This window comes from Photinus pyralis, unplaced genomic scaffold (genome assembly GCF_008802855.1).
Source record: "Photinus pyralis isolate 1611_PpyrPB1 unplaced genomic scaffold, Ppyr1.3 Ppyr1.4_LG2, whole genome shotgun sequence".
NCBI classification, from domain to species: Eukaryota; Metazoa; Arthropoda; class Insecta; order Coleoptera; family Lampyridae; genus Photinus; species Photinus pyralis.
The window spans coordinates 15,061,249-15,193,688 of NW_022170403.1; the positions used below are offsets into that span (position 1 = coordinate 15,061,249).

At 36.0% G+C, this 132,440-nt stretch overlaps 11 protein-coding genes and 1 non-coding gene across 23 annotated transcripts; 4 read left to right on the forward strand and 8 right to left on the reverse strand.

Moving 5' to 3' along the window:
- Nucleotides 1–3,775: 3,775 nt before the first annotated feature.
- LOC116163845 (protein Wnt-8a-like) lies at nt 3,776–5,299 on the forward strand. Its single transcript, XM_031477975.1, has 4 exons — nt 3,776–3,783; nt 4,334–4,682; nt 4,734–5,004; nt 5,062–5,299. The coding sequence occupies exons 1-4, from the start codon at nt 3,776–3,778 to the stop codon at nt 5,280–5,282; spliced, it is 849 nt and encodes a 282-aa protein (XP_031333835.1). The 3' UTR covers nt 5,283–5,299.
- Nucleotides 5,300–16,320: 11,021 nt separating this feature from the next.
- Nucleotides 16,321–17,047, reverse strand: LOC116163846. The gene is made up of 2 exons (XM_031477976.1): nt 16,935–17,047; nt 16,321–16,874 (listed from the first exon to the last, which is right to left on the reverse strand). The coding sequence occupies exons 1-2, from the start codon at nt 17,045–17,047 to the stop codon at nt 16,451–16,453; spliced, it is 537 nt and encodes a 178-aa protein (XP_031333836.1). The 3' UTR covers nt 16,321–16,450.
- A 133-nt stretch (nt 17,048–17,180) lies between these two features.
- On the reverse strand, nt 17,181–18,912 carry LOC116164498 (putative gustatory receptor 28a). 5 transcript variants are annotated; one of them, XM_031478686.1, is made up of 7 exons: nt 18,718–18,910; nt 18,267–18,661; nt 17,919–18,216; nt 17,732–17,753; nt 17,505–17,677; nt 17,318–17,453; nt 17,181–17,250 (listed from the first exon to the last, which is right to left on the reverse strand). In XM_031478686.1, exons 1-6 carry the CDS (start codon nt 18,865–18,867, stop codon nt 17,367–17,369), a joined length of 1,125 nt encoding a protein of 374 aa, XP_031334546.1. In that variant the 5' UTR covers nt 18,868–18,910; the 3' UTR covers nt 17,181–17,250; nt 17,318–17,366. The 5 variants fall into 5 exon arrangements, 4 of the variants coding, with proteins under 4 accessions (XP_031334546.1, XP_031334548.1, XP_031334545.1 ...); XM_031478688.1 differs by lacking the exon at nt 17,181–17,250 and having other exon boundaries at nt 17,277–17,453; nt 17,919–18,138; nt 18,718–18,912; XM_031478685.1 differs by lacking the exon at nt 17,181–17,250 and having other exon boundaries at nt 17,277–17,453.
- A 4,563-nt stretch (nt 18,913–23,475) lies between these two features.
- LOC116165051 (tyrosine-protein phosphatase Lar-like) lies at nt 23,476–25,407 on the reverse strand. 3 transcript variants are annotated; one of them, XM_031479324.1, is made up of 5 exons: nt 25,325–25,407; nt 25,050–25,228; nt 24,904–25,001; nt 24,662–24,860; nt 23,476–24,613 (listed from the first exon to the last, which is right to left on the reverse strand). In XM_031479324.1, the coding sequence occupies exons 2-5, from the start codon at nt 25,117–25,119 to the stop codon at nt 23,520–23,522; spliced, it is 1,461 nt and encodes a 486-aa protein (XP_031335184.1). In that variant the 5' UTR covers nt 25,120–25,228; nt 25,325–25,407; the 3' UTR covers nt 23,476–23,519. The 3 variants fall into 3 exon arrangements, with proteins under 3 accessions (XP_031335184.1, XP_031335183.1, XP_031335185.1); XM_031479323.1 differs by having other exon boundaries at nt 25,050–25,375; XM_031479325.1 differs by having other exon boundaries at nt 24,662–24,865; nt 25,050–25,375.
- A 3,899-nt stretch (nt 25,408–29,306) lies between these two features.
- Nucleotides 29,307–34,370, forward strand: LOC116163045 (dnaJ homolog subfamily C member 10-like). Its single transcript, XM_031476880.1, has 12 exons — nt 29,307–29,592; nt 29,690–30,075; nt 30,125–30,339; nt 30,390–30,608; nt 32,303–32,539; nt 32,589–32,715; nt 32,764–32,976; nt 33,027–33,299; nt 33,352–33,488; nt 33,538–33,674; nt 33,726–33,936; nt 33,989–34,370. Coding segments are annotated over exons 1-12 (2,361 nt in total). The 5' UTR covers nt 29,307–29,590; the 3' UTR covers nt 34,193–34,370.
- On the reverse strand, nt 34,342–45,797 carry LOC116163046. 5 transcript variants are annotated; one of them, XM_031476881.1, is made up of 8 exons: nt 40,225–40,318; nt 39,876–40,172; nt 38,983–39,157; nt 38,703–38,931; nt 38,467–38,655; nt 38,297–38,414; nt 38,108–38,242; nt 34,342–34,489 (listed from the first exon to the last, which is right to left on the reverse strand). In XM_031476881.1, the coding sequence occupies exons 3-8, from the start codon at nt 39,122–39,124 to the stop codon at nt 34,388–34,390; spliced, it is 915 nt and encodes a 304-aa protein (XP_031332741.1). In that variant the 5' UTR covers nt 39,125–39,157; nt 39,876–40,172; nt 40,225–40,318; the 3' UTR covers nt 34,342–34,387. The 5 variants fall into 5 exon arrangements, with proteins under 5 accessions (XP_031332741.1, XP_031332743.1, XP_031332742.1 ...); XM_031476883.1 differs by lacking the exons at nt 39,876–40,172; nt 40,225–40,318 and adding an exon at nt 45,777–45,797; XM_031476882.1 differs by lacking the exons at nt 39,876–40,172; nt 40,225–40,318 and adding an exon at nt 39,550–39,650.
- A 2,316-nt stretch (nt 45,798–48,113) lies between these two features.
- LOC116164546 (probable cytochrome P450 6a13) lies at nt 48,114–51,519 on the reverse strand. The gene is made up of 7 exons (XM_031478742.1): nt 51,183–51,519; nt 50,058–50,286; nt 49,731–50,014; nt 49,551–49,675; nt 48,831–49,043; nt 48,507–48,773; nt 48,114–48,464 (listed from the first exon to the last, which is right to left on the reverse strand). Exons 1-7 carry the CDS (start codon nt 51,365–51,367, stop codon nt 48,298–48,300), a joined length of 1,470 nt encoding a protein of 489 aa, XP_031334602.1. The 5' UTR covers nt 51,368–51,519; the 3' UTR covers nt 48,114–48,297.
- A 9,499-nt stretch (nt 51,520–61,018) lies between these two features.
- On the reverse strand, nt 61,019–65,114 carry LOC116165166 (cytochrome P450 6j1-like). The gene is made up of 7 exons (XM_031479473.1): nt 64,852–65,114; nt 64,101–64,329; nt 63,770–64,053; nt 63,588–63,712; nt 61,719–61,931; nt 61,395–61,661; nt 61,019–61,350 (listed from the first exon to the last, which is right to left on the reverse strand). The coding sequence occupies exons 1-7, from the start codon at nt 65,040–65,042 to the stop codon at nt 61,184–61,186; spliced, it is 1,476 nt and encodes a 491-aa protein (XP_031335333.1). The 5' UTR covers nt 65,043–65,114; the 3' UTR covers nt 61,019–61,183.
- Nucleotides 65,115–73,672: 8,558 nt separating this feature from the next.
- Nucleotides 73,673–83,033, reverse strand: LOC116163380 (insulin-degrading enzyme). Of its 2 annotated transcripts, none has more exons than XM_031477278.1 (18): nt 82,850–83,033; nt 82,362–82,558; nt 81,935–82,312; nt 81,761–81,883; nt 81,508–81,710; nt 77,312–77,512; nt 77,124–77,261; nt 76,974–77,077; nt 76,818–76,920; nt 76,612–76,707; nt 76,455–76,564; nt 75,300–75,444; nt 75,141–75,251; nt 74,976–75,096; nt 74,567–74,928; nt 74,383–74,517; nt 74,119–74,328; nt 73,673–74,073 (listed from the first exon to the last, which is right to left on the reverse strand). In XM_031477278.1, the coding sequence occupies exons 1-18, from the start codon at nt 82,930–82,932 to the stop codon at nt 73,855–73,857; spliced, it is 3,039 nt and encodes a 1,012-aa protein (XP_031333138.1). In that variant the 5' UTR covers nt 82,933–83,033; the 3' UTR covers nt 73,673–73,854. The 2 variants fall into 2 exon arrangements, with proteins under 2 accessions (XP_031333138.1, XP_031333137.1); XM_031477277.1 differs by lacking the exon at nt 82,850–83,033 and adding an exon at nt 82,612–82,817.
- LOC116163381 (probable histone-lysine N-methyltransferase set-23) lies at nt 80,058–81,302 on the forward strand. The gene has a single exon (XM_031477279.1). It carries the CDS (start codon nt 80,120–80,122, stop codon nt 80,918–80,920), a length of 801 nt encoding a protein of 266 aa, XP_031333139.1. The 5' UTR covers nt 80,058–80,119; the 3' UTR covers nt 80,921–81,302.
- Nucleotides 83,034–83,139: 106 nt separating the features above from the next.
- Nucleotides 83,140–83,212, reverse strand: Trnak-uuu. The gene has a single exon. It is a non-coding gene; the product is annotated as a tRNA-Lys (tRNA).
- A 19,901-nt stretch (nt 83,213–103,113) lies between these two features.
- LOC116164800 lies at nt 103,114–104,875 on the forward strand. The gene is made up of 3 exons (XM_031479020.1): nt 103,114–103,248; nt 103,572–104,466; nt 104,521–104,875. Exons 1-3 carry the CDS (start codon nt 103,231–103,233, stop codon nt 104,784–104,786), a joined length of 1,179 nt encoding a protein of 392 aa, XP_031334880.1. The 5' UTR covers nt 103,114–103,230; the 3' UTR covers nt 104,787–104,875.
- The last annotated feature ends 27,565 nt before the right edge of the window (nt 104,876–132,440 follow it).

The following is a 132,440-nucleotide window of genomic DNA, read 5'->3' on the forward strand; positions in this document are numbered from 1 at the left end:
CTCGACAGCAACTCATTTTTGATCGCCCAAAACTCAAAAATGAGTTGCTGTCGAGTCACCTTTGGAATGTTGGTTTACATGGAACTTCCAAAGGCGACTCGACAGCAACTCATTTATCGCCCGTTATGTGCCGTCCTGTAGATTCATTTTGTCTTTGAGAGTACTTTCCTCCGAAAAACTGTTTTCGAGATATTCACTTGACAGTCGCCTTTGGAAGTTTCATGTAAACCAACATTCCAAAGGTGACCAGACAGCAACTCATTTTTGATCGCATTGTATCTATTGGTGAATTCGAAGCAAATATACCTTCACAACGAAGTGTCGGAAAAGGGTACTCATAAAAGACTAGTGGATCCTGGAACGTCAACATGCGGTAATTTCAGTCGAAGGAAATACGCCCTTAACAGCTTCTTGATCTCTTAGCGTTGTAACTGCAAGCTTTAAAATTGGAAAGATAATTGCTTTTTATTTGGTTTCCAAAATATGTGCAAAAATAACTCGTTGCTAAAATTCAGTTACATCTAAGTAGGTATATTTTTGTAAAAATGTGACGTTTTCATGACGGATGGATAAAGAATTGTTTATAATACTTTTGGTTTGTGTCCATATCGCAAACAAATTTGTTTTTATTAAGGTGCATCCTGCCTTTTGTTTAAATTTAATTATGGTCCTGATGAAATTGCCGAAATAAATAGGGTAATTAAAGATGAATTAAGGTTTTGTCCTTAATCATTTAGATAACTTTTAATACAAAATTAAGCAGACATTCCGAAAGCAGGAAATGATCTAATTACCTACGTCCCATACAATAATATCGATTAGTTAATAATCTATAATGTATAATTTCATTGCCATTAAAAGAGTTAATTCATTCTAATCTTCAAATAAATTCACTGCGGTACATTTGTTTCTTTGTTTTACTATTTATTTGATAAATGCAACATTTGAAAAAATCAACTTAGTGGCTCGATTGGTTTCGATAATGCCGATGAAAGGTAGAAATACAATATGTAGGTGTTCACCAGATTTAAAGACGCTTAATTAAAAAATGCACGTTTACAACTAATAGATTGGGAATATTTTAATAACGCGAAGTTCAAGAGCACAGTGGCATTGATTAGAAGTCATTCGATTGAAACATTCAATTAAAGGTTTCATTTCAAGTACAATTATTCCATTAAACTTAATTTAGCAAGATAGCCCACAATTTGTAAATTTAGCAGTGTCTAATACATTTTTTCTCGTTTTAATTATAATGTCTTTTAAATTAAGACGTGACAGAAAATAATGAAACGGCAAATCCGAGAAAGAGATGTTTCCACAGGTAAGTAAACCCCCACTTACGGTAGTCATGCAAATCCCGATTATCCCGAAAGGTGAGAAACCCTGTTTGCACGGGGGGTTGTAATTGCAGTTATAAAGCCACTCTACCATTCATAAAGTGTTCACTAAAGAAAAGTACCTCAAGATTGTAATAAGACTTCAGTTTGGATTATGAAAATGAATAGTGCACACCTTTTGTTTATAACTCTTTTATTGTTAATATGCTGTAGTGTTTCTTTCACGTGGTCGTCAAGTATTAGTAGTATCATCTCAATTAGAGGATTTATGTCGCAACCAGTAAGTACTGCAATTTGAATTTTCAAATATTTTGCTTTAGGCCTGTTATGATTAAAATTAGTAGTAATGCATCAGAGGTGCTGTAATAATTATTATATGAGAGTAGTGTTATATGTTGATGTTAATCCTTTTATTTATTTAAGGAACTAATCGAAAGCCTTGCAAATGGTGCTCAAATGGCAATGCACGCATGCCAAACCACATTTAAATGGGACAAATGGAACTGCCCGGAATCTTCATTTTCTCGGTAAGTCTTTGATCTTATATTATAACCACAACTACCATTTGCAATCTTTGACTAGTTTTTACACACTTACATAACACTGCTTTTCATTCTAACATTTGGGGAAAAACGAGAGTAACGTTTTCAAAAGAGTGATGACGCAGAGTTAAGTACTTGTCAAGAAACCCTGCAAGAAACCAATTATCTGTTTGCATTATTGCTGTCATTCTGTCTTTTCTCGCATTAATTGAGTTCTAACGTCAATGGTGACACTTTACAATAATTGGTCACGGTACCAGTTATGTTCAAATATTTCTTCGTCTCTAAAAATGGTGAGGAAAATGTGATTTTCCTCTCTAGTGAGGAAAGTAAACAATTGCTGAGTAAATCTTATAATGACATTTAAAAATAAACATACCCGTATCTAGATTGCTCATTATTGCATATGATGATTTTTCAATTATGATTGTAGTTTCAGAAAAAATTATGTGTAAAACTTGACAAGAAAGTGTTTTTCAACTCTCGTTCAATTGACACACTCGCTACCCTCATGTATCAACTTTGAACTCGAGTTGAAAAATTTCACTTTCTTCTCTAATTGTACAAATAACTATTTTTGCATATAGTGATCAAATTACCGGACTTTTTTGTCAAAAAAGCATATGGAAAGTGTTACTTTTTTTCACGATTTTCCTCTGCGTTTCCATGGCGTTTAGTCCTATCTATGAACAATAGCGTCAATTTTTGAATGACAGGACTCGCAAATGTCAATAGTATTATTCAATTATGGGCAAGATTATGAGTTATTAAGTATCACTATGCAAAAAATGTGTACAACACGTGTTGAAAGTATCTCTTTTTCAGGAATTTACTTGTTTAACTCTGCAGATCCATGAAAAAAAGTATCACTTTCAAAACTAGTTTTACAAATAAGTGTTTTCATATTAGGTATACAATGTCATTTTTGAAAGATGTGAAAATAATTGGAAAACAGCCCCTACAAAAGTTTAATTACACATTAACTCTAAAATATTTAGTGTATTTAGAAGGATACGTTATCCATTGGAAAACATTGAGCTCTGCGGGTCTTTTTTCGCAAAGTTTCATCACAGAAAGTAAGCAGTGATGGATAATAGCTTGAACATTCCATAATCTTCAACTTATCTTTGTCCTAAAGAAGCTGTGAAGCGAAAAAATTTGTTTGGATCAATGTTGTGTGTTTTTCTATCAAATGTCATTCACTAGCAAAGGGAGACTATACCGATATTTTGCTGTTATCCGGATCTCCAAGATGTTAATTTGATGTCAATTACGACAATAACATCTCTTATATCAATCACATAAAAATTGTTATGCATACATATAAACATTTTTAAATAGGGAGCCATTCCTACCCCTCTGGTAAAGGAGAGTGAGTCGCCCGTAAAAGTACATTTTTTTAGTATCCGGCAATTTATACAGGTAAACTACACCCTTTATCAAAAAAGGCGTGGTTACCTTTTTTGTAGAGCATAATTCTTTATCGATTAGGTGTATTAACTTTTGTTTTATAGCCATTATAACCGCTAAAACAACCTCAAAGTTGATTAACATTTTACATTTGACAAAAAATGCAAGCTTTTTGCTTTTTGTTAATGGTTAAACGTGAAATTAATTTGTGTCTTATTTTATGATCTCTTGATGTTAAATCAAACCATGGCTGTCTTAGGGCATTAAAAGTTTTGTAGTTTGCTGCACAAATCTTCGTTTCGCTCCTCTTTCCAAAAAACTGTTCATTTTAAATAGTCATTTATTACAAACTTATTATAATCACTTGGGAAACATAATAAAGAATCTGATACACTGTTTGCGTAACTCAAGATCTATCAGAACGGTCGAATGGTGTAACAAACAAATATAAATTGTACAAAGCTTTTGCGCAGATATAGCCAAATGGCTTTGTAAATTACTGGGTTCCGGTAAGAGCATGCTTATATCTACAGGGTCGGTATTTTCTATAGCTCACACCTAGTAAAAAATATAAGTGCAAATGTCAGCAATAGATGGTTGCGCATTTACAGAAATTATTTTTGAATGTACAGAGTATCCCATTTTTATGGTGTAAATAAATAACTGATTCCTTTAAATAGAACACCGTGTATATTTTTAGTTGTTTCGATGTAATTTGTTACCATCTAGATTGAAACCTATTCACTCTTTGATTTTTTGTCAATCTTATTAATTTTTTACCAAATGATTACTTTTTGGCAACCTTGTCAAGGAACCTTGGCGCAGTTTTTCGTATCATGAGAATACTTGGTCCTTTTAAGCAATTCTGTATGGTTTGAATTGTACCAGTAAACTTGTTATAAGATTAAAGCCCCCCTTACCCACCCACAATACCACTACTACAACTATCTTTTGGAATAATTTTGTTAGGCTAATGTCTTTTTACTACGTGGTAATAGTTCAGGCGCACTCCACTATAAAGTTATAATGTTTATTTTTCAGGCGTATCAAAGAAAAAGCAACTAAAGAACAAGCAGTTGTCCACGCAATTCTATCAGCCGGTTTGGTGCATGCAGTTACAAGAAACTGTTCGAAGGGGGTACTACAATCGTGCGGTTGCAATCCCAAGTTGAGATCTTCGATTCCTGCTAATCCAAGGTACATAACATCAAGCGGGTTGGTACGATCGAAAAATAATTTGAAACAATCAAAGATCCAATGGTCATGGGGAGGTTGCTCTGATGACGTTGAGTATGGTCAGTCCCTGGCGAAAAAGGTGCTTGACGATTTAGAAGTAGGATTTGACTCCCAAACGTACGCGAATTTACATAACAACCTGGTGGGGCGAATGGTAAGTGAAAGTCTTATTTCGTATCTTAGTGGTAATTTGGATAATGTTTAGATAATTCGTAACACGATGATCAAGAAATGTCGATGTCACGGGGTCTCCGGCAGCTGCTCACTTCAAACGTGTTGGTTGCAAGTCGCTCCATTCCAGAAAGTCGCCGAGGTTATTAGGCAACGTTACAAAAAAGCGGTAAAAATAATGGTTGAAAACAGAGCAACTTTCGAGCCCAGCCCAACGGCACCACCAAGAGTACACGACCTCAGCAACCATCAACTTGCGTTTATTGAAAGATCTCCCGATTATTGCATACCGGATAGCACGATAGGTACGCGTTCATGATGTTCCATTTAAATATACCTAAACATGTGTGTTTTAATTTCAGGATGGCCAGGAACCAAAGGAAGGCCCTGTCTGCGGGGACGTTCCAAAGGAAACACGTTGCTAGAAAGACGAAGTTGCAAAAATCTATGCAGGCATTGCGGACACAGGGTTCGAAAGTACAAGAGACAAGTGAAGAAAAATTGCAACTGCAGTTTTATATGGTGCTGTGAAGTTAAATGTGACAATTGTACAGAAGTTGTTGAAGAATTCTTTTGTGATTGACGATTAGCTAAGTTTATTGTTTTTTATTTATGGGTTCCTATGTTTTTGTGATTTTATTATTATATTAGTTCCTAGTGCAATATTGTTTCATAGTTCATTAGTTAGAATTAAAACTTAAAAAAAGTTACATCTTTCTTCATTACAAAATACAAACACCGTTCAATGCCTACAGGTATGGATATAATGTACTAACTATCTGCTTCTGAAATCACTTTTGCTGAAAATTGCTATCGACCGAAATTTTGAGAGTAGTAGTTCATCCTGTTCCACAAAGTATGTAACAAGTACTTACCAGTAAATAACGGGCGATCAAAAATGAGTGGCGGTCGTGTCGCCTTTGGAAGTTCAAGTTTCAAGATTGAAAATTAAAAATGTTTTAATAGCTGCAAAGATTTTTGCTTTGTTCCACTTTCAACAAAACTACTCAACTTTAGATGCAACGATGTAATTAGGAACAAAACATTGGTAGAGACAAAAAGAGAGATATTCCAGGACTATATGACCATTCCCCTAAAAATAGTGTCTATGGTGACAAATAACGAATGAATTTGGTTTCAATCATAATCAGCCTTGGAATAAACTTCGAGGCAAAAATGCAAGGTTGATTCCCAAATGAAATTCTAAAGTGTTTAGCATGGCTGATTTTGTAATTTTTGTCTCGAATACTTATATGGCAAACGCCCCCTCCATGATCTGGACCCCTTCCGAAAGTAACAGACTATTCTAGAACGTTCTCGAACAAACACGTCATACTTCTCGGAATGGTTACGTCGCATCCGCATTTGTTCTATATCGCCCATGGCTAATCTTTCATGGCGCCTCGATGTCTATCGATATTTCTGGAATGTTCGCTACAATGAAACTATACAATATTGTCCTGGAGACTGTATTTTAATACCCGCTTTAGGAATTAATTTATGTTGTGCCAGTAAATTTAGAAAATTCCTTATGTGCACAAAAAGGTCGATATTAATTGCTTGTAACAACTCAGCGTGATTCGTATGGAAAATGCTGGGGAATGTTTCGGTTTTTTTTATTTGACCACATCGCCATGTATTTTTCTAAGCTCCAAGGAATGTTCCTGAGAAGGGGTAGCTTCACATATGTGAAAGACTATGAGAGGTTAACCATTTACGTTAGAAACAATTCAAAACTGCTTATACCAGTAGGGAAAACATGCGAGAAGATCTGGAAAGTAGCAAACACGATCATAGATCAGACAAACAATTTCACCCACTTAAATCTCTGGCATTAGACAGAATTTTGCCAATCTTGACCTTTTTTCATCATTGCAAGGTACAGACTACTCATTAAATGTGCATGTTGACCCCAGTTTACAAAATTTTGCAATTCTAATTGTCGAGTTCTTGAAAAATATTAGAAATGATTGTGACAATTAAAATAGCCTTATTATATTCCTTCTTCCCAAAAGCAGTGCGTCATATTTAATGCCTTCTTTTTAAGAAAAATTAATCATTTAATGAATAAAATATGATGTTTATTATAGATACAAATAGTTCATGATACTTTGTTGGTATATTTTCCGACACTATCAAGAAATAGTGTCGATGACATTGTAGCAAATTGTAATACGATTATTAAATGAGACGATAATGCACCAATAACCTGTAACAGTAAACGCAATGAACAGACACTACGTCGACAGAGCTTAACACATTTACATCAAATAAAAATCTCTCGTCAATCTGGAACAGTTGACACGCTGTAAATTTTACATTTTGATGATGGAGTTGCAATGAAAAGAAGAGAACCTAAAAAGAAATAATTCTGTGAACCATAATTTTGATTCGACGGTCACCTCGAGCACAAAATCTTGTCCTAAACCTTCCTCCAGGGATTCTTTTAAACTGCTAACCGCTTTCGTATGTATTAGCAAGGTTTTGTGAATCAGAGCTGCTATATTTGAACTCTGAAATGTCGAAATAATTACAAGTATTCGAACTGTCACCAAGACCCACTTCATTTACTACAATAGAACAAGATATTACTAATGACAGCATCTGAACAGCTCCTAAAATTGCACAGGAAGACAAGTATATTATGTAGCTCGTTTGTGGAAATTTAAACATAACTAGGTGTCGAATGATATATACAATAGCCACCGTCAATGTAATGAAATTTTGTAAAAGTACCACTACAATTGGTATATGAAATATTTTATTAACTCTCTGACAAATCTTGCATAATTCACTGTGTTGGACGCGAATTTGTTCCATTTTTTGAACATTTCCCAGATATTTAATTGTATACCTATAAATCCGTGTTAGTGTAAACTTCCCTTAAGTAATTTCATACTTTTTATTGATCGCCCTCACTTCTCTATTTAACCAGTTGAATCGTCGCCTTAAACAGAGTAGTAAAACCGAAAATTGCAAAACAACGCACATATTAACCATTAAAGGGATCACCAATTGGATTAGAGCCTCCACGACATCGTCATCCTCTTCAGAGCTCATAATTTCGGTCACAATAATTATAAATACCGTAAGAGTGGTAGCGCACATGATAACTACAATTATGTGAACCTTTTCACTTTTGTATTCTTTTCTTCGATCAATGTCTAAACATTTTTCAGCAAACAAGTCGAAGGAATTCACGGTTTCAATTACGTCCAGCAACTGTAAATCAATTATGATTATAAAAACTAATCTGCTTAATTGCAATATGGACTTACTTCCTTAACGTAAATGCACTGAAAAAACATTCCAGAGAATACTCCCAGTAAAATGGAATAGCTGTCAAATATTGCAATTACATTTTCAATAAATACATCAGAATAAGTTTGATCAACTATATATTTAGCAGAGTACGAGAACAAGATTAATAGAGTTGCTATACTGACAAGCATCCAAAATTTTGAACGTTTAAAATGATTGGTTTTTATGCTAAATGGAGTTAAACCAAAAACCCGCATGAAATAATATAAAGGTTTAATCACTGATTGAAAGTTATCAGACATTTCTCCAACTTACTGAACTGAAACGTACCTACAAATTTGTGAATAATATTGTATGTCATGTTAAAGGCCGTCTTCGTGAATAAGACAGTATTTACCAATTCCAATGCGTGATATTGATTGTTAATGTGTTTGGTTTGATATATTAGTTATGTATTAACATGCCCAAGATCTATATATAGAAAAATATGATCGAAACCTTTTTTTAGAAACATTTTTCCAAATATTCATTTGCCAAACCGGAGCAGTTATTCTTATTCGGAAAAGAGATATGAGCATTACTAGTTCTTTGATTGTTGTTCTGTGTTTTTCTATGCCGTTTAGAAACTGTTACAGAGTTGTGAGCATACCAGTATAATAGCATTTGGATTCGGCAAATGCCCTGAGATGACATTAAGATTTTATAGGTCCCAAACATGTCATTAATATTTGCAAACTTTTCAGGTACAAGACAAATACAAAGAAAGCGTAAGTTAGTATACTATCTCGGCCCACAAAAATTAGTGGCAATGCATATTTATGTAATCTGGATTCCATGGCAACTCCAGCTTTCTTTCTATTTTTTGTTATTAAAACTATTGATGTATTTGATGTAACTAATACAAAATTTAGTTTAAATTGCTATATCGTGATTACGTTTCCAATCTAATTGATTACTTAGATTTTTTACTATTTGTAATTAATCAAACACCTGGTATATAATTCTATTCAAAATAAATGTCCACGCCTCTGGAATCTCTGGATGCTAAATAAAATTTAACCCACACAAAAGAATGGTATCACTTGAACTGAAAGTTGAACTACATAATTAATTAGAAAAAATTCGCCTATCATTCCTAAAAATACACAAATTTGTTCACGGGATACAGGTTTCTTTTGCACGTTAATAGTTGGAATTTGGTTTATTTACTGGAATAATTTACCGCGTTTAAAAGACCACAAATATCGCTGACCGCTGACCGCAGACCTGTAGTTTAAATCACCTATATCAATTTCAAAATCAATAATCATGATGCCGTGGCAGATCGTGGAGTAGGCCTACCGGAGAAACCACGTTAGAAACGCGCCAAGTATACTACTTCACCGGTGGTATGGTTGTGTGGAAATATGTAATCGTTTAGAATGCAACTACCTCAACTTTTAGAAGGGCGATATCTTAGGAATGGTGATACTTGGAGAAACAAGTTGTAAATCAGCATATGCAATGATGAAAGCGCATTTTTGGTAATGCAGATCAGTATTTTATTAACAAAGTTTAAAATTATCGATCTCACGAGTAATCTAACTCAAAATAAACTAGAGCCTTCACATCTACACTATAACAGAAAGCTTTTAGTGAAAATTTGAAGTCTCTAGCTATTGCTCAGATCTCAGCCGGACAGCCAGCCAGCCAGCCATAACAAATATAATAGCGTATTTTTTATCCGAACAATGGTTTTCGAAATTGTTGATAGCAAGACCAAATTTCAAGTATAGGTATAGTTTAAACCCAAACGACATCTTACGATAATAATTAGGGTTTCTAATTGCATTTCAGTGTACTTTAATAATACCGAAGTGGGAAGGTTAATTTGAAATTTGAATTAGTCAGATGGTTTATTGAATATTATTTTACAGTTTTTACGAGATACGTCCTATTTAAGTGTACAAATGTGTACCTACGTACAATAATTGTTTAAAATTTTGTAACTACGCCTTGCAATAGTCGCTCAACCGTGTGATTTAAAAAAGGGTTGAGTACACACTGTCGCTCTCTCTGCTGGTTTCCAGTTTCCAGTTTCTTCATATCAATTTTGTTAGTGTAAATTAGGCTGCTAGTTTTGAACTAAACAGAAGAAGCTCGTTTTTTTATTTAAATTTTAACATTGTTTTATATAAGAATAGTTTTAAGAATGTTTAAGTTTTGTTTAATTTGATCGCCTCGATATTTTTTAGTGTGATTTGTCTATTTAGTTGTATAAGTGAAAAAGGTAGTGTTTGCACGTTGTATTAAAATGTTTATCTGGCCATTGCGATAAAAACGTTTGTTATCCCGTTGCGTAAGGTTTTTTTATTCAATGGTAAGGTGAAATTTACAGATAATCGTAAAGAATTAAAGAGATTTTTAAGGTGGAATAGAGAAGATCGTTTAAAGACGAAAGCATAACAACAAACGAGGCTTCTTTAGTGGTGGACGTTTAAAATGTAATTTTTTGCCGTTTCGTTTTGCCATATACGAGTATCGGAGGAACTTTTTCGATAGTGGCCCAAGAGTGTTAGTCACGTTTTAAACACTGTTTTGGGCAGTCAGCCTGTTGGATACGTCATTTTTTTCGACCAAGCAGTTTATTGCCCAGAAAGGCTTTTCTATAAAATTCTTCAAGTATTTGATAAAATAAGATTTTGTTTTTTGAAGCTGTCAGCGAGTGTCTGTTTCGTAGTCCAGTCAAATTAGCTCCAAAAGTAGTCTAAACTGGATCCTGTCACTTTACGTAACAATTGTAGTCTCCCGGGCTAAAAACCTCCGGAACATATAACCAAAAAACGAATAAAAAACGGGAAAATGTCGTTTGATCTATAAAAGAACTCCTATTTGTATTTTTATAAGCCATCGGCACATTTTCACGAGAAACTAAAAAAGCTTTGAGAATGAATGTCGGTATATGTTACTACTGAAGTCTTCATCTGGATATTTGCGCATTGGGGGAAGATTATCTCTATTCTCTGAAACGTTTAGTAGAATCTACGAATCCTTGTATCGCTACACAAACTATTTTATTTATTTGGACTATTCAGAAGGTAATGTTACGTTCCTCTTCGAAATCCGCATAAAGTTTTCTTTTGTTTTTTCTTTAGGTTAGGTTTTTTACCTTCTCTCTACTTCTTTTGCTCATTTAATCCTTTACTCTTCCTTATAATTTTGTGCTCGTTTGCTTTCTACGTTCTGTGTCGCATCGCTGGTTTTCTTTGTAGCGTCCTCTATGTCTCGTTTGTTGTATTGATTTTCCCGCCTGTTCTAACTTCCCCCTAGTTTCCGTTACTTTTTGATTCATTCCGAAATTTTGTCCTTGATTGCGCGTTCGTCTTCTTTTTATTTTCCGGGAGCCATTCCAATCAGGTAAACTCCTGACTTGACTTTCCGACTACTTTACTACTTTTAATACAGCCATTGCAATAATTATCTTTGATTTTTTAGCATGGCTTCCTAAACAGGCAAACAAAAGTTAGTGGCGCCGAATGTTACCACGTCTTACCATAGTCTCTCCGTGAGCAGCCGCAGCCGTATGGTTAGGGCTGTTAGTTTTTTTTTATTTTGGTTTATTTTTCCCCATTTTTTGGGCCCTTGACCACGTTACAGTAAGCTTGTGAGGCCAGTTGGTCTCGTCCTACATATATGGCAAAGACTATCCTCTAGTCTTCGATCATGGTCATTGTATTAGTATGATCTGAAAACACGAACAATATTTCCTTTTTGCCTCGCTAGGGACACATGCAGATGCAAGTACCAGGACTCGCCGTATTTGATCGTTCCTTTGATAAACAGTAGAACACCAATCCTTTATGGAAAAATAAAACTATGACTATGGAATAATTCATCAAACAATATCCTTTACTTCTATAATACACAATGGTCCTGAATTAAAATGTTATCTTTGCATTCATTATTATTCGAATGTATTTGGATGGAATAATCGAAGGTGTCACTTCAGACGTACACACATAGGTATATCAGAAAAAGGTAAAATTGCCATGTCACCTCTCCTTCGTAGTAAATACCAGTAGAAATAACACTAGTTTACTTATATCATTTACATTACACACATTATTCAAAAGACGCGCACGATAAAAGCATGAAACTACGAATCCAAATTAAATTAAGTACAACGGAAAGCAAACATGAAAGAACTCACTAATTTCCATTCTGTTATTAAACCTATGTTTTATATATTAAAATTTTTGGGACTAAGTCCATACCGTTTCATAAGCGATACGTATGAGAAATCTTTCGTATGGATGACATACAGTTTTTGCATCCTAATATTTTACGTTGTTTACGGAATTATAGACGGTCCAGAGAGGAATGGAACGGAAGTATTTACGGATGCTGTGATAACTTATTCAGACTTATACTCAAGTCACTTGGGAGTTATTTGTGGAATATTGCTTCAACTCATCTTTATACACTCTGTAAGTGCCGAAACCCAAGTCACCCATTTGACCATCTAGAATTTCAGCTAATTGAAGTGATTGACAGTATAAACATATTTGATATGTACGCAGAAAGTATACTTGGAATTAACTTGAAAGAAAAGTACAAGCAAGAGCGGTGTAACATTATTTGCGCGTTGATGATTGTAATGAGCTTTATTATTTTTTCATTTTGCACCACGCTTGTATTCATAAATTCCGAGATAGGTTCTTATACAGGTGATGTAATTCGTGAGCTTTCAAGCTTGGTGGTGCCCACAATGATAAACGTTGGAGTCATATTTCAATTTTGTGCGCTTGCTTCTGCCTTAAGGCATAGATTTGGTTGGATAAATGACTATTTGGTTTCTTATCCGGAGCATTTGGCACATTCAACTCGCGATAAGTACGCGAAACGGTAAGATTATGAGATATTGTGTTTTATATTACAGTAACGTACAAGAAGACCCCAGTAAGCTGTTTGAGCGAATACGGATAAAACATTTCGAACTGTGTGGTATTTGTAAAAAACTTAATGGGATATTTACCACTCAAATTCTGTTGATAATTATTCAAAATTTCGTAACAATAATGGCGAGTTTTATCTACGCGGGAAGACATTTACTTAAACAGACAAAGTTTAAAGTGCCCTATTTTTTATATTTAACTCTTCAATTTTTATTGTCGTTTGCACAGATAATGACTTTGGTAGTTACTTGTTCATTAACAGTTCAGCAGGTAGGTCTTTGTCGTGTAATATTAAAACACTCTTAATTTTCCTGGTAACCCATCAGGCGTCACAAACAAGTATTTATATCCACCGAAACACATCAAGGATTAGAAACGTCCTGCCTATACAGCTGCAAAAGGATTTCATCTGGGAGGTGGGTCCAGATTTATTTAGAGGTGTCACTCATCGTATACTTGTCTTATTTTAGGTATTTTTCTGTTCTCTACAGTTTTTCCACCAACGGATCGAATTTACCGCATGTCGATGTTTCCTAATTGACGAAACTCTGATATTTTCGGTAAGTATAACTAATATTTTTCAAGAAAATAGGTTATGCTGTGTTATTATGCTTATATACCTAGAAAGTGTATTTTCGATTCTATAATAATACCATTCTTAAACAGAAATACCGAACATCGGTCTCAGTAGTTAATCTGGGACTATCCAAAAACGAAAACATGGTTTCCTTTTAGAAAACCTTTAGTTTGATTCGAAAATTTTAGGTGTACGTTTAGTTTGAGATTCTCTTCCACTTATGGCTCATTTCACTCAAGTGAATATAAGAAAGTTTTTTTATGTGTAAAACCAACGGAACGGGAAACTCGGAAACCATACCAAACTCTCGACCGTTCCTAGTGTAGATGTTTAGAAAACCGTTTTGAGTGAAATAGCGAACAACTTTTACTAATAACTATCAAATCGTTACAGGTAGCAGGAGCAGTCACCATGTACATGGTTATAGTATTGCAATTTCAGCTGATAGATCAATGAACGCTTACAGAGCTGCAAACGTAAGAGTTGAATATCCTTAGGATGAACCATCATATTGTATAGTTAAGATAATAAATATGGTGTTAAGCTGTTGCCACTTATTACTACCCTACCAAGAGCTTTAACCATATAAAGGTAAGTGAAGTGTTCTGCTGTGACGCATCTTCATACAGTTTTCGAAAACCCTCTCTATAATCAATTTTCATTCCAACCCTTACTGCTGGTATTTGGCCATCATCAATACATACGTACTGCTTTCCCCGCCAGGTTTTGGGTTTTACTAACCTCTAAGTGTAAAGTACAAAACAAATTGACAGGCGCATCCATTACGTTCCCTATAAAATTGGATGCGTTTGTGTTCCAGTCGTCTATTATCACTTATCGGACGTACTATGTGCAAGGGCGCCCATACTCGGGGGCAGGGGGGGGCCACGGCCCCCCCCCCTGGCTTCCAGAATAAAAATTATGCTGCTTCTCAATAAAGAAAAAATGTTGTTATACAGTTAGTATACTCCATCTGGAATGCGAGGCGGCAGGCGGGTGAGTGTGCGTGTGTCTCTGTCCTGTGTCATGTGTCTCCTCAGGGTGCACAGACTTCGATCCAAGTCGCCTGGATTTGAGGAAAAGGTCATGGATAGATTTGGTCAAAAAAAAAGAAATTTACAATTTGTTTTTTCAACAAACTATTAGTTTTATGTGAATTGATCAATATTGATTGTTGAATTACATGTTTGGTCTAAAGAAAATAAAAGTATGGGCAGTTTGTGTTTTAGAAAAAAATGTTATTTTTCTCTTTTTAGTCATGTATAATGTTGAATTGTAAGTTTTTTGCCTAAATACAGGTTACCTGTTACCAGGTAGCGTTTATTTAATGCGTGTTTAATTACTGTTGCTAACCCAATTTGAAATTTAAAAATGAAAATCTACTCTAAATTGTAATCTCCTTTTCAACATGTATTAAAGAAACTAACTTTTATCTTTGCGCTAATTTCACAATATTATTGTAAATGTATGAATAAATTTTAGTCAACAAAATATGGTAAACCATAATTCCAGAACGCTTAAAGACGCTTTTTAGGGGTGAACTTTTCAAAAATTTTTTACCGAAATTTTTCTATTGAAATAATATGTTTTATTTTTCATTTGCCTATTATATGTCAATTATATCTGTCATATGTGATATATGAAGCAGTCTATTACGACCAAGGGCATAATGAGAGGGCATAATGGATTGTCATCTCATTATGCCCTCAAACGGCCTGTCAAATTGATTCATGGAGTTATATTATGTAATAAAAAAGATGCAACTTGATTCGTATGAAGCACTTTAATGTTGGGCAAACAATAATCATTACATTTGTATATTGGAAATGCATTCTTTGGAACGATGAAAAATAAAATGTTGTATGCACCTCAGGCATTACTCAATATTTAACCCTCGGGCGACTTACAATCCCTCGGGCCAGAGGCCCTCGGGCTCTGTCGCCCTCGGCAAAAATACAGCTAACCCGCGCAGCTCTGTACGATGAAAAAAAAATAGATTTTTCCTCCCCTTGAAGAAGAGGTGTTTTTTATCGAAAATGAAGAACATCCCGGAAACAGCTCAACTTTACAGGACTAAATAATTGTCTCCTTTTTTATCAGAAAACAAGCTATGTTTCTTAAAATTTCAAACCTCTACCTCTCATAAAATGAATAGTTTTGCCACAAATTGCAAAATCCCACTTTCCATCCCTTTCAACCGCTGGGATTTCGCCCGCGGAAAATTTCAACTGTTTTGATTATTTTTCCTCAATTTGCAATCATTTCACCTGCATAAAAAACCCAGTTTGAACCGGTAACTAATTTTTGTGTCAAAAAATATTATATAGTCTGGACTAATTTCCTTTCTAGAAAATGCAGAATCACATTTCTTCGACCACACTGCTTCAAATACTGTTTAAGTAATTTGCGTAAAAGTGCTGTTAATAGTTGATAAATCTGAAAGATAATATGTTATCATTCCAAGGAATCAACGTAATTCAGCAACATCTCTTGGTTGGGGCATCTGAATTATCGCTTTAATCTTAGAGGGCGATTTTGCAATCGTATTTTGTTTGACCACATATCCTAAATACTCGATGTCTTGTTCTTTGTTATCGATTTCAGTCAGCTCAACTCCTAGGTGTCGAATCCATGTTGTATACCAAGAAGAGCATCGAAACTCGATGGTGCAATGAATGCCGTTTCAAATGTTGGATTATGATTGCGCCTGTACTGGACACAAACTTGGACTTTTCAATACGGTTGGAAAATCTGTTTTGCGTATGTACGAAACACTAAATTTGAGGGTTCTATTTGATTTTTGTACTTTTTTGTCGAAAACTTCTTTTGGTATGAGTAAAATCTGCGCCTGAATCAACCTCAAACTGAATTTGTTTATCTTCTACTAATACATACGTATAATACTTCCGCGCGTCATCTGCATTGGATTGTGTATAAACGTCCTGGATTTCAAGTTGATTAAATTGTTCGTATTCAAGATTATACATTTCTTGGAGACGATCTTGCACTCCCGATTTTGCCCTCATTCGAGACCAAGGTCTTTGTAGTCAACTCTTCCATATGGCTTGTGCTTCGTGTTATATGTCTTCGGTTCCTATTTTGGTCCCCATTGTAATCTTTTGAATTATTCCTTGGTACGTCATTACAATTTGACACCGATTTCCCTTTATTCCTATTGCGTATGTTCTTCTGGCCGTGTTGTACCTGGTTGGTTTCATATGACGTCTCATGCTGCGTAGGTATAAAGTTATGGTTTGTTGTGGTTTTCAAGAGGTTTCGCCTATCTGATCTAGCAACTTCTAGAGCAATTGCCTTCGTAACGACACCTTCAAATCCTGTAAATTCAGACTGTAAGATTTGTTGGGTAATCCACTGATCCCGAAGTCCACGAATAAATTGCGCTCTAAGAACAGTAAAAAACAGACAACAAATTTGAATAATAGACCAAGCATCTAGCACTCACACTGATAGATCTACGAGTAAATTTTGGATCGCTTTCTGGCTGTTTATGTAGCCCGGAATGCGTTCTTCTAGATGCTTTGCAATGCCAGAATCCGCGGTGGCATTTATTGTCATATTTTCAGAATACGTAGAACAAGCAGCGAATTCGTCATATTGTTCTTTGATACATAATATGTTAGTTTACGTTAATTATTGGTTATATTATAACCAATAATTAACATAAACTAACCGTACAGGAAAAATTTTTGCCAGGATTTTTGCAATAGAACCCCCTAACTAAACTCAACTTTTCTAGACCAAACTTCGTTTTATAATTTCTGATGTGGGGGAGTTTAAAAAGGAATTAGTTTTTTTTTATTTTATTAACTACGTCTAAAGTCATACCGTATTATCATATATTTTGAAAGCGAATTACATATACCGCTTCCCTATTTTATGTTAAGCTGTTGCTGTCGGTGCGAGGGTAAGATATTTCAAACTGCACGACGATTACTAAGTATGTAGTTATCGCCCCAAGAATCTACAACAAATTGCTTAATTTCTTAAAGAAAATCATGCATCAACGACCTACCGATAACAATAGACTCGCATCGATAGGGAACACCCCACATGCAGTAAATTGAACACTACTGTGCATCAGTTGTAATGAGAAAAGTGATGCCTGTAGATACATAGATTCGTTACAAGGTTCCTGCATTGTAACTGCGTTGTGTATGAGATCTCCAGTTTTGCGTGCCTGCAAAGCTATATACCAATTCACAGTAGTAGGTTAAAAATTATAGTGTACTGTTAATTTACTTATAGGTAGTGACACGACCATCTGAAATTATTTGGACTGATATAAAAGTTAACTATTATACTCTGAGCAACGGTCAAATTAAAAATGAAAAGAAAATATGGATAGATATGGACAAATTCAAAACCACTATCATTCCAATATCACAATATTGATAGTGCAAATTCGTGCCGTACCTATATTGCTTACCTCGGCTACCGTGCTCGTGCAAATCAACACTAGTACCATTGTTTGAACTGTTGCCAAAAATAGTTGATTACAGTAATTGTAAATTATGAAAGCAGAACTCTCTCTTTTGTGAAATATACTTTTGCCTCCAAAATATAGTGACAGAATTAAACTAATGAAATTTTGAAGCACTATCATCAAAATTTCAAGTGAATAGCACGTATTCACATCCCGACAAATCCTGCAAAGGTCATTATGTTTATTTCTCAAATCTTCAAATATGTTAAATATTTTATGGTCGGCAAGCCTTAAAGGTATCCTACAAATACTTACTTATTTACGTTCGCTTAACAAACATTGTGTACCTACATATTTGTAGCAGCCTTAGAAGTACCTCTTGAGTAAATGGTAAATAAAGGGGCATTTCGGAAGAAAAGCTTTGTAGAAATGGAGTTTATACGAGCGTTGAGTAACCTAAATCTGCTCCTCAAAGACATAACTACCGCTGAAAACTGAAATACGGTAATAGTACTGGTTAATGGTGCACCAATATTGACAAAAAGTGCTCCAAAGGAGAGTAGTAAAGTTTTATATCGCTTTAAAAACGATATACACACGATGTAATTAGCCATGAAGACAACCACAAGCGCAATTGTTCCATATATAAGAATGACAGTTTTTCTATATATTTTTACAATATCATTTTTGAATCTCCAGTGTAACTGCTTATCAAAGTTGTCAATATCTCTCACAATATTTGCAACCTAAAAATTGTAGGTAGATATGTACACGATTAGGTATGTTTAACTTTGTTACTCACCCCTCCAGCAAAGATGCATTTTATACAGATCCCAATCCAAACTCCAATATTAGCGCAATAGAAATACAATTCAGCTGTAAGTTTCGTTATGTACCCTGTTTCTGTATCTCGCTCTTTATTTATGTAGACAAATCCAACAATGTAGGTCATTAACCACACTGCACTCCATAATGTGTTTACTAATGATCGTTTATAATATGTTGGCTTTAAACAAATGGGCGCCAGTCCAAAGATTTTACTAAAATAGTACATAGGATTTAAGACGACGAAAAACGTTTGAGGGTGAAAAAGGTCAACCATTTTTATCAACTTAGCATTGCCTACTAAAGGGTGGTGATTTAGTAAAGTATATTAACAATTCATAGCCCGTTGGACGTGTTGTACGTACACATACCAAGTAATGAATTATTAAACGTATTCCGTTGTCTATTCTTTTTTATAAACCTGAAAATTTCTTCTGAAATAAATAATGGAATGCCTCTAAAAGTGTCCATAGTATGTTTTTCCATTATATCAGTTGTTCAATTATGTGTTTAATGTTTCTCGCAAATGTAGGCTAAGGGCATACAAACAAATTGTCAAAAAAGGCACCACAACGTTTATTCAAAGGAGGAAAATTTTTCTAATTTTTTTTGCAACCTCGCTGATCCGGCCACTAAAACAAGCAAACAAAGGGCGGAAAAACCGCTCGTCGAATATGAATGACATTATTAACGAGCTGCTAGCGAGTTTATAATTTTACGGTGTCTGTCCGTCCGTTAGCACGATATCTCAAAAACGAATGGACCGATTACGATGAAATTTTGCAGATGGATTCTTTACCAAATTTGTAGATCGGAGTTCGAGAATTGGCAATGGACGCCCAAAAATTAAGGAAGGACTTTTTGACATATCCGTTAGTTCTTATTTATTTATTTTATATTATTATTTATTATTAGTTATGAACCGAATTGCATGAAATTCAAAATGAGCATAGCTTTAGCCATATAATACGCAATGCCAAGCCAAACCATACCCAGGTGGGCTCGTTTGCTATATTTGTTTAATTTATTATATTCAACAGTTCTAAAATGAAATCTTTTCACAATTCCATTACCTATATATTTAGTAGTTATGATTATTCCGATTTCCGGAACGCAGCGTTGGGTTAATAATGGTGTCAGTAAAGTGGAATGTTCGAATATCAGCTTCCCAAAATGTTTTCATAAAAAGCATATACCTACAGGCTGTTTCACGCAAACCTTTACCTCAAAGTATCTCAGACTTCCATTAATAATTTAAAACTAAAAATTTGCATACCAACAGAGTTTTTCCTGATCTATCGAAAGAAAATATTATCAAGATCGTTTCACTTCCGGATGTGAATAGCAAATTTCTTATTTTAAATAGAACACCCTATATTTTATTGCATTTTCAAAATTAAATGTACATGGAAATCTTCGTCGTTGGATACCACTTTGTCCTATTTATTTATTTATTGTTCCTCTCTTGTTATGGGCCCTCAACAGGCTTTGGCCCAATTACAGAGTGACCCGCATAATGCTTTTTAAATGTGCCCCTGCAAAAAGTATTAAGTTGTTCTATACTACTCCGGTATTTACCTTACGAATTAGGAAAACTGCAGGGAAACCTAATTGGGAATAGCCGGCAGAATGCTCGAAACTTACTAAGGAAATTCCAATCTATGCCACAGATGGAAAATTCACCTCAGGTTCGAACACTCGACCTCTCCGGCTGTGTAGACCAACTTTCTACCACTGAGCCACACAGACGGTGTATACCTAGCATCAAAGGTTTTCAAGTTATCCAAGATTTTTCAACATTTTTTACGTTTGGCTGCTTTTCTTCAGGGCCTTCGTTGACTTGAATTTCAAAAAGTAAATCAACAATACTGACTTGACGCTATACGATAATGAATTCAAATTTGATCGCCCTCGATCGGGTGTTTTCAAACTATTAATCAATTTTAATAACTCCAAATCTTAAGAAGTAGATTTTTTCAAATGAAACTTGCTTTATTTTTTGTTTTGATTTTTTGTTATGATGTTCGTTTTATTTAAGATTTTCTAAAATTGTGATAGTGACATTCAAAAATGGTAGGTAAGTATTAAAGGCGGTTGCCGTTAGTGCCCATTGATCGCCTTTTACGATCTCCAGGACGGGAGTGGGCCAATTCTGTCCCCGAACCCACAGCGGGTTATTATTTGTTTTTGTGGTTACGTGTTTTTAATAAAGTATTTAGTATTTACTTTATATTGTATACCCTGACAATATAAATAAATTTTGTATTTGTCAAAAAGATCAGTTTTTTTAGTGTAGAAGCTCAAAAACATTACCTACTCCACTCATCAAATTTTGCCCATAACAGATTTTTTTTCTTGGATGTTGGTAACGTTTTTACAAAATCAAAAACCTAACCATATGCGTTTGCTTTCCTCGAGCGAGAAAAGGAAGTTGGTAAAGTTTTTAGCTGAGGCGGCAGAATGTAGATATAGCTTTTGGTATGTGTTTGATTCCTAAATATAGGTAAATGTATCCTTGTTGTGTTGTTCTATGTGGGGGCGTAAAATATTTATTGAATTTGTTTACAATGGTATTTTGCTACTATCTCAATTTGCATAAATGCCAAATGTGATACATTTTCATGACTGGAATACTGTTGTGTTGGATCTCGAAATCCTACTTTGTATGCAAATATAATACCCCTGTATTATTGTAATGAGGCAGGTCAAAAGCGGGCGCCTATAAACTCAAACCACGAACACAAACGTTATGATATACCTACCGGGTACTGACTGCAGACAGTTTGAATTTAGCGCTTAAAAAGTTAAATTTTTTTTAACTTAAGGCGTTGGCGGTCATGGTTTTCCTCAAATAGGCTTTGAGCCAAAGGGCATGTGCGATTTCCTTTCTAGGGAGTAAGTGTAACCTACAAATTTAAATTTGTCATGAAGGTAGGAGAAATGTTTGCTCTGATACCTACTTTGTAAAATTCGGTAGCTTATTGACGTTATAACGTCACAAAGATGGCCGCCTGGCTAAAATCTTTAGAATGCTTGACGAAGATTTTCACCCGGCGGCCATCTTTGTGACGTTATAACGTCACTAAGCTACCGAATTTTACGAAGTATCATACCAAACATTTATCCCTGCATTTATCCTACCTTTATGACGAATCTCAATTTGTAGGTTAGGTTACACTTACTCCCCAGAAAGGAAACCAAATCGTCCATTTTTGACCACCTGGCTCAACGCCTTAAGTACACAAATCACAGTAACAACAATACATTGACGTCGGTTTCTTTTCGTGTCTCTATACCACCATAGAGTAAATACTCTATGATACCACGAACCTTGCATTTTAAAACAAAGTTCTTTTCAGAGCTCTTTCAAGTGCGACATTTTGCAAAGGTACGTAGTAACAGAAAACACTTTATAAGGATTACATAACCCCCAGTTTTTAGTTAAAATCGAGAATGGCTGTTACTTGTGATCATGGTGCGCTTATATTAATGGCGCACTATCGTAGCGCAACGCGTTTAGAACATGGTAGATTATCATATTCCCCTAGGTCCTGCTTTCACGAAGAATATACTGACCACCACTTCAGTTAGTCATAAATACCGAATTATCGTAAGTTTGGGAATAAGAAATGTTGCCAAACCAACAAGTCGTCCGTCTGTCCGAAAATTATGAAATGCAATTTGGAAAAGAAGTAAGAAAGTAAAGGTATTCAATAGGTCTTTTTTTCATTTTTATTTTATTTATGTTCGCCGATCTTTAGAATGGCCCACATTCTCAAGCAGCTCGTTTCAACAACACAACGTAGGTCCTGTGACTAGACAGGTTTGTTATTTGAGTACGAGTGTACGAGTTTTTGGTAGATTTCATCAAGACAAATATTTTGTGCATTTAACATTATGATGCTTACTTTTCAACAAAAATGCAGATTTAGAAAAATAAAATAATAAATAGTTACACTTTTCAATTCAAAAACAAAGAAACCCACAAAAAAACTGAACTTTTTTGTAGAGTTTTTTTCAGCCACTTTGGTCAGTGTAGGTATGCAAAAAAAATGAAAAAAAAATTTTAAGCCGTCAGGGCTTTTTTAAACTTTTGACGCCCTCAACACCCATTAACATGATGCGGAACAAAACCAAAATAGGACGTTTTTGATTCCCCATACCAGCCTGTATGCACCCCAGATTTCCTCGGTTCCTCGTATTCACAAAAATCGAACCACACACGCGCGCGCACGCGTGGAAAAATATGAATCTAGGCTTCGTATCAGATGAGAGCTTCAAAAGCGGAAACAAAAACATAAAAAAAAAGTACAATAACTCTTGTTTTTTTGTCTTTTTTTCGTATTTATGTTTCATTTTTGTTACTTCAACAGCTTCGGTGTTTCCCAGCTCACCTCCGTTTTGTTGTGATCTTTTAGTGTTATTAAGTGTTTTTGTTCCTGTGCTTCACATAGGTATGAAGATCTTTTATTTTTACGATAATTATATAAAAAAAATTGATTGAATACCTTTATATCAATTTCTGTTGAGACTGTTCGTTATAATGCTACACGGCGATAGGTCGATGGGTCTGCAAGTGCTTTGGTCATGGGACCACTATTTATTACCTTTTGCTTTTGCATCTCTATATTTATAATACAACCCTAGTGAGTGGAACTTTACAAGAATCTCCATTTTTGTTATTATCTAGGGGACAATTGCTTTAGTTTACCAACAAAAAGAGGAATGAGAAGAATATCTATAAAAGTATTTATTTGTATCTTGTACTTTGCCAATAAACTAAAATGTACTAGGTATACCGGTTACGAGGTGCGTGTTGTGAGACAAATAGTTTCTTTTCTCTTCAACAGAAAAATAATCCGAATATGGGCTATCTCTAACCAACATTCCTTGTGACGATACAACTACGGCTCTCACAAAAAGCCTGTACCTTTTATGCATGTCTAATTTGTGGTTTTTAAATCCACCATGAACTCCCACTCCCAATATAAAAGCATAAGGGATCTTAAACGAAAACTTTGCTGCTATATACGGTGCGTCTATATCTTCATCATCAAACCACTGATTATCTAATAGGTCTTCTGTTTTATACATAGACGATGGTACGTCGCTTTCTGCATCATCTGAGACGGGAATAACAACTAAATAGTAATAGTTTATGGGACCGTTCTCTTCTGAAGCTTTCGGAAGCAAGACTTGGATATTGTCTCCATGTATAATGCCGTATATGGTCGGTTTCTGCATTGATCCAGGTGCACCAATTTCCGTTCTTGCATTTACTCGAACAGCAGGGCGATAAGATAAATCTACCGGCACCGCGCTGATATTTACAAAGTAGTTCGTGTAAGGCATCAAATCCACTAATTCGTATGACGTCAAGTGGTGATCAATTACTATCTCAGTTTTATCTAAGGCGTAATGCTGTCTAATTCCGTCAGAATCGATATAATCCTTGAGTGCGTCGTACGATATTTTGTAATATTTCGGGAATAAGCGTAGTGGCGGAGACCATTCCAGAACCATAGAATCTGCGGTTATGTCCGTTACTTTTGGATCCATTGGAACTTCTTCCAAAACGACTGTTACTGAACATTCTTGAACAAAATAACGTATTCCGGAGTCACTCTTGGCTGCAACAGCTATGAAATACGTTGTATTTTCAGCTAAATCAATAAGTTCAACCGAGTTCTGCAAACCCGCAGATTTGTTATACCATGGTCCCAAATCACTGGTTCCATAAAAAATTATAATGCTGTTAACCTTGTATGGATCGTATTGTAACTTCCACCACACTTCTACTGATGACTTTGAAGTGGCAACAGCTCGTAGTACATTTAACGCGCGCTCTGCATCTCCATAACAAGGTTTTGTTCCTGCAAGTGAACATTGACACAATTCAATCGTAACAAGTATATGCTTACTATTTAACATTTTAAAATGATGAACGTCACTTAAGAGTCCGGGGGCGTCCGATTGCCAAAAGTTAACACGAACTTTAAAGAAGTAAACCTCGCCAAGGGAGATGTCACGAATGGTAGTCATTGGATACACACCTAAAGATACTGTCGTCCAAATCCCCAAAGGATCATCCAGATTTTTTGAATAATATAAGGTATAACCCTAGACTAAAGTCATTATTAAATATATCAGCAAATTTTGCTACCTGCTTTTCCTTTCGCAAAGGCATTGGATCAAACCATCTTATCAAAGCTGTATTGTTTTTAGTTAATCTTACGCAAAAATCTCTTAATTCATATGTATCTAGAAAAAACACGTTAAATTTACTGGAAACCACAACTAAGACCTTACCATGGCCTGCTGCATTCGTACAATACAGTGCTAGTAGTGTACAGAAACCAAAAATTGCTGCCTTCCCCATTAGCGTCACAATATAGCATCGCACACAAAGTTTTAAGGAACCACAAACTGTTGTCAGAATTATGTTTACCAGTTGCTTTAGATTTTGCTTTATAGGTCAGTGATAACCACTGAAAAAGACGAAAAACTATTATCACTAGAGCCAAGGTTAAAAGGGTAACTTTTTAAATATTCATTACTACAAACAATAAAAACATATTAGCAACCATGTGTGAATCCAACACCGACTTCGCGCGTCTTTTACTGTGATTTAAAACACTTCAGACTACATACGTCTCGCAAATATAACTTAAGTGGCGATGATTCAATCTTAATTAACCCACTAATGTATATAATTATAACTTCTGCATAAAAAAGGAAGTCAAAGTCATAGACCCATACGTTAGTATTTTGTAACAATGGTAAATCAGTATGCATATAAAATTCCTTCGTTACTAACAAACAACGTAGAGCCGAAACTATACTGAGTGTAGAAAGCTAAAATTTTGCATTATAATTGAAGGAGCATTTAATTCGAAGATAGGGCTCTTAATTAGCACCTAGTTATAGTTACTTCACTTTTCATTTTCTTGGTTTTTTGGGGTAGTGCTCTGATGAGTTCATATGCACCTGGCAGAACATGTAATACTTAATTTTAAAAAAAGGAGCATTTAATTCGGGAATAGGGCACTTAATTAGCACCTAATTATAGTTAGTTCACTCTTCATTTTCTTGGCTTTTTTGAGGTAGTGTTCTGCTGAGTTCATATGAACCTGGCAAAACATGTAATAATGTTTAAAAAAAAGGAGCATTTAATTCAGGAATAAGGGCACTTAATTAGCACCTAATTATGCAACATGTTTGATAGTGTTCTGCTGACCTTACTCTGCTAGGTTCATGGACATGGCACTCAAGGTGCCTACACATGATATTTCGTTTAACTGCTTTCATAAATAAAAAAGTTGGCATTGCGCATGCGCAAATCAACATTTTGAACACGTCGTTAATTTTACTTACATTCGTAGTGTTTACATATAAAGTTTCATTTATATCTTCATAAATAAAAAATGTAGTATTTATTGCACAGGCGTTAATCCAAATTTTTGACACTCCGCATGCCCAAAACAAAAAAATCTCGGTCGGTATGCACGGAATCTTTGGCCCAAGCCCTATATCACCCAAATCGGTTCAGTGGTGTAGGAGTACGTGTGACGGATCACGGACGGACGGACGGAAGGACGGACGGACGACAAAGTGCAGTCAATAGCGCTTTTTCACTTTGAGGAAAAGGACTGTAACTGGTCACAAAACTTACGTTATCCTTCTTCCTATATTTTTTATTCAAAGATGATACCATTGAATTTATTGCGCTATCATCGTCAGCAACTGTACGTACTTTTTATGTACGTTGTTGGTCAATATTTATTCCTAGTGTTCAACATTATACTTTACTTAATTACTCTTGTCTTTATCTTAATAAGCAAAGCAACAAAAATATTGAGGTATCATTTTTCAAACGCAACATTACAAACCCGATTTAATTCCGTAATGGTATGACCGTACCTGCCCGGTAGGCAACTCACATTACACAGTACGAAACATGAAGGACTTTTTGGATTTTTGTGCTTTTATTAAACAATGACATTTAATTTCGTTAAGACAAAGTTAATTCATGGCGCTTTTGCCACCAACTTTGCATGATGAATTTGTATTTAAAATAATTTAAAGCCCTTTTTGGCCAAAACATGCTCTACTACCGCTGACATGCGGTGTTATTAGAATGTCAAGTATATATACAACGCGTTAACGGTGATTTTTCGGAGGTGTGTGCTTGTGATGGCACAACTGAACATTGATCGCTAAGTTTGCATCTAGGCAGATCTGCTCAGTAAGTGGCGTCACGTGGTCGATCCTGTAGCCAGGAATGTGTTAGCGATGCCGCAAAGCAATTTGTAGACGCACGTTATACATCCAGGCTCCTCGAACGTCCGCCATTTCCAAAATTTGGGGGGTTATGGATAGGTAAATTTAGAACACCTCCATATATCGGCACTGTGATCGTCTGACAGTTTGCCATTTTTTAATTTTTGCATTTAATCACATTCATCTTCTCTCTATTACTTTCCGGATTGCAGCCAACTACAAGCTGTTTACCAACGAATTCGAGTTGATTCATCCAGCAACAGTATTACCCGCGGGATTACGATTACCTAATGGCTCCAATACAAATTTGGTTTTAAACTTTTACTCAAAATTAGCGAGTACAGAAAGAGAAAAACAAAGGCCCATATGAATAAAAGGGAGCATATGCTTATACTTGCAAAATTCAAAGTAAATACTCGTAAGTGCCCCTTCAGTATGAACCAGTATGGTCTGTCTGCTAAGTGAAAGTGGTAAGTCGCACAGTGTGAAGAAGCACTTCTGGGTATTTACTTTGAATTTTGCAAGTATAAGCTAAGCGTAGCTCCCTTTTATTCATATGGGCCAAGGTGTCTTCATTGTGTGCTGCAGGGAAGAAGACCTGACCGGGTTTAATAATGACACCAATCGAAAGAAGGTTTTTTCTCATCTAATGAAATTAGTTCTTTTCATCAGGTGTATTTCTCATTATTAACGAGCTCCTAGTGAGTTTATAATTTTGCGGTGTCTGTCCGTCCGTCTGTCGGTCCGTCAGATTTGGTCAGTAGGTATTGTTTCGTGCTTCGACCATAATCGTATTCAAGGGTTCTAAGCGTTGTGACGTGCACCTGTTTATTGGATTAATTCGAATTACCAAAGTGAGTGAGTGCCTCTGCTTGTATAATTATTGTATGAATGTAAATCGGCTTTTGTTCATAAAAGGGTAAAGGTGTACCCTTTCCTCAGAAACGTTGCGCATATGATTTACGTATGAGTTACGAGTTATTAGTGGATAATTAATTACCGAAGGTACCTTCTTGATTAGGAGTTAGAGTATGTTGATAATTAGTAAATTAGACTTGTGGGTGTCGAATGCAATGCCCGCAGAATGTGCATCTGTGCGTGCAGTTAATTACTGCTTGTCCAGGTCCACGTGCCTGTATCAAGTTGGCCCGGCGTTGAGTTAAGCCTTCCCTCACTCATCGGGAGCTACGTCCGGCTCGACCAGCGTTGGAAAGGCTCCTTAGCGCATGGAGGATACGTGGTAGCGCCAGGTTGCTAGTCTTTGTTTGTTGTGCCTGAGATGGCGTCTGGACACGTGTAAAAGGCCAACCCTATTTATCTCACTTGGAATTACGTTACGGTCGTAAGAGCTCTGGGCCAATTTAAGGGCGCGTAGGGCCGTCTGGTCGGTGGCTGTGCTCGGCACCTCAGGAATGGTTCGGCCCAGCACATCGGGGGAAACGCTCACCATCTGGATCCGTCCTGCCCACCGCGCTGGATGCTCCGTCCATCAGGATTCATCGTGCCGATCAGTGTAAGGACCCTGCCCACCGCGTTGAAAGACTCCTGTTACCCTCGTTCATTGTGAGGGCGGGGCGTTCCAGGGGAAGGCTATACGTGTCTGCACCTAGATATATAATGTGAGGAGGAGAGCCATGGCACTTTATTGCGCATGAGGGTTACGTATTACAGGCCTCGGTGGGCCCGGGCGTCACAAGGCCCCCTTTATGTGAGTTACGGACAGCGTAGGGCTTCTGGGGCATGTGGGCCCGGCTGTAGCCAACTGACGTGTAACAGACTCTTTTATACCCTCGTTATTTCCACGCAGGAGGGTAGGGATTGCACAGGGGGATACGTTTCCGGGTGGCATATGGGGTCCTGCCTGGACGTAAAGATCCTCTGTTCTCGTAACCCCGCTACTATGTAGCTTGTTGAGAGTTATTGAGTAACATGATTAGAGTAGTTAGGCTGAATACAAGACAGAGGTGCTACTTGTGTTTCTTGTAATTACAGTGGTCCAGGCCGAGAGCAGCCATGGAGACCAGGTACCGGTTAGAGACCTAGATGATCCTATGGTTACGATTGACTGATTTATTGATTATATCGTCATGCCCCTCACATGTGAAAGAATTGATTGATGTTAGTAAATTATGACATCGATGCATATAAAAAGATGTCACCTTTCTGTAAGCATCATCTCTGCCTGCGAAAATATAGACTTTGGCAGTTTAATTTGTCACGTTGATTAATTTTGTCCGTGATGGAATTTTCAACTTTGTGTCATTCAATATACAAATAAATAAATGACCCAAATAAACGCATTACGTCATAGTAAATAATAATCTTAACACATGGGTTTAAGATTTGCGATACAAAATGAAACATTGCGCTACACAACAGTCAACATATCCTGTAGATAATAAGAATGAAGTAAGGAAACTCTATGCGTGTGGGTGCGATAGCCGACTGGGAACGATGGAGCTGCAGAATTGACTAAAAACCAGAAGATTCCTTGGAAACAAACGTTGGCTTCATAGTGTAATCATTAAATTTAAGTCTGTGATAAAATAGAATCCTAAAGTAATTAGAAAATGTAAGTAACGATCATAACCTAATCTCTTTTTAATAGACACCTCATGTCTTAAAAAAGTGTAGGTTTTTTCAATGAAAATGTAATTATTTACTTTCAGGAAGTACCAAATTTTAGTTGCATTTATCTTAACATGTACCTGTATCGTTAGTTTCGCCGAAGAAAGTTCGGAAGATTTGTATAAATTGCTGGAAATACCTAGAGATGCAAACGCTAAGGATATACGAAAAGCGTTTAAAAAGCTTGCCGTAAAATTACATCCCGATAAAAATCAAGATGATCCCGATGCGGATGCTAAATTTGCCAAATTCGCACGCGCCTACGAGATTTTGAAAGACCCGGAATCACGAAAGCAATACGATTTATTTGGTGATGTTGGTGATAAGTCGCATAAACAGAAGTATCAAAGCTACACGTATTATCGTGATCAATTTGGTATTTACGACGATGATCCTCTTATAATCACACTGACACGTAGTGATTATGGTAATTGTTACTTTTAGAATAGTACATTGCTCTAATTGTCCAATTTCAGAGTTGAATGTATTGGATACAAGTCAGAATTGGTTTGTAAACTTTTATTCTGCTCAGTGCCATCACTGCCACGAATTGGCTCCAATTTGGAGGAAATTGTCCATTGAGCTTGAAGGGGTTTTACGTATTGCGGCTGTGAATTGTGAAGAAGATTGGGCATTATGTAGACAGCTTGGTATCATGTCCTATCCAACCTTGTTATACTATGAGAAAGATGTATTTGTTACATCCTTATAAACCAATCAATTATCATAATTATTTTGTAGGCTACTTTATATCAAGGTGAAAAATACCAAGGTGAAAGAACTGTAGAAGACCTACAAAACTATGTACTCGGTCGGCTAAATATGGATGCTCAAACTATTTCACCAAGCGATTGGGATCACGAAGGTTTTCGTAAAAAATCATGGTTGTTACTTTTATGTCCAGAAGACTGCAGTTCGTGTCCAGAACCGGAGACGATTCAGAAATTGGCTGCCATTTTTGTACGTCAATATTTCTTTTTTGTAGGCTTGATCTAACGGAGTAATGCTTAACTTTCACTATGAGCCTTGTTTGGGTATGAAAGAGAATAACTAGCAGATTAGGTGGTAGAGTCCTTGAAAATATTTTAAAAACCAAAAAATTGTTTAGGGATTTCTAAACACTCTTATATTGATTTTGCAACTTTTCTTCCATTTAACAAAATTTGTATCTTATCCCATAGTGACCCTTCTTATCTGGGACACAGTGTATATAGGTCTAAAGTTATAAGATTTCACGTCCGGTGTATGTACCTATCTGAATTTTTTTTAATGTAACACCATATATATTTTTGTGTTATCCTATGTTTCTCTCCTTAATAATGTCCTGTATCTATTTCCATCAGTTTTCGATATACATATATCATAACTATAAATAATAGTAACAATACAAAATTAAATAATTATTTATGCAGTCAAATTTTTGCAATCAGAAAAAAATGCTCTTTCGAATGACACAAAAAGTAAAAATGACTTCCATAGAAAAAACGCAGTTGATGATGGTTAATTGGAGATGAAACGTCAGACTTAAAATTTAAAACTAGCATCTTGTAGAGGGAAAAAAGTGATCATAATAATGTGTCATTTATTTTGACATCTTTGAATAAGTTCAGTATCGAGCCAGTTTAGAAAACATTTTTTACTTTTTGTAAAATTGGCTGTTTCTCACACGCACATAGACAGACCGAGAAAATACAAAACTATGAACGATCTGGAGGTCCTTAATAAATATAGGTTTGACAATACAAGCTGATTGATGCTACGAAAATTCTAGTCAGTGCAGCATTGTAACGCGCATTCCCCCGTAAGCTTAGTATTGTGTATAATTCAATTTAGTTATGTTCAGTGGCGGTCCCAGGGGGGGCCCGTGGCCCCCCCCCCCCGGCCTATTGTTCATTTTTTTCATCAGATTTCTTTTATTTTTTTCCGTGTTGGGACAAAGTTCGGGTTTGGGCCCCTCCCTTTACCAAATCCTGGGACCGCTACTGTCAGTGGCGGTCCCGGGGGTGGGGGGCACGCCATTGTTCATTTTTTTCATTAGATTTCTTTTATTTTTTCCGTGTTGGGACAAAGTTCGGGTTTGGGCCCCTCCCTTTACCAAATCCTGGGACCGCTACTGGTTATGTTACAAGAATAAACAAAATATAAAATTTATTTATATGCCTTTGTTTATTTATTGACTGAACTTTTTCCTTTATTTTAAGCCAAGTTACATGCGTAGTAACTATGAAATCAAGCCAAAATCAAATTCGGTCTCTCAGACCGAGGTCACCACTGGTGTTCCAAAATTTCACGTCACCACTGCAGGGTTAATAAACAACAAAACTAGGGAGTTACATCTTATCCACCCAGTAGATATCTGACTACAACCAGATGGTCACTAGTGTATGTAAATTCCAACTGTATGGTGGGTTGGTAGAGTAACATTGGATAACCCTGTCTATATAAAAATAAAGTGTGATATTACACAAAAAATTACAATATACAGTTGATTTTATTTAAAAATCTGCATACAGGTACAATATTCTATACTTTTGACACACTGTATTATTGTCCGTAGGTGTAGCAGATAAATCAATTTGTAATTTGGTCAGTCATTATTACTCCAATGAACATAGAATATACACAGTACTACAATCGTTATAATAATGTTTTAGGAAGGATTGATATCTGTTGGTATCATCCGCGATACCAAATTAGCAAACAATATACACAAAAATTATAAAGCACAACCGATAGTATTTTGGGAAGTCAAAGAAGACGAAGGTAGTTTAGACAAATCGACTAGCAGTGCCGAGATTCACAGTATTGAAGCGTCGGATACAAAAGAGATTGTCACAAAAGTACTGGGTCTACTTCCTGAACCTCAATTTCTGAATGAAGAATCATTTAAAGTAATTAACTCAATTTACGTTTCTCGTCATGAACTAAACAAAATTTTAGGATATTCGTACACAATTACGTTTAGGATCTGAAGACTCGTGGCTTATCTGTTTTCATTTGGGCGCCGCGACTGATCTCAATTTACAATGGAAACGAATTCCAACTTGGCTGCCCAATATGAAGCTAGGTAAGATGTCTAGGTCTGTTTGGTACTGACTGCAATTGTTGTTTGAAGGTTTAATACATTGTGGACGAAGTGCTGCCCTTTGTGCGAGTCTTCACGTATCACATTATCCCGCCTGGGGGGTTCTCAAGCAAATGGGCGCCTTTGAGCTCTATACCGGGCGTGACATATTACATGAAATTGTAGCTTTTGCTCGAGAAAGTAGTCGATCCACAAATTTACATGCGCTGTCTCCAGCCGAATTTTATAGTATAATAAAGGAAGGTAAGAATTAATACCGGCTCTGGCAAGAGTAAAATATATATTGTTAACAGGAGGAGCTTGGTTTATCGATTGGTATGCACCATGGTGCCCGCCGTGTAAAAAGTTGTTACCAGAAATGAGGAAGGCTAGTCAACATTTCCAACCAGAAAGTGTTCAGTTTGGAACAATCGACTGCACTCTACATTCAAGTTTATGTTCCTATGAGGGTATAAGAGCGTACCCCACCACTAGGTTTTACAATCGCAGCAAAATACATCACTTTCACGGGGTTCCTAATGAACAGGGTATTGTCGAGTTTGTCGAAAACATGTTACATCCCAGTGGTATGTATTAGCTCTGAGTCATTTATTCGCATTTTTCATAATATTATTTTAGTCACAACTTTAGATGAAGATTCTTTTATACAAGTACAGAGAAAATCTGAAGACGAACTGTGGATTGTCGATTTTTACGCACCCTGGTGTGCTCCTTGCCAGAGGCTAATGCCACAGATGCACGCTTTGGCAAAACAGGTACCTAACTTACAATTTTTCGCCAGTATAGTTAACTAACCGTTTGCAGCTATCTAATTTTGAATTTGTGAGAATTGGGCAGGTAGATTGTACCACAGAGTTCAACATTTGCAATGCTCAAAATATAAAAAGTTATCCTACCATCCGTTTGTATCCTCTAGGAAGCAAAGGTTTAAACACTGTGGCGTAAGTGTAACAGTTTCTTAAATTTTCAGTTTACATTTGTACGTATTGCAGGATGTACAATGGGCATTTCGATGTCATGTCTTTAAAGAAGTGGGTACTCAGTTTCATGCCTGGGACTGTAGTAAAACCGTTGGGTGAACATAAATTTCACAAAGCTGTTTTATCTAATCATGATCATTACAAACCCTGGCTGGTTGATTTCTATGCGCCTTGGTGTGGGCACTGTGTGCATTTCGAGCCTGAATTTCTCTTAATTGCCAAGGTATTTAGTATCTATAGATTTTCAGGCACCAAATTAAACAAGCATGTTGCAGACATTAGATGGAAGAGTTAAGTGTGGCAAGGTAAACTGTCAAGACGAACACAAGTTGTGCCAAGAAGTACATGTCCATCAGTATCCAACTGTTTACCTATATTTATCTCCAAATGAAAGACACGAAATAACGTCACAAGTTGCTGCAGATGTTGTACGGGAAGTAAATTCAATACTTACCCGCAAATTTAGGGATGAATTATAAGTGAAATAATTTAATTTTTATTTATTTCTGTTCTTAACTGTAATAAAACCAAAAACTACTTTTAATATACTTACCTATTTTACAGTACCTACTCACTGAATGCTTTTAAACCTAAGAAGAAAATTTGTATGATGTTACTGAAACAAATACTAATTTAATACATTTATATTTCTACATACCTTACAGTTGTATTATTTATAATTTAATATTAATTACATCTTGATTTAAGTTGAAGATATTTAGAACCCTTCCAATTAAGTTACTTAGAGGAAATATTTTTAACTTTTTGTTAATGATCTGGAAAATAAAGCATAATTAGTGTTGAAGCATTAAAAGAAAAACACAATTATTCTGAGTAAGTACCCCAAAAGTAGACAAACTTGCTTGTTGCTTAGATATACAGGGAATTTTTCTTAAATTTGTACATATGATCTATGTATACTTTCAAAACGCATTTTTGGTAATACAGATTTTTTTATTAGCAAAGTTTAAAATTATCGATCTCACGAGTAATCTACCTCAAAATAGACTAGAGCATGCACATCTACAATTGGTGCCGCCCGGCACTGTTTTCACCTAAATGAGTGCTTAGTATAGTCATGGACTAATTAGTCTATGGTCATTGATAAATTCAATGCTATGGTATAGTGAACTGTGTGGGAGCTTGACGAACTAAGTTTAACACCTCTTTGATTCGTACACTTTTACCGACAATCTGCGGAAAGCTTTGGCGAATGACAACCGTTCGCCGTAGGCCCGTAGCAAGACGAACTGGTCTCCCACACGTTACGCGAACTACCCCATGGCCGTATGACGAACTTTCGCCGTGTGCACGAATCGTCTGGGATCAGTTTTAGACATAACAGGAAGAGGTAAAAAATTTTTAGGGAGAATCGCTCATCCGCAAGTGTGCCAAACTCATTTCCTACTACAGGGTACCAAATTTAGTAGGTACACATCTTCTTAAACATAAAAAGGCAGAATCTCGCAGGTGTGTGAGTGGTATCTCTGCTAGCTACAGCATTTTTTTTATGAGTCGTGTAACAAAATTATCCAGACAAATAAATTTTAATAAAGGCGGGTGTAGTACTTTTTAGCGCATTTCCACAAAAATTTAAAAAAAGCGCGCTATTGTTGCCACTTTGTCCGTCCGTCCGTCTGGAGGCTATACTAGTTCTTTATCTTAAGAGCTATTGTTCTACTTTTTTTGCTATTTGGTTCGTTATGGTGTCGAGGCTTGCACATCTTTGCTTGCACCAAGAGAGAAATTTTTTCTGCACCGCATAATATTTTACACTTGCCGTTTATTGACGATCCTCGAGATCGTTTATTATGTTGTATCGCCGTCTGTCTGTCTATCTGTCCGGGTGCAGTTGTACATGATAACTGTGTTAAGATATTTAAATGAAATTTTGTATGTAGCAGAGCTGGGCAGAGCTTGAGGGCTTTGTGCTTGTAAAAGGGCTTCAAGTCCTTTCAGGACTTTCAAGCCCTGAAATTTTTTGTGTTTTTAATTAGAACTTGGTAATTGAATTACTTTTCCAAAGCGCTTGGGGCTTTGAACTTCAAGGAAAAGTGCTTCAAGCCCTTTTTCCTCTACAAGCCCTTTTCAAAAGTGCTTTGTGCTTGTAAAAGTACTTTCAAGCTCTTTCAGCCAGGGCTTCCAAGCACTGTGCTTGTCTAAATTACAATTTTATTCAAGCACTTTTAATCACACATGAACATTGTGTGGTACGAAACATTACCTGTCAGCATTTCTGCGTTAATGAGAGTTATTTAATCTAAAGTTTTGCGTGATGTGTTTGTGTTTTAGTTTTACAATTTCATTAAAATTTTTTTTTTAGTTTTTGAGCAGTCTACGTAGCTGAAAAACTATATAGTGACTTTTCATATATCCTTAGGAACATGTGTAGGTAATACCAATTTTCAAAGCGATCGGATGTTTCTAAACAAAGTTATCGTGCACACGAACAAACCGCAATGGCAAAATTATAAATGATCTCAAGGATCGTTATAAAGGACTCAGAACTTCGAGCAAAAGTGCTTCAAGCCCTTTTCCTAAAAGTGCTTTGTGCTTGGAAAAGTGTTCAAGTCCTTTCAGGACTTCAAGTCCTTTCAAATTGTGTACAAGCCTTGTCCTAAAGTGCTTTGTGCTTGAAGTTCAAAGCCCTTTTAGAAGTAATTTGTAATTTCAAGTCTTTCTGATGACCGGTAGTAATTTGAGTATCGAAGTACATACATTGACTAAGGTCTTTGTGCTTAGAGCTTCAAGCCCTTTCAGTAAGGGCTTTGCCCAGCTCTGGATGTAGGCACCTCGAATAAAGGTAATAAAACCAATGTCGAATAAAAAATTTGTTTTGCGCAATCCGATTTTTAGCGTATTTGATTGATTATAGAAAAATATTATTTGACTGTCAGGTTGTTTTTATTTAAATAATAATATTCACCATATCCACATATTCAAGACCGGCATAATGCGGACTACTTAACTTTTATATTTTATACACACGGTCCATGCGGATAATTTTGTGATCCAAGCCCGTAAAAATGTAAACATGATTAAATCGGGGATTAAATGTGATAAAATGGGAAAGATAATGATTTTGAGGCGGATCCTTTGGGAATTAAATTTTCTTTACTTCGGCCCTACAACAGTACCTACCTATTTATGGATAGAAGATTTGATGATTTAGTAATTACTCCAATTTCTGCTTTTAATAATTGTGCAGAATTTGAGTTTCAAAATAAAAAGAAAACTCATTTCTATAAATCAGCATGCACAATCCGTAGACGAACTACGATTCACGTGTACGTGACGTGTGTTTACTGTTTAGAGGAAAACAATTCACTCTGACTTTCCAATTCTTCCTTGAAATAACCTAATAAAATTAACAAGTTAAAAAGTAATCGTAAACGATTTACAAAAAGCGCATTTCCATTTGCATTCATTTCCCATTTGTAAGATGCAACTTCTGTTAAAATCGTAAAAATCCGGTCACAAATATGAAAGATAGCCGTTGCACATGTGCAATCCATTTTTTACGTGCTACTTCAATTTCAGTTTATAAGTAGAATTACATTTCAATGGTTTCATAAATAAGAAAGTTTGCAATTCGGTTTATAAATGGTCGAGATCCGAAAAGGCTACCTGTGAATTTTGAATCCATTCGTCTCAACTTTTGGCATTGCGTATTACATGGCTAAAGCTATGCCCATATTGAATTTCATGCAATTCAGTTCATAACTAACGGAGATGTCAAAGCGATCGGACATTTCCAAACAAAGTTAACGTTCACACGGAGAGGTAGAGGGACAGACAGACAAAGGAACAGACGGACAGACCAACAGACAGCAATACAAAATTATAAACGATCTCTAGGATCGTTAATATACGGCAAAAGTGTAAAATTATGGAACATGTAAAAAACGGGTTCAACAATAGCGCATTTTTTTTATTTTTGTGGAAATGCGCTAAAAATATGCACCTCATACAATAAATGGGGCTGTTATGATCGTGGTGATCATGTCTTGTTTTGTCTTGATGCAGAGTCAATAAATGCCGACACGTCTCGCGCATTTACCAACGATCATAGTGTAAAATGATGTGTTAAAATGGAATGTTTCAGTCACTCTTTTTTAACAATTTACACTATTATGCGTATGTGTGATAATGAATATTGTGAAAATCTGTTACCCCGTACGATCGCAGGCCCCATCTCTCTCCCCTCCGTTTCATAGTACCTAGATAGATCATGAATAGATGCCTATTTCATAAATGACTCATTTCATGACTGGCAGTTAAGTGTAGAAAGACAATAATTAAAGTGTGCTGATAATATTCATATATACCTGCGTAAATATCTTATTATAGTAATGATAAGAAAAAGAATACACGAAATGTACGTTTGAACTTACATGTACAACCTGTTTTGAAACTCCAGGTTCTAAATCTGGCCAAAGAACGTCAAGTGCATTAGGTGTGACATTAGAAATGACTTCGTTAAATAAACGACCCAATTTTTCATCATCCATTAAATTGGTAAAATTGTTCTGAAATATTTCGTAAAGATTATATTCATTGTATGCTCGGTTGATGCTACACACATTTAGTTTTTTTAGTTTGACACCAAGCCTCATTGAGTCTACGTAAAATGGCGGGTCATGTATATAGTCGTACTTCATCTTCATTATCATACCAAGAGAAAGTCCTTGCAGTTTTAACCTAAACTGATGGTTTAAACCTTTGAAATGCAGCTCAAAATGTGTTTGTTTACCAAAATGGACCCTTTCCATATACTCTCACCAGTTTTGAAATGCGAGCATTTATAGCGTATTGTCCTTCAACATCAATTTGAGGAAAAGAAAGGTTGAGTGTTAGATGGTGTTTGAAATCCCAGTTGACGTAGTCTACATTAAACTCAGATAGTCTACGAATTTCAACATTCTTCATCTGGCCAGTGACCCTAAACATTCATTTCAAGCTAAAGATACAAGAGATCAACGTGCTCACACTCCCACGTTCTTTGAAGTAATGTTAATCTCAATCCTTTCAATAGTTAATGGTTCTAGGATGGGTATTCCGAATTCTGGAATACCAGCTTGCATGTATTTCCTAAACTCATTTAAAAGGCGTATAATCTTCTCTCCTGTGGTTCCGTTGTCCCCAACAATTTTATTTAAAATCGAATGCCCCATGTTGAGGCCTCCTTGTACCACTCCAGTTACACCGTGTAAGACATCTACGGACAATATCATATTGTGCTTGAAGAAAGAGAAAAAATGGCTCTTACCGATCGTGTTGTTTGCAAATTTTGATAAAGCTACGCCGACCGATGGAAATAAACGAAATCGTGGTGGTGCAGGGGAGATGCCCGAGAGACATCCAAACGAGAACACCACGATTGATATTAAACATTTCTTCTTCATGATCATCTAATCACCAACCCATGGTTTCCTCGATGAGTTCTGTCGAACAAATTTTTATTGTAGAAAAAAACAATGTTTTGGTTATGCTATACAAGCAGGTAAGAATGCAATTAACGCTTTAAGTATCAACCTACACCATAATAGCATCAACGATAATGGGAATGCGAACGTTACGCAAACATTACGTAGGTACTTACTTTAATTATGCCTTGGATAATAAACTATGGTAAGGTAGGTATATAAATAACCTGCTATTATATTTCGTTTTCATTTTGTATGTCATTCCAAGAAACACAGACTAATTTGTGTGCCAAAATGCTGATGATATTGATTGGTAATTAAAATGAAATTTTGCTTCTAGTGCAGTACCTACCTGAAGGTATATAAAACGTATAGTTAACAATCACGGATGAATTAAAAAAAATGTATACCTCTAGCTTCTTGCACATTGGAAGTCAATTCGAGAGAAAAGACTTGAAAATTGTTGTAAATAACTCTGGGCGCTTAGCTACCTTCTATACCATTGAATAAGTAATAATTACTTATTCAATGCTACTACACACTTCAACAAATAGTCATCGGTGCCGTACCATTATTCAGAGTAGGTAGTAGGTACTACTCTAATAATATTACATAAACGTACAGGATTTTTAATATAACATGGCGAATATGACGGGAACATGATTTATGTAATTACTTACCAACTTGAGTTACTATATATCAGTGTAATCATTATATTTTAATTGATTTAACTTACTTGTATCATTCAAGGTAAAATGTTATGTTTTTACCCTTTACGTCCCTTGCCAAGATCATTTCATGAGGTAATGTGATGTAGTTTGTACGTATGCCTTCAGTACACATAATATTTATTTTATTACGTTTTCCTAACGCAATATGAAAAATAAATATTAACGCTTGTAAGTATATGTTGCTATATTTATTTAGATATTCGCTAATTAAAATTGAAATTCGCTTCCTTGGGTTTATGTAAAACTGAACAAAGGGTAGTTGCACGTAAAAGACATAACATAAACAAGGAGGGAGTCTGGATCTAAAATAAAACAAACAAATCTGTGGTTAAGTAAGTAAATAATAAAGCTTACATCGAAATAGATTACGAAAATTTTCAGATCTAAAAAATACCAATTTCGCCTTACTTTTATGGTTTACTACGCCAAGAGTTTTAGCTCGACAGCTAAAAATCAAAAATCAAATGAAAAATCAATATCTACGTTCCTGCAAAGTTTCGTATTTAAAAAGTAATTACTTTTTTTATCGTTCACTGTATGCACAATAAAAAATGTAATGACGTGTAGGTACTCCGCGTATAACATGCAAGGTTTTGATCGTGATTTTTATAAAATGCTTGCTCAAAATATGTAATAATCCAAGGGGAATGTTTAGAGGCGCAAAATGCGATTCTCTCGAGAACGAGGAACTGTTTCGACTTTCGAGAGAGGGAAAATAGCAGCGAATTTTTTGAGGAAGGATAATATGCAGAAGATACATATAGATACTAATTCCATGTCGTTTTGCACCATTGGAATGAAGTTTGGCATCTTAGAATAAAACGTGTTATTGGACAAATTGCAAATTAATGAGACAAAAAAATTCCGATGTAAAGAAATTAGCATTGAAATGTCTAATGGTGCGTCAACCGTTTCTATACCTACCCTGTATACAACGTCCGATGACACACATACGACATACGACAGGCATATGTAATTAAAAAACAGCATAATGAAAAATTTCAAAACAGCCCAGTCCGGGAATATAAAAACGGTCCCTCGTAACATAAAAAAACCTAAATATTTAGCATGAAAATCTCAAACAATTATCGTGGTAGAAGGGGTCTATCTCGTAACCTAAAACCAGCATACGCAAAATTTTTTCGAAAAAAAATGGCGCAAAATAAAAATACTTTTTAAATAAGTGGAAAATGTTTTATCCGATGAATAGCAGATAAATCAGAACACTTGAGGAGAAATGTGCCACAGACCACTTCATTGGCGTGAAGCGGCGCGATTTTAAACCTAAACCCTATACCCATAACGCCTGAATGCGTCAATTATGGGCCTTGTCCCACCAAAAGCTGCAGGACAGCGACACGATTTCGACATGTCACAATAGTACAGGCAAATTGTCCAAAATAGACAAGAAAATTGCGATGTACTTACAAGTAGAAAAAAGTTCCAGAAAGTCTAAGGAAAAGAAATGTTGGGTACATCCTTTTATTGCAAGGAACCAAGCTCGAGGGAGGCCGCCCTCTTTTATAGGGGATTTTTTCGCTTGTATCTCAGTAACTATCAGTTGTACCGAAAAGTTCTTGTGTTCTTGATAAAAATTAAAGCTAAAAAAATTATGATAAAAATGGTTCTATGCTTTATTTACGTAGGACTAATGGCTACTTTCGGAGTTATGGGGCCGAGAAAGTACAAATATTTCGTATTTGCCATGTCGTACGGTAATCCACGTGTTTCTGCCGTGTTGAGAAGTGCAAGCCAGCAAAGTTCTCCAATGCAGAGCAAAATGGAGTGGATGTGGAAGTCCCACAAACCCAACTTGCCAATACGGCATCTGTGATTCCTCGCCCACTTGTTATCCCTCCACGAGCCTTCACGCCGCGCATTAGAGTAGGCTCTATACTCATATCAGGCAAATTTCCTAATCCAGGAAGATCTGATCTACTCACTGCAAAATAACCGTTTCTTGCAAATTCTTGGAAGTCATGGGAGAGGGTGGTAGGGTAAGCCACGCATATCTTGTAGATATAAATAATAATTTGGCATACTGAAAGTGGCCACTCGAATGAAAGAATGGCATCATTTGTTGGACAGAGCACATATGCATTTCCCAGTCACCGAACAATCTGCTTCAATTAACTGTTTCATATATAAGTGATATAAAGTCTACAGAGCTGCAGTGGGTCCATCTTCCTTCAAAGATAAAAATGCAGTTTTCATTTGTTTATGGACGAGGGCGAATTGAGCATTATGACACACATCATATCTTTAGTGAGTGTCATCTTTAAGATTAATCAACAATTCGGTGATTTCTCTCTTGTATTCATCTGATACTTTTAGTTTAGTATTCAGAATTTCAGCCAAGACAGTCTGTACAAGCAGGTGTTCTCATACTGCTCTGTTAAAGGCATGTCCAATCAGCATTTTGTCTACTACATTTGCAGCAAAAACAGTACACAAAGCTTCTTTTTGACCACTTCCAGCCATTATATGGCAAATGCTTCCCAAAAGCGACATCAGCCACCAACTCTTACAGCAACTGACTTAATTATATTGTACTTCTTTACTTGTTCCTGAAACAAACAAAAAAAATCCATGCATTTTCTAATGTAAATGTTATAATGCCTCTTAGGGTGCTTTCATATCTGACGGAAAAAACGTCGCGTATGGTCGGTCCAGTACGTCGGCGTACTACTGATATAGAAATAAAAGGCCTGACGCATCTTCCGTCACGGAAGAAAAGGTCAACGTGTTTCATTCCTCGAACACCCCGAGTGATACCGGAGGCGAGCTGCTCAGGGTAAAATTAAGGATGGGATCGGAAGGAACGAAGTTACGGTGCTGAGAGGGAAGAGTACTGCTCCAACATTCGAGACGTAGATTTCAACATAATGCTAGCACTATGCGAAGCTACGTACGTCTGAGGAAAACCCTCTGACAAAACCTCAGATAGAGCAGCCGGCAGCGGGATTCGAACACACAACCTGCCGAATAGCAGTCGGCAACCCGTCATGGAAGATACGTCGCGCCTTTTATTCATACATCAGCAGCAAGCCGACGTACTCAACCGCGCGATATATTTTCCGTCAGATATGAAACGAGCCTTACCACCTTTGTTAAAACAATCTTGTTGTTATTGCCATGACGGCAGTTTTTAGCTTTGCTCAGTAAACGAAATTAACAACCAGTTAATTTTTAACAATCGTTGGTGCCAGGCAGCCTTAATATAATATCTCAAATATTCATAAGCATGGTGAATAACAATTAGAATGTAAACATATGGCGATTCTTTGAAATGTTTGTACCTTCTCGGCCCCATAACTCAGAAAGTATTAGTCTTACGTAAATAACGCATGGAACCATTTTTGTACTTTAAACCAAGAACTTTTCGCTACGAGTGACAGTTACTGAGATACAAGCGAAAAACTAAAAAAGACTCCTATAGAGGAGCTCGAGCTCACCCCCTACCTATAAGGACTTTTTATTTTCTTGAAACATAGATACTAAGGAACAACTGTACCAATTGTCAAAACTCCGGGATTTTCTTCCTTCCATTTGTGTAATTTTACTGGGCTTCTTGTGGTTATCGCGTCACTGTTGTGTAGCTTTGGTCGGACAAGGCCCTTAAGTTACAGTCGATAATTTCACCTCGCATCATTCGGCGAGGCGCATCTGCAGTTGTTTAGTCGCCTCTTACGACACGCGCTGCGGTAGGGTTATTCGTTCCCGACCCTACACGGGTAAAACAAGATGAAATATAAAACCAAAATAAGCAATTCGAAGATATCCACCGGAGAGCTACTCACTGCGAAAAACGCACTTTTGATAAGAGTATGTGTGGATACGTTATCGAATTAAATTATGAGTATACGAGCCCAGTCACATATGTATTGGACCAAAACAAACATGTAACACCATTTTTTGAATTAGAATTTATTATATCTACTACTAGAGTACAGAATGTAAAAATGTAAATACATTTGACATGGTACGCGAGATAGTACAGTGCGACATCAACGAAAAAAAGACGTTTAAAAAATCCTACAATCCGATCGGGCCCAATTGTGAATCTAAACCATCCGGAACACTTCAGAAGTTCAGTCACAACACACATGACACGTACCTACCTACAGAAGAATTTTATATATAAAGAATATAAATTTAAGGAATGCCCTTAAGCTTATTCGATACTATGTGGTTTAGTCAATATATAATAGGTTTATCAACCGCATGATACTACATGTTAAATTGTATAGTATCATGTATCAACCGCAATAACTATAAAATACACAAAAAGGCGAGCAAAAAGGTAAAGTGATGTCTGTGTGTTTTGGTCCAACAACGGGCGATCAAAAATGATTGCTGTCGAGTCGCCTTTGGAAGTTTAAGTTAAATATGATTTTCCATGTAAACAAAAATTCCAAAGGTAACTCGACAACAACTCATTTTTGTGGAGGTGATTTTCTTTGGTATAGTCACAGATAAAATCATTGTATTATTAATACACACGCAGAATTTTTCTGCCAACATTATTTACGTCTATCCTATGCATTAAGGAGCTTTCTAATATTCGAACGGACAGGTAAAATTCACGCCGTGTATAAAATCTGTATTTCTGATAAAAGGTTCGATAAAAATTGAAGAAAAATGTATCTACTAGACCGAATAATTTACTTTCTGTTTACATGGGTATTTTGTTTTTTAATCATACTCAGAGCAGTGGTAGGCAAAAAATTTTGAAGTAAAAATTAATAGAAGCTGTGTAGTTAGTAATGTAAAAATAATCTCCAGGTCATACATCTTCATAGTTACATAACTCTACGAAAAAATGTATGTGGGCAATTGCTACACGATAGGTACAGAAAGCTGCAGGTCACTTCTTCGTTGTAATAAATAACCGTATAAATATTTATAACCAATGTCCTCAATTTCTTAGGTACCTTATACCTTCTCATGTTTCTATAGCTATACAGTTTTGCGTAATGCGTATGAAATTACCGCAAAATTTCGGGATAATTGCATGAAGTTCCACATCAAAATAATCATTAAAAGAGAAAAATTGTGGATTCAAGAAGAATTTGCTAATCCTGTAGGTAACTCAATTAAAAATACACAACTGCACCGCCCTAGGTTTGATTATCCCGTTATCTGTTTTACTGCAAACATTTACCACATATCAATTTTAAAGAAGTCAGGAAAGGGTATCATTCTCTTTTTAAAGTTTTTTAACATTTATGCACTCAGTTATTTTTAAATCGGATCATTGTCCCATTGTTATACAACGTTTATATGACTTATCATCGGCTAGTGTTTTAATGAAAGACCTTTTATAAAAAATTACTTCTTCCTAGATACCTAGGTACTAAAACTACGTTTAGGCACCTTATTCATCGTATTCCTAAAACTAGCGATTTAAACAAATACTTGTGTGTAACGATTACGAAGTTTTTGTGCCAAACCTGTAAAACAATGTAGATTACCAGCACCATGCTATTGAATGTTCAATAGTTGTCTTTATTGGCCCAGGTACGAGCAAAAGCACCCAAATTCTGTCCTTTTTCTACAATTCTAGACCTGAAAGGGACGGACGTCCAAATAGGACTGCCAAAGCTAACGAAATAATAATTTCCTGAAGGGTAGTAAGTATAAGTCTCTAGGTCTAATTCTCAAGTGATCATGCATGGCAAGTTAGCATCTCGAACCTGACATTGAAAACTTTTTCGAGGTTTGCAGACCTTAATGTGTATTAAATTACAGTGTCGATCCCTTTGCGAAAAAAATAGGTTGAGGGGTTGAGCAAAGATTGCAAAGCGTTAAATAATAAAGAAAGTAGATTTAAGTGGGTACCGCGCAAAGCAATTCAAGTTGGAGTTAATTACTTAATTACTACTACGTTAATTTAACGGGCTTACCACTTGACCTAGGATAATGCACCGAAAAAACGCACCTTGATTTACAACGTAACAACGCGCGCACAGCAAATTTGTTTCTAATGGTTTGACATAATCATATTACATAAAAAACATTGTTTTGTACAATTTAGAGAGTGAATCATTTGGTTGATATCAACGTAGCTACTAAAAACTTAATGATTATGACTACAACAAGACAGTTTTCTCTTTAGGTAAAGTGAAACGTGAGTCGAACGTAAGAATTCTATCAAGTACCTTAACTCCATTATGTAACCATTGTAAACGTATATACCCCTTTCTGCAACAGTTATTTTTTTGATGTGCATTTATGGAAATTTCCAAGTACCTACTGAATTACACTATTAGCTACCTATCTAAACCTCTAGAACATACCTACTATCGATTACCTTCCTAGCTAAAGTAAAAGTGGTTTTACTAGCATCTAGCAAGACGTTTCATTTCAATTCAATTGGGTCACACGTCATAATGTCGCGTCGTTTCAAAACGTGCCCCGAATTCTCATATTGCGTGCAATAAACTTGTTATACCATACAAATCGACGAGCGAAGAAATTATAAACATAATTAGGCGAATAATTAAGTAGGTAGCTATTTTGTGGTGATCGGAGAAAGAGTATATTTACATTATACTCGTATCTAAAAGAATCTTTTGCCAAAATTGAAAAAAGTAAATACCTAAATGTACCTACTTACCTAAAAAGTATCAAGTGATTCAGAATACAATAATAAAGAATATCAGCATATTATGCATGATTAGATTGCATTTTTGGTAATACAGATCGTATTTTATTAGCAAAGTTTAAAATTATCGATCTCGCGAGTAATCTAACTCAAAATAGACTAAAGTCTGCACATCTACATGACAGCAGAAAGCTTTTAGTGAAAATTTCTCTACCTATTGTAATTGCTGAGATCTCAGCCGGACAGCCACCCTGCCAGCGTCCAGCCAGCCATCATAACGAATATGATAGCGTATTTTTTTTTTTTAAAGTGCTAAAAACTACCCCTGTAAGATTTTCTCCACTATGTGAGAGTGCGTGGGATCAAACTTTTCCCTGAGGGTGATGAGCCGGGCTAATGCAAAATCATTTACTTGTACCTTTGCTTGTACCCAGACACGTAAATTTATAACACATTTATAACACGAGCGCGAATTTCGCTACTTATCACTTCGGTTTGCTTATGTAGCAAACAAAAAGTTTCTAGAGAAACTTGGAATAAGCATATCATATTTCATAGACAGAATGACTCATATCGCTTACGAGCGCCTTGAGAATGTTCTAGAAGGTTGAAGGATCGCTATATCCGATTTTATTCCTTATCACCGGTGAATAATTCTTTAACGACTTGATGGGCGCCTTGAGAATTTTCTAAAAAGATCGGTACAATAAACATAATGTAAACAAAATCTTATAGTACTTACGGAAACACTACGGAAATATAAAGACCTAAGAAAATTATTGCTAATTAGACGACTATAACAATATGTGCAGCTGGCATTTATTCAAATTTGCAAAGGAGGGGATAAACCGACCCTAAAACAGTATGCCGCTCCTCATGAAAACCTGTCTATATTACGTAAAGTTTTTTATTGTAATAATAAACCCCTAAACCGGATCTAAAAAAGCGGCAGAGCACCTCGGAATGACCCTACGGATCATCGGATTTGATCCATTTTCAATAGGATTCTTACATATGGTATTATTAGTACAGGGTGACAATTTGAAAACTTACCACCCCCCATATCTTAGTAAATAAACGAGATATTTAAAAAAATCAAAATCCGTTTCGGTAATTCGGAGGGGGAATCACAATGACATAGTTGGCGACGCACCCCCTCCAACCCCCTGCGCCCCAGCCACCCCAACTTTTAAATCTTAAATAGTGACCCCCCATGTGTGATACGTCGTTGGAAAGCTCTGAAAAAAATGCTTTCCAACCATACCAAATAGCATTACATTTAGGTTAGTAATTATCGTGCAAATCAAAAAATAAACTAATATGATACATTTGAAATCTGTCGTATTTAAAACGCAACCGGCGAACATAGACGAACTAAGACAGAGAATAATTCAAGAATGTCGAAATATTGCAAAACCAACATTTGAAAAGGTTCGACAAGAGTTTGAGAATAGATTATAACTGGCGATCAAAAATGAGTTGCTGTCGAGTCGGCTTTGAAAGTTCAAGTGAAATACGATTTTCCATGTTTATTTGGTGGTATCTGTGCTAGCCTCAGTCAATTTTTACTTTTTACTTCAGAATGAGTTTCATCAAAGAATACACTATTGAAAAATGAACGAAAAAGAAAGAGAAATAGTGGTATATTACATTTATAAACCTTTATTTTGTTTAATGTGATATTACACTATATTATACTAATAAAGGACATATGCTCATATTTCCCATGCATTTCCTTAGGTATATATGTAGTTAGGACTTCCGCTCTATTTGCGTCTTTTGCTTTTTAAGCAAACAGTCTGCATCTTCACGCCATGTATTTACTTTCTTGGACAAAATTTGATCCATATTTTCTCTTTAGGAGTTTTACTTAGATGATCCGTACCTTCGCCTACTGGCAAAATGGTTTTCTCATCTAAATGAAGTTCAAATTTTGACAATATTGCAGTTAATCCCATCTTTATTTGCGTTACCCCAAACTTTCGCCCTAAAATATGGTGTGAAACTCGGAAATTGACGTCTAGCTTACCTATGCAAACTCTTGGTCCATCGCCGAAGCCCAAATAACACGCTTTCGGGCGAGAATTTAGTTGCTCCAAACTAAAACGGTCGGGATTAAATCGAGAGGGGTGCTCATAATACATGCTGTCATGGTGTATTGCGTACGACGGTATAAAAACTTGAGTGCCTTTCTTAATGAGAACTCTTGCACCAGGATGCTTTGGTGGAGATAAATGAATATCTTTTGTACACTGCCGATTCAAAAATTTTGTAATAGTATGCATTCTAATGGTTTCTGAAAGAGGTTACACCTACTCAGTTGTAAAGAAAACACTCATCAAGAGACACCCACCTAAAATTATGTTGTCAATATAGTCGACTTCCTTTTGAGCTTCTTCGGAGTAGATTGTTTTATATTTTTCAGAAACATGGTCTATTTGCTTCTGAGCCTTTAACTGAACCTCAGGATTTAATGATAATTCTAATAATGCGTACGCAAAAGCAAGAGCACTTGTAGCAAACGCGTCTAAGTAAAACATGGCCGCATAACCAAAATGGGTGAGATCTGAAAAAAATGTCAATTAATAAAATTTGCTTATTGATGCAACATAACAGAACCAAAATATTGTTTCGCAATGTTGCGAGACACTCTCAAAGTTGAACCGAAGATGGTACGGCTCGTACAGTATAGGCCGAATCAAATTCGAAGGCCACTATGGGAATCTCGGGAACTGTAAGAGATAGGTAGGTTTAGTTTAAATTTGGCAAAGTTGCGTATTTTGATGCTTAACAAAATGCAGTTTTGAAACGGAAAAAATTCCGACTACTTTCGGAGATATCCGGAAAAAACAAAATTTTGCAAAATCGTTTTTATTTTTTACTGAAGTTATATTTAAAAAGATATTTCGAAATAAATAATACAGTATTATGGCCATTTTTGCCCCCTACGAGATCCCCATGGTGGCCCTAGAATTTGAATCAGCTAGTCCAAAATTAGATCTTGAGTAGATTTCAGACTTCGATGGTCATAGAGATAAAACTCATTAAAGATAGGAAAATATGATTCACATACCTTGATATTTTTCCTTTGCTTCTTTGAGGAAATTTAAGTAATCCGAGTTGTATACATTTTCCCTTGTCTTTATAGCTTCTGAAATCATGTCTCGAAATTGTTGGCTAAAGTGTTTACCCAAATATCTATAGATGCTCTCTGCTAAATAAATAACTAACGTCAAGTATAATTAAGCCTTACGACATGTTAAGCAGGTTGGCTATATTGGGCAATAAAATTCCAATGGTGCTGTTTATCGCTGCTATCGTTGGATTATGTATAGTCATATCGTCCCTTATTTTCAAAATGAGCGGATACTCTTCCTCAAAACACCTCCCTTCAAGACCGTACGCACAAGCCATTACGTTATTTCCAGTAAACCTGCAGGTAATATCTTCAGCATCTACATTATCACCATTTAAATTTTCAATATATTTTATCATGAGACGACAACCTGTTTCTATGTGCGGTCTCATTTCTCTGATCTAACAATAAAATTGTTATATTAAGATTAACAGTCGTACCTACTTTTAGGCTCGACAAATGAGGAGCAATTTCCTTTCTCATTTCCTTCCATCTGTCGCCTTCGACGAAAAACGGATTTATTTTGGCAATATCGTCCGGTGTTCTTATAAACACATCGTGGAAACTTTCAAAGTTCTGAATAAGAACTTCGCTTATAATCTGAGGATCTCGAATGACTACTGCCGGTGTCAGGAAGTTGTAAAATCCGACGTAAGAATAGTCTTCATAGGTCCTTGCAAACCAAATATTGAATGAACTCGTTTAGTATTTAAAAAGTTGCAATTTAAAACTAGATGAAAACGGGGTACGAAAGTCATGTCAAAGTGTAAAGCAATTGAACTTGCAGAACAGTTTTAATTTTTAACTACTTTCACTTTTGCTCACACGGACTCTTCCAGAAATAAACAATCTATGTCTAGTTTACAAACGTCCTACGAACTGGAACTTACTAGAATACTATACGGGATATACATCATCCCTGCACATGGCTCGCCCCCATATCTACACGCACCTACATTCATTCAGGAAAAAGGAGCGAAATGTCGAAGTCTATACATGACTTAGTGATATATCTAATTCTAAAATTTTGCTGTTTCTGATTCACACGAACAGATGTATGTTTTGTCCTTGTTGAGCTAGGGAACTGAGTAGTAAACACTATTTTTTAATATACACTGTGTCCAAGATAAGGATCTTTACCAGGGGGAATTATGATATCATAGAAGATACAACGATGGTCAAACTAGCGAAAAGATGTACAATTAAAGAGTTATTATCATGCTTTAAAGAAAACCAGAACATTCCAATTACTTCCGAAGATATGACAGAAAAACGAAAGTTGGAAACTGTTGGTTCCAACAGGATGGTGCACTCGCGCACAACGCCTTAATCGTGCAAGAAGACCTATCGGAGAAATTTTCCATTTTCCAGGAAATTTGCCCGACATACCTACCTATCTTGGACATAGTGTATATAACAAGCATAAACAACAATCTAAAACTATAAACGATCTAAAGATAGCAAATAATGTGTCGGTGTCAAATTATATCGGTTGGCGGTGCCCTGACGGCCGCGCCCAGTTTTTCGGAAATAGTTCATATGCAAAGATATCACTATAATTACACTTACCTATAAAGACGATCGAAAAATTCTGAAAGTGTAGTACGCAAAAAAAGAACCTCTCCAATATTTCCAAATAGTAAAGTTGTTTTAGGGAACGGTACTTCCTGATTTTTCCAATATGCGTACTTTTGTCGTAGAAAATACAAAAGCAATAGTAGTGTAGATAGGATAATTGAGAACAACAAAATCATCTTGGTATGGGTACAGTGCAGTGTGCAGTTACCACGGTACACTTTCTGAAATACACATTAAAAAGATTGATTGTTTCAAGTATCTGTAAATAAAGTTATCTGCGATGAACACACTCATGATAACGACAACCTTGGAATTATACGTATCGTATAACTATGTGTATGTATTATGAAGATTCATTATATATAATTGAATATTCAAGGGCAATATGACAACAACTTTTAATTACAATATATTTTATATTCAAGGTAATAATCATATTCATAAGCATAACAAATTGAAGATGATAGGACTTTGGTTGGTATGGTAAACTAACGGACCGGTGAAATTACCGGATACTGTAGAAACACACTAAGTTGTATTTGAGCATTCACACGTATCGACGTCCGTAAAAAATCGGTCCAGTACCGGCGTACCACCGGATGGGTTTCTACTCGATCCGTCACCGTACCTCTGAAAAAAAAACGGAGTGTTTAAAACGATACAACAAGAATACTTACAAAAGCGCTGAAATCCGGCGAACAAGAGGTAAAATATATATTGGTTGTGTAGAAGCAAATCACAAATACAAGTGTGTCTCTCCTCTACTCTTAATCCCCAAAATGCGTTTATAAGGACGAATACTAATTCCTTTTATTAAGTAGGGTGAACTTCAAGAGGGTAGTAATCCCAAAATTTTTGGATATTAGCGGCTATAAAAATTTTGCATTTCTCTAGCACAATAATCGAAAACGGAAACGAAACGTAGAAGATTAAAAAAAAAAACTAACAGTAATACCAATAATAATAATAATAATAATATTACCCTGTGGGTTCGGGGATAGAATAGGCCCACTCTCGCCCTAGAGATCGTAAAAGGCGATCAATGGGCACTAAAGGTGACCAGTCCAACCACCTTTAGTACTTACCTACCCACTTTACTTTCCAACTCCCACGTCCATGTTCCCTACTTTCCTACATTATACACAACACGCAGGTGGATATTTGCTTACGCGAATATCTTGAAGAGTGACGCCTTCACGTGTTCCTAGTCACCCCATATTCTTATGAAAATGGAGTTTAAGCAAAGCCTCGGAAAAATGCCGCTACCTGAGGAGCGTCAGGGCACGTCTGGAGCTATCGCTGGGCGTTGCAGCATGCGAGCCGATAGTGACGAGTTGGTGAACAGGCGGCCGCTCGTCGGGATACCCGAAACTTACCTCTACAGCCGAAAGAAGACTACGAAGAGGACAACGACCACCTGAAGAGGACCGCCATGAAGAGACCTTTGTGCCTGCTTCTCAACCGCTTGTGGATAGGACCAGCGCAAAGGAAACCTCCAAAAGACGTATGAAATGGGACGAAGGGATGAATCGCTTCATTTTTGGTACGTATCTGGAGATCACGAAGATAGAAACGGACAGGACAGCATACAGAGGTAAACTATATCACGCGTTCATTACACAATACCCACATTTAGCACACTTGACAGAACAACGCATTGCAGACCAACGTAGAGTTATCCTTAAAAATACACTCCTTACATTAGACACACAGGAACAAATCAGGCACGAAATTGAAGCACTACTCAACACAAACAACACACTCATCGTACAAGATAATACACCCGTTCTAAACAACACTGAAATACAGATATTTGCGACACCCCAGCAATCGATAGATACAAATAATCACATAAACCAAACACTCACATCCCTTCAAAAAGAATTTGACAATGCATTGTTAGAATTCTCAAACACTGACCCAACACAAAGAGCACGAATACCTAAACAAAGTCACACTACAAAATTACGCACACTCTCAAAAACACTAAATGATCACATTTTACCTAATTACATTAACGATAACACAAGCTTACATCAACTACACTTTGTTGTGTATTGCGGTGCGGTTGCAGTTTCTAGATGTAACGGTTCAAGAATAACAACAAACCAAGAACACCACACAACAAAAAAGCGCTCACCCCCGGCTTGGGAAAAACGCCTGATTAATCGCATCGATGACATCAGACGTGACTTGGGTCGAATTACACAATACATACAAGGAACTCGTTCTTCAAAATTAACAAGACAAGTACAACACATAACTACAAAACTAAACAATCACACCACACGAGAACAAAATACAAACTATAACGAACATAGAGATACACTCACACAAAAACTATCTATAGGTATACACAAACCGTTTAAAACGCTATAGGGAAACTGCAGACAGAAAGCGCCATAACACACAATTTAAACATAACGAAAAACTATTTTACAGATCACTAACACAAAACAGCACTAATGAAAAACTAATTCCACCATCTCTACACTCACTTCAGCAATACTGGTTTGACTTATGGACCAAAGACATTAAACACAATCCACACGCCCCGTGGATTACCACAGAAACCACACGCACTGAATACATTACTCCTATGAATAACACAAACATCACTACAACAGACATCATTCAAACTATTAATCACTTACATAACTGGAAAAGTCCAGGCATTGATAACATTCACAACTTTTGGTGGAAATATTTTACCTACACTCACTCTTACCTTGCACAACAATTTACTGAACTTCTTAATTCACCAGATCGCACTCCTGCATTCTTTACACAAGGTATCACTTACATGCTCCCAAAAGACAACAATACACAAGACCCATCTAAATATAGACCAATTACATGCCTTCCTACAATATACAAAATCCTTACATCATGCATTACCAACAAAATATACCAACACTGTACTGATAACAACATTTTATACGAAGAACAAAAAGGGTGTACCAAGTGTTCCAGAGGCTGTAAAGAGCAACTCATTATGGACTCTGTAATACTTGAACAATCCAGACATAACAAACGAAACATACACACTGCATACATTGATTACAAAAAAGCATTCGATTCAGTACCACACTCTTGGTTACAACAAGTACTTCAATATACAAGGTCAGCAACAATATTACACAATTCCTCAATTACATAATGTCATGTTGGAACACTACGTTAACACTTACACTAAACGACACAAAACTTATTACTGACCCAATACAAATTAAAAGAGGCATCTTTCAAGGCGATTCTTTAAGTCCGCTTTGGTTTTGTCTTGCTCTTAATCCACTTTCATATTTGTTAAACACTACTAACTTTGGGTACAATATTAAGCACAACCACGAAATACATCACAACATTACACACCTGTTTTACATGGACGATCTTAAATTATACTCTTCCACAAGCATAAAACTTAATCACCTTCTACACATTACTGAAACATTCTCACGTGACATACAAATGGACTTTGGAATCGATAAATGTAAAACACAACACATCACAGCTGGTAAAAGACAACTTTTAGATTATGAGCTCGAACAGGGTAATTTAATAAATTCCATGGACGAGAATGAAACTTATAAGTATCTTGGTTTTCAGCAAAACACACACATTAAACATACGAGTATAAAACAAACACTTATCACACAATACCTACAAAGAATACGCAGTATACTTAAAACAAAATTACACGGTAGAAATACAATCAAAGCTATTAACACTTATGCCACACCAGTACTTACATACTCTTTTGGGATTATACGTTGGACAAATACAGATTTAGAACAAATACAGAGAAACACACGTACACTATTAACAAAACACCATATACATCACCCTCACTCCTCCACTATACGACTTTACCTTCCTCGTTCGGAAGGAGGTAGAGGACTTACAGATATAAAACTATTACACCAAACACAAATACACCATTTACGACAATACTTTTATAACAAATCAGATACTTCAGTCTTACACAAAACAGTAACATATGCAGACAAATCTTACACACCACTTAACCTACACGAAACTAATGTACTCCCACCCACATCCAAACTTACATACATCACAAATAATATACAGACATGGAACCAAAAGCCTTTACATGGACGATTTCCACAAGAGGTTGGCCAGGATTGTGTTGACTCTATAGCAACGCACAGTTGGTTGTCTGAATGTGATGTCTTCATGGAGACTGAGGGTTTCATGTTAGCAATACAAGACCAGGTCATTAACACACGCAACTATAAAAAACACATACATAAAGATAAAACAGTGACAAATGATTCTTGTCGACTTTGTTCACAAACATCAGAAACAATCCAACATATAATATCGGCATCATGCACACGACTTGCACAAACTGAATACAAACATCGACACGATCAGGTAGCTAAAATCATACATCAAAAATTAGCACTTAAACACAATCTCATAACAGATAAGACACCATACTACAAATACACGCCACAGATCATACTTGAAAACAACACAGACAAATTATATTGGGACAGGACACTACTCACAGACAAAACTATCCACAATAATAGACCAGATATTACACTTATAGATAAAACACAAAAATCCATTTGTATTATAGACATTGCCATACCCATCACTAACAACTTAACTAAAACACATGCAGAAAAACACCGCAAATACACCGATATAGCTATCGAGCTTAAGACGCAATGGAGAATGAAATCTACTGTTATAGTTCCCATTATTCTTAGTGCTACCGGAGTTATACCAAAGACAATACACATTTACAACTATTAGGTTTGGACAAAAACACATACAAACATTTACAAAAAGCAGTCATTATCAACACATGCCATATTGTTCGTAAATTTCTAAACATAACACAAGATACTACATACAGAAATGATCCACAACGTATACATGTAAACAACAGTACTCGCTCACAACACGGTACACAACATACTGTAATATCTCCAACTCTAACCCAAACAAAACACACAAATACAACTTACCGAACAAACAAGTACCTACCTACAACAAATGATACAACATATACTACAATCAGAGATTCACCTCTGAAGCAAACCACATTACCACCACCCATTAGTATTCAACCCAAACGCAAAAGCCTAAACAGCACTTTAGACTCACAACATGACACACAACATACTGTAATATTTCCAAACTTAACTCAACCAGCCACACAAACACAACTTCCTGAACAAACAAACGCAATAAATAAAAGTAACGCAACACGCACTACAAAGACGCCCTCACCCACACGGCCTAGCACAGCTAAAAAACACAATACTCTTTCTTCTCAGAAACTCACCACGTTATCACAAACACAACCCACTCGTACTCAACCCAAACGCAACAACCTTAACAGCACTACAGGCTCACAAAATACTGTAATGTCTCCACCAATAACCCATGCAACAACAGAAATACAACTTCAAGAACAAAGAAACGCCATAAATACAAGTAACGCAACATGCACTACAAAGACAGGTCCATCCAATAAAGTTACACGCCCTAGCACATTTAAAAAAACACAAAACTCCTTCTTTACAGAAACACACCACATTATCACAACCCACTCGTATTCAACCGCAACGCAAAAACCTTAACAGAACTACAGGCTCACAACATACTAAAATATCTCCACCAAAAACCCAAGCAACTTCACAAATACAACCTCAAGAACAAAGAAACATCATAAACACAAGTAACGCAACATGTACTACAAAGACAGGTCCATCCAATAAAGGTACACGCCCTAGCACAGTTAAAAAACACAATACTCCTTCTTCTCAGAAACAACCCACTCGTATACAACCGAAACGCAAAAACCTTAACACAGGCTCACAAAATATTGCAATATCTCCACCAAAAACCCAAGCAACCTCACAAATACGACCTCAGGAACAAAGAAACACCATAAATACAATTAAAAAACACAAAACTCCTTTTTCACAGAAACACACCACGTTATCACAACCCACTCGTATTCAACCCAAACGCAAAGCCAAAGAAACACTTACACAATAAACTCCATTTAATAAAACTACAGGAATTATTATAATGATTTTTTTTGTTTTGTTTTGTCCTGATAGCGTTGGCTATTGTGCCCATCAATATAGATATGTTGGTAAGTATGAATTACATACTATCTCAAGATTTCCAATGTGAGTGTGTGAATTTTTATTTTATTTATTTATTTATTTCGTTTTTTTTTAGGACCCTACATAACTTCACCAGACACAGACACAGACACTAATCGTTACTTGATTTTAATCCGTGCGATTAGTTAACCAGGCTAGACCTGAGTTCTCACAAGAAACACCGACCATAATAATAGTTTATTGCCATGAATAAATTCCTTTACATTGGCATTGTCATGAATGTAGAATTATATAGAAAAAAAGACAAACTAAAAACATAAAGAGGACAAACGTTATACATTGAGGAGAATAAGATGTTAGTGTGTCCGGTTTAATTCGCATCAAGCTCGCCCACGGAGTAGTAATTTTTTTCAAGTAGATATAATTTTAAGTTTTTTTTGAACAATTGAATATTCCTTGATTGTTTTATTGCCTTTGGTATAGCATTAAATACTTTGATGCAATTATAGTAATAACCTCTCTCATAACGCGTTGTTCGGTGAGTGGGTATGCTCAAATTGTCACCATTCCTTGTACTCATTGCGCTGTAAATATGGCTATTTTTATTGAAATCATTTATGTTACGCCACGTATGTACCGAGGCGCAGTATATAAAAAGACTGGGTAGAGTTAAAATTTTCAATTGTTGAAATGAAGTTCGGCAAGAAGCTGCACTTGGAAGACCAACCATAGCCCTAATAATGCGTTTTTGTGCTATAAATACTCAAAGTAGTATGCTGTAGGCTAGTACACCATGTACAGCTGCGAAGTAATACGCTCGAATTGAGTTAAGGCTTAGGCGCTCTTTGAGATATCTGATAGCATAGCATGCACTATTCAGTCTGCCCACAACATAGTCAACCTGCTTGCACCACTTCAAATTTTGGTCAATATGCACCCCTAAGAATTTAGAAGAATAATTAAGGAACATAAAAAGTTAGCGGGAAAAGAAGAATAGATTTTTGAAAAGAGCGGGAAAGTATAGCGTAGTTTAGACGAAATAACAGCAGATGGCCCTGAAAACGAATCAGAGGCATATCATTGAATAAAATGCTTTACGCATAAGCTTAGAAAATTAGAATAGTGAAAACAGTAATGAAAGAAGAAGCGTTTAGAGTGTGCAAAGGAAGATAAAATTGTAAGAAGAGAGCCAGAACCGAAAGAAGCAAAGAAATCAAAAGAAGAGATTTAAGAAAATGAGTACGCCTATGATATGATATTCAAAACAAAATAAACAAATTCTAATCTAAAAATCAAAATAAATAATGCAAAAATAAAGTAACAAGTTAAAAAGTAATCGTAAACGATTTACATAAAGCGCATTTCCACTTGCATTCATTTCCCATTTGTAAGATGCAACTTCTGTTAAAATCGTAAAAATCCGCCACAAATATGAAAGATAGCGTTGCACATGGGCAATCCATTGTTGACGTGCTACTTCAATTTCAGTTTATGAGAAGAATTTCATTTCAATGCTTTTCTAAATAAGAAAGTTGGAACTGCGCATGCGCAAACCTAAATTTTAAAACTAATTTACTATAACTAACTAATAAACTAAGATTTTCCTTTGTTCCAAGCGCCTAAGTATCAAATTTCACTTAAATAGTTCCATAGATAAAAAAGTTGGCACGGCGCATGCGCAAAATAAAATTTTGAAATTGGCGTTTGATTTTCCTTTATTCCAAGTGCCTATGTATCAAATTTCGTTTAAATTCTTCCATAAATAAAAAAAGTTGGCACTGCGCATGCGCAAAACCAAATTTTGAAATTGGCGTTTGATTTTCCTTTATTCCAAGTGCCTATGTATCAAATTTCGTTTAAATTCTTCCATAAATAAAAAAGTTGGCACTGCGCATGCGCAAAACCAAATTTTGAAATTGGCGTTTGATTTTCCTTTATTCCAAGTGCCTATGTATCAAATTTCATTCAAATACTTTTATAAGTAAAAAAGTTTGCAATTCGGTTTATAAATGGTCGAGATGCGAAAAGGGCACTGTGAATTTTGAATCGATTCGATCCAACTTTTGGCATTGCGTATTATATGGCTAAATCTATGCCCATATTGAATTTCATGCAATTCAGTTCATAACTAACGGAGATGTAAAAGCGATCGAACATTTCTAAACAAAGTTATCGTTCACACGGACAGATAGATGGACAGACAGACAAAGGAACAGACGGAGAGACCAACCGGCAGGCGACAGATAGCAATGCAAAATTATAAACGATCTCTAGGATCGTTAATAAACGGCAAAAGTGTAAAATTATGGAACATGTAAAAAACGGTTTTTTGTTTTTTTTACAATAACTTTTTTTGTAAGCGGTACAGAAAAAATTCCTTCCTTGGTACAAGACTCGACACCATAACGAACCAAATAGCGAAAAAAGTAGAACAATAGCTCTTAAGATAAAAAACTAGTAGCGTCGCAAAGTTAGCGGACGGACGGACGGACGGACGGACGGACAAAGTGGCCACAATAGCGCATTTTTTTTTATTTTTGTGGAAATGCGCTAAAAATGAACCTGTAACAAAGATGCGGGGCACATATGAAGCAAATTCATGTTTATCATATTGAAACAATTCACCGGAATTAAGTTTTCTTATTTATCATTTTATAGAGTGTGATTTTTTCTTTCTAGATACAATCTGAATAGGGACTATAGCATCAAATTGAAATTATGCCATTTATAGGTAGGTAAAGACTACCTGCGTAGGTAAATGGTAAAACGCAATTTTTAAAAAATGGGTCTTTTGCACCGTCAATTGTGTAAACAAACGGCGTATTTGAGCTTCCTTGCATATTTCGGTCTCCTATATTTCTTAGCATTAATTACAATGCGTCCAGGTCCAATAACACTACTTTCGGTACCAAATTTGGCATCCGCTTCTAAAGCATGTAATTATTTTTGTCCAAAAAAACAAAAGAAAAATGGGGTTGGACAGACGTCGTTAGGAAAGTGTGCATTGCCGGGATAACCAATGCCGGGAATGCAATAGTCGCCGGGATAGGTCGTCGCCGGGATGAGATCATAGATAATTATCTATGGATGAGATGCACCGAAGTAGGTATACTTCATCGTGTTTCACTCACGTGGCGTTTATGCGTTTTACAAAACAACGTGTCAAACAAAGACCAGGATACCTACCACAGCCTACGTTAGGCAGTACGCGATTTTAATTATTATCGATGCCGTTCCAGTTACAGAGTATACAGTTGAATGTGTATTGTGTAAGTAACCTACAAGAAGAAAAGTGTAACCGTTTAGGAAAAAGTGTTACGGGGCAACGCACACTTTGCTATATTGATTTGAAGATTGTTTATTTTCGAGGGTAAATACACAAGAGCTTGATTTTTAATAGGATAATTTTATTTTTACACGACAGTTTTGTTGCAACGGAAAGAACTAGAGATCAAAAGTGTGATAATTTTTATTTTATCATGTGCTTTTGATCGAAGGTTTTTTCCAGGAAGCAACAAAATTGAATTAAAAATAAAATTATCCTGATTTCAAACCAAGATCGAGTGTATTTTAGGGAGATTAATAAAAGACAGTAAATTTTAAAACCACTATATATTTTACGCATTCCTACGCGCATTTTTATCGCTCATAAAAAGCCACCTAACGTTTAATTGCTGATAAAAATCTACCTAGCTTTTAATCAGATAAAAAATCATCTGATTCGTTAGAATTTGAAACAATCACCATGCTGTTTGGTTGTATATTAATGGAATGTATTAATCGAAGATAATTTGGAGCACTGAGCTTTTAAGTAACGAGTATCATTTTGTAAGTTGAGTACTATGTCTTTTTTTAATTAAACAAGACTACACGTAGTTATTACTTCCTTGGACAAAATTTGATCCATACTTTATTTTTAGGAACTTTACTTATATGGTCCGTATCTTCGCCTAACGGCAGTATGGTCTTCTCGTCTAAATAAATATCAAATTTAGACAATATTGCAATTAGTCCCATTTTCAGTTGGGTTATCCCAAATTTACGACCTAAAATTTGAAATTATGAAAGAAACGTCTAGACATTTTTCTACCCATGCAAGCCCTTGGTCCATCACCGAAGCCCAAATAACACGATTTCGGCCGAGAATCAAGCTGCTCTGTTTTAAAACGATCAGGATCAAATCGAGAAGGTTCCTCATAATATTTGCTGTCGTGATGTATGGCGGATGATGGTATATAAACTTGAGTACCTTTCTTAATTACAACACTTGATCCGGGATACTTAGGTGGAGATAGCACAACATCCTTGGTACACTTCCGGTTTATAAATTTTATAACAGGATGCATTCTAACGGTTTCTAAAAAACAATTATTCTCAAGTAAGTACATACCATACCAAGTGTCCCTATGCCCACCTAAAACGATATTGTCAATATAGACCATTTCATTTAGAGCTTCTTCCGAATAGATTGAGGTATGTTGTTGGAAAATGTAATCGATTTCTTCCTGAGCTTTTAATTGTACCGCACGATTCACTGACAATTCCAATAATGCGTATGTAAAAGCAAGAGCACTTGTACCCCATCCATCTAAATAAAACGTGCACGCATAACCAAAATGGGTGAGGTCTGAAAATGAAATTTGCAACTATAGTTAGTTATGGTATTAAAATTGGTTAATAATTAATACCAGTCTTTACTTGTATTTATTTAAAAAAATCATGCCGCATAGGTTCTCAACAATTCGACCGTTAAAGAAAGTAAATAAATATAGAATATCAATGCATTCAGGAGCGACATGGAAAATCTCAAAGTAGAGTTTTTATTAGGAGTGAAAAGTACCTATCAATTTTCATACGTAATGTACAATTTGTCTGACGATGTGAGGACGTCAACTCAGATGAGTCGCAGCGTTACTTCACTAACCGTTTGTGAGAAACCATATTTTTCCAAAAATGTAATCTATCAAGGCATTTAAGATATCTTGTTAATTAAATTTATTAAAGATCGCCAAATCCTTTTTAGTTAATAATAATGTGGTGTTGGTATAAACAAAACTTAATTTGGGTAGATATATGAGCAAAAATATGGGAACGTTGTGGTCAGATAATGCGAAGCAATTTGAATATCCCAGCAAGATCAAAAGTGATATTTTTAAACCAATAAATACCGTCAAATGATATAGGTTACAATGTAAATACTATAAACAATTGCAAAATTCAATATTCGTCTGACACGCAAACGATAGAATAAATTTCTCAGAGAATCGCAAATGCAATATAAACAATTACGGGAATATGAAACGACGACATTGGTAGGATAATTACAACGAAGGCCTCCTTCTAATCTTACATCCTCTTAACAGCGCTTTGATTTGAATGTCATTGCTTCAAATACGACGTTTCGATAGCGAATAACAAAAGCTCTATATGCAGATGGTGGCTTTCTTCTCCAAATACGAACGAAGAAGTAAGTCAATGCGAATCATTCTTCCAAACTGGTCGAATGGTGTTGAAATGCTGCTTCTACACGAAGATTTATTGCTAATTTGTATGGAAAACCACTTGTGGAACGATATTTGGCACCTTTTCCACCGAATATTGCTTAATTAAATGCACATAAAAATATCCAAAGCACGCCTTGCGTAGGCCACCTCTTTGAATCGAACTCAATAATGTCAAATCACGAAATGCGAGCACACGTCTCGATTTATCCAGCGAATCCGAAATTCCCGAATAAGTTCGTTTAAATTTAAATTGTCAATGAAAAGTATACTTATAGTCACTGTAACGTTTGGTATTAAAAATTCTATAAATAAGTATATATAATTCAAAAATATTCAGGTACCATCTCAAGGTCAAGTCAACAATGGGTAGGTAGTATCTTAGTGCTATTCTTTACACTATGGTAGTATTAATTGTCATAACAGCATGGCTGCATAGTCATCGTTTGTAATGTAACTTCCAAAATATTAAACATCTTTGCTTTAAAATGAAAGGACTAAGCAACTACAGTAATTAAAGTTCTAGAAAGCGCTGTTTTGGGAAAGATGTCACGGAACGGATCATGATGATGGAGCCATTTTACGCAAACTTTCGAGTAATATAAAGAAAAGAACTTCCTCAAAGTTTTATTTTTTTATAGGATAAAACTTCTATTAGCGTGTCTCACCATAATCGCCTCCAAGGTATAATTTCTAGCAAGCCGCTTTACCTATAGTCTGGTTGAATTATCGTAAACCCAAATTCAACTAGCTAAAGAAAAGAAACAAAATGACATACGTGCCTTGATACTTTTCCTTTGCTTCTTTTAGAAAATTTAAGTAATCTGAGTTGTATATATTTTCCCTTGTCTTTATTGCTTCTGAAATCATATCCTTAAATTGTTGGGTAAAGTATTTACCGATATATCTAGGAGCATGGAGCACTCTGTTAAATGAATAAGTAATATGTTTAATTTAGTCTTACGATATTCTAAACAAGCTCGCTATATTAGGCAACAACATTCCAACGGTGCTGTTTATCCCAGCTATAGTTGGATTGTTAATAGCCACACTATCTCTTATTTGAAAAATGAGTGGATGATCTTCGTCAAAACACCTTCCCTCAAGACCAAACGCACAAGCCATCACGTTATTTCCAGTAAACCTGTAGGCTATATCTTCAGCATCTACACAGTTACCATTTAAAGCGTCGATATATTTTATCATGCGCCGACAAACCATTTCTATATGCGGTTTCATGTCTCTAACCTATGTAACAACATTGTTATACAGAAATTAAAATTTGATGTACCTACTTTTAAGCTTGACAATTGAGGAGCAATTTCCTTTCTCATCGTTTTCCAATTTTCACCCTCGACGAAAAACGGATTTATTTTGGCAACATCATCCGGAGTTTTTATAAACACATCGTGGAAACTTTCAAAATTCTCAATAAGAACCTCCCTTATTACTTCAGGATCTCGAATAACTACTGCCGGTGTCAGGAAGTTGTAAAACCCGACGTAAGAAAATTCTTCGTATGTTCTTCGTTAAATAAAAAATAAAATAGGAATATTAAAATTTTTTAGTTTTTTACAAATGTTGAAAATATCTTAGGGCATTATTTTAAAATTTTGACACTACAGTACAACCTCGTTAATCCGAATAGATTCGAACCACCGACCTTTCGGATTATCACATTTTCGGATTATCGCGAAACTAATGAAAATAATAAATTTGGACACAAGCATTAAGAAATAAACTTTATTCTTTTCAACGTCTTCAGGGGTGTCATCGTTGTTACGAGGAACAAAATTATTTCGGACTATCGCGATTTCGGACTAGCGTGTATTCGGATTATAGAGGTTGCACTGTATTAGCAATTCTGATATGTTCTCTACTATTACGTAAAGAAGGAGTAGGGGGGGAGGGGTATCCTTAGTCATAGAAACAGGTGGTGAGGCGCAGGTGGCCTTAATATAGATAGGTAGTGAAACTAACAAACCACACTATATGGTTTTGGATGCTCATCTCTGTTACCTTTATAATAAAATGCTGCGCACTCACCTATAAAGACGTTCAAAGAATTCGGAAAGTGTAGTACGTAACAAGATTACATCTCCAATATTTCCAAATAGTAAAGTTGTTTCAGGGAATGGTACTCCTTGATTTTTCCAATATGAATACGCCTTCTTTTTTTGTAAATACAATAAAAACAATAAAAGTATAGAAACAACAATTGCGAACAGTAAAATCATTTTGATGTAAGGTAATTTTTTACCTATACGCCCATAGGTAGGTTTGGAAAGTAATAAAACAAAGTAGATCGTTTCAAGTAGGTAGTTATGATTTATGAATGCGTTTATCAAACGATAATGACACTACAAAAATACGATTACGATAACGATAACCCTTGCAGTATATATTGCCCAAGCGATTTCGTACGGGAGCATTACCACGTGCCTTCATTCAGTTTTTCCCCGTTCCAGTGGGAAAATAGGTACACCTTAAAAGAATCCTACGTTTTATATGTCAAATGTTGCGTGTTATCTTCCGCAGTTTCAACCGTAAAACGTAAAATCCCGTTTTTTCCTGTTCCGGTGTGAATTTCGGGAAATCTTCTCTTAGTGGTCCCGTACAATCTCGAAAGAACCTACATCCCGCCTTTCAGGTTTCTATACGCCCAGTAGCTGTATGCTGTCATGGAAAAGTTTTACATACAGTGATATTCATGTAGAAATAGGGATTTCCTATAGGAATTTCCTATGTCTACTTTTACATGATAAAAAGTCTCCTGAAGGACGCCTAATTTTATGCAACCAAAATAACTTCTTGTAACAAATAAAGATCTGGCTGTCATATTAATTATTAGTTTGAATATTATTGTTTTAGCTTCACAGAAAATAAATCTCTTAAGTTCCTTTAACTGTTATCGGCACTATACCAATTGGCTGTAGTTGAATAAATCGCACACGAACCGAAATTAGAATACGGAAGTCAAAGCGATAATATTCAAATTAATTAATATGACAGGCAGATCCTCATTTGTTGTAGGTATTTAATTTGGTTGCATAAAGTTAGGCGTCTTTTTATCATGTAAAAGTAGACAGGAAATCGCTATGTCTACTTCTACTCAAAGAAACTAGGTACAGTGCCAAGGCGTCAGCCACATAAGATCCCACGTTCTTTTTTACAACTGCAAACAATTATTTTGAAAGGTCTTCAGGTCCATTTTAATAGGATGCAATGAATGCCGAATACTTCTGTTTCCACGCCACTTTGGATCTGAAGGTGGTGTATCAAACGTTGATCTAAACATTAAACCAGTAGGTACATAGAGAGCGGTGTTGTGCATTTGTGCAAAGGGAAAAGTTTCGGACGGCCGCACACTTGTAACAAATACCTTAAAGGTATTTGCTTGTAATCGTATCAATATCGATCGAGTGTCTGGAAGTGATGATATCGGAGATCTGTGAACTTATTTTTCAGAAGAAAAAACTTTTCTTTAATACTCTTCATTTTGATTTGTAACCCATGGTTCTATTTTGTTTCTTTAATTAAAATACAGATTGAATCGCCCTGTATATATTATATATAAATATATTGAATAGTGTCTGGAATTGATGTAAGTGTGTATGTAAGTTTCTTTATTTGTAGTATTCGAAGCATGTAGATTAACATGCTCCGATTTGCGATTTCAGGATTTTTCGAAAAAAATTGTCGTTGGTTTTTTATTCATAACTCCTCTACATTTTATATTATAGAATGTTCATTAAGAAACAATTTTTTAGGTTTTTACAATAACCTTTTAAAGCTGCCGGCGCTTTAAACGTCCATTAAGTACACACCTAATTTTTATCGCACAGAAAATTTCCTGTGAGCACAGGGACGTAACTAGGTACCCGCAGCTACAGCGACTGCGGGGGGGCCCCAGAGTTCTGGGGCCCCCAACTAATCTCCTTATTTGAGTATTCTCAACTTCTTTGAGAAAATTGTGATTAGTTTGGTTGATGAATTTGCTGCTACTGTATATTTTAAATTTTTATAATGTATAATATCGTCTTAACCTTTTTTTTTGTTTATTTTAAGGCAAAACTTGTAAAAATTAATAAAAATTCTTCTTAGGCACTGCCTTTTTGTTTAGGGACTTGGAGAGAGGGCCAATAAAAATGTTTGCGGGGGGGCCTCAAAATTATAGTTACGTCGCTGTGTGAGCAAATTGTTTGGAATTAAAAAAAGCTACAAGTTCATACTACCTATAGCATTTTTTATGTTATCTCCAGTTGTTTTGGAGGAGTTTTTCACAAAATTGCATTTTTATCTTTTAGCTTTAATTATTTCTAAATTAAGTATTCTAAACTGGTTACACTGCTAGAATATATTAATATAATACGTACGTAATTAGAGAAAATTGGAAATGGGGAAGAACTAATTACAATTAGGGTGGTAACTAGGGGATTATTTTTGCTGAAAAAAATAGGGATCTATCTTATTTTCAGTTTTGACGTTAATTCACTGCAAAACTCTCGAATTTAGCGTTTGACGTATCAAGATCTAACCTTTAACAATCCATAAAAACTCATATTCTTTGTCTTTTTAAGAGCTATGATTCTGTTTACCAGTTTTTTTTTAAAATAAAATGCATACCTAGTATTTTTAGAGTTTTTCGCACAACAAACTAAAACCATTAATCTTTTCTATAATGACAAACTGATATACCTTCGGCCGCCAATAACTCGAAAAGTATTATAACTTTACAAAAAAATGTATGGAACACTTTTTGCTTAATAGTATAATTATTATGTTATGTTGTATGTTATATTGTTGCCCGAAACGTAGTTGAGGGCAGCAAGCACCCGAGGGATTAGGACGCACTTTAGTCCTGTGGTATATACGCTATTTTTTGTACTCCGGTAATCAGCTACGGTAATTTCAATGTTGAAGTGCAAATTTGAAAGAAAAAATTTCATTGATTGTAGGATCAATACACCTGGTAATGTCAAATTGTGACCATATAACGATAAATGTCAGTTTGATTTAAAGATTCTAGTTTAAAACTACGGCGTACAAATGATCGTTTAAAACTCTGAAGAAAAAGCTTTATAAGGAAACCTACTGCCTTCCAAATTCAAAAAGATATATGGAAAACGATATAATAAGTCTAAAATATGGTGCAAGAATAAATATGTGCAATACAGGTAACCATTAAATTGTGTTTGACAATTCAGTGTGTACTGTCACTTTTAGTCCCGCGTCGCGTTTGAGAAAAAATTGCACTTTAGTCCCTTAAATGAATGACAAAACACGTTGATTTAGTCCACGGTGTACAAAAAATTAATTTTTATATCCATTTCGGTGGTAAAATTATAATTTAAAAAATTCAACCCCAGAGATAGGGTGGCAACCGCCGTCGCCAGGGTGAAACCGCCCTTTGGCATATGATAGGTATAGATTTTTTATTATACCTGAATCACAATATCCGTTTTAAACACTCAAATGCGTGCGAAAAAAAGCCTTTAAAACACACGTGCTTTAAAGTTGCTAAGTAACGATACTTCAAATATGACTTTTGAAACTGTCATCTGGGTGAAATAAAAAATCTTCCTAAGTCGCTTTCTGTAAATGCAGAACATTTCTTTGGCTTGTACCTATCCTTTGGTTGAAGCTTTTACAAACGCGCGTAATTGAGGGTATGCTTCCAAATCTGTTCCACTTTTTAGTCCCAGCAATAAGTGAAGTTTTGAATGAATGCACGAAAAGATAGAAGATTTAAATACCTTTGACATTTCCTTCATATATGCCAGCATTATCGATGCATTTAAGACTTTATTCGTAAGTAACTTCCTATTCATCCATGGAAACAACTTTTCATATGCTTGATAATAGGCTTTACTGGATTGAGATTTTACACCTACCAACGTTTGTGTTTAGATTTTACAACAAGCGATTTAATGGACGGTGTATTATCTTTTTCAACGGAAATCGTTTTATTCACAAAGACGACGATTTTTATCAGCAAACGTCAAGTGACATTTCCATGGCAATCGTGAAATTACGAACACCCAGCCCACTTAATTAGACATGTATTCGAGTATAACGAACGTCAATATGATTTCATTGAATTTCCTATTTTTAAATTATACTGCAGGTATAATAAAAAATACTATAAGATACACGTGTATAATTGGTCTTTAAAGCACTTGCAACGTTAAAGGCACTCCGCTTTGCGTCGTGCCCTTAAACTTGTTGCGCGTGCTTTAAAGACTTGATTATACACTTGTATCTTAATATACTATTTATACTTTGACTTATTCCCTATACCTACTGTCAAAATTTCAAGTTAATCGAATCTTTTTGAAAAAAGTATCAGATCAAAACGTTTATTTCCTCGACTAATTAGGCGAGTGATAAAAAGTGTTATGCATTAACCTCGCACTTGATCTTTTGTTTTCGGATACGTCAAATTATCTTCAGCTGAAACTAAATTCGTCCTCCGCATCATATTTAGACGTTGCCGAATGCCGGGTTTGGTTATTAACTATACACGTCGAGATAAAAATGCTTGAACTCGTGCCATGCGATCTGTAAGTATAGGTCATATTACTTTGTTTTTCAGCATTTAAGTGGTACAATTACCTATGCATTGTTTGAAACTCGATCAAACTTCCAAAGAAATAAAAAAACAGTTCAGTTATTTATAGTGTCGCCTCATTCGGAGGAACATTAGATAATAATTAAAAAAACCTCCTGGTACAGCTAGACCAGTCACATATGACGACGAAGATTGAGATAACTGCCGTACTATGAAGAAGTACAATAATATGGGGGTGACATTTCCAGTTTCATTATTGATTAATTAGATCCTAACAATATGTATATTTTTGTAGGATTTTTGCCAATTTGATGTGCAAAATATCGTACCTATTGCGCCCAATATAGAGTACCTACACCCAAACACTGAAAACACAAAATTAAAATACCCCGTTTTTTGCGATATTTGTGCGAAATATACACACTATGAGATTGACTAAAAAAAAAGACTATCAATTTTCAATTTAAGGGTTGTCTTTTGTTCTATAAAAATTAAACAAGTATAAATTGTGCACAACTCTTGTTACCCGATCACGATAAGAGGTCGAGGACGAGCGCTGGTTGGTAGAAATTAATTCCTTTCGTTGAGACCTTTCATTAGAGTACCATGAAGGATAAAATACACTTCAAATCAGGAGTCCCTTGGCCCTGCGTCATTGATTTGTGAATCAATTTCATACAAGTTTTTTTTCCGCACACTTGATAGTTGTAACAGCGTTTTAGCGTATTATGTGTGAAATTGATCCACAAATCAATGACACAGAGCCAGAGACTCCTGATTTCAAGTGTACCTATACATTATTTCTCTCAAACTTTGAAGGCGCCTGGCAAAGTGTTAGCCCCGCTACTCCTCAGCCAGGTCTGCATTTCTGTGTTTGGGTATTATTGGAGAAGTGGTGGACAAGTTTTCAGCGTGCCTCAAATACATCCCCAAAAATGTCTACCAGCGCTCGGACTACATGTGTATTCGAGAATACTTGAATGGAAAGGTTATAAGAATACGAGGAAAAATAAATTCCTAGTTTGCGAGAAAAAATCCAAATCAAATGTCTCTACAAAGTTCTGAAATTGATACTACCTCAGAGTACCTACTTACTCTTTAAGGATCCTAGCACACGGCTACTATGACTCATGCTCAAATCACATATTTAACTGTATACTGCATTCATTATAAGAAGGTAGTAGATGGCGCTGTGTTTGAAGATAAGCACACACAGGAAAAATATAAAACGGCACCAAATTATTGTAAAGTAGACATATCCAGCACTGCAAACAGAAATAAATCTTTGACATTAACAGTTAATGACACTTCCAACAGTTTAGATGGCAACAGAAACTACCAGCTTGCAAAATTCGCCACACTTTTATGTTTCAGCGTAATACTGACTCGTGTTTTAACCAATCACACTGAAGGTCAAAGCTTCCCTATGCTTTCTACCACTACCTTCTTAAAATGAATACAGTATAGGTAGGTATATCTGTACTCTAATCTAGTATTTATAAAAAGGACGAGAAATTTCATCTAAGCAAAATTTAAATTAAGAGTTAAAAACTGTACAGAGTATATCGAGTATACCGCATTAAACGTAAGTAGGTATATATTTAAATCAACATGGTCAAAAATATCTGATTTTGGATCTTTACGTTTATTGCTGTAACAACATTGAATTTTGATTTTCGGGATGAATTTAATTTTTTGAGTTACCTGTGGCAACTTTGGTCAGCTACGTCTCCATCGGGAAGACGCCACCTCTCCATCTAGGAACGCACTAGGAACGACGCCACCACCAGTGCCGTATTTATATAAGGGGCAAACGTGGGCAATTGCCCACAGCGGCAAAATTGTAAGGGCGGCAAATTTGGAGGAAAACAGAAAAATTAAAATGCGTTCAAATTTTTTAGGTAAACGGTGAATCGGTAAATGAAATGAAGCAAAAATAAAATCTGTTAGTACATTCATTGCATTGCAAATATAGCCAATGAATATGCCTTACTTTTCCCACCTTGTAATAATGGTGATATAGTGATATGTCAAGAGCGGCAAAAAATGTTTGCCCACAGCGGCAGAAACCCTAAATCCGGCACTGACCACCACTATCCACACCAGGAACCGCGCAAAACTGAATTATTTGGAAATAAGTTTATATATTGGAAATAATCTCCGAAGGCCATACCTGGTTTCACCAATTTAAAAAATAACCGCTCTTACGTTATATTCCATAAGGGCGAAGTTCTGAAAAAGAAATTACTCGGGAAAATATTTATCGTTGACCCGCGTAACCTTTAAAATTAGTGAGCAATGACTAAATTTTACCTTGTTTGGCATATTGATATCGACTTATTTGTAATACGATGTATTCGTTGATTGTTCTAAATAAACCCAATTTTCACAACTTTTTTTTACGCTCTACGAAATTTTGGATATTAAAGTTCTATTACTATAATTTAATGGTGTTTAACCCTTTTTAACACCAATGACAACCCTTTATAGGTACATTTAATTCTGACAAAAATAACGAACAGTAGATGTGAACGGGAAGTGTGTGTAAAAAAGTTGAAATTGCCGCTAATTGTATTTTACGGCTATTACAATTTTAAACCTATTCATTTTCTACTATCGTACATGGCATGCATGTGCAATGCAATTGCAATGCAATCCATTTCAATGTTTTTGATCGTGTGTTGGCCGGATTTAACTCCACCAGCGCGCTGAAACACATCACACAACCGTCGATTGCGCACACTTCCGGCCGCCAAAGTGTAGTCTAGCACAAAACACAAAATGAAAATACAAATTACGATGCCTTTCTTTCATGTTGCCATTTTCTTCATTTAAGGTCACTGATTATGTAAATTCACTTTCAATGAAAAGAATAGACAGACTAGACCAGTGACGTTCTCCTATGTAGCTGAGTGTCATACTCACACGGTATGTGTAATAGCACCCCGCAATTCCAAAAAGTGAAAATAATCTATGTAACGTGCAGAAATGAGTTGCTGTCGAGTCGCCTTTGGAAGTTCTCGTGTAAACAAAAATTCCAAAGGTGACTCGACAGCAAGTTTGAACAGTTGTTAAAGTATATACTATGCGATCAAAAATGAGTTACTGTCAAGTCGCCTTTGAAATTTTTGTTTACATCGAAAATCGTATATTTAACTTGAACTTCCAAAGGCGACTCGACAGCAACCCATTAAATTAGTGGCGGTTCAGCCCTTGTCCCACCAAAGCGTCGCGGCAGCGACACGATGTACCGACCATAACCTATGGTTTATATACACCATATACATACCAACGCTAGATTCATCATCTGGTATTTATAGTCAACAACATGTCTGACAGTGAATTCGAAGAGGATTTAGCTATTTGTGTATTAAGAGCGCAAAATGATATATTGTCGATTGAAATCGACAATCAATTTGCGCTCGAATTACACACAAGATTGTTTCTACAATCGAGCATTTCGCATATTTCGAAAAATTTTAATTTTTCACATATTTGATTTATAGTTAACAATTGGGAGAGCTTGCCGAGCCTTGTTTTTATTAAGTCGCTTATAAAGTGACATTCCTCGAAAAAGATGACGTTTGCGTTGTCAGAGCGCAAATGTCTACTTTGGATATCGATTGTAGAAAAAAACATTTCCTGAAAGGTAAAAATACGATCTTTTATAAGATCAGTGCTATGATTACCATATTATGCATTTCCGTCACTATCCATTATTTACTGTCACCTGTCACCTATTACAAAATAGGTACCCAATTTTCTTGGAAAACTACACAACCATCTCCTGAAGATTCCTAGAGAAGAAACCATACTTATGGGAATACTTCCAGAAAAGTACCACGAGATGATGCATTTACATTGCAGGTAGACCTAGACTTAATGAAACCTTTTAGACAGACAGATAAACATCTAAAAAACAATTTTTCTCTTTTCCGTCATTTTAAATCGCAATATAACTAATAGCAGGCGCCAAAGCCAGATCTACCACAGCTCTAGAAGAATCCATACAGTCGACTGCAGGTGAGGGGCGAAAAAATAGACGACTCAAATTACTAAAAACTAGTAAGTTATTAACCTTCATTTTACTTTTGTGTGTACGTAGAATTGTACTTACACCATCAATATTTCAGTTCTAATCTCCAATGAACTCAGCTATTGATGACTATCAACCTGACATATACTAAAGTGTAACAAACCTGGTACTGCTGTCATTGTGTATGTAACCGTCTTATAACTAATCGAGCATGTTTTCAGATATAGCACGATGAAAATATTAGAACAAAAATACCATTCTTACATTTAAAATTTAATACAACCAAAATTACAAGTTTATAAAGTTTTGCCTGATTGACACAAAAATGCCGAGCTATTTCTAATTGCTTGCAGTTGAAATTAGTACCTTTTTACTGTGTAACACTGAGAATATAAACATTTTTCTTAAATAGTAAAATACGAAATACTAAAGACTTTTAAAATCAAAGTTTGCACTTTTTACCCTTACGAGTTATATTAATATACGGTTGTACTAAGGGATACATTCCATGACTACTTTTAAATATTGTAACATCTTGTATAACAGTTTGGGTTGGCTCCTTTACATCTATTTCTTTTAATGTGCCAGCACCTCCTTCTGCTTTAGATAGCACATGAACAGCGAGCTTCTTCCGTTCTTGAGCACCATTTTTTAACAGCGTCTGAAGGAATTAAATTCATCTTTCCTTCAAACGAAATCGACTTACCTCATAAAAGTTAATGAGATCTTCTTTTGTTACTGTTCGCAAGTAAGCCACTTCAACTTCGGCTCTCGCAAAATGATACTGTTGTGCAGTAATCTCTGACCAATAGAGGGCAGTTTGAGCAGTCAGTTGTTTGGGTTTTTCTAAACGATGGGCAGCTAATGCGTCCTTGTGTCGCATAAACTCTTCATTTTTCATGTTTTGTAAATGTTCCTATGGAAAGTTAAAAATTCAATCCAGCATGTAACTTTTAATGAAACCACTTACAAGCATGCCATGTAGAAATTCTTCTATTCGACCATCAACAATTGATGGATGCTTATCAGACTGCACAATAACACGTAAACCTTGGACACCATTAGCTTTTCTAATACCGCTGAATACTATGTAACCTAATTGTTCCTAAAATATAAAACAATTAATTATTGCGATAAGATTGAAGATTATTTACTTTTGTGCGTAACACATCAAAACAGGGTTCTTGAATGATTTGACCGAATAATTCCAGAAGAATATTACTTTCTGTATTTTGTAAGCCACATTGGTAGTAAACTTCCACACACGAGGACTTATGTATGTCATTGTCGACGCTATATAAATAATCACAGCTATCCTCCAGCTGAAGCTCACGATTTAACAGCAATTGTCGCGGTAGAAGCGGCGTTGTATTAATAAGTTCTGCAAAACGATTCTCAACAATGTTAACCATTTCCAATGCTTTCTTTCTATTCGCATTGCCATGCACCAAACATTCGATGTGCATTTTTGAAAGCATCTGTGGTATAAACTCTTCCAATTTCTCTATTGTAAGCTCTACAACAAACACACTATCATAACTCTTCATTATTAAGGGAATTAACCTTCTGTTGCCGCGAGCAACTCTCGTTTTGTCCATGAATGCTCGGTCAACAATACTGTTAAATAATACACTGCATGTTGGTAGGGTTGCTCTGCAGCAAAATTTTTAAGTGTTCTTATATACTAAAAGAATCGATTACAAAGTGCATAAAGAAATGAAAACCTACATTTTCCTTAAATATTTCAAACCGCTTAGGATCAACCTTAAAATTCGTTAATTTTTCTATGATTTTACCTAGTAGTATGTGCTGTTTTTCGTTGTAACCACCTAGAACTAGCTAAAAATAGAATTCAAAATGTGACCCTAGATTTTCGATGCTACTTACAATAAGGCCGTACTTCGTATTCGACAATTCCCATTTCAAGCCGGCAAGCTCAGCTGCATATACGTATTCACTGAGGGCGTCTCGAAATAGTTGCACAAACATATGAGTTAGATTACAATTTAATGGATCTAAGTAGGCCAAAGGGCTGAAAATATAAATTATTTACTTTAGCTTTTAGAAAGTCAGACCACATTACAGTTATTCTAAATTTTATACACATGAAACTCTCTGGGTGCTGTAGATGTGAGAAAATTGGCCGTCTGTCTGCAATAGCTATTTTTCCCGTTGGGGAAAACGCACTGCAATAGCTATTTTTCCCGTTGGGGAAAACGCACCATTCAGAAACCCGTATTTTGGAACTTTTAGGGACAGTTCATAGCTCCCAAATAAAACATTTTCTATACTTGGTTTGTTTTCAAAGAACAACCTATCACCAAAATTTTCTTGGAAATACTTCATTGCTCATGAATTTGAATTGAAAATTATATGATTTCTGATAGTAATGGTACTACGGTATTTAAGGGCTACATCTTTTTTTTATTTAAATACAGTTTATGCTTGCGTCCATCCGTCCGAGAGATCCCAACACACATTTGCGTTTTTTTTTAATTTAATATGGTTAAACACGTAGGGTAGGCGAAAAAGAATGTCGGATAAGTTTCCGTTTCGGCGCAAGCGCACCCGAACTTTGTTATTTACTAAGATATTCAACGAAATTGTAACTACAAGGACTCCTCATAAAAATGAATCGAATGTGTATACTATGAAATGGATTTTCGGGTCTGAAGAACTAACTGGTGAAAAATTATTACTTTATATTTTGTTTTGGAAATGCTTATCCAAAATCTAGATGATAGACGTCAACTTGAAAGAAACAAAACAATAGAGGGCAATTAAAAGGGCAGTGAACACCGAAATTATATCATCCAATCTTGTTGGATCCGTTAGTTGTGTCAGCGTATCAGTCTAATGACTTTACTAGACTGTTGAAAAGTTTTGAAAGAGATGTGGCTCTACCTCAATTGTCCGGGCGTACTTACTTGAAAGTTCTGTATTCTATAGAACCTGCACTGTACAGAGAGAGATCCTTATGAAAATCCCAAATTCATATTTTCAATGTAGATCCCACATAAAATTAGCTAGCACTATACTCACCTTACAAAATCAAACATAATGTTAGCCTTTGGTAGTAAGTACTTATCATCTTGTTTAAACCAAATTCTTGTTAAAGCAGTGTCTTGAATTATTACGGGATGATCGTTTAACTAAAATAACAATTTCAAAGGTGTTTGCTAAGAGCTAAAAGCGTTACCTCTTTATCAAACGGATATAAATCAAAGTTAGTAGCAACAAAATCATTTTTATCCGGAATACGTAATTCCGGACATTCTCCACAATTCTTCCAGTCCTAAAAACATTTTTTTTATTATGTGGAAAATGATCAGACCTTGCCAAATTAATTTGAGATGGAAACAACAACTTAAAATATCAATTTTGGATCAGTATAGTTTTCCTTACTTCTAACACTTCTGTTGGTATGTTTTGCAGTTTGTACTCAGTACCATACCACGGCTCCTTTAAATTAACCTCGTTTGCAAATTGTTTCGCAATTACGCCTACTCTATTAAAAAAATCTAGAATTAAGGAGAAATAACTTGACTATGGAACCCTCACCTTACATTCTCTGGAGTAAAATCACTTAAGATTTTGTTTACCATATCCGGATTCCATTCCGATAGCAAATAGTGAGAGGATAAAACTTCTTCTAAAGGATATTCCTACAAGATTACAATAAATGGCTGTAAATCACCACAGATAACTTACATGTAAGTAATGTACATGGCCAGCAATGTACGATCGTGGAGACTCTTTGTCTTTAAACCTAAAAATCATTGACGATATACGCTTTTGCTCTTCCTGTATCCATTGGAGGGGGCCATTGACTTTGAGCATTTCCAAGTACTAAGTTTTCAAAGAGTCAATTAACAATCAACAGCTACAGCTAAACTTACTTGGAACACTAATTTCACAATGTCATTAATATGAAACATGCCCTCTTCCGTTAGGTCAACAGAAATACCAAAAAATCCAATACCTCTTGGTGCCGTTCTACTTCCAGCCACCAAACTATTGGACCAGCCTCTTGCTTTAAGTGCAGATAATAAGCTACCTGGACCCTCATGACCTACCAAATGGCTTATATAATTACCGGGCTAAAAAGAACAAATCATATAAATTACTGTAGAGCAAGACACCTGTCTCCGCCTGAATGGAAATACAATATTCAAAGTGCGAACGAACCCACAAATACAAAATTGAATAAAAACCAATTTTTCTCAATCTACGTGGGTTCGTGTCTTTCATTTCGTACACATCATAGTAGGCCTAAATCAAATTACCTACTCAGGTTTTACCCTTGTTCAACAATCAACATTTTTTACTTAAAATTTACATTAATAATGAATTACACTTTAATATACAGGGTGATTCCTATAGTATACTGCCACCGTTTGGGAGCGTATAGGGGGTGCCTAGGGGAAGTCTTTTCATATAGGACACTTGGGGTCGGAAATCCAAAATAAGGGCGCCAGAACCAAATTTATCTTCTGGAATTTCACGCCTGTATGTAGGCAACCCAACCGACCGACGTTTCGCGCGGAGCGATGCAGAGCGAGTTAGCGCGAGGAAGCGACATGGGAGGGAAGGAGGGAAAACGACAGTCAAAAGCAATAACGTTTACAAGTGTTCAACGTGGCCACCGTTGTTCTCAATGCACTTCCTACATCTAGCCAACCACTCCCCTCGAACTCGCGTGAAGACTCCTATGTCCCACAAGTAAAAATCTAATGGGGTGATGTCGGGCGAGCGGGCGGCCACTCCACCGCACCTCCACGGCCGATCCGGATAGGTTTGGTCCAAGTGTTCCCTCACCTGCCGCGCGTAGTGAGCAGGGCACCCATCGTGCTGGAACCAGTGGTCCCAGTACAAGTTCACTGGAACATCCATTAAAAGTTCTGGTAGCACCTCGCGCAGGAAAATCAGGTAATTATGGGCATTTAGACGCGGAGGGAGGATGTAAGGCCCCAGTAGGTTGTCCCCCAGGATGCCAGCCCAAACGTTTAAAGAAAACTTGTCCTGGTATCCTCGCGTAAACGTTTCATGAGGATTGTGCTCCGCCCAGTAGTGGCTGTTACGAGGATTGAAGGTCCCCTCTCTTGAGAATCCTTTCTCGTCAGTAACTAGCACGCTCCTCAGAAAGTTCGGATTAGCTTCTTCCTCCTGGACGACTAAGTTGCAGAATTCCAGCCTCCTTTCATGGTCACCCGGCCGTAACTCTTGCACTTTCTTAAACTTATAGGGGTGTAAGTTGTTGTTGTTGGCGATGTTCCACACTGTGTGTTGACTACAACCCACCTGATCTGCTACAAGTCGAGTGCTAGTACGCGGGTTTGCCTCGAAACGTTCCAACACATCCTCCTCTAAGGCATTTACCAACGGGCGATCGCGATCACGGGCGCTAGTGGGCTGCGAAATAGGAGGAGGTCGGTGTAAACAAACAAACTTTTCGAAATGGGTGCTTAAATGACCCAAGTATCGATGTGCATCACGAATCTGTGTGTAAAGTTAAGCCTCCGTCAGCTTACCTGCAATTGCCCTGTCTCGCACAGTCGGAAGTGAACTTCTTGAAAGACCTGTCTGCAGGGTAACTGACGGTTTGGATACCGCTCAGCGTACGCTCGTCGTGCAGCTCGTGCGTTACCATTTGCCAATCCGTACATGAAGTGCATGTCCGCGTATTCCGTGTTAGTAAAACGTGCCATAGTGTTTATTCACTTGATACGCGTCGTTGCAGACGGGATTTCGTGGGTTTAAACAAAATTCTGATCAAGTGTCAGCCACACATCGCCGCCTGAGATCGCTCCGTGTGCACCGCCGGCCGGTTGGGTTGCCTACCTACAGGCGCGAAATTCCAGAAGGTAAATTTGGCTCTGGCACCCTTATTTTAGATTTCCGACCCCAAGTGTCCTATATCAAAATACTCCCCTACGCACCACCTACACGCTCCCAAACGGTGGCAGGTACTATAGGAATCACCCTGTATGTTTCATTGATGATGATTATGATAACATTGTTGAAAAGAGCGCAAAATAAGCGTCATTACACATTCAGTGCCAAGGCCAATATTATTGTGATTAAAAAAATTTAAATCTTATTTTTTTGTGAAAGGATAAATGGCAACTAATTGTTCTCTGGATAATGAGATTCGCATTTCCGCATATAAATATTGTTTATAGATTTAATAGTCAAAATATTGTTTTTTGAAACATTCGTAAATTGTACTTCAAAAAATAGCACTTTTCTCTAATTTAACCCATTTAACACTAATGATAGGGAGAGCCTCAGAAACAATAAAGTAATACGGCAAAACTTACAGCATTGGAACCACACAAAGGAAGAATTTGTGTGTGTGATTGAGGTCTAAAGCGTCAGAATGACGAAAAGGGAAAAAGGTTCATTACAGAGACTAGAAATAAAGTTCATTGGCTACAATCATTGCTTTTCCTCAAAAACTGAATTTTCCCTTTTTTGGCGCTTTCTCATTTACTGAGAAAAGAACTTCTTTGACCAGCTGTTCCAATGGGGTATCCGTACTGAAATGACACTAAAATTAGGGACCAATTATTATTCCCCCCTTCCGCCCTTACGTTACACCACTGTACACACATACACAAAATTTAATATATTCTATGGTAATGGTAAATCACATTTTGACTATTTTGAGGTTAGAAAGGAGAATTTAACTAAAAGAGCTACAAAAAATGCTTGTTGATGATTACAATCACGTCGATTCGAAAATCTTCTACATACCTGAGAATATTCCAAGTGCAAACACCCACGACGCCTTTGAGGAGCAGTTTAGTGAAGGTTGCGTATGCAAGACCATATGCACAATTGAAAATCAATGTTTCTGCATTCTGAGAAGCGGTGCCCATTACAAAACCGATACCGAACATCTTCACGATGCTACAATTATATGCTCCGACACCGCAAAACCAGTATACGAATGTAACAAGAACTGTAAATGTACACAATTTTGCAACCACAAACTTGTACAATTTGGTCCACGTGCTGACTTAGAAATAAAGTTATGCGACACAGTGAATGGCCAATGTAAAGGTTTGGGTTTAATCACATTAAAACGCATTAAAAAGGGCAGTTTTGTTTGTGAGTACGCAGGTGAAATTATAAATGAAACCGACGCAATGAGGAGACATGACCAAAACGAGAAATCTAAAAGGATGAATTACATTTTTGGTGTCATTGAGCATTTTGGAAGAGTATGTATGAAGATGTTCATTGATCCTTCCACTTTTGGTAATATAGGCAGGTATATAAACCACAGTTGTGATCCAAACTCTGAGCTCTTGACTGTTCGGGTCAATACTGTTATTCCGAAATTGTGTATTTTTGCAAAGGATGACATTCAGGCTGGTGCAGAAATTACATTCGATTATGGAAGGGACAGCAATCAAAATGAAGATGGGAAAATGGCAAGAGTTAAGTGCTTATGTGGAAGTAAAAATTGCAGACAATATATCCCTCTTTGTAATTATAATTAAAGTTCAGATTTCACAGTGTTTTTATACATTTATAGTATAGCAGAGTATAGAATTTTCAAGCAATGTTGGCACTGTTAATGAAACAAATATTCATTGTCAATCCATAAGGACAAGCCAATAGAATAGTATTTAATAAGAAAAGTTCCATGTTTAGCGCATCTGCGATACTATATGGGCCTTAAGTGTGCTAAGGTCATTTAGTATTACCCAAAGATACAGGGGGCAGCGGAACAGATCTACAGTTGGAATTATTGGGATATTTTTCTAAATTAATTGTCTTTATCATTCTTGCCTGGAAAACTTATCTTGCAAAGTGCTCTGGTGCTGTGCTTACGTGATTTGTTAATATTTGATGTTACCAAACAGGTTTTTCAATTTATTGGAAAACCCTACATTTTCAAGGAAAATACTTGGAACAAGGACTTTTTATAAACTTTTTCTCGAAAAATGAAAAACTATAGGTATAGTGAACCACACCTCTCGGGATATACTGTATTAATAAATCCACAAACTTGTGAGAAATACTTTAAATTCTTTACTATTTCTTTTTCCAGGAAATCCCAAACCATAATAAAATTCAAACTTACGGCTGATTTATAGTAAGGATGTAAGTCAACCGATGGAAACACTATGTTCAAATTTCGTACGTCCTTTATAGGAACTATGTAAGCACAAGTCCTAAACTGATCAGGTGTAAACGGATGTTCGGGCCACTTTGGCGCTTCCGCATTTTTATCCTTAACTGGAGAAAAAAGGCCTACCACAATTTCTTCCAATTCATCCAAACTCTCTGAAAAGAAAGTACTTAATTATAGAATCAGAATGTATTACTCCGCTTACCTTTGCCGAGAATGGCCAAAGCCATAATGTTGGAGGAATACCATAACTCGTGAAATTTCAACAGCTCAGTGCGCACATTTATCCCTTTCTCCTTTGGAATGTGACAAAGCGTATCTTTATTTCCTACAAAAGGTGGCCTTTATTTTTGAACATTTCTAATAAAGTGTTCCCCACCTGTTCCAAACTTATGGAATGGGTGATTGGGATTACAAGTCGACTTATCCAATTGATCCAGCCTCCATAAGTCGCTTGGAATATTTTTCTCGTGTTCGGAATTCACAGCATTTAATTCACGTTCAGTAGCGGTTTCGGTGAAAAGAGGTGCAATGAAAAATTGAGAAAATCTATCTAAAGCACCTTTCAAATGTTCGGGAACAATGTCAAAGTAATAAACGGTATGATCCGGATATGTGGCAGCATTACTTCCACCTCCATGCTCACTTAAAAATTTGCTGTAGTCATTCTCGTTTGGATACTTCTCGGTGCCCAGAAACAGCATGTGCTCACAAAAATGAGCAAGACCAGGTAAGTAATCTGGATCGCTCAGATAACCTAGAAATCTTCTTCTGCTGTTTAAATTACAAAACAAAACTCCACTTACCAACGTTAACGTCCAACGCTGCTGCTGATTTATCGGTGGTATGATCACTCACAAGTAATACTTTCATACGGTTTGATAACTCCAACCCCCTGTATAACCGTTTGTCTTCTGCGGACTTGGTGATGTTATCGTAACGTTTTAACACTGATGCTGAGGTAGTCATGGTTTTAATATCCTTTCGTGCTAAATAATGGGATCTACAGATTATAAAAAGATCAGTAATTTAGAATAGTACACATTGAAACCTAACCTAACTAAGTCTCTCCCTTGCTGTGATAGGGATTGATTTGTACTTAATGGTAATTTAAAAATGAGACGTCTGCACCTTATAAAATACATTCAAGTACAAACAGAGAAATGAACGAAAAAATGTCAAAAACGTGTTTACACGTAATAAGATTATAAGTTGGATAATTAATAAGAGTAAGACACTCCACTCGTGCTGTGGTTAGTGCGAAACGGAACGGAGGTGCTCATAGTGCAATTACCTTTTATTTTCAATTAAAATGTAACCGTAATAAGCTGCTGGAGGAAAGCACATGAAAAGACCAAATCTCAATATTTTTTTCATGTTTATTTATGCGACATTTCGGTTTCAGTATCAACCCTCAAACTACGGCGACCCGGCGACCGGTTTACGTTAGCTTTTGGTGAAACGCCCTTGCGCTTGGTTATTTATGACTTATGAGTAAAATGTAGGTAGTCTCATTCACTGTTTATATAAATAATATCGAATCGACGGTATATTATGTTGATGCGTAAATTAAAAAAAAGGTATCGCCCGAGCAGGGACTTGAACCCTGGACCCTTGGATTAAAAGTCCAATGCTCTACCGACTGAGCTACCCGGGCTCGCTTGAAACTGTGTGTATGTTATGAGCAGAAAAAACGAAAAGTTTTAAAATGAGTAAAGGGGAGGAACATTGGTATTGAAAATGATTAAAGAGCGAGATTTATTTAAACTAATAACACCGGTCAACAAAAAATAAATTTTTTTGCGAAATATATTCTGACTATAATAAGCAAAAATAACTAAAAAGTGCGATTGGATATCGAAAATACTTACTTATTTGCTTTTACAAAAGTTATAGCGATTGGATTGAAAGCTTTCAGGAGCGAAAATTAAAGCTGGAATCTTTGTTTTCCCTCAAATAAAAAGAAATATGGAGTGTGATATTTTCCCGCGGTTAGTGTACCTACTTACCAAAGGGGAGAAAAAATCCTGGAACAGTCCATCGCTCCATGGTTTCCCGTTTAGTGTTTCCATAGAGCTGAAAATTATGACAAGCTGACAGGATTTGGTTTTGCATCATCGGGTATAGAATGTCTCTAAAGATACACAGGTTACGGATAATATGGAAGCTTATTCGTAGGAACAAGACATTCATCAAGACATAATGGAATTTGGGCACGTTACCAAAGCCATCAGTAAGGTGGAAAGTGATGAAAAGATCATATTTGGGGGGTTGATAAGAAAACCTTCTGTTGAACATGCCAGAAAAAGCAAAACTGTTCCATTTTTAAACATTTAGACTCACTTTTAATTCGCGACTTTTTGTTTAATTTCCATTAGGTACGCGTGTGGAAAAACGAACTGCCTTTTTCCTTACTAGACCATAAAACGGGTCAGCTATCAAATACCTCCATCAGAAGTCACCTATCTGAAGCAGCATAATTAAGTTCATCCTCCACTCCACTAACTGCACAACTCTTCATCTCGGAACCGGAAGGAGTCAATTACAAACCAGGAGCTGGTTCTTATTGAATTTTTAATTGTCATTTTTTAATTGTTTCCTGTCAATGGGTTTTTATACACGGTGGTGACTTGCCTAACGCATCATAGGGATTTCAATGTAAAATTCATAACATGCGATTATTGGGTCCTCAAATTATTTTAGAGCAAAAATGTATTAAGGTTTTTCGTAGAAAAAATTTTTTACGTCAATCAATAGTATTAGTTTTCAATTTTTTGCATAATAAAGACGGAAAATTGGAAAAATAAAACCCCCATGTTTTTCAATAAGCTGTGATGCCATGGAATTTTATAATACAAAAACTACGCCAATATCCGTCATGCCATGGAATGTCTGCTATAAAACAAATCAAATTCTATCAAAAAGTATTATATTTAATTTAGAACAGCGAATTCAACATAAAGAAAGACCAAATTACGAGCCAAATTACTAAAAAAACGGTTTCCTAATATAACCATTTACAATAGGTAAATGTTCGAATAAGCCACCATTAACTGCAATACAGTAACCAAGTCGATCATAAAATCAATTTCGAACTGCTGCTAATTGATAACTGGATATCTTTTTGTTCTAGAAAATTCCATGGCAACGCAGATAATTGAAAAATATGCGAGTTTTATTTATCCAATTTTCCGTCTTTATATGAAAAAAATTGAAAATGGTGGAGTCGACACTTCAAATGCGAATTGCGACTGAACGGGGCGTCGGAAGGGGGTACCGACAAACGGAATGTGGTTACCCCCGATAAGATTCGACTGCATGATGGCGGAGTCAAAACTTCAAAAGCGAATTGCGGGTAGACGGGATGTCGGAAGCGGGTACCGGCAAATGTAATGTGGTTACCCCCGACAAGATCTTACTGATGGTAGAGTCAAAACTTCACACACGAATTGCTGGTGAACAGGATGTCTGAAGTGAGTACTTACAAAGGGAATGGATTGTCTCCGACAAGATCTTACTGATGGTGGAGTCAACATTTCAAAAGCGAATGGCGGGTGAACGGGAGGTAGGAAGTGGGTACCCACAAAGAAAATGCGGACAAGATCTTATGGATGGTGAAATCAAAACTGGCTAATATAGAATACTGATCTGTGACACAAAAATGCGCTGAAGTCCCACATTTCACATATGTTTTAGGGTCGAATTAAAATTCACAACAAACCTTTAATTCATTACCCGGAAATCCCCCCCCCCTCCCCCAAGATATAAAACCACACCTAGTACATATAAGTAGTATCAGATCAATGACTAAAAGGTATACTTAAGCAAATCAGAAAGTGGATTTTGTGTGGATATGGGGAGTAGGAGTGGGGTCAGGGGTTAAAACTCTCTGGGTTATTAATTTAATTTGCCCGTTTTGCACATGGCAGGAGGCTAGATAGTTCAGTCATATATAAACTGTAAATGACGTAACTGATTAGCAACACTCGAAAGGATACCTAATAGGCAACTGACACTGAAAGGGCTCAGATTATACTCATGAGTACCACAAAAACATTATTTCGCTCATAAATTAAATGTGCTCATGGGCGAACTGCACAACGCCAACTTTTATGTTTATGGAGATATTTCTTTGACATTTTAACCATATATCCCTCTAAAGAAAATCACAGCGCACATAGCTATGGCCTTTTGGGGAGTACCTACTGATCACTCATGGAAAATGCGCTGAAGTTACTCGCTTTAGGGCGAAAACCTTTTTACTTGTTGAAATTTGAGTCGTTTTTTCGGTTATTTTTCCGTTGAAGCAAGCTACTCGTAGGTACCTTACACCCGTTGTGGGAGGTCCGATGCTTCTGGAGAAACCAATTCATACGTTAATACATAACACTTACTGTTTAGTTTAATACCATTTAATTTGGTTTCTATTAGGTTAGCGGTTAAGATATTAGTATATTTAGTTATTGTGCTTTCTTAGATTAGTAATTGTCCTATAATTGGAATTTGATTCTGTTGGGCAATAAATCATATTATTATTATATTATTATTATTATTGTCGGTGTTTCTTGTGAGAACTCAGGTCTAGCCTGGTTAACTAATCGCACGGATTAAAATCAAGTAACAGTGTCTGTGTCTGTGTCTGGTGAAGTTATGTAGGGTGCTAAAGAAAAATAAAAAATAAAATAAATATTCGCACACTCACATTGGAAATCTAGGGATAGTATGTAATTCATACTTACCAACATAGCTATTAATGGCCACAATAGTCAACGCTATCAGGAAAGAAGAAAACAAAACAAAAATATCATTATAATAATTCCTGTACTTTTATTAAATAGAGTTTATTGTGTAAGTGTTTCTTTGACTGCGTTTGGGTTGTATACGAGTGGGTTGTGATAACGTGGTGTGTTTATGTGAATAAGGAGTTTTGTGTTTTTTAACTGTGCTAGGACGTGTAACTTTATTGGGTGGACCTGTCTTTGTAGTGTAAGTTGCGTTACTTGTATTTATGGTGTTTCTTTGTTCTAAAGGTTGTATTTGTGTTGTTGCTTGGGTTATTGATGGAGATATTACAGTATTTTGTGAGCTAGTGGTGCTGTTTAGGTTTTTGCGTTTGGGTTGAATACGAGTGGGTTGTGATAATGTGGTGTGTTTCTGTGAAGAAGGAGTTTTGTGTTTTTTAACTGTGCTAGGACGTGTAACTTTATTGGGTGGACCTGTCTTTGTAGTGCATGTTGCGTTACTTGTATTTATGGTGATTCTTTGTTCTTGAGGGTGTATTTGTGTGGTTGCTTGGGTTTTTGTGTGGAGATATTGCAGTATTTTGTGAGCCTGTGGTGCTGTTAAGGTTTTTGCGCTTCGGTTGTATACGAGTGGGTTGTTTCTGACAAGAAGGAGTATTGGGTTTTTTACTGTGCTAGGAAGTTACACGGTGCCAATTCAAATTGGTAGTCAGCTACCTTGGTCTTCCATTGGGACCGTGAAGTCAATAACAGAGTTGTGCTAATTTGTTGCCTAGGATTAAATTCTGGGATGTCGGCCGAAGTTAAGATTAGTTCTGACGATTACTATTACTATCGTATTTTGTACAATTAATTAAACATTAGGTTTTAACAAATATAGGAACATTTTTCTTTTAAACAAGGACACTGATAACGTTTTAAACTCAGGTGGTATGTTATTGTAAATTTTATAAATTTGATAGATACTGAAAGGTTCTTTCAAATAAAGCAGTGGAGTGTTTAGGAGGAGAAATTAAACCACAAAATCTTAAATTTAAATTGTGAACGTCCGTTCGAAAGCGGATTTTGTTATAAAGATACACTGGTTGCTTATTTAAAAGCACCTTATGGCATAGTGTTGCAAATAGTAGTTTTCTCCTGTTATTCATGTCTAGCCAGTTCACCACTTGTAATAAGAAAAAATTTCTTTTTAGGTGCCTACGGCATCAAAATACCTAGCATTTAGCAAATTGTTAATAATTCTAGGTACATTATTTAGTGGATGACTGAAGTGAACATTTTGAATGCCTGGAGTTGAAGTCTCTATATAATACGTTATATATATACTCTTTGGTATAGGTAATTACTTATTTCCATAGTGACCAGTAGAAAATAGATTTTCACAGATCAAGTCACTTTCTTAATCTTTTATAATATCAGGGTCTCGCAGAGTTATCCAAGGAAAAAGTTCAAGGCGCGAAAGTATTGCAAAGAAAAATGATTTACGTCTCCAAATTGCATAAAGCAAGATTGATTTATTTCACATTATGTACTTACATAGGTTGCCGGTATCTAATAAAGAGGGGTCGCGCATTATCGATTACCTACCTTACCTACTTTCTTGTTTTGACAAATATATAACAGTGATATTATAATCAATCTTTAATAACACGATGCTTCTTTATTGCATGCCTAGAGAGGTATACAAAATACTGATAAGGTGCCTATTTAAATTGTATACAAATAACCCTTCTATATAATTTCAATTATAAAAACTAACACTGAATATACTACATTTGTACTTTTCAAGCGGTTGACAGAAAAACGCAAAATGGTTTCGCAGCAAGATTCTCCACAGTGAACCATCATACTCAACATAAATCGTATGTTAATTTGTCTAAAAGTAAAACATTTAGTACGCACTCGTACTCGTTAAAACCACACCAAATTTTACAGTAATTATTCATTCTTTTTTGCTTCCTCGCGCAAACGTTTCTCTTTGAGGGCCTCTTGTTTTTGTAAAAACCCAGGCAGCCAAAAACACGCGGCAACCAATTTAAAGAAAATCCACCCTAACACAACCAGCATTAAGCATGAACTTGAAGTAACAATCACTTTCCACACGTCCACGGTGACTTTTTGGTGCTTCATTGTCTGCTACGGGGGTTCACATACTACCCTTCATAAACATGATCGCAACATATGTAAACACAACACGTCACAATTGTCTTCATAGTAACCGCCGTTAACCGCTACACACAAAAACTAAACATTCACTCAATACTTTCCGATTAGACGTAGGTAAGCACTCGCAATTTATTATTCCTCTTTAATTTTGCTTTCACCACCGTCAATATTGGCACTCTCCTCTTCATTATCAACAGTTCCCTCTTTTGCCGCGTCCTCTATCATTGGTTGATTTTCAGCTTCACATCTACGGTCTAATTGCTCCTGCAATTTTAATAACTGCTCTTCGATCGTATTAAAAGCTTGATAAAACTGTCGCCTTCCTCTGAAAAATTTATTCGTTATCCATATTATAAGCAACACACAAAATGTCACGTATAAACCGATGAAAACCTTAGACTCTTTTTTACTACTGTTTTCGACCATGTTTCAATATGAGCTTGTCTAATAATGTTTCAAACTTCAACCAAGTATTGGGATGAGTACGATCGAATGACGTGTCTCTCACAACGAGGTCGACTTATTTCAAAATTAATAAGTTCTTACTTGATGAGAACAGAGACAGAGAGCTTACGTAATGACTCATTTTAATATTTCAATATTTCATCCCAGAATAAAAAAGTTTACCTAGCCTGTAACTAAAGCTACCGTATTAAAATGCGTAGGTACTTCTTATGGAATATATAAGAAAACCGTTTCTAAAATAGGCAGGACGTGTTTGAAGTGCACTTTTTGTGTACCTAATATAGAGTAAACAACTATGACCTAAGCTATATGTTCTCCGTCCATACAACCACTGTATATGATAAACGTACACTGTGGAATGTGGAATCTTTATGATTTCACTGTGTGCACAATGTTTGTCGTATTTTACAATTTCTTACGAGAATAAACCCATACACGGAAAGAAATTTACCGTAAGGACCAATGAATTCAAGTATGCTCTACAAGAAAATACTGTAGATATAGTGACAGCCGAAGGTTTAGTTGTGAATACAAGGCTATTCCGGTTACTTATAGAATTTATGTCTAATCAGAGTTTATTACAGGCGAAAATCCCTGCATTGGTTAGACATAAATAACGATGTTTAAGAGAAAATCAAATGTTTGGTTGCATTTACCGGACCTCACAGTACCGGGTTGTTAATTGTAATGAAAGTATTTTGATATACCGACAAGTCAATTTATTTAGTTTCACTAAACCTTTTGTTACTTTTATCGATCATCTTGTTATGCGAAAATGACGTCTGTAACCTATACCGAACTATTTTAGTGTATGCTATTGCATAGTTTGTGGTCACTACTGAATTATTCGGTAGGTGGTAGTGAAAACGATGTAGCCTGTACTATACTTTGTGGTAAGTGCAACAGTATTAGGATAGCATGCATTACAGTAATTTCTGTACTGTACAGTACTCGTACTATATACCAGAGCATCCAAGAAATAAATATTTCACACGATGAGAACAGTCTTAAATGCCGTAACTGCAATAGTAGCATCACTGCCTTTCCTGATGCGACCCTAGCAGTTGCAGCATTTCAGGCCGCTCTCATGGTGGGAAATATTTCATTTTTTTATGCGATCCAGTTGGCAAAAGTGATTCTATTACTTGATCACCTTAAAACCCTAAGCAGTCTTGGCGAGATCTGTCTGAATAAGATCAAAAAGTGCATTCGGATCTGCAAAATAAGACGCAATTACACATCGAAATCAAACTTGAAGATTATTACAAGTTAAGTAAGGAGTTAAATAAACAAACACCGTTGTTAGGTGAAGTATATATTTATTACAAGCAGTAAGTAAACAAACAATTTTCTTACGATACACTAAACAAAAGACTAAACAAAAGATATAACGGAAAACAATACAATACTTTACAAAGGACTTCTAACGGTTACGTACTTACAACTGTCAGACGTAATGTTTAAACAATTTGGAACAGGGGAAACGAGGGACTCCAGCCTATAGTATTTTATCTGTAATTCCTCGATTTGTGAATCTCTGACTTCGTAAGCAAAAACATGTTCATTGAAATCTACCGTCGAAAGCATACCACACTCCAAAATTACATGTTCGTTAAAATAGAAGAATATGTCCTTAACAACGCCAAACCTGTAACTGCCAGTGTCGGTTACATCAACTGTTACAACCGTGTTTACTTTGTATTCGGCTCCTGTCGCAGTGGCCCATGATACACGAATTAAAGGTTTGTCAGGGTCAAGGCGAAGTTCATAATATCTGGCAAGAAGAAAAAAATATGATAACAATAATTCCATTTGAAAGAGGAACCTTACAGCTTTGTTAACGTTGTAGCCCGGAAACAAGGCCTTCCATTGCTCGATATTGGATTTTAGTCTTGCTCGTGGTCCAATCAAAGGTACTAATTCCTTCATCATATCCTCGCTTAGAATCCCAAGGCAATTAAGATCCACCCCATTATCTGGTGAAAATGGAATAACAAAGGTAGAAAATTTGGACACATTAAAAATATGGGGTGATTTATTAAAAAAAAGATCAGACAGTACCGCTCTTATGACACTCCATTGGATGGTTTCAAATGGGCTACAAAATAGGCTGTCATGCCTCAAAACCGTTTATGACGGAATAGCATTTTCATTCTGAATCTGACAATAGGTATATCATAAATTATTTTTGTATAGGTATTTATTGCAGAAATGTTTCTGAAAAAAATCCAAAGTTCTTAGTGACGTAAATATTACATAAGATCGAGAAGAAATTGGGATAGCAATATACTACCAGAAAAGGCAATTGTTCATCTTGCAATTGGCAACTATCGTCTGTTTCATGGATAACGATCAATTTCTAGAACCAAAAGTCTCATTTTTGTTTTGTTTTTTCGAACATGTCTGAAGTAAAAGCAGAATTGTGATACATTGCCAGTTCCAAAATGAAAATACCTATCAAAACATGCTAAAATAGGTCTAATTTGAAAAAATCCGTTGCCTGTGCTGTCATGAGCCATTCAGTTACGTGTGCCTCTTTTTAAACCGTACGATAAATAAGAACGCAATCCAATGGTCTTTTTTAGAAATCACCCTGTATAATATATATTGCTTAATTAATATAAAACATTGTTGATTTCATTTTGCGCCCTAATACTACCCTAAAAATCTTTCGGTCAACTTCCCTAACATAACACCCTGTATAATAGAACCAAACACTGAACATTATATGTAGGTAATAATACATGCTTCGGAAATCTACTTCTACATGACAGTCCGTCCACTGTGAGTCATCGCAGATAGGATAGATAGTCACACTCAAGCAACTTTTGCGTCGAAAATGAAATGATAAGCTTTGCTTTGCTGCTACACCTCATTAATAAATTAGTAAAAAGGTACTTACCCCTGAATATTGGAATGTATTCACTCAAATTCCAAGCACTAAGAAAATCTGCAGTGTCTTGATCCGCCATTAGTACCACTCGTATTTTCACAACAACACTGCACTGAACAAGAGTCAAGAACACTTCTGCAATAAATGCAAAATTGCAAATGACGAGATCAGTTCGACACCGGATCCCTAAATGAATAGGTACCTAATTGTTTTGTAGATGTATAGACGCAGCAAAATATTTTGGTATCATATGCGTTGTTTGATAACTAGTACCGATCCCTTCGGTAGCCTTGACAAAAGACTTCGTGGATAATTAATTTGGGTGCCTCCAATCCAACAAAACTTCAGTGAAATGTATTTGCACGTTTCAAACAGAAAATCATTGAGGGCTAGTTAACTAATTTCGTTGTGCCAAGCTAACATTCCATGTTAGGTAAAAAGACAATTTAATAAGGTGTATCGCTCTATTTGCAAAGTCAACCTAATGCTCTTGTTGTCTCTATAGGTACACCATTAGGTTCCACAAAAGTGTACCTTTAATTTTTAGTTTGCTACTGGTAATAACGGCATTGTAGATAAAGCAAACCTTAACGTACTGTCAACAATATAGACGTCTACAAGAAACGTTCAGTAACATGTAACAAATAATTATTACGCTTCACAAAGTGATTCGCTTTGCCTTAACAAATTTCATTTTGTTCTACTAAATTCAGCTCTACTGAACTTTTCATTTGAATCACACGTCACGATTTCTTTCAGTGTACAACGGAATATCGAAGGATCCTCAGTATTACCATAATTTTTTAACGACCTTTAATTTTAACCTTGCAAAATACGTAAGTTCATCAGTTTCACGTCTTTGGCATTGAGATAATATACTTCTAGTTTTTTCGTAACCATCTCGATGCAAGAATAACGATCTGGCATATTTTGATCAAAATACTTGCGCCTTCAGAAAAAGTTTGAATCAAATACACATGCAGTTATGAAATGTCCATGTGATGTACTTTTTCAGCCGCAAGATAATGCGTTTGAAAGCTTTTACAAGTTACAACTTCAAATTTATGTGTAAATTTTGGGTAGCAGGGTAGGTACATTTTGCTCTAAAATTTTTGACCTATAGAGACCACAGAGAAAAGTTATATTGAATTGTCAGACATAGGGAATAATCTAGAGAATGAAATGTGTTGATTTAGACAATAAATGATCGCAATTCGCCCCCGGAAGGAGTACGTATAGAATGCGCACTCACTATGATTATAATTCAATTTTTGTCAGTAAGGATTCTGATAATTATTATATCGGGGGTAAATACACAAGAGTTTGATTTTTAATCGGATAATTTTATTTTTACACGAAAGTTTTATTGCAACGGAAAAAACTAGAGATCAAAAGTGTGATAAAATCGCGACAGCTTTTTTAGTTTTTTCCAGGAAGCAACAAAATTTGAGTGAATTAAAAATACAATTATCCTGATTAAAACCAAGATCGAGTGTATTTTAGGGAGATTAATAAAAGACAGTATATTTTACAACCATCACTATATATTTTACGCATTCCTACGCGCATTTTTATCGCTAATAAAAAGCTACATAGCTTTTAATCACATAAAAAATCATCTGATTGGTTAGAATTTGAAAAAATCACCAAGCTGATTGGTCGTATATTAAAGGAGTGCAGTATTCAAACTAAGGCCGAAATTGTTTAACAATATTTTTAGAAGACAAAGTTAATTGACTGATCAATCGATGCTGGACTGTAAATGACACATGCACTTTTTCACTATATCCCTTAGCGAAGAAGTATTAAATTTTGGGCTTGAGGGTTAATCCCCTAAGACAGGGCAGCACAAACCGCATGCTCGCGCTACTTTGCTATAGCTTGCGTGGGATTATTTCTAATTTAGTAATCAAAAATCAATCCCCTTATAATTAGTAACATATAGCGTTGTGATTCAAACTGGTGTATCAGAGATGCTTTAAAACAAAACACCATATGTTGGAATAGCTTTCTTTTTCTTTATTTGAAATGGTAACTTTTTAAGACTTGGTTGTTTAGTTTTGAAAACAATCCGTATTAAAAATCAAATTTCGTTTCTATTTACGCAGATTCCCGCGATTATTTTCTTCCAAAAACATGCAGAATTAACAGAATAAAAATGTTTAAAGTATTAAAAATGTATATAGGCGTAGAAGGGCAATACAAGCACTTGCCAGATATTTCTAAGAATTTACTGCTTCGCCGAATGCCCACAAAGTCGACACGATATTTTGATAATCCATATCGCCGACGAGGGACACGACGCCGACGGACACTACACCGGCCGTGCCCACATCGCCGACACGTGTGCAAGGGACACTACGCTGAACGTGACCACAACGCCAACTATTCGAAAAACCAGGCCCCTCATAGGTGCTCTGTCCAGGTTCATTAAGAATTTTTGTATGAGTTGCATTTTTAAAAAAAAGTTAAAAAAAAATTCTAAACCTTTACAATAACCTCAACCGTCCAGTTTCATTAAAACTGTTGTATGACTATGAGTGGACTTTATGGTTACGTTCGGCTTAGTGTCCCTTGTACACTTGTCGGCTATGTGGGCTCGGTCGGCGTAGTGTCCGTCGGCGTAATGTCGCTAGTCGGCGATATGGACCATCAAAGGAAATCAAAAAAAATCAAAATGTTGCATATTGTATAGCTGTACCTTCTATTACAGGAAAAACGTAGCAGTTTGAAGATGGGTTAAATATGTTACACAATACACCACTGTGTATTCTGATGTAGAAATTGCTATAACTTTGCAAACGTATTTCTAAAGAGGTACAGTACACAAAGTCACAAACTAAAAAAATATATAGCAAAAGCGATAGTCATGGCTTTAAAATTCATAACAATAAGTTCGACTTGTCCTAAACAGATTGAAAAATGAAAATTTTAGGAAAAGCCGAAGAAGAAGTCTGAATATATTAACGGATACGAGCTGCCAAAAAATATAGCGTCTTGCCTTGCCTTTAAAATTCATAGAAAATCAATTTGCCTTAACTCGATTAAGAAATGTAGCGATATTCTAGAAATCTCGATAGACGTCGAGGCGCCATGGAAGATTAGTCATCGGCGATAAAGAACGAAGGCGGATGTGACGTAATCTTTCCAGGAAATACGACGTGATTTGTTCTAGAACATTCGAACAGACTCGCGTGCACTCGAGAACTCTAGGGTTTATAAGCAAATCGAATTGCTTTCAAGACAGTTCCTACTTTGATATGCTTGTGCTATGTTATAAATTGTAAGTAATTAATGTTATAAATTAATCTCTCTCTCTTTCTCAAATGATCCAGTTCAAATAGAAATATTCCGAACTTTCCTTCAATCCTTTTGAACATGATATTGAAGTAATTACGTCAAGTTTGCGAAGAGATAGAGCGAATTTAGTTCATCACACATCACATGTTATTTTACGTAAATTGTGCATTTTCTAAATAGTATTTTTAATCAACCCCTGATGTTTTCTATATTTCACATGTTATTTACTGGAACCCGTCTAGGTCCTAATAAGTCGACATTTAATCACACAGCGTTTGCATACTTAAACAGATACGTTACTTGAAGCTTGAAGCAAATATCAACATTATACAGTAGGTTTAATTTTAAGATGGACAACTAATGGGATGGAAACCCGCTTGGAACGTAACGATTTCTGTTATTGCTTTGTTTATAGTTTATAAGCGCTCCACGTTCGTATAGTAGCCTAAAGGAAGTCATCTTATAGAAGGTGGCAATTAAGTCTGAATTTGAGTAACTCAAGATCCCTAACCTGGTGGTTAATAATAATAATAATAATAATAATATTTATTGGTGGGGTTTATACAGAAAATATTTCCACACGTCACAGTATAGGGAAGCACAATTGCCACTTTAATATTCAGAGCCATCGAACTTGTAGTTCAAGTACTCATCGATGCTGTAGAATGCTTTGGCACCAAGGAACACTCTGATTGTTTTTCTGAATTGTTGTTCTTCCAGATCCCTGATGTAGTCAGGAAGAGCATTGTAACATTTCTTCATGAAATAGTTAATATCTCGTCCTTTTACCGTCCGATAGTAGTCTTCGACAAGGTTGTTTTTAGTCCGTACATTGTAATGATATTTATCACTGTTTTTACGAAGGGTTGGAAGGGCCTTCTTTGCGTGTGTTAGACAGGTAAATATACATGGGAGTGTAAGGATGTTAAGTTTGGTGAAGGATGTTCTGCAACAATCTCTATATTTGCGGTTGTCAATGATTCTTATGCACTTGCGCTGGACGGAAAACACTTTAGCTGCATGGACGGAATGTCCCCAACACAGTACTGCGTAGCTTAATGTGGAGTGGATGTACCCATAGTATGCTTGTAGTAAGACCTGCTTTGTTACTCTAGGCTTTAGATTTCTTATAATGTAGTTCATTTTAGACAGTTTACTGGACAGGTACAAGGCGTGCTCTGCCCACGTCAGCTTGCCATCGATATATATACCTAACAGTTTCACTGGGGGAGATTTATCTGTATCATGGAGGCCCAGTAGCAGGGATTGATTTTTCAGTTCATTAGTACTTAGACCATTGCTCGTGAACCACTGGGTTATTCCTGACAGTAGCTTCTCAGATGATTTACTCAGGAGTTCCTTGCTGTCGGCTGTAGTAAGGGCGGTGGTATCGTCGGCAAAAGAGTTAGGTACTGATGTGGTGCTGTTGAAAGTGATGACAGGTCATTAATGAAAACAAGAAATAGGATGGGCCCCAATACAGATCCTTGAGGAACACCCATCTTCACGGCTGCATTCTTGGATTTAAGTGAGTTAAGTGTAACATATTGGGTACGATCATTGAGATACGAACGAATTAGTGCTATACTGGTCGCATCGAATTTATACTTCGCAAGTTTCTTGATCAGTAACTCGTGGCTCACACAGTCAAATGCCTTTGTTAGGTCAAAGAGAGACATTTGTGAGACTCGTTTAGATTCAAACCCCTGCTTCACAAACTGTAGCAAGTAATTTATGGCTGTAGTAGTTGACCTGCCATTGCGGAAGCCAAATTGACAAGTGCTGAATAGGTTGTTCTCTTCAAAATACTGCTGTATTTGTTTTTTCATCGCCGCTTCAAAAATTTTACCAAAAATTGGGATGATGGAGATTGGTCTATAGTTTGATACCTCATCTCTGGGACCTGTTTTATGGACTGGAACCACTTTTGCAATTTTTAGGCAATCAGGAAATATGCCTTCGTTCACAGACTGGTTGATGAGTTTACAAAGGGGATAAATTATTATATTTTGCACCGTTTTGACGATTTTTAAATTGAGGTTGTATGGGTCCCTACTCAAGGTATTTTTTAGTTTTGAAATAATTTCTCGTATTTCATTGTACGTTATTTCCCTAAATGAGAAATTTAGGTTTCCAGGAATATTGAAGTTTTCAAGGAATTTTAAAGGATTCACACTAGTTTGTGGTAAATTGTTCACTACGTTAGTACCCACATCACTAAAGAAAGAGTTAAATATGTCAGCTGTCAGAGTGTTTGGAATTTGTCTTTGTTTTACTGGGTTGTAGTTCTGTATTATGTCCCATGCAGCTTTTTGAGTGTTGGAAGATTTCTTCATGTGGTTATCATTAGCCTGTTTTTTGTACTTGTTAATTTCAGCTCTGTAGATCCTCCTGTAATCCTTTAATGTCTCGTTGCTGACGATGTTTGAGTTTTGCTTGTTTAAAAATGTTAGAAAATGAAGAACCTCTCTCCTTTTTCTTATATGATGGTTAAACCAGTGTACTTTGTATGACTGTCTGTTGTTACGAGCACTTACTTTAGATTTGCTTCCAAAAGACATGTCACATGCTGTTGTGATAATGTCAATAAATGAAGCAAACTTGTGATTTACAGTTTTGTTAGTACTGGAAATGAATGACCAGTCTGTTTGTTCCAAGGTGTTATAAAGCTTGGATAGTCCCATGTGTGTAATTGGCTTGTAGATAATGCGTTCTTTGGAAGATGTATCCTCCGGTACAACTGCGGTGTAAGTGATCATGAGGGCACTATGGTCTGAGAGATCTGGTTGCAGGACTTTTACATTGTATTTGTGAGAATCGAGGTTAGTAAAAATATTATCTATACATGAATCCTGACGCGTGTTCTCAAAGACAGTTTTGTTTAAACCAAAAGATAGAAATAGGTTGAGCATCTTACTCACTCTGGAATCAGGTCTAGAGAAGTGTACATTGAAGTCTCCTGTGATGATGATTCCCTGTGTGCACTTCAGCTTATGTAGTAAATCAGCCATACAATGCAAAAATACGTCCAGGTTGCCTAGCGGGGACCTATAAACAGTTATTATTTGGATGCCATTATAGCAGATTCCAGCAACTTCAAAGTCCTTTTCAAGAGACATCTTTGCAATATTTAAAGACAAATGGGTATAATTAAGGTCACTTCTGATATATATGCCAACCCCACCGTGAGCATATATTTTCCGACAAAAAGAAGAGGCACTATTATAGTTTTCGATACATGTGCACTCGAGTTCACTAGAACGTAACCAGTGTTCATTTAGACAAAGTATCGCTATGGTTTTATCCGCTAGGTAAGCATCAAGGATAGATATCTTGTTGCTTAAACACTGAATGTTTATATGGAGTATGCTCATCGTTGTAGTTTGGTTGATGATATTGTTGCCTGCGCTTATTGCTGGGGAAAATCCGCTCCTCTGGGTGCCACGTTGGGATGTTTTGAAAAATCGAACCTTTTGATACCGACTCCTTCAGGCCAAAAGTTCGTGTCGTATAGTACATCTTTTAAGGCGAATGGTGCTGACACTACAAACCTCTTCAATCTACCAGGCTCTGAGGGGATTTCCTTTACCTCCGCTGCTGCGTCTTTTAATTCGTCTTTGCTGGATACGTAGGCATGGATCATGTCTTCATTTACATGAGGCTTTACTCGATATATGTAAAGCCACACCTTTCGTTGTATGCCCGAAAAGCCCTCCTGGGAGCATGCAGCTGTTCCAACTCGTTTCGGAAATGCTTTCTTTGGTATTTCCGTTTTAACAGCTTTGGGTTGTTCGGTTTGAAGCGTTGATACCGCGATACTTGCATTTTCATTGCTCGCTCTCGTTTTTCTTTTGACTAGTGTAAAATTCTCACATTCACTGCCCACTGGGCTTTTCCCACTTGCGTATTGATTGTGGCCAGTATCGTGCAGGTGTAGTACCTTGTTCATTATGTTTCTTTGAGTTTTTTCGAGCTGTAGAATGTTCTGTTCTTGGTATGTCGCTTGCTTGTAGTATGGTGACGACTCCTTGTTTACTATTGTTGGAGTTGCCGGTTTGGGATGTGGAGGGTTCATCAATGCTATCAGAACATCTTTGTAGCTAGTCTGCCCTTTTGTCGTGTGTTTGGTATCCTTTGGAGCATCGTTTGTCTGGCGTTCCATTGCCAATTTTAACGTATCTATTTCACGAGATAGATTAGCGTAATTTTCAGCAAGGAAAGTTTTTAGTTCATCCCTGATTGTATCGGAGATTATTTTAACCGAAGCTATCTCCTCTGTATTACCGTCTTCTTTTTTTTGGTGGTCTTTCAAAAGAGTGATTTCTAGTTCCAGGTACTCGATTTTTTCCTTATATAGTTTCTCTTTTTCTCTGAGATAAAGGTTCATCTGCTTAAGCAATTTATTTTCAAACTTTATTGCGTCCATTGTAATAGTATCAGTTGCATTATCTTCTGCCATTATAGTGTTTTCTAGGTTATCCATGTTATCATTCAGATTTTCCTCAACGAGGTTGGGATTATCACAACAGTTTTTGGTTTTTTTTGCGGAGCAGCTTCTATGAAAGCATGTGTTACAATTTGTACACTTCACTATCTTGGTAACAGCACCTTTTTTACAAAAACCACATTGCTTACTTGCAAGTACACTTTCATTACCCACCATTTTTATATAATTTCAGCATAAACCTCACCTTTTGCTGTCTGCTAGACAATATCTACTACAGTAAATTATTTTAACATTTCAGATGAAGTTTTATTTAAAGACATGAACAAACAGAAAAAAGATTTGATCAATGTATGTGCGAAATGGACGAAGAGATTCTTAGAGCATTTTGAAGTTCCTATATTGGTTATTCTGAACGCAGACGATAAATTTTCCAAAGAGCTTAAAAGCGTAGTTTTTATGTTTAAAAATGAACCGGAAAGCTTTAAACTTCGCGGAAACTTTATCTCGGGGTGTTTATCTAAAAAAACGGAGAAAGCAATTCATTCAAAACCATTAGGGTATGACTTTGATTAATTGAAAGTTTGTCGGTTATATAACACAATTACATAATACGACAATTTTGGTAAAGTGTTGAAAGCATTTCATCGTTTGCTGCCCCTTTATAATTGAGTTTATGGGACTTATGCAAATATACGTAAATTCGAAAACCGCAGGCGTTCATATGAATGAATCTGCCTACTCTAATTTGAACATCTGTTCCAGATGCCATACAGAAAATCAAATTAAAAATTGCGCGTTTCTCATAAATTAACTATACATACAAGTAAAGTGTTCACATTAAAAGTCCACGCAAGATATTAAGAGCTTTTTACAAGAACAAATAGGGACTGATTTACTGCAATTTTCTGCCGCTGGAGTGATCGACAGAATGGCTCATCGACACCAGATGCGAGGAAGGCTCTACCAGTCTCCTACCCTGCGAAAGAACGTCCTCCATGGACTCGTCCTGAACCCAGGACGTTCAAGATGGTGTACTTTCAGAGACGCGCCAACCCAAGGTCTAATAAGAGGGACGGCCCTTTCCAACCAGTTCAAGGTCCACTGTTCCTCGCATTCGGTCACAATGGCACCTTGCGGATACCAGCGGACCCCTGCCAGCCGAGGAAAGGACAACACTCTCACTAGGAACTCACTTTCTCCAAGAAAAATGAACCTTGCTAAGAAAACATCTTGAAATTATTGATATGTGCCGTTTCTAGAGACAGAATCTCTAATGAATAAAAAAATTGGAGATATCGCCTCATCGCGTTTGCAAAGAATGAGAATAAAATTCTTAAATATAAACTAATGTTAAATTACTTGCCAGGAAAATATATGTTTATTGCCGACTTGCTTTCACGATTTTACTTAAATTTCCAGAGAGCGAAGGTGATGATCAATAGATTAAGCAAAAATTTAAATATTTCAGATGCTAAAAGGTTGGAGTTTATACAGGCTACTGCCAATCATCCAGTTTTGTTAAAGGTAATGTTCTATATTACAAATGGCTGGCTTAAAAGTAATGAACTAATGGACGGTTCAATTAAATACTATTATCAGTTTCAAACAGAATTATCTGTCGAAGATGTCTTGTTATTTATAAACCACCGGTTAATAGGCCCGGATAAACTTAGATTCTATATTTTACGGCTTCTTCATGAACCTCGCATTTTGGTACTGTTAAGACCAAACAACGTGCTAGACAAATTGTATTTTGGCCAGACATGTCAAGCAACATACAGAATATGATATCTAATTGTTATGTTATGTTTGTGAACGTTACAACACACAGTGGTCGGATTGTTAAATTACCGAATAAGTTTAAAGATTATTTTATGTCTTACTAACCCATCATAGCACATTTTATATCTGTGATACGCGGGCATAAAGTACCACTTTAAGCCCTAGGGCATTAAGTATCACCATAGTAACTCATTTATACTTAATGACAAAACAAACAAATATTTGCAGGTCATTGAAAATTAGAAACGTCAATTATTAATTGTCAATACCTACTAAATCACAAGATTGGCCTTATTTCGTATAGTTTCTTTAACTTCTTGCTCATTCACGATGAATTGAATTATTTAAAATTATGTTTGACGTTTGGATGTTTTCAATCACATTAAAAAAATCGAACCACGCATACTCGATCAAGCATAATGAATTATTTTGTAAACGAATTTTGACGAAGAAAACTATTTGTAAAACATAAAATTGTGTATGTACCACGAGCATAAACTGATGTTTATACTCTCGGGCGACTAAAAAGCTCTCAGGCCGCTTTTTAACTCGTCGCCCTCGAGAATATAAACATCACTATTACGCCCTTAATACATAAATAACTATTATGTAATCTCATAATAATGTTTTGTTTTAAGTTTGTTTTGATTTTTTTTAAAGAAAGGGAAGATGTTGTATTTATGTCAAAGTAGGCATCTGTCATGCATGATAGATTTTCAAATGTAATATTTATTGTAAAATGTTTATGTGTGATTTATAAAATGTGTTCTAAGTATTTCTTGCAATTATTCACAACAAGATACAACAGTATCTCTCTGTACGTCATTCGTCTTGTACGATTTTTTAATTTTGTTATAGGTAACATTACCTATACCTACAAGCTTTGATTATCGGTATGGGACGTTTCGCCGTCGCCGTTTTGCCGTCGCCACTTCGCCGCCGCCATTTGACCGTCGCCACTTCGCCGTGGCTATTTCGCCTTCGCCATTTCGCCGTATGCCATCCCGCCGTCGCCGTTTCGCCATTGACCATTTCGCCGTCAGTCCAAGATATATTGTTATAAAAAAAAGAACATACAACTTCGATGAATCTGATACAATTCCTATGTTGATACTATGTGTGTTAGCTCTTGTAAAGGTAATCACATTATTAATTACATTCTAGGGTTTAATGAGCACGAGCAAGAGTGCGAAGCATAATATTTCCACACATAAAAATTTTTTAGAAATAGAAATGCCGCGATGTCAGTTGTCACCTCAGATCTCATCTACGTTTTGACAAAATAACGTATAAAAATACTCAAGTCAACCTATCCATACATTTTACTCGGTACAGATTAAAGTTCCGTTTTTCTCACTCAAAGTAGAAAGTAAAGCATGCTATTTATTCAATGAAGAAAATAACTGCAGTCATTTAAGCAGTTAATTAGTCATTAATGATGTACTTCTCTAATTACACTCCCGAATCTTTTGTATTATTGACCCAAGTTAGCAATCCTTTTTTGCATTAATCTTGTAGGATCGTTAAAATCGGATTTAGATAATTAGGGGGGGTAGAGTAGACTATGTAATTATTTTGGAATATTTTAGTTCATTTGTGCCTTTTGTACAATACACAATTATGAATTCAGAAATAGTTAGTATCAGAGGCAAAGAAAAATTTGTTTGTGCGGTTTTATATATATATTCGATTCTATTTCAAAAAGTGACGAAAATGTTAAATTTTGGAGGTGTGAGGAGCGTGGTCGTTGTAAGGCCAGAATTCATACACGTGATGAGACGGTGGTGAAGACGTTAAATATCCATTCACACGACTCTTCGGCCACAAAAGTTGAAGTAGGAAAAACGATTACTAGAATAAGAAAACGTGCTGTTGAGACAATGGAACAAACAAGTCAGGTATCTTTTCGTGATTTTTTTTACTTGTATGCATGGTGATTTTCAACATAAGGAATTCTTATGCCAAATTTACAATGAAAGATTTACAATAAGGTTTTTCTAAATTAGAATTTAACTCGCTTGCCTATCAATCTATTTTCTTTTTTTGGAATATCAAAAAATAAGTTTTTTAAATATACCTGTATTGCCTTTAGATATTGAAAAACTGTAATTGATAATGCCTTCCCTTATTCTCAAATTCATTAAAACGTCAGAATAACAATAATTCATTTATCAGTATGCTGTAATACCTTCTTTATTCAATAAAATCAAAATTATTGCAGGTACTTAATGCGTGTACATCTAATATTTCCCAAGCATCGCAAGCATCGCTGCCAAATAATTATGCTCTCAAGAAAATGGTGCGAAGGCAGCGAAACGAATTAAAAAGAGCACCTCCCAATCCGCAGAGTGTCGAAGAATTAATTATACCAGACGAGTACACAATATACCACGCAGAGCCCGGCAGAAATGAAAACTTTTTACTGTTCCAAGAAACCAAAGATTTATTAATCTTTGGCCGTGAAAGTTGGCTGGCTCATTTATCTTCTAAAACATGGTTTGTTGACGGAACGTTTAAAATTGCACCCCCACTTTACGCGCAGGTGTACGTGTTGATGGTAAAAAAACATAATGGTGTGCACCCTGTACTATACGCACTCCTCCCCAATAAGTTAAGGGCTACTTATGTTCGCTTTTTTAACATAATTAAAAATATGCAACAGAATGCGAATCCAGACAGCATATTTTGCGATTACGAATCAGCTGCATTGTTAGCAATGAGGGAATGTTTTCCAAATGTATCTGTAAAGGGTTGCTTTTTCCACCTTGCGAAGAACATGAGAAAAAAATTGGCAGACTTGAATTTAATTCAAACTTACAACACCGACGCAGAATTTGCATTAAAGGCGAAAATGGTGATCGCTATTTCTTTTGTACCGCTTGACCACCTGGACGAAGCGTTAGATAGCCTTGCTGATGTCTTGCCTCCAGAATTGCACCCTCTACTTAATTGGTTTGAGGATAACTATGTTGGAAGGCTTAACAGAAGGGGAAATGGTCGCCGGGCTCCCATATTTGAATCTTCAATATGGAACTTGTACGAACGCACACTACATGAAGAAGATCGTACAAACAATCACTCAGAAGCTGCACATCGGAGATTGCAGACTGAATTAGGTAAGCAGCATGATATGTTCTTGGTTAATTTTATTAAAAATCTGTTACGTATAGGTGTTCTACATCCTACCATTGAATTTGATAGTTATAAATTCAATGATCCTACCTTGTGGAAATTTATAGACGCTTTGCGCGCGGTGCAGCATGGCCGAGATATTTATTATGAATCACTGGTAGCGGGAAACAATCCACCTAAAAAACTTAGAAGGTATAGAGACGCCGATCGTAGAATTTTACAAATTGTACGAAACTTTGCTCAGTACGAAGCTATTGAAGAATATTTACGGGGCATCGCCCATAATTACCAAATGGGGCAATAATAATGTAATATTATATTAATAATGTAACTGTAATTGCACTTGCATACTTTATGAATGGCATACTGTTTATTAGAATAAAGTTATTTTCACATTTATACAGTACGACTTTGATTCAAATTACTTCATGGCACGATTTGTATGTCTAAGACGCACTGTAAGTATAAATAATTATCATAATTAAATGTAAACATAATTCATTCATATACTGAAAGAGTGATCATAACTTAATGATAATGCATTTATATAATAACGCGTTAATATTGGAGAATCGGCAAATGTTAACGGCGAAATGGCCTATGGCGAAATGGCCACGGCAGGATGGAGACGGCGAATTGGCGGCGGCGAAGCGGCGACGGCGAAATGGCGGCGGCGAAGTGGCGACGGCGAAACGGCGACGACGAGATGTCCTAGACCGTTGATTATAGCTTACCAATGGACTCGTATCATTGTGTAGGTAAGTGTTAGAGTTTGCGTTTGGGTTATGAATGTGGATGAGGTGTCATTTCTGAAAAGCTTTCCAATGATGTGTGACACATAGAGGGTTACCCATCTGTTTAAAATATTTCGAGTTTGAAGGAGATGAAGGTGCGAATATTCACCTCTATGCTATTTTTGTTTCCTCCTCAGCAAGATAATTAGTAGATAAATATGTACTTAGTATAGCGTTTCGTTATTCAATGGTAGTAGAGTAGTAATTAGTAAATTTTAAGATAACTCAAACCGATCTGGAAATTCTTCTAGGTTAAGTGGGTCTCAATATCGGTACCTATCTCCAATAATTCGGCTCATCCTCATCATAATAAAGTAATAGTCGAGCCCTTTCAATAAGTACCTAAACCTGCTGCTTTTTTTTAAATGCGTATAAATTTACAGTATAGTTATAGTCCTTATATCTTTCTTATAGAGCATGAAAGATATACACCGCTGACATGATGGATCAAAATTCAAAACTACAATGCGATTTAGATAAGACACCACTCTCACCGAATGTGATGGAAAAGTTGTGCGCAAAAACCGTATATCATGTTGGAAACCGATTTCCATTACGGGTTCACGCCGTTGCAGCTCATAAAAAATGGAATTTATTTTTTCATTCAGCTTGGGGACAATACCCCTTTCGCCACGAACTAACATTCCCAAAGGGATCGTCACAAAAGTCTGAGCACTCAGTTTTAGTAACTATTTTTGTTAATTTATATAGTACGTTTCCACCTTTAATACACAGGCGCTTCTAATAGCATTTAGATATGAAACAGGGGAAAGTAAAAACACTTTCAGTTTCATGTAAACCTCATGTACAGACATCCTTTCATATGAATATTATATTAAATACAAAACAGAATACAAAATCAGTTCCTGGGAATTATTCGGGTGACACCCCAGATCGTCAGATCGAAACGTCGACGCATGTTGCTCTCCAGCATCCAGGCGCATCTAGACGCTGACCCGGTGCCGAACGTAGAACTTGTTAGCTGAAACAGTACAAGCAGAATTTTAGTGCGTACCTATTGCTGTATACGAAACACAGTCGCGACGTGGCAATCATATCCCTTTTCTAGACATTTATACACATTTTTGTTGAATATATATCTACACTAAATATTAATAAAAAGAAAAGCCCTTACAGTTTGCAATTCATAATTAATTTTAGTAAAATGGAAACCATTTTAAAATCATAAACTGGATGCTGTTGTTTTTGAATGGTAGTACGGCAAATATTTAATTTTGAACAGGGTCTACATGTTATTTATTTAACAATTCGTCCCTATTGTGATAATAAATTGCTTACGTTCAAAGATATTCATAAAAGACTGTGCTTCCAGACATGAAAATCTAACTCAAACCTGCCCATTTGCATGTAAGTAAATAGTTGTAATCGTTTTATTAATTTAATGTTATCCGATAAGTTTTCCGTTGTTGTTTTCCCTATACTTTCCATTGTCTGAAACGGAATGATAAATCGTGATCTTTACAACTTGAGTTTATTTGCAGTTACGTGTACGAAATGCTGTGTATAGGTCCTATTACTAAGAACTAGAATTGTTCATAGAATCTCATTGCTAAAAAAATACCTAACGGATGATAGGAGCAAAAGTATCTTACTGAAGAAATGGTCGCGGAGGATTTCACTTTCAAAAATGTATACACCTACTTCGAAGTACTGTACCAGTTCTCAAGTAGGTACTTCTAAGTGTAGTTTTGGTAATTCAAAGTAATCTGATGGTAATGCAACTCATACTTCTTAGTTTCAATAATACAACAAAAAATCACATATTAGGGTTAAAGTGTTCAATGTGGTTTGCTGAAATAGAAACGAAAAACCAATTCTCCATTTGGAGTAATTTATTTTTTATTTATTTTGTCCCTCTCTTGTTTTGGGCCCTCAACAGGCATGCGCCCAATTACAGAGTGACCCGCATAATGCTATTTAGAGGTGCCTCTGCAGAAGGTCTTAACACAGACTTAAATATATCTGTGGTCTTAAGTTGGCCTATCTATACTACTATTTACCTTACGAATTAGGAAAACTGCATGAAAACCTAATTCGGAGCAGCCGGTAAAATGCTCGGAACTGGTCTAAGGTAATTTCCATCTCCGCCACAGATGAAAAATTCACCTCAACTCAGGTTCGAACACCCGACCTTCGGATTTATAACCCAATGCTCTACCACTGAGCCATAAATCCGAGTAAATATTGTTTAACATGTGCCTACACGACTACACAGTAAGTAAGTTAAGTAAAGGCAGTTGCTAATTATTAGGTTTTTGTACAAAATAGATCGAACCGAAAACTTGAGCAAGCATTACTAGCCCAAAACTGAAAACACCCTTATGCACAAATTGTCAAAAATCTATTCGCATTAGCTTCCCACATAAAAGATGAAATTTCGATAATAATGAAATAAAATTTGACCACATTACTACGGTAGACACGATATTATATTTATTCCGGAAATCCAAGGTGAGAATGAACAGCATGGGGAAATCGGAAACCATAAGCGATACACCGTTGGTTAAATAGAAAAAAGCTGTATATTTTAGGGCTTAATAAAATGATGTTTTAAAAATTCGGAAATTCCCATCAATTCCGGAGATATTAAAAAAAAAACGAAATTAACCACATTCGTTTTTATTTCTTTCTGGTCCTGTTTGACAAGATATCAAAAAATAAATAAGACTTCCTCATAGGCACAAGACAGTGCCGACAAATTTTCATTTAGACGTTTCTCCTTTGGGAAATCATCATCAACTGTATTGAGTAACATTTTTTATTACTAATACAATGGTGTATTCCTTCCTTCCCTCAATTATACACATCTTCTAGGAATTGTATAGAATACCTGAATTATACAGATTGCTGGTAAGATACATGTAACAAAAATGCCCTGGTGTATTGAACAGGGAATTAAAACAGGGCGAAACTGGAAGGATGTTTGATACAAATGACATTGTAGAGGATAACTAATGCTCTGCGTTTCTTACATTTGAGCCCTATACTTCAACAAGGCGTGCCTTTCGATATTTGCCCCTTTTTTAAGTGTAAGGATGTTGCCGATGGAGAATCAGACGACCTTCCTGCTTGGACTTGAGAAACATTTTTTCTTCAAAGCGTTATTTCCCAGAAACTTAGAGCAACAAGAAAACTTGTAAACGGATCTTTATTTCCATGTTCATGCAGCCTTATCCCAATCTTTGCGAGTTTCCCTCCTCTTAAAACTGTTGCGTCTCGCAATACGGACGACGGTTGTAGCGGGGACAGTCCCAGGCAACTCTTGTTCTATAGCGAGAACTTGATGGCGGTACGTGCACGACCTCCTGTAGGGAACACGCTTTGATCTTTAAAAACCTCGGGACGTTGAAGGTGGATTTCAGCGTATTTAAATTCCTCACGGACAACACCAAAGCGTGCCTTCTATGTTCCGGAGTAATGTGCGATAAATTATGCGAAAGTGGACTGTGGTGGTTTCGTTTGCATCACGTTCGCTGCTTCTGGATGGTCTTCGGGCTCGTTCTGTACCGCGTATGGGGCCAATAGATTTATATGCACTACGTAGCGGCACTGGTTTTCGTTGTAGTTTTCGTATCCGATATTTATTCTCTTCAAGACTGTAAGAGTATATATAGTCTTTCCCAAGCGTTTTTTTTTTAATTTCGAGGATAGCCAGCGCCCCATCTGGAGACGATACAACTAAATCAGATCTCCAGCTTGATAACCAGTGGGCCTTCACGCCGTACTGCACTTTAATGCTCACTGCATATTATGACGAACTTTGTCATGGATTATATCCAATTTATGACACGGGTTTTCCACGTACTCGCTACAGACAGTTTCTTCCTGGCCGGGTTTTATACCAAATATTAAATCACACGCTACCCCGATCTCCCTGCCAACCAACACGGAAGCTGGTCTTTGTCCTATACTTTCCTGCACCGCTGAACGGTTTGCCACCAGGAACAAATGCAGATATTCATCCCAATCACGCTTGCGATCGGACACAACTTTTGACAGGTACTTCCCCATTGTTCTATTTATGCCTTCTACCATTCCGCCCGTCTGTGGGTGTAAAGCAGCGGATCTTGTGCCAATGTCCAATAATTTACACAGGTTTTGAAATATCGCCGACTCAAAGTTTCTTCCCTAGTCAGATTGTAGTTCCAGGGGTACTCCAAATCTGTTAAATAAAAACCAGAACGTAGTGGCTTCTTGATTTGGTAGCGCATATGCTTCTGTTCATTTGCTGAAATGGTCTATGGCCCCTAGATTTATTTGTTTCCAGAATCTGTCTCCGGGACTGCGATATCAATAGCTATTCTAAAATGGATTACACACATTGTATTGCTCCATTACTGCCTTCGTCTTTCCTACTGGCCAGTTATGCTTGTGGCACAAACTGCACATTTTCTGCACAATTCCTTCACATCTTGTTTGCAATTCACCCAGTAGAATCTTTTTCTAGAACTTTCTTAAGAATACCATCTTCTATCTCACTGTAACCGTAACGAGTCTCACTAACCGCAATGCGTCTTTAAACCTGTACCATATCGAGTACTTCTTAATAATAATAATAATAATAATAATGATCACAACCCACTCGTTTCAAGCGAAACGCGAAAACTTAAGAACTACATGTAATATCACAACCCAAGCACACACAAATCCTTCCATAAATACAACGCAGCACTACTCCACCCAATAAAGTTACACGTCCTAGACAGTAAATACTCCTTCTCTCAGAAACAACCCACTCGTATACAACCGAAGCGCAAAAACCTTAACAGCGCCACAGGCTCACAAAATACTGCAATATCTCCACCAAAAACCCAAGCAACCACACAAATACAGCCTCAAGAACAAAGAAATACCATAAATACAAGTAACGCAACATGCACTACAAAGACAGGTCCACCCAATAAAGTTACACGTCCTAGCACAGTTAAAAAACACAAAACTCCTTCTTCATATAAACACACCACGTTATCACAACCCACTCGTATTCAACCGAAACGCGAAAACCTTAACAGAACTACACGCTCACAACATACTGTAATATCTGCACCAAAAACCCAAGCAACCACACAAATACAACCTCAAGAACAAAGAAACAACATAAATACAAGTAACGCAACATGCACTACAAAGACAGGTCCACCCAATAAAGTTACACGCCCTAGCACACTAAAAAAACACATAACTCCTTCTTCACAGAAACACACCACATTGTCACAACCCACTCGTATACAACCGAAGCGCAAAAACCTTAACAGCACCACAGGCTCACAAAATACTACAATATCTCCACCAAAAACCCAAACAACCTCACAAATACGACCTCAGGAACAAAGAAACACCATAAATACAATTAAAAAACACAAAACTCCTTCTTCACAGAAACACACCACGTTATCACAACCCACTCGTATTCAACCCCAACGCAAAGCCAAAGAAACACTTANAGAAACACTTACACAATAAACTCCATTTAATAAAATTACAGGAATTATTATAATGATTTTTTGTTTTGTTTTGTTTTCCTCTTTCCTGATAGCGTTGGCTATTGTGCCCATCAATAGGTATGTTGGTAAGTACGAATTACATACTATCCCTAGATTTCCAATGTATGTACGTGTGTGATTTTTTTTTGACCCTACATAACTTCACCAGACACAGACACATACACTAATCGTTACTTGATTTTAATCCGTGCGATTAGTTAACCAGGCTAGACCTGAGTTCTCACAAGAAACACCGACAATAATAATGACATTTATTGAGCACACACCATACAAAGAACAGATATTATACATTACATTACATAATGGGTGACTCAATAGGGCGAAGTTCAGACTGGAATAAACCGTGTTATTCCGTCTGCTCTACCACTCAACCCCCTACATATGAAATTAACAACAAGAGACCAAGACATAAAAAAACCTAGCAAGAAAAAACTATATGATAATAAAAACCATTCGGTATGAAGGCACAAATGAAAACCTAAAAAAAATGTAAAAAAAAAATTATAGCAATAATGATGTTAACGATGGAACTTAATGCTGTCTTGCAAGGGGTATGAGGCCCAAGCGTTTTTTAAAAAGACTTTCGGATAAATGTTTTAAATGAGATGGTAATTCATTATACGTCTTTGCAATATTGTAACTGAAGGAGCGTTTAAATAGTGACGTTTTGTGAGTAGGTATAGTTATAAAAAACCGATCTCTAACATTGACATTATGGACGTCAGCTCTGTATGTTACCTTTTCAAATAAATATGACGGAGTTTTGGTTTGAAGTATGCCATGGAACAAACAGGCAGAATGTAATATTCTACTTCTTCCCAGGTTGGCTTTCTCTTTTTCATTTTGCGGTTTACATCAGACGTAAATCACTGTCACTTTCTTGGCTGGTCCTTTTGGCTTGTTGTCAAACCTTACATAAGGCTGTGATCATTGCTTGAAGCCTTTTTGGGCTGTATTCACACAACGCGCTACTGCATCAGTTTTGAGTTCTTGCAAAGTTTCGCCCGGTCTTAGCGTTTCGGTTCTTTAATTGGGCGTAAACGCTTGCTGCTAATGCGTATCTCCATACCGAGCTTCTAGCCGTGATACAGTTTGTTCAAAATCTTGTTGCTGGTGGCCTGGAATATTACGCAAACCATCCAACGTATTTCCACGTCATGCAGGAAAGTGTCCTTCTTTTCTGCTGTTCATTAATTTGTAGCGGAAGCGTCTTCAAACTGTCTCAAGTAGGGGGACCACGGTGATTTTCCATCGAATATCGGTGGTTTAACTCGACTTTTAGAAATATAGTGCAAACTTTAGGCACGTGCCTAGTGTGCCTATATGTAAATCCGCCACTGGAAGTGCCAGTCCAAATGATACAACTTAAAGCAAAAAATAGTGAAAAATGGCAAATCATTGCGTATAGTTTTTAACAAAAAGGTATTCCAGATGCCTTGAAAATGACTTGTGAGTGTCGTAGAGCATTTTATGAGGTATTTTAACTCCTAACGATCTCAAAACCATCCTTTAGATCAAAAGTTCCGAAACCCTTCATGCACTCTGCAGTCTTTTGTTCACTCGACTAATATATGACCTGCTCTATAAAAGGATTCGATACTGAAATAAGCGCATAAAAGCATAGTAGTTGAAAAATCACTTACCGTCGTACCGCTTATAGTATATTTTTGGGAATATGAATTTCATTATCTGGGAAAAGTTAAAATTGGATTAGAATTCATAGTAACTTTTAGGGAGGATGTAACATCTTATTCAAATAAGAACCTTAATTTTCCCTTTTTGCGGGGTAATATTGCCATGAAAACATATTGTTCCTGAAACTTTTCTAATTTTCTCTTAACTTTTTCACAAAATTACTTGTACGTGATCTAAATTAAGACTGAAATTGAAACTAAAAGTTTGTGGACATTTTAAAACGATTGTGTTGGATTCCGAAAGGAACAAACGTGTGTTTTAAATTACTTTCACAGCGATATCAAAAGGAGTCCGTGAATATTTCTAAAAAAATTTTAACATTTCCTTCGTTGAGCGTTGAATAGGGTTTGGTTATCCTGTTTTACTTACAAAATGATTCTTTAGAAATAGAAACAGAGCTGGACGTAGTTATTATCGAGCGAGCTTATAAGATAAAGGACCTTGTGCTAGACGAGTCCTAGAAATGTATTCAAAGGTCCTTTCATGCTTAATAAAAGGAGAAATGTTTTAATACAAAGAGACATATCTGTACATGAAGCCGCGCGATCGGCATAGTTGCGTGATGGGACGATAAAATTTCTGGAGGATTCTGGAGAGACGATTATTAAGAGTTTGAAGGTTCTAAAAATGGTGATAGTTGTGAGACCTCTAATTAGAAGCTTTTGAATATTCTACTGTGTCCAAACTTCTTTCACTTTTTTTTAAAATTCAAAATATACATTCTATTCTATTTGTTCCCTTGGCGGTTGGTCAGTATTTAAAACTTGGGTATATTTTATGAGAACGTAATATCTGCCTATGCATATTTTCTACTTTCTTTCTCAAGTGAGTGGATAATTTGAATTTATGTGTAACTATTTCATTAAAATTATGCGTAGCTTTATGTATATCGTGATGCATTAGGCCATTAGCATAATGTTATAGGTTAACCCAAATATAAGTTAAATTTTCGCCGTGGATGTAGCAAAACGTATTGTTTAATGGAACAGAAATAAACTTTCGGCTCATCCTCATTTCGAAATGATCCCGAGGTAATTTGCGGTACAATTGTTGAATATGAAAACATTCAAACAATTTAGAATGTGAATATTTTAATTTTGTTTTGTGCTGCTATAGTGCTTTTGACTGATATATATATAATTTTGAATCAATCAATGTTTTCGTGTGTCTGTTAATGAACTCGAATTTTTCTGTGAATAATAAAGTTTAAGATATATTTACGGCAAACCGCTAAGTATCTATAACATTACTACACTCAATTGTATCAAATCTATTGAAATGGACAGTTCGGTATCGAAAAAAAGTATTTAGTTAATGAAAGTTGGTATACAGGTATGCGTACCTACATAATACTATTTGATCAGAAATAAGTGCTCTTACGCTTACCTACTGTAATTAGGAAGCTTTGCCATAAATAAAATCTGTTGTACATTGATATTAGTTGGCAACGCATTGGGTACAGAAAGAACCCAACTCTGCATTGCACTGTTTATTACAAGAGAGGATTCCGCAACGCGACGACAAATTCAGTATTCTTGGCTACGATAAGGGTAAATTTACGATTGTGTGCATTGCTGTAACATCGTCATCACGTAGGCCAATAAAACAACAAAACCCCTACATACGAATTAGGGTTGTTGGGGAACAGATTTTATAAAGTGTTTTACGACTTGGCTAACGTTTTTACTGTATCCGTCAACATTACGGTTTTGGTATAGCAACGTTCGTAAAATAGCTCAACAAATAAAAACTGTCGTATATTTATTTACTCCAGAATTAACGTTCAAATTGCGTGATGGACGTTATGTGCGCAACAAAACTCACACGCGGAACAATAAAATTAAAATTACCTATCGGTCGGTGGTCACTGGTAACGCTAAACTAAACAAAAGATGGTAAATGATAGTAAAAATTGTAAAATTGAAATTCCTACTACATTTTGGAGACCTGTGTCGATTGTCGTAAACAGGAACAGACATTTTGCAGTCATAAGAACTGTCGTTTCCTTTCTATGAAGGAAATGTTCTTTCTTCCGACGGATATTCAACATTCTGAAACCAACCTAATATCTCAGTTTAACAAAGGAATCTGACCAACTCTTTAATTGATATTATTTACTTTAATGAAAACGGCAATTTCAAGGAATTTATGCAGGCTCGTTGATTTATTGAATATTGTAAAGAGGTTTGTGTACCTAAGTACAAAAAAGAAGGGGGTTATATTTTATTTTGAAGATTACATGTAAGTTAGTAGAGAATACAAGTTTACTTCTTTTATGTTCACAGAAGTGCAGGGGGGCTTTCTATAGTTACCACTCTAGGTGTCTGTGGGTAGGTACCTCTTTACGGAATGAAAAAAGAAAGATGAACCATGGAAGAAATCGATGTTGAAAATTCCCTTGGGGACTACCGGTACAGCCGAGCTTAGTGTAACTTCTATTACAAAGTCATATGATTCAATTCGATTTCATTAATCGATATGTTATTGATTTATCAAACAAGATATCAAAAAATTAAGCTGTTACCTGAGTTCAAAACAAGAGTGCTTGTAACGGCCAAAAAATATTCGTACGATACAAATATACCTACCTATCTAAAAGGTTATACGCGAGAGCGGGGTTAAGTAGGTACAATGATACAGTATAATGGTACAGTGATAAAGTCTATCAAGATTACCTATTGGAGAATAAAGCAAGAAGCTGCAGGTTGGCGTTCTAATATTTAAGTATCTTTATGTGTTATCAAAACTTATGGATCATCACAGTACATCGTGAGCTCATGTAATAGACTCTTGGGATCCCCCGTATCAGTATCTATGCAGTTTGAATTGTAGTTTATGATACTGTTGCTAGTTATACCCTTAATGGTTGGAAATTTGCTAGGGGAAGTTAAACAAGATACGAAGAATCGCATACGATTTTCAGTAGGGGAATTTTTTGCCACTCAGCTCGTATACGGCAACCAGACTTTTAATCCAGCTCATATACAATAGCACTGATCCTTGAACTCGTAGAAATCGATTGGAGAAAGTTTGACATCACTATCTCTTTTCGTTCTGGAGTCTGGAATTAAACCATCACATAAGGGAAATTTGATTTCTTTCAAAAAACTCCTCAAAAAGGGTTATATAAACTGCCTTGCAGATTTTACAAGAGCATCTCACAGCAAATTTGCCTGTGATGCCGAACTCTTGAATGGAATGACGCTCATTCTTTAGATATGAGAACCTGGTGCTATAACGAAGCACCTATTTGCCTCCTTGAATGACCGTTCCCGTAAAGATATTTCAATTGTGTTTGTTGCGTCCAAAAGCTCTTGTCATTTAGAAGAAGAGGTTAAATTAATATTCTAGAATTTCAGTCACGTTAAGCCATTATTAGTAGGTTTTTGTTTCATATGTTAATTTGAAACGAGCATTAAAACTGCAAGGCCACGCAGGTTTACGCAGCAAGTGTGAATAAACAGTAGCTAATTAAATGTTTATGCAGTAAACGTCATTCCACATAGTCGTGTGAAGTATGAAATGAAGCGCTCTTAATAATTGTTTGGAATTTTAGGACCAACTACAGATTTTTAGGACAATTAATTAAAGAAGTTGACATTTTTCGATGTTCTTATCCGAATGCGCTGTGTCGGTTGGGAAAACCGTCCTTCCTTCACGGAATAGCCGAATTTTATAAAAGGGAAACGCTTAATTTAGGGGGAATCTTTTGCATTTTCGTAAGTGACGTTTCGTAAGTATCGCATTTTGAGCTGTTTCGTAAATTTATTTTCCATGCATACCGTTTAATTTTGGTTTTACATTAAGGTTACCGCAGCGTATCTATACCTCGTGCAGTCGTGCTTTCTGTTACACAGTAAGCCAAGCTTTTTGTTACTTTCTATTTCATTAATTATAAGGGGGGATAGTGTTTCACTTTCCTGCATTTACTTTTCCGTAGACACCGCTAATTAATTTGTGTTTTGTTGCTTTCCTTCCGTCCTTCCGTCATTTTGTCCGATTGCGAGACCGATCCTCCAAACCGCTGCTACAGCCCACCTTGACTAGGTGCCTTGGTGGCGCTCTCTAAAGCTGCCTTGTCTAGATAAATTGGAAATGAAAGCATTAGATTTCTCACAAGGAACCTTCTTGAGGGAAGAAGAGATTAAGGATTTTTTGGTCTAAAAGCCTAATATTAGTTTTGAACTGGAGATATATAACCGTGTCAAGCAGATGTTTTATTTGGCTTCCACACCTGTAAGAACGATCGGACACCATGTATGTGCATTTCATTTATCATCTGGAAGTAATTGCGTAGGATTTGTCAAAGTTTATCTCCGGTAGATAAGACGTTTTGTTGTGGCGGCGTAAGCTAATTATTACATAGTTTTAATATAAGCACGTGCTATCGCAGAGGTTTCTTTACCGATAAGAAAACACAGGGGTAGTTTATTGTTCAACGCCGCATTCATTTGTTCAGTATGTGGAGGCACAAGTTGAAATAGTTTTAAATAGGAAATATGGACGTGAGTTGAGGTTTTTTTGGTGTTGGACGTTTGAAACGTAGCCGTTTGTTTTGGTACACATACTATAGAAAATGAAGTAAATTTAGTTTCGCTTTAATATAAAAGTTTGACGTGTTCCAGCAGTTTGTTTTGATCAGGGTTTTGATTTTACGGAAAATGATTTAGTAAAGGAGAAAACTTTAAATTGAACAGCTTGTATAGATTTTTCTATACTGTGTACCCTAGTTGACTTAAATCAAATAGTTTTTTTAAACAAAAGTCGCAATGTAAATTGTTAATCGTTAATATAAACATTTCAATAATTCATGGGATGGGAACTTGAGTGGAATTTGATACGAACTGGAAGGGAACTGACAAAGGAATAAGCCCAAGGTTGTGAACGGGGGTCCACAAATTATCAAAGTCTAGCGATCAATGGCCAATCCGCTTCTGAAAACAGTAAATGATAATACTTAGACGACTTCTCGCGATCTGAGGATATTTCCAATGTTCGCCTGATGATGGTAGCCTGAAGTTGTCAGTTGTTTGTGAGACCTATTTCCAATTAATTTTGATCTCTGTCGTCGAGGTATCGGTAAGATCGGTTTCATTTTGTTAGCCAACATTTTTGTCACTTTCTTATGCGAGAGCATGATTTTTGTGTAAACTTAAATATAAAATGGAGTTGTACAAGTAATCATAAGAAAAACGATTAAGAGGGTTCATAACAGTAACTAAGGGTTATGTTTCAATAATGAGATACAAACTAACATGGTAGGTAGGTACCTAATTCGGAATTTTCCACTTTCCTACTCTTCACAATCGTTGATAAAGTAGAAGTCGTTTGCATCTATGGTTTTACTCCAACAAGAGCTACACAAGCAATTTCCGTGTTCGTGCAATATTTATTTAGACGTCCAATGTAATATTATTTTCGTCGAGGTATCCTTTTGGAGAACTGCTGTTGTTCCACTGTTCCTTTAGAGCGAACGTAACTGATGCAGAGAATTGCGAAGGAACAATGTAGAAACCCACCCTTCGTAGATAATTGCGAAGTGTACGCTCACGGATCGCTATGAGCACTTTAATGCGTGCTAATCAATAAGAAAATAGCTTCCCACACATCACTTAGAACGATTGCGAGAAATAAATGATGGAGAAAACGAGAGCTCACACACGAATTATAGAGATTTATGTTTGACTTGCTCACGTGGAGATTAGTGCCTGATTTATTGTATTGAGGGCAAGTTTCGATATTTATGTCTCAATTGTTTCTGTTGACTTTGATACTTACGTGGAGAATTTCATTCATTCAGATTTTATGCCATTACGTTTATAGATTTAGATTTTAGTGTATGGTGCATACGGTGTTGATTTTCCATGTTTGTTGATTGATGATATCAATCAGCAAAAGCGGTTGTGTTAACCCCAAAATCGTTTTTAAATGGTACTTGTTTTATTAATGACTCAAGAGAACTAATTTAATTAACCGATGCTCATCGACAACTCTCAATAGGTACTCAAAGACACTCAAGAACACCTTCAGAATTTCTCCAATCGTTAAAATTCTCAGAATATTCAGAAATTTCTGTACGTTTAGGATGTTCATTGTATAAAGTGAAGCATTATAAATGGGTCACAATTCTCGTGGCTGCTTTTCAAGTTAATTTATAAAACTATGAAACTTTGAACACATATTTACGCGGATATTCTAAGTTTAGATTACAGGTGTTCAGTATGTGGTAACGCGGTCAGGGACACAAAAATAAAAGGTGACAAAATAAACCCATAAAGAGCGTTTAAAAAAGCGGCAGAGCATCTCGGTGTGACCCCACGGAGTCATTGGATGTGACCCATTTTCAATTGGCTTGTTACATATGGGATATGTCTACTGTGCAAAGTTATGACCCAATAAATTTAAGAGTTTGGCAGGGACAGAGAAGCGTGACCCATTTTCAATAGGCTTATTACTTGTGGCATATAGGCCAACTGTGATTGAACCAAATCGGTCCAAGCGTTTAATAGTTATCGTATTCACGGACAAACGGACACCATCGACTCCCCTATAAAGATTGCATCGCTTATTTGCTCTGCTCTCATTACACGAAAAAGCAAATTATCATTTGGAATCTGTTGCAAAAGGTAAGATATTTATTAGTCCGGGAAATAGAGACTGAAAATGGACCATTTCCGGCAAAACGAGAAGTAGTTCCAATTTTTTTGCATGTTATGGAAGAATGGTTAAGAATCCAAGTTTCGACCCCTTGTGCACCCCCGTACCACCCTTAAAACCAAAGAAATTTGGTTGGTTTTTTAGTTTTTCAATCATATCTTTTTATTACTTCACTTTAGAAAAACATATTGTTACCAGAAATTGTAGACTATAAAATTCTACACAACTTTGATATACACTACTTTTTTGTGAAATGCTTATTAAAAACGATATAGAGCTTCAGAGTTGCTTATATGTTTAAGAATTCTAAAATTCGTATGTAGATGCGCATGTGTTAACCAAATTTTATACTTTATCTCTATAATTAAGAGTTTTATGAGAAACTATCTTGAACTTATCGTGGTATAAATCCCCCTACCCTGCACCCTTACCAGAAGGGATGCATAATAATTCAACTTTCAACCCTTGCTGGTGAGGATATTGGAATCACTGTGAGATTGTAGGGCTTTCTAATATACGTTTGAAACTTCAGATTTTTTTAATTTAATATTGTTTTAGCTCGAAATTTCCTTGCTACGTATGAAACTCCAGAACTGGACGTAAGGAATAAGCTAAACGACGAAAGAAGAAGGCACGTCCTGGAGAACAGACAAACCTAAAGAAAATAAAAAACATTCAATTATTTGAATCTCTCTACTTACCTTCTACATTAAATATATCCAAATAATTCACATGGAGCAATAGGTACATCAATAAAAACAGACAAAGACTCGTTCCAATTTTAAAAACCATTATTTTACATCGACAACAAAATATACCTTTAAGGGGTCATCGAGGTGACGGTCCCTTACTTGGAAAAGATGAAGAAGTGAATTTGGTAAGCCACAATGATGGCTCCTTTCGAGCTCTTCTACGTTATCGAATTGATGCTGGTGACTTTTCGGTTGAAAGAACATTTACAAAATACTGCTGCTCGTGCTATACCTATATTAGTAAAACTATTGCAAATGACTTAATAAAGTGTTGTGGGCAAGAAATTTTGTTAATAATCCTGGCAAAAATTCGGGAATCACAGTTTTACTCAATAATTTTTGACGAAACGACTGATGTTTCCAATAGGTCGCAATTAAGCATTTCGGCGAGATTTGTGTAGCTATAGGAACCAAGTAACTAGAAGAACAATTTTTGGGATTTGTTGATCTTCACGTTTTAAATTACGATTCAGATAAAGTGAATGATGAAGTGAATATCGCGACAGAACCTTAAATTACGGGAACTATTATAGGACAAACCGTGGTTAAATTGATGCAATCCTTGGATTTAGATTTGTTTTACTGCATCTGCATAGGTTGCTATAACTGTTTAGTTAACATGTCTGAGGTTAAAGGGGCAGCATATGAAATACAAAAACATGCCAAGAATGCCAAAATTTGCCCTTGTTATAACCATACTTTAAATTTGGTGTTGTCTCAATCCCTAAAAGTTCAGTCGGTAAATAACGCCATTGGTACTATTCAGGAGAGTGTAACATTTTTTAAACTTTCGGCTAAACGAAATTTTGTGCTATTGAAGCATTTAAAAAGTAAGCTAAAAAGCGCTTGTCAAACTCGTTGGATAGAAAGGCATGATTCCATTTTGCAATTTGTCACCGATTTGCCATTTCTGGTTCAAGCACTTTCGGAAATTGCGCAATGGGACGATAATACCACCTCTTCTAAAGCTAATATTGTAAAGGCAATATGCGATTGTGAGTTCATATTAACAATATAATTGTTTTCGTACTTCCGGGACTAAAGTAACAACTTCACTCCATTATGACAAGTACTGAAGTGTCACTTTTTGTCCCGCCGGGATTAAATTTGGACGAAAATCCCGGAAGGATGAAATACTAACAAGGCAATTTCAGTAGGTTGTTCCACATTTTGTATGCGGCACTACTTCTTAAACCGAGGCCTACGATACTTACAGGCCGGAGCGCTCGAAAAAGTCACGTGACGTTAGGAGTCATATGAAATACATTACGGCTTATGGAAAATCCGTGCGCGGCTCCACTATTTATTTTTTTACTCCGGATCCGTTCAACATAGAGCCACGAAATTTCAATGAGAGCTTGTCAATAGTACACACAATCAAATTATGGTGTTCGTTAATTTTTAATAACACTAAAAATAATTAATTTTTAGGTTTAAAGTATTGAAGATAAAACGATGTTAGTAAATCCGCGTTTTTCTATCTTTACAACATCATATTTCTTTTTCTAGGAACTATATCATTATAATCCTTTCGGTGTCTTAAACTAGAATGATATGCGCCTCCAATTATGCGTATATGATGCCTAATCTGATATTAGTATAGTTTTAACAGGCCCTACAAAATCGCGCATTTATTATCCGCGCAGAGAAAAATTCAACATGCGAGAAACTTTTTTGTTATTACTATAATTGTATCACATATATCGAATGAATTGTGGCCAAAGGACACAAAAATGTTCTTCAGAAGGAATTTTTAAGAAATGGTTTCTTGTTTCCTTTTTTTCAGCAGCTGAAGTAAATAGCGCGATTTCAAGAATAAGTGAACGCGCAAAGGAATTATTATGTTTCAAATAATTGTTAGTAATCCATTTTCAAATTGTGTTTGTGAGATTCAAGAGGAGTATTTTGCATCAAAGATTTTGTTTCGTCGTGTAATTTAGCAGAAGATGAGGCGATGTTAAATATAAGTATTGAAATATTCTAAGATTTAGAAAACGACACAACAGTTACTTCTGAAAACGAAAAAAAAACTGCACTGCCTATTCCTTACAAGCTGTACTTTTTACTAAAACTGCTGTAAGTTGGATAGAAAATGCTATTTTTTAAAACTTCCTTATTCAAAAGGTTATTTTTATTTATTCATAGAATGAAGATGAAAGCCTACGATACTTACCAGGCCTCTTAGGCGGACAAGGTAAATTTCCCATTTCACTTTAACACGTGAAGGTATAACTAAAATACTTTATGTACTGCAAAATTCATATTAACGAAGATATAAGATATACTCCATACTTTTGACTGATAATATCTTTAATTTTATAGTTTAATGTAAATTTGAATCTCACAAACACAATTTGAAAATGGATTACTAACAATTATTTGAAACATAATAATTCCTTTGCGCGTTCACTTATTCTTGAAATCGCGCTATTTACTTCAGCTGCTGAAAAAAAGGAAACAAGAAACCATTTCTTAAAAATTCCTTCTGAAGAACATTTTTGTGTCCTTTGGCCACAATTCATTCGATATATGTGATACAATTATAGTAATAACAAAAAAGTTTCTCGCATGTTGAATTTTTCTCTGCGCGGATAATAAATGCGCGATTTTGTAGGGCCTGTTAAAACTATACTAATATCAGATTAGGCATCATATACGCATAATTGGAGGCGCATATCATTCTAGTTTAAGACACCGAAAGGATTATAATGATATAGTTCCTAGAAAAAGAAATATGATGATGTAAAGATAGAAAAACGCGGATTTACTAACATCGTTTTATCTTCAATACTTTAAACCTAAAAATTAATTATTTTTAGTGTTATTAAAAATTAACGAACACCATAATTTGATTGTGTGTACTATTGACAAGCTCTCATTGAAATTTCGTGGCTCTATGTTGAACGGATCCGGAGTAAAAAAATAAATAGTGGAACCGCGCACGGATTTTCCATAAGCCGTAATGTATTTCATATGACTCCTAACGTCACGTGACTTTTTCGAGCGCTCCGGCCTGTAAGTATCGTAGGCTTAGACCATATAGTACATGGACTGCTATTCGCCCTATGCTTTCAATACAAAATGGATGGTCACGGATAGAGGGCACTGTAGTCGTGGGTATGTGAATCTCAGGGTAAACTAAAGTCGTATGAACACCACTCGGATCGCGTAAAGAGTAGCTTTTAGGGAACCTCGTAGTACGGGAAGCTTTAAATACTCTTGATTGTGTTCTATACATCCACAAATACGGATAGGTTTGCTTTTTTGGCATATCTAGGCGATTAATTAATTGACGTTTGTTAATTTATAGGTTGACAGTCTCAAATCGTGTCTAATCGCACAACTTCGGACAGACTCGTTTACCCTGAAACTCACATACCCAGGCGATGTCCTTGACCATATTTTAGTTACAATTAGCAGTCCATGTACTATATGGTCTAAGCGTAGGCCTCGCTTAAACCCATCGTATTGCTGCTCATATAGTTTAGTTTTTTGTATTTCGGTGGTATCAATTATTTACTTACTTTGGCTGCTTTTTATCAATATCAAATACACCTTTGTCACCCACCACCAAAATTATGACACTAGCGATGACAGTTTCCAAATTCTTTTTGTTACCATAGCATAGGCATTGTCGTACCAACGCACGTTCCTATCATGATACTACATGTTGTTGTAGTATCATGCGTTCCTTATGGTAACTTATTCAGCAGCGATTTTTTGAAAGAACGCGTTCTCTAACTCCATACATATTAAGTGTTTCAGTTTCGGAAGTACGAAAAATATCGTATATACCTTGCGACTGAAGTAGTGTTTTTAATCCCTCAGGTAAATTATGGCCCTCCCTTCGGTCGGGCCATAAACTTTACCTTCGGGATTAAAAGTACTACTTCAGTCCCGCGGTATATAATATACTATTAAGTGATGTATTACGCGTAACTTTGCCATTAAGTAAATATCTTCAAAGCACTACAATTGATTTAAGTTCCGCCAAAAAACACATCTCGGAGCTACTACAAGTTTTAGAGAAAAAGAGAACTAATGTAGATGATGTGTTTGTGTCAAATATTTTGAAACTGGCTAAAAAAGTTTTCACACACCTTGAAATAGATCTTAAGATTCCTCACCTTTGCAACACGCAAACCACAAGGAAAACGTATTCTGATTCTAAGAATTTGTCACCTAGTGACTATTGGAAGAGAGTTATCTATATTTCAATTGTTGAAAATTTAATAGTGGACCTAAAATTTCGTTTTGGAAAAAAATTTGTCAAATTTAAGCTTAATTATATTAATACCCAATGCTCTTCAGGTCGTCACCGATGATAATGTTTTAAATGATTATTTAAGTTTAATAATAAAAGAGTACGGAGATCTGCTAAATAGCCCGTCGTTAACACAACTTCTGGGTGAAGTGCAGCTTTATAAACAGAGTTTTTGCACCATGGATATTGTCTACGATAATGCTCTTCAAAATTGTGACGAAATTTATTATCCTACCATTACGAAACTTTTACTAATTGTGTGCCCTTTTACTATTTCTGTTGCAACCGCTAAAAGGAGTTTCTCAATCCTTAGATTGTTAAAAAGTTATTTGAGATCCACAATGATTGACGGGTTAGCACTGTTATACATTCACAGAGAAATTGAATTAAATCTAGAAAATGTTATAAACCGATTTGCAATTACAAAAAGAAAACTCGATTTTGTTATTTAGAATTTTGTTGGTTTGTTCTTTTTTTATTTAATTAAGAATTAGGCAGTTATTTTTTTAATATGTTATACTCGTATATTATGTCAAAAATGTTCTATTTTTATATGTAGGTATAATAAATGTTTTTTTATCTTTTATATATTGACCTTAAAAATTGTATGCGCCCCTCCCTAGACCAAATCCTAAATCCGCCACTGGCAATGCAAGTTATATAGGGGAGTCGATGGTGTCCGTCTGTCCGTGTATCTGTCAATGGACACGATGACTGGAAACGTTTGGACCGATTCGGTTCAAGCTTTGCACATTTGACCTATATACCAAACGCAGCCTATTAAAAATGGGTGAAATCCGATGACCCCGTAGGGTCAAACCGAGGTGATCTGCCGCTTTTTTAGATCCGCTTTAGAGGTTTATTTAGATTTTGACTTATTTATTTCGAATTAAAATCATTGATTTTGATTTGAAAATGTTCAAATGGATTTATTTGGAATTAAAAAAATTGCCACGAGTTAAAGCGATTTAGGTATATCGGTATTTACAAATTTTCATGTAAATTTACAACCCCTCGCTCATGAGGATCCAGAAAAGAATGCTGTTGTCCGCAAGTAAAAAAGAATCATGTAAGATAAAAGAAATGAAGAGCAACTCGCGAAACTCTCTTTTCAGAGTATACACTGCAAATATTCACCGACCACACGTATTAGTGCGACCGACAAGAATAATGAGGTTAATTTTGGTTTGCTGCGTCTGTCAGCAGAATATAGATCGTGGTCGCTTTCGAACATGTAGGTAATTAACTGACTCTAAAGAGCTTTTGATCGAAATTGCATAGTCCAGTGTTTGCACATTCGTCGTTTGGATATATTAGTTGGATTAAATTCATATGGCTAATATAAGGGCTAATCTTAAACTATAACATGCCAAAAACGCAGAATTTCGAAGTCTCTATATAATAATTGCGTGACGGTTTTGAAGTGCAACTGTGAATTTACAGATCCGTTTTTGTGGAAAAAGGTCTTGCGGGTTCCTACAACTTATATTCTTCTAAACTCCTCTTCCTGTTAGAAGTCTTGGAGCTGCAGGTTAACACAATGGACTGTCAAATGTTCACCTTTGGGGATGCTTGTCATTTGATATTGAACTAATACTTTTTACTTCCGTTTCATTTTGGTTTACATTTTGTATCCCTGTCGTAGATTTTAAGCGAACAACAGGATGAAATACGGACAAACGTTTTGCAACTTCAGTTCACATGACTTTATCTTTACAGGAACAGCTCGCTTTGTTGCGCAACAATAGACTCTATAAAATGCTTTTTGTGTGGTTTACTTGCATTCGTGTACATGCTGCGCGAATTATTTTAACGTCAAACGTCTTCTGACTGAAATTATTGCTTACACTATGAGAAATAAATGTGTAGATTTAATAAAACCCACAAATTGGTTAAACGCCAAACAGGTCAGGGTTGTTTTATACTGTTGCCGTTAGTAACATTCTTTGAACCTTATTTTCTTGGTTGTCAAATTTTGACTCCCCTAAATCTTCTCGCGATTTAGTAGCGACTAGCGACAAATAGATTTTCTGTATCTAACCGTGATGTGATGTGTAATGGGTTTGTGATTATTCACGAACCTTTTTTGTTTGGTTATTGCAATTATTGCGTGTGAAACCCCCAACTGCACTAAAGTAATTTACGACTCAATGAAGGGTCGATGTAAATGAAACGTTTATACGACCGTGTGGTTTCGAGTAATGTTAAATTACCAATTACTACAACACCCTTACACACACGGATTTATTTGCCCGAACATTTCGAAATTGTTTCGTTGCGCTTTGTTACTTTGCTGTGCTACCTGTGTGATCTTTACAAATGTGTATCTGGCCAATTTTCAAAAGCAAAACTGTGAGATGAATTTTTCTTTTTAATTTATAAACACTAATAAGATGCCTCTTTAGCTTACTTCTTCGTGTAACTGGTATGGGCTCCACTATAGAATTTAAATATTTGTCCCGCGAATTTTCCCTTTCGTTTCATGCAAGAAAGAGATAACAGGAATTCCATTGGTGTTCAGCCCATTTTGGTGCAAAGAGGCGGGGAGAGCTGAGAACGCCGTCATCCCTCAGAACTCAGAAGCAAAAGTGCAATTACATACCCTCACTTGTTTTTCGTGATGTTTTCTTTTTGTCTTTAGTTTTTTCGATACCGATTACATTGCATTATTTACTAAATGAATGTATTTCGTAAATACCAGTGTAGGGGTGGTATCGCCATTTACGACTAGGCATATCACGTGTATGCAGATTTAAATTGTTTAAATTCATTTTATTGTTGTGTTCCCTAATTGGTTGCTGCAGTTTGAGTATAGACAAATTGTTAATTTATAATTGAATTACTTGCAGCATTTCATTTCGTTTGCAGGGCCGATAACGATTATTACTTTTTCTATACAAGGTGCGAGTTGCGTTAGGTCAAGATTGTTGCATATTGCACTTGGCATTGAATTAATTAATGTACACTAATATTTTGCCACTCCATTTCCTTTGCTTTGCACTGTTTATTTTACCAGATTCATATTTTGCAAGGTGACTCGTTTCGAGTATGTGGTCTGCCATTATTTGATTTCGAAATCTCGCTTTGACCTAGCAGGGTAAACCATAAAAGTGCATAGTCCGTCTGACATACGCCAGAGATATATTTATATTTATATGTAGGTACATGTTTTTATGTGTCTTAGAAAAGGGCCACTTTGGTGATATTGATAATCGGCTCTTTTAAATTGATTCTTAATATGCAGTAACTTAATATTAGTTTCTTGTCAATCTGTTGCTAAACCTATAGATGGCAAGTATGCGCCCCACAAAGGGCGCCAAATAAATATACTATGTACTCGTATGATCAAAATTACGTATTTTCTAAATTATTAAAACAGTTTGTCGCAAAGTTAATGAACATTTTGGGGGAACGCCTACACAATTGCAGTATGGCGTGCCTAATCAATATTTATGGCTTTGGGACTGTTGAAATGTGAAGTTACAAAGCCTTTATGATAACATCAAAAACCCATTGGCACGCATTCAAAAGAAAAACAATCGTTCCATTCATTTAACGAGTTTATAGCACGTCATTATTTATGTAAATAATATTTTAACTGAAATACTCAGTGCTCATTCCTCAAATGTACACATACACTGAATTTATGGAAAAATCTTTCTATCAACCGGACCAAAAATTTCAAAAGAACAGTCAATATTAGAAAATAACCAAAGGATGTATTTGGAGAACTTATTGAATGTGGAGCAAACCGTTCTCAGTTGGTGCAAAGTATAGTAAGCCCGTTTTATTATGACTGCATGCCATCAGTTATGTTAATGTAAGTAGCATTTCTAAATTTCTTTTTTATTCCATAATAGTTATTTACATAATACGTCATGAAAGTGGTCGTTTACATGACGCGGAGGCTTATTGAAAAGTACGGAGTATCTCTTTAAGGTGGCGTTTACATTAAAAATTGGAAATTTGTTTCCACAATAACTGCCTTCTGGGTACAAATTTTTGGTTGAAATAGCATTCATTCTCATTCAAATATATAATATATAATATTCATTTTTATCACACACTGATAATAATTTGTTATCAAATTTAACTTCATTCTCAAGCTTAGCTCAACCTTTAGCAACCAGAAGCTTATTTTTTTACGTCGAAAGTCGAAACAAAGTTATTGAGGAAATCGCAAGGTAACTTGCACTTTTTGTAAACGCCACCTTAATGCCTCCAAGTCAGGTGGACTCACTTTCATGACGTATTATTACGTAGGTATAAAATTTTACCTAAAAACCGCAACATGTAGGTAACATTTCCAAATTAAATTATCTATTCATATACAGTGAATTTTTTTAAAATACGAACATAGGAGTTTGCATGCAATGTAATTTCCCTCGTAATTTCCCTATGTTCGATTTTAAAAAAAACACATCAATCTATGAGGTGTGCGCGGTTCACATTCCCAAATCGTACAACTTGTGTGACTATGAACAGCAACTGATAGTCTTTATGATGAAGAGCACCCGGTAAGATTTTTTTAAATAGGCCGTGTGAGGCCATAGCAACTTTAGGATAAATTTTTCTTAAACTTACGATAACTTGACTTCACATGGCACGCGCTGACATCGCAATTCATTGTGAACCAACCTTCAATTATTTGTAGGTCATGTGCACCTAGTATTCTACTAATTTGATTTATTCAATACATAAATGAAGAAAATAAATACCGAAAACAATTACAATAAATGTTGGAAGTGTCCTCCTTGGCATTCTAAGCAATAACCTAACCGATTTCGTAATTAAATTGGACGGTGGTATTTTCAAAAATGTGACAGCTGTCAATTGTATCTACTACTCATTTGAACTACTCAATAGATTTATGTGTTTTTTTTAAAAATCGAACATAGGGAAATTACATTGCATGCAAACTCCTATGTTCGCATTTAAAAACAAGTTGTAAATCAGCATATGCATGATTAAAGCGCATTTTTGGTAATGCAGGTCAGTATTTTATTAGCGAAGTTTAAAAATTATCGATCTCACGAGTAATTTTGGCTGCGTTAAATAATTAATTTTATTTAATTTCAATTGACGGTACGTCTTCATTTTGTAAAACAAATCACAAAGTAAATTAGTATATTAAGATACAAGTGTATAATCAAGTCTTTAAAGCACGCGCAACGAGTTTAAGGGCACGACGCAAAGCGGAGTGCCTTTAACGTTGCAAGTGCTTTAAAGACCAATTATACACGTGTATCTTATAGTATTTTTTATTATACCTGCAGTATTATTTAAAAATAGGAAATACAATGAAATCATATTGACGTTATACTCGAATACATGTTTAAGTAAGTGGGCTGGGTGTTCGAAATTTCACGATTGCCATGGAAATGTCACTTGACCACAGAATACGGCCTTCTCAGAATAGAAACAGCAATGTTACAAATTTGTATGGTATTTTGGCGGACCCTGGTGGGTGTACTGTGAACTAAAGCATCAAAATCAGAGTAGCGCCATCTGGTGACCAGCTTCTAAATCCATGAAGTAATTTCCCCAATTCGATCTAAATCACAAATACCTATAGATAAAGAATACACAGTTGTTAAATTGCAAGTATATTTAGATACAATCACATTACATTATTTAACACAGACATCTTAAATTACATGTTTACAAATTACATATAAAACTCAGAAGTAAGTGCAACTTACGCTTTGTAGAGTTAACACTTTGCAAAAAGATCCTTACGTAACGAGTTGTCCTACGAAATATTTGGTTTTAATTGCTGTTTGGACTACATATTTTTGTTAAAAAATATCTTTAGAACTAAATTTTTGTTCCAAGAGGTGATAAAACCGTTTCAGCAAATTGTCACACAAGTTTTTGACAACAAATGTTAACTTGATCCTGGTGCTTACTGGTTACTTGAGAAGCGAGAGTGGAAGTTGTTGAATTATCTAAAACGAATTACAATATAAGTATCTACATCTATATGAATATAAAACTCAAGTCTACACCCTTTTGCGCCTATAGGTACAGTTGGTAATAATTCTGCGTCAATTTGTACCTGTTACTTACCTTGCATAAATAGGAAAGAAATAACAGCACATTTCAACCCTCTTCGCGTTTCAAGCACAAAACAACCTGTTTCAAAATGTGGGAAACGATGCCTTTTTGATATTTTATTGTTACAATCCGACACACAATACTTTTTACGGTCACATAACTTGTTCATATTTTAAATCTTTCAAAAGTCAAAATTGACATGTGGAAAACCTGTGTACGTATAAAATCGACGGTAAAAATATTTCCTGTAACGAGATTTGAGTCTGAGATAAATAGTTCTCCGTACAACCACGGGAAACGCTGTAATCAGTGACAATTTAGCGCCATTTATGTTTCTGTTCTGTGAAGGTCTTATTCTGTGAATTAAACGATTTCCGTTGAAAAAGATAATACACCGCCCATTAAATCGATTGTTGTAAAATCTAAACAAACGTTGGTAGGTGTAAAAACCAACTCCAATAAAGCCTATTATAAAGAATATGAAAAGTTGTTTCCATGGATGAATAGGAAGTTACTTACGAATACAGTCTTAAATGAATCGATAATGCTGGCATACATGAAGGAAATGTCAAAGGTATTTAAATCTTCTATATTTTGGTGCATTCATTCAAAACTTCCAAGCAATGTTGCGATTAAAAAGTAGAACAGATTTGGAAGCATACCCTAAATTACGCGCGTTTGTGAAAGCTTCAACCAAAGGATGGGTACAAAAGCCAAAGAAATGTTCTGCATTTACAGAAAGCGACCTAAGAGGATTTTTTATTTCATCCAGATGACAGTTTCAAAAGTCATACTTGAAGTATCGTTACAGCAACTTTAAAGCACGTGTGTTTTAAAGGCCTTTTTTCGCACGCATTTGAGTGTTTAAAACGGAGATTGTGATTCAGGTATAATAAAAAATAAGTTTTTATACTGGTAGCGCTATCTAACGGTAAAATTATAGCACCTCCGAAACCCATATCGAAATTATTTTCTTCAATTATCGATCACACATCTAACTCAAAATAGACTAGTGCCTGCACATCTACACTATAGCAGGAAGCTTTTAGTGAAAATTTGAAGTTTCTAGCTATTGTAGTTGTGGAGATCTAACGCGGACAGCCGGCCTGCCAGCAATAACGAATATAATAGCGTATTTTTTTCAAAAATGCGCTAAAAATTCACTGTATGTGAAATTTTGATACTTAATCACGCATGCTTAAAACACATTATTTAATTGTTTCCATAGAGATTTCAAATTAATTAAAACAAGCAGTGTCATTTTTACTGCAGTTTGCAGTTTATGCTTTGTACCTACTTTTCAACTACAGTCTTTATACCTAGGTACAAAAGCAGGTATCAGTGTAGAAGGGTACGCGAGACGTTGTCATAGTGTAGCCGAAGCTGCGGCCGCCGTAGTGCAATATTGTATTTTTGGCATATTTTGGCCAAAAAGCTAACACTTACAAACACTCAAATCTGTGAGGTACCTTTTCGACTAATGACGATATAACGCATCTAGAAATCATGTTGCTTTTGCGAAAACTAAAAAACCGTTTCTTTTTCTATATAAGTGTGTCAATGTATCTACACATAATTACTTCCACACATATTCCATTAATTGTTGAAAATTAAAAAAACCATTATCCTTTGTGCAGGTATGTTAATATTTAAAAATATCCACATAGTCAGCATTATAATTATCTAATCGTTGATGCAATAACTTATTCAATGAAGGATCTAATTGTTATTTTGTAAGTACTAGGACTGTAATGGGAGTCAGGCAAAAATAGTACAGTACTAGTCAAGTAAAGATCAATTTTCTAATGTCAAAATAGCTCTGAAATTTATATTTTCTTGGCGGTTTCAGGTAAATAATCTTTGAAATTGAGTTTATTTAAATTTAAAAGCGTATGTACTTTTCCTTATCTCGTGGACGTCAGGACTTAACTTCCCTAAACAGACCATATGAAATAACGGTTTCACAACTACGATATATTGCTATACCTACGCTAAGCATTTTATTCACTACAACAGCTTTATTCCATCATTTGTGAAATCTAAAGTTGACAGGTGACGCTCCTAAATACATTTGTTACCTAACCTACTATGAAATCTGCTTATCCCTTACTTTTACCCAACAATAATTAAAACCAACCCTCATAAAATACAACAGCCAAGTGCGACTTCGATGAGCACAGTGACAAGTACATGGAAGCTGTTTATCAAACTTAT

What these genes read in the sequence shown, in the direction of transcription:
- LOC116163380 (XM_031477277.1), bottom strand. Translation starts at nt 82,700, where the DNA reads ATGTATTTTATAAGGTGCAGACGTCTCATTTTTAAATTACCATTAAGT. An exon ending in AATTTCTACATGGCATGCTT is followed by an intron (nt 74,329 to 74,382) that starts GTAAGTGGTTTC and finishes AACTTTCCATAG; the next exon opens with GAACATTTACAAAACATGAA. An exon ending in ATCTCATTAACTTTTATGAG is followed by an intron (nt 74,074 to 74,118) that starts GTAAGTCGATTT and finishes TAATTCCTTCAG; the next exon opens with ACGCTGTTAAAAAATGGTGC.
- LOC116164546 (XM_031478742.1), bottom strand. Translation starts at nt 51,367, where the DNA reads ATGATTTTGTTGTTCTCAATTATCCTATCTACACTACTATTGCTTTTG. An exon ending in CTCATTTGTCGAGCCTAAAA is followed by an intron (nt 50,015 to 50,057) that starts GTAGGTACGACT and finishes TTTTATTGTTAG; the next exon opens with ATCAGAGAAATGAGACCGCA. An exon ending in AGCAAAGGAAAAATATCAAG is followed by an intron (nt 49,044 to 49,550) that starts GTATGTGAATCA and finishes CATTTTTTTCAG; the next exon opens with ATCTCACCCATTTTGGTTAT.
- LOC116165051 (XM_031479324.1), bottom strand. Translation starts at nt 25,119, where the DNA reads ATGGGGAAGGCAGCAATTTTTGGTTTCTGTACACTACTAGCACTGTAT. An exon ending in CTTTGCGAAAGGAAAAGCAG is followed by an intron (nt 24,861 to 24,903) that starts GTAGCAAAATTT and finishes ACTTTAGTCTAG; the next exon opens with GGTTATACCTTATATTATTC. An exon ending in TCATTTTAAAATGTTAAATA is followed by an intron (nt 24,614 to 24,661) that starts GTAAGCATATAC and finishes GTTCACTTGCAG; the next exon opens with GAACAAAACCTTGTTATGGA.
- LOC116163045 (XM_031476880.1), top strand. An exon ending in TGAATGAAGAATCATTTAAA is followed by an intron (nt 32,540 to 32,588) that starts GTAATTAACTCA and finishes ACAAAATTTTAG; the next exon opens with GATATTCGTACACAATTACG. An exon ending in AAAGGTTTAAACACTGTGGC is followed by an intron (nt 33,675 to 33,725) that starts GTAAGTGTAACA and finishes TACGTATTGCAG; the next exon opens with GATGTACAATGGGCATTTCG.
- LOC116164800 (XM_031479020.1), top strand. An exon ending in GAGATTGCAGACTGAATTAG is followed by an intron (nt 104,467 to 104,520) that starts GTAAGCAGCATG and finishes TGTTACGTATAG; the next exon opens with GTGTTCTACATCCTACCATT.
- LOC116163846 (XM_031477976.1), bottom strand. Translation starts at nt 17,047, where the DNA reads ATGACAATAAATGCCACCGCGGATTCTGGCATTGCAAAGCATCTAGAA. An exon ending in TTACTCGTAGATCTATCAGT is followed by an intron (nt 16,875 to 16,934) that starts GTGAGTGCTAGA and finishes TACTGTTCTTAG; the next exon opens with AGCGCAATTTATTCGTGGAC.
- LOC116163845 (XM_031477975.1), top strand. An exon ending in ACAACCTGGTGGGGCGAATG is followed by an intron (nt 4,683 to 4,733) that starts GTAAGTGAAAGT and finishes GATAATGTTTAG; the next exon opens with ATAATTCGTAACACGATGAT. An exon ending in CATACCGGATAGCACGATAG is followed by an intron (nt 5,005 to 5,061) that starts GTACGCGTTCAT and finishes TTTTAATTTCAG; the next exon opens with GATGGCCAGGAACCAAAGGA.
- LOC116165166 (XM_031479473.1), bottom strand. Translation starts at nt 65,042, where the DNA reads ATGATTTTACTGTTCGCAATTGTTGTTTCTATACTTTTATTGTTTTTA. An exon ending in TTCTTTGAACGTCTTTATAG is followed by an intron (nt 64,330 to 64,851) that starts GTGAGTGCGCAG and finishes TATTTAACGAAG; the next exon opens with AACATACGAAGAATTTTCTT. An exon ending in TATTGACAATATCGTTTTAG is followed by an intron (nt 61,662 to 61,718) that starts GTGGGCATAGGG and finishes ATTGTTTTTTAG; the next exon opens with AAACCGTTAGAATGCATCCT.
- LOC116163046 (XM_031476883.1), bottom strand. Translation starts at nt 39,124, where the DNA reads ATGATCATGAAGAAGAAATGTTTAATATCAATCGTGGTGTTCTCGTTT. An exon ending in ATTTGCAAACAACACGATCG is followed by an intron (nt 38,932 to 38,982) that starts GTAAGAGCCATT and finishes TATTGTCCGTAG; the next exon opens with ATGTCTTACACGGTGTAACT. An exon ending in TTTCAAAACAGGTTGTACAT is followed by an intron (nt 34,490 to 38,107) that starts GTAAGTTCAAAC and finishes TTTATTTTCCAG; the next exon opens with ATCATTAACAAAAAGTTAAA.
- LOC116163381 (XM_031477279.1), top strand. Translation starts at nt 80,120, where the DNA reads ATGCTTGTTGATGATTACAATCACGTCGATTCGAAAATCTTCTACATA.
- LOC116164498 (XM_031478686.1), bottom strand. Translation starts at nt 18,867, where the DNA reads ATGACCTACATTGTTGGATTTGTCTACATAAATAAAGAGCGAGATACA. An exon ending in GCACGAGCACGGTAGCCGAG is followed by an intron (nt 17,754 to 17,918) that starts GTAAGCAATATA and finishes AAATAATTTCAG; the next exon opens with ATGGTCGTGTCACTACCTAT. An exon ending in ATGCGAGTCTATTGTTATCG is followed by an intron (nt 17,454 to 17,504) that starts GTAGGTCGTTGA and finishes AATTTGTTGTAG; the next exon opens with ATTCTTGGGGCGATAACTAC.